The sequence below is a fragment of the Tachysurus fulvidraco genome, chromosome 15 (assembly GCF_022655615.1).
Source record: "Tachysurus fulvidraco isolate hzauxx_2018 chromosome 15, HZAU_PFXX_2.0, whole genome shotgun sequence".
NCBI classification, from domain to species: Eukaryota; Metazoa; Chordata; class Actinopteri; order Siluriformes; family Bagridae; genus Tachysurus; species Tachysurus fulvidraco.
The window spans coordinates 20466213-20606171 of record NC_062532.1 but is presented as its reverse complement, the minus strand read 5'-3'; the positions used below and the strand labels follow the sequence as shown (position 1 = coordinate 20606171).

The 139959-nt window shown below is 40.9% G+C and overlaps 12 protein-coding genes and 1 long non-coding RNA gene across 24 annotated transcripts; 8 read left to right on the top strand and 5 right to left on the bottom strand.

Annotated features, from left to right (window-relative positions):
* Window positions 1-3239: 3239 nt before the first annotated feature.
* snrnp70 (small nuclear ribonucleoprotein 70 (U1)) lies at window positions 3240-12156 on the bottom strand. The gene is made up of 10 exons (XM_027178831.2): window positions 11964-12156; window positions 11025-11178; window positions 10047-10109; window positions 9877-9931; window positions 9719-9783; window positions 9574-9636; window positions 9339-9420; window positions 5246-5347; window positions 5068-5167; window positions 3240-4895 (listed from the first exon to the last, which is right to left on the bottom strand). Exons 2-10 carry the CDS (start codon window positions 11169-11171, stop codon window positions 4079-4081), a joined length of 1494 nt encoding a protein of 497 aa, XP_027034632.1. The 5' UTR covers window positions 11172-11178; window positions 11964-12156; the 3' UTR covers window positions 3240-4078.
* Window positions 12157-15031: 2875 nt separating this feature from the next.
* pex11a (peroxisomal biogenesis factor 11 alpha) lies at window positions 15032-19001 on the bottom strand. Its single transcript, XM_027178815.2, has 4 exons — window positions 18929-19001; window positions 18755-18833; window positions 18535-18650; window positions 15032-16068 (listed from the first exon to the last, which is right to left on the bottom strand). The coding sequence occupies exons 2-4, from the start codon at window positions 18808-18810 to the stop codon at window positions 15500-15502; spliced, it is 741 nt and encodes a 246-aa protein (XP_027034616.2). The 5' UTR covers window positions 18811-18833; window positions 18929-19001; the 3' UTR covers window positions 15032-15499.
* Window positions 19002-22468: 3467 nt separating this feature from the next.
* On the top strand, window positions 22469-26694 carry rnf113a (ring finger protein 113A). 3 transcript variants are annotated; one of them, XM_027178858.2, is made up of 11 exons: window positions 22474-22782; window positions 22930-23009; window positions 23095-23193; window positions 24086-24193; window positions 24332-24441; window positions 24521-24627; window positions 24729-24818; window positions 24930-25023; window positions 25340-25446; window positions 25575-25795; window positions 26101-26240. In XM_027178858.2, the coding sequence occupies exons 1-10, from the start codon at window positions 22677-22679 to the stop codon at window positions 25778-25780; spliced, it is 1107 nt and encodes a 368-aa protein (XP_027034659.2). In that variant the 5' UTR covers window positions 22474-22676; the 3' UTR covers window positions 25781-25795; window positions 26101-26240. The 3 variants fall into 3 exon arrangements, with proteins under 3 accessions (XP_047656846.1, XP_027034659.2, XP_027034660.1); XM_027178859.2 differs by lacking the exon at window positions 25575-25795 and having other exon boundaries at window positions 22477-22782; XM_047800890.1 differs by lacking the exons at window positions 25340-25446; window positions 25575-25795 and having other exon boundaries at window positions 22469-22782; window positions 26101-26694.
* Window positions 26695-26879: 185 nt separating this feature from the next.
* Window positions 26880-42228, bottom strand: strada (STE20 related adaptor alpha). Of its 4 annotated transcripts, none has more exons than XM_047800891.1 (13): window positions 42140-42228; window positions 41224-41290; window positions 40970-41027; window positions 37577-37605; window positions 33746-33848; window positions 33298-33419; window positions 33007-33115; window positions 32770-32893; window positions 31918-32089; window positions 31724-31828; window positions 29867-30102; window positions 28062-28104; window positions 26880-27977 (listed from the first exon to the last, which is right to left on the bottom strand). In XM_047800891.1, exons 2-13 carry the CDS (start codon window positions 41233-41235, stop codon window positions 27822-27824), a joined length of 1269 nt encoding a protein of 422 aa, XP_047656847.1. In that variant the 5' UTR covers window positions 41236-41290; window positions 42140-42228; the 3' UTR covers window positions 26880-27821. The 4 variants fall into 4 exon arrangements, with proteins under 4 accessions (XP_047656847.1, XP_027034665.1, XP_027034661.1 ...); XM_027178864.2 differs by having other exon boundaries at window positions 42050-42208; XM_027178860.2 differs by lacking the exon at window positions 37577-37605 and having other exon boundaries at window positions 42050-42198.
* A 1880-nt stretch (window positions 42229-44108) lies between these two features.
* ddx42 (DEAD (Asp-Glu-Ala-Asp) box helicase 42) lies at window positions 44109-52709 on the top strand. Of its 4 annotated transcripts, none has more exons than XM_027178872.2 (18): window positions 44109-44260; window positions 44741-44973; window positions 46117-46291; window positions 46471-46532; window positions 46772-46808; window positions 47498-47650; window positions 47933-48037; window positions 48129-48248; window positions 48390-48566; window positions 48661-48789; window positions 49018-49117; window positions 49232-49279; window positions 49529-49626; window positions 49830-50103; window positions 50192-50418; window positions 50545-50655; window positions 50767-50865; window positions 51220-52709. In XM_027178872.2, exons 2-18 carry the CDS (start codon window positions 44759-44761, stop codon window positions 51793-51795), a joined length of 2706 nt encoding a protein of 901 aa, XP_027034673.2. In that variant the 5' UTR covers window positions 44109-44260; window positions 44741-44758; the 3' UTR covers window positions 51796-52709. The 4 variants fall into 4 exon arrangements, with proteins under 4 accessions (XP_027034673.2, XP_027034674.2, XP_027034675.2 ...); XM_027178873.2 differs by having other exon boundaries at window positions 44110-44233; XM_027178874.2 differs by lacking the exon at window positions 44109-44260 and adding an exon at window positions 44413-44539.
* A 1379-nt stretch (window positions 52710-54088) lies between these two features.
* On the top strand, window positions 54089-56005 carry LOC113663514 (zona pellucida sperm-binding protein 3-like). The gene is made up of 8 exons (XM_047800609.1): window positions 54089-54671; window positions 54749-54867; window positions 54955-55058; window positions 55131-55308; window positions 55377-55494; window positions 55577-55662; window positions 55732-55823; window positions 55899-56005. Exons 1-8 carry the CDS (start codon window positions 54123-54125, stop codon window positions 55958-55960), a joined length of 1308 nt encoding a protein of 435 aa, XP_047656565.1. The 5' UTR covers window positions 54089-54122; the 3' UTR covers window positions 55961-56005.
* Window positions 56006-58364: 2359 nt separating this feature from the next.
* LOC113663519 (zona pellucida sperm-binding protein 3-like) lies at window positions 58365-61427 on the top strand. The gene is made up of 8 exons (XM_027178824.2): window positions 58365-58941; window positions 59018-59136; window positions 59224-59327; window positions 60565-60742; window positions 60811-60928; window positions 61003-61088; window positions 61156-61247; window positions 61321-61427. Exons 1-8 carry the CDS (start codon window positions 58396-58398, stop codon window positions 61380-61382), a joined length of 1305 nt encoding a protein of 434 aa, XP_027034625.1. The 5' UTR covers window positions 58365-58395; the 3' UTR covers window positions 61383-61427.
* A 6697-nt stretch (window positions 61428-68124) lies between these two features.
* Window positions 68125-70026, top strand: LOC113663516 (zona pellucida sperm-binding protein 3-like). The gene is made up of 8 exons (XM_027178821.2): window positions 68125-68713; window positions 68790-68908; window positions 68996-69099; window positions 69169-69346; window positions 69415-69532; window positions 69607-69692; window positions 69761-69852; window positions 69923-70026. Exons 1-8 carry the CDS (start codon window positions 68168-68170, stop codon window positions 69982-69984), a joined length of 1305 nt encoding a protein of 434 aa, XP_027034622.2. The 5' UTR covers window positions 68125-68167; the 3' UTR covers window positions 69985-70026.
* Window positions 70027-77768: 7742 nt separating this feature from the next.
* On the top strand, window positions 77769-92971 carry LOC113663511 (zona pellucida sperm-binding protein 3-like). 3 transcript variants are annotated; one of them, XM_047800606.1, is made up of 8 exons: window positions 77769-78349; window positions 91733-91851; window positions 91939-92042; window positions 92113-92290; window positions 92359-92476; window positions 92551-92636; window positions 92706-92797; window positions 92867-92971. In XM_047800606.1, the coding sequence occupies exons 1-8, from the start codon at window positions 77804-77806 to the stop codon at window positions 92926-92928; spliced, it is 1305 nt and encodes a 434-aa protein (XP_047656562.1). In that variant the 5' UTR covers window positions 77769-77803; the 3' UTR covers window positions 92929-92971. The 3 variants fall into 3 exon arrangements, with proteins under 3 accessions (XP_047656562.1, XP_047656561.1, XP_027034620.1); XM_047800605.1 differs by lacking the exons at window positions 91733-91851; window positions 91939-92042; window positions 92113-92290; ... (2 more) ...; window positions 92706-92797; window positions 92867-92971 and adding exons at window positions 78426-78544; window positions 78632-78735; window positions 78805-78982; ... (2 more) ...; window positions 79406-79497; window positions 79567-79673 and having other exon boundaries at window positions 77771-78349; XM_027178819.2 differs by lacking the exon at window positions 77769-78349 and adding an exon at window positions 91061-91656.
* On the bottom strand, window positions 88510-89995 carry LOC125138630. The gene is made up of 3 exons (XR_007137882.1): window positions 89160-89995; window positions 88881-88939; window positions 88510-88781 (listed from the first exon to the last, which is right to left on the bottom strand). It is a non-coding gene; the product is annotated as an uncharacterized LOC125138630 (long non-coding RNA).
* Window positions 92972-101513: 8542 nt separating the features above from the next.
* Window positions 101514-103410, top strand: LOC125138629 (zona pellucida sperm-binding protein 3-like). Its single transcript, XM_047800604.1, has 7 exons — window positions 101514-102290; window positions 102378-102481; window positions 102553-102730; window positions 102799-102916; window positions 102991-103076; window positions 103146-103237; window positions 103306-103410. The coding sequence occupies exons 1-7, from the start codon at window positions 101548-101550 to the stop codon at window positions 103365-103367; spliced, it is 1383 nt and encodes a 460-aa protein (XP_047656560.1). The 5' UTR covers window positions 101514-101547; the 3' UTR covers window positions 103368-103410.
* Window positions 103411-111019: 7609 nt separating this feature from the next.
* LOC113663518 (zona pellucida sperm-binding protein 3-like) lies at window positions 111020-112918 on the top strand. The gene is made up of 8 exons (XM_027178823.2): window positions 111020-111600; window positions 111677-111795; window positions 111883-111986; window positions 112057-112234; window positions 112303-112420; window positions 112497-112582; window positions 112652-112743; window positions 112812-112918. Exons 1-8 carry the CDS (start codon window positions 111055-111057, stop codon window positions 112871-112873), a joined length of 1305 nt encoding a protein of 434 aa, XP_027034624.2. The 5' UTR covers window positions 111020-111054; the 3' UTR covers window positions 112874-112918.
* Window positions 112919-120735: 7817 nt separating this feature from the next.
* LOC113663520 (perlucin-like protein) lies at window positions 120736-127088 on the bottom strand. 2 transcript variants are annotated; one of them, XM_027178826.2, is made up of 5 exons: window positions 126854-127088; window positions 122781-122924; window positions 122344-122483; window positions 122046-122152; window positions 120736-121203 (listed from the first exon to the last, which is right to left on the bottom strand). In XM_027178826.2, exons 1-5 carry the CDS (start codon window positions 126960-126962, stop codon window positions 121065-121067), a joined length of 639 nt encoding a protein of 212 aa, XP_027034627.1. In that variant the 5' UTR covers window positions 126963-127088; the 3' UTR covers window positions 120736-121064. The 2 variants fall into 2 exon arrangements, with proteins under 2 accessions (XP_027034627.1, XP_027034626.1); XM_027178825.2 differs by having other exon boundaries at window positions 122727-122924; window positions 126854-127085.
* Window positions 127089-139959: the final 12871 nt, after the last annotated feature.

Below are 139959 nucleotides of genomic sequence, written 5' to 3'. Positions count from 1 at the left end.
GCCTTATTATTTCATAATGCGGCTATGATCAAACTTTATCGTGAACATCTGCTGGCTTAGTAAATGATGCGCCCTCATCGTCAGCGCTACAGGATACGACTTCGGTTTGTAGCAAGAACGCAGTGCAAACGCGCTCGATTTAGAGCTGCATGGAATGTCAACATTACACCGGATTCATCGATCGTAAGGTGAGAAGCAGCAGCTCACCTCTCGAATGGCGGCGCAGAATTTGCTCTGAAGCACCCTCTGAAGCGCCTGCAGCTTGGGGGGAGGAAACTCGCCGCTCCTCTGCAGCCGGTCCAGCAACTCAATTACCCTGCATACATCTGTGCATGAGAAGAGAAGACGAAGATTAGTACAGACAACACCTCAGCATAAAGACACATACGATAGGAGGGTATAATCTTTTTTCCCCCTCATGAGCTCTCAGGATGTTTTTCCTTTTCCTTTGGTTTCTACATAAGTGATTTACACCTACTTCCAGATGCCTGTAACATTCCTCGCATTTTGACCTTGTTTAAAACGGGTCACAATTAAAATTCAACCCATATCTGTCAATTATCTAACTAACCACGGTTTTCATCGCGCGATCGAAAGAATAAACGATGACTCGAGCTTTGTTTTCTGGTATTTCTAATTGAATAGTAAGGACTTCATAAAAGAAGAAGAAGAAAAAGAAGAAGGTGAAGAAGAAGAAGAAGAAGAAGAAGAAGAAGAAGAAGAAGAAGAAGAAGAAGCCTTTATTTTGGTCACATATACATAACAGCACATTGAAATTCTTTCTTTATATATCGCAACTTTGGAGTTTGGAGTCAGAGCGCAGGGATCGGACTGTTGCTTGCATAAACAGATGAACAGGTGTGTGTGTGTGTGTGTGTTTACTCTTTTGTGTATTTTAATCTTTCTACTATTGAACTAAATAGTAATATGTGTGTGTGTGTGTGTGTGTGTGTGTGTGTGTGTGTTTGCTCTATGTGTGTGTGTGTGTCACGGCCCAAGCAGTGGCAGCTCGGTGGACGTAGGAATCGAACTCACAACCTTCCAATCGGTAGCCCGATACCTTAACCAACAGGGTACCACATCCCTAATAGGGGTGCTGTAACCATGGTAACCAGCATCATGACGCATGACTTATGTTTGTTGTTGTGATGCTTTTTTAGTTAGTTAAAGTAAAGCCAATAAGCCGCTCTGAAGATCATACGACAGTGTTTGTTTATTCTCCCTGATGATACGCTAAATGAATGCAGATGACCTCTGTACCTCTCTCCAGGCACAACGGCTCCGCCACGTCCGCCTCCTTCCCCGGATGATAATACGATGACATCATCAGTGGACCAGATCTCCGGGTCTCGCGCTGCGCTGCGGCGGAAAACGTCAGACGTCCCGCTGTTATTATTGTCGCTGTTATTTTTATCTATTTCTATAATATTGATCACCAAATCTAGTTTAAAACGCGTTTGCTGCCAAGTGACATTTCCGTTCCGTCCTGTATCGTCGCACCACCAGCAGAGTGATCGGTTTTACCGGAGAGAGAGAGAGAGAGAGAGAGAGAGAGAGAGAGAGAGAGAGAGAGAGAGAGAGAGAGAGAGAGAGAGAGAGAGAGAGACGATCCGGTGGCACGAATCGCAGGTACCATGCGTGCGCACCATGTCGCGTCACCAACGACGCATCTTCCAGAGCCGCTGCGAGGTGTAACGTGATTGGCTGCACGATCTTATTACGTCATTTTTTAATTTTTTTTTTATACCTAGTTTTTTGTGTAACCGGTTAAAAACATGTTCCTACGGACACACGGTCGTATGCAAAAGTTTAGGAACCCCTAACAATTGTAAATATTTTGGGTGTTTGGATCAGCAATTTTTATTTTGATCTATCAAATAACTGAAGGACACTAAAGTAATATTTCAGTAGTGAAATGAGGTTTGGTGGATTAACAGAAAAACGCGCAATAGGCATCAAAACCAAATTTGACAGGTGCATAATTTTGGGCACCCCAACAGAAAAATCACATCAATATTTAGTAGAGCCTCCTTTAGCATAAATAACAGCCTCTAGACGCTTCCTATATCCTGTAATGAGTGTCTGGATTCTGGATGAATGTATTTTGGACCATTCCTTCTTACAGTCCAGTTCACCAACCTTACAATGGTTGGTGAGCTGGACAGCCCACTTCAAATCAGCCATCAGATGTTCAATGATATTCAGGTCTGAGGACTGGGATGGCCGTTCCACAACATTGTACTTGTTCCTCTGAATAAATGTCAGAGTAGATTTTGAGCAGTGTCTTGGGTCGTTGTCTTGTTGAAATATCTAGCCTCGGTGTAACATTATGCTCAAGAATCTGCTGATGAGTGGAATCCATGCGACCCTCAAATTTAACCAGATTCCCAGTACCAGCACTGGCCCCATAGCATGATGGAACCTCCATCAAATTTTACTGTGGGTAGCAAGTGTTTTTCGCGGAATGCTGTGTTCTTTTGCCTCCATGCATAACACCCTTTATTACGACCAAATAACTCAGTCTTTGTTTCATCACTCCACAGCACCTTAGTCCAAAATGAAGCTGGCCGGTCCAAATGTGTGTTTGCAGACCTCAAGTGACTCGGTTTGTGGCGTGTGTGCAGAAAAGGTGCCTTACAGAATTTGTCAGGGGTTCCTAAACTTTTGCATACAACTGTATCAGTGATTCCGGTTTGCGCTGATTTTCCTTTTGACGCAAGAAGTTACAGGATGTGATGTCACACGTTGTGTGATGTCACAAGGCGACAGCAGGATGACACTTGTGCTCAGGGTTTTACACTGTTAAAGAGCCCCAAATAAGGGGGGGGGGGGGGGGATACATACATTTTATATTTTTATTTTTGTAAATTATGCTTACTCACAATTTCCAGATTAGTTCACAGATCGTATTAGGAAGGAACACAAAGTGAGCAAACTCAATGTAACGATGTAATTAAACATATAGAACAATTGTATATATTTTTTTGCAAACCAGGACGTGACCTGAGCGAGATGGCCGTGATCGAGGAACTTCGGACACTGACGCCGTTTGAGCCAAGCGTCGGAAAGACCATCAGACGTGCATTAATACAAACCTGTGATTTGCCTCGAAGCCGGAACTACTTTCAGTCCTGCACCTACGGTTTCATTTTGACCAATCAGAACCAGACAATTGATCTCTTAGGGCATGAAGTACTTTGATAAAAACTAGACATTTGAACAGTAACAAGACAAAAGGGTTTCAATAAAAAAATGGCATTTATTAAAGAGAAGCAATACACAAAACAGAACCCCAAAGCAAAATGTCACTAGAAGAGATGGCTCACAAAGCATCCATACTTTTTCTTTTTTTCAAACAAATAAGACTAATTACAACAGCCATGTCCAATCTTATCCACAAGGGGGCCGGGTGGGTGCAGGTTTTCATTGAGAACCTAGTTGGCCCTTTGTGGATAAGATTGGACATGTCTGAATTACAAAATAATAAGAGCAACCTGTTGTGAACCTATGGCAACATCATCTCAGTTAAAAGCACAAATGTGTCTCCCTCATTTTTTTTCCTCCCCTCCATTGCTTCTGGTCCACAAAGTGGAAAATCAAGACAGACCTGTAAATGAAGCTTCTGAAACATTTTTCTACATTAATCGCCTTAAATACATCTTACCTTGAAAGGACGCTTGGAGTTGATTAATAAAGAAAAAGAGGAAGAAAAAAAAAAACACGTAAATTGGACACTATTCTCTATCTCGATATAATGATTCCTGTAAATCAAACAACTGTTTTATACTGCAGGGTTGTTCTTACAAACATACAGCACATCCACTGAAGGGTTAAACTAATACAGAAGTCTTTCAACACGCCCTCTTGTTAATCCTTGCCAAAACTATTTGGTGGGGAGAAAAAAATAAAATAAAATAAATCACAGTTCAGCTGTTCCTGTTTCAGCCCAATGGCTTACGGTGGATAGATCATGTTCTGACAAAGCTGATTGAATGGACACATCATTAATTCCTCACCATATGGACAGAAACGGTCAGAGAGAATTCACTTTATTTCAACCTGTGAGAACCTCTAGTGTTTAGTACTCATCACCCTGGGCCTCTATCTTGTAGCCATTTTCATTAGAAGCATAGCCGTCTCCAGACTGCATGGAGTCCTGGTCCATCATCGTGGCGTTCATCCCGTCCTGTGAACCTTCTTCCAACTGCGGCGGGAGGGAGCCGTCTCCTTCCTCTCCGTTCCCCAAGCTTTCATTCTCGCTCATAGGTGGAAGCAGAGAGCCGTGTCGATCCTCTCTACGCTCACGATCACCCCTGTCCCGCTTATGCTCGCGATCTCTATCCCGGTCTCGGTCCCTCCTCCTTTCTCTGTCCCTGTCTCGATCTTTATCTCTGTGACTACGCTTCCTTTCCCGATCTCGGTCCCTCTCTCTGTCTCTATCTCTCCCTCGCTCTTCTCCCTCCAGTACCCCCTCCTCTCCTCTACCCTGCTCGCTCACAGAGGACTCGTCCATCCCTCGCTCTCCTCCATCTCCCATCATCCCATCGGTCAGACTGCCTGCGCCCTCTTCACCTCCCTCTGCACCCTTCCCTCTCTCCCTGTCCCTCCTCCTCTCCCTGCTCCTGCTCCTCCTCTTGCGTTCTCGGTCCCGGTCACGCTCTCGGCTTCTTTCGCGTGGCTTGACTTCGGCTTCACCTCTCTCCCTTTCTCTCTCCCTGTCTCTGCGCCGAACGGCAGGCTCCTCTACGGGTGGAACGGCTGCCCTTTCACGCTCACGTGACCGCGTACGTCGTCGCCTTTCGCGCGAGCGTGTTCGCCGCCGCTCACCCCGCTCCTTTTCTCGGTCGCGTTCCCGGCTCCTTTCACGCCGTTCTCCACGCTCACGATCCCGATCGCTGCAACAACAAACAACCGACAAAAAAAATAAATAAAAAGACCAGCAGTTAAGTTTCCAGTCTAGAAACAACAGAGGTTTCCCAAGTTGACGTTTCAATCATGTTCCGTATCAACATAGCAGTGATGGTGCAAGATCATCAAGATGCTTGTCTTTTAAACAGGCGCACACACCTTCCGATGGGTCGGTCATCATAACGGGAGGTGTCATCTCTACCAGAGTGTTTGATGTTAACATCTGCCCCACCTCTTCTAGTACCACCCAGACCTCCACCTAGAAACCAAAGAGAACACCAGTTGGGTCAAATCTGACAGTTACCAATTTAAAAAATTTTAAGGTTGCGTTTCTTACCCAGCCGACGTGGGTGCCATCCCTTCACAGTGCGACCTCTCTCTACATCAACCAGAACTCTGCGGCCATCAATCTTTTTACCGTCTGCGTGTTTGTAGGCCGCTACAGAGAAAGAACACGTGACGGGCAGAGGGAGGGAGGGAGAAAGGGGGAGGAGAGAGAGAGGGAGAGAGAATATAAGAAGAACGAACATACGCTGCAGTATTACTTTGTGATCGCTTACCTTGAGGGTTTGAAGCCCGTGTACATTCATACAGGCATTACACAGCACGATCTTACCTCACAAAGCAAAAGGACTAATAACTACAGCACGGCTTGGTTTTATAAGGCTTTTTTTTCTTACCCCCTCTCGAATACGGAGTCAAACGTTTTCGGGTTTGACGAAACCACAAATGGCCAGTTATGCGAAGATGTGCATTCGTTTACATCTTTGGTACGGATTTAAAAAATACAGAATGGTGTTTTAGTTTGTACTCCAGCTCCAGCCACAGGCTTGTAGCAGAACTCTTACAACAGTCCCACATGTAGAAACTAATACTGCAATGGAGATGTAAATGTGTGGATTTCCTGTACAAACCATCAGAGCTGGACAACACAACTGGAGCTCCAGCTTGTGTAAAACCCAAACACGCTGGATGGACAACATCGAAATATAAAATAAAGATTTTTTTTTCTGATTTGACTGCTTTGAGATAGTGATGAAAACACTATCTGGCCATTTCAGAGCTTGGGATAAAAACTTCCACAGAAGCTTAAACTGTTAACTTCTCACTTTATACGCAAGCTACTATAAATGACCTTATTATATAAAAGGCATATAAACAAGACCTCAGCTCTGCATCCTTTATGGCCTTGTGTCTGTTTTCTCAGACTCTTAGCTTATAAACATTAGTAACAGATCCATACGTGTTTTTCAAACCAACCAGTTTTCACGCTCTCTCTCTCACACACACACAGAGTGAGGGCATTATTATTAAGTAACCACACCCTCACATTAAGACAAATGGGCACAAAAAACAAAACAGCACCCTTAAAAACACAGTTGCCGGTTTCCTGCCTTAACTCTATCCCCCCCACCCCATAAATCTACATCTCCATCCATTAAAAAGTAAAACTAGGGTGTGCTAAAAGACAAAAACAATGGGCAACATCCACATCAATCTTCTGCGATTGATAGAATTTAATACAATTGATCCCCACCCTAAAATCTGGCCAAATGTTTGAGCTAGTGAACAAGTTAAACCCCTCCATCTTACCACATTACCTGTAATTGTTCCCTTACCATAATACCTGGCCAAGGCTGGAACCCATCGGTGGAGTAGCCTGGTGATTCCAGGTGTTGAGCCAAAAGGGAGGCGATACATTTCAACATAAGCCGCTAAAAAATTAAATACATGTGGATCTATTTAAAAAACAAACAAAACAAAAAAAAATCGGGTATCCGTTTCCTTTGGACAGATGGACTGGACGAGGTCCACACAGCTACTCTGGTCTGCACTGTCGAAGATGGCCGTCCCGGTGGAAGCGGTTACAAAAACCAGGCTATCTAATCTAAATAGAGGGCCTTACCAGCAACCCTCTGCACTTACTCAACTAGAGGGCCTTAACCCCCTTGAAAGTTACCCGAACATCAAACATCTCTCCACTAGAGGGCCTTACCAGCAACCCTCGACTCAACCACTATCAGAGGGCCTTACCCAAAACCCTCTCTATTCCATAAAGCTAGAGGGCCTTACCAAACACCCTCAATTTTCTAATCAGAGCTCGTATCAGTGCTCAGAGGGCCTTACCGACAACCCTCTCTTCTCCTGAATGGTCTTTACTAAACATGTTCCTATTCAGCCAAAAAATGGAACTTTCCAGGAAGTCCAATACTTAAAGGGGTGGACAAATCATGAACCTGGGTGCCTGAGAGACTGAAAATCTAGTAGGTTCACGGTTGTATTTTAACCTTGTTATGCGAAAAACAGAAGTGATGCACTTTGTGGCTTTAAGCTGTAACTGCAGTGCATGCTAGCAAACACCACCACCGGGTGCAATACTCTGATCGGCTCAGACAAGATCTGGTCGACTGTAGAAAGGTTTTATTCGTGTGAACGGATGCGAGCTAGCTTTTCGGAACCGGGAACTCGCAGGCACGTGGACAGGATCGGTAGCTGTGGATGATGCCTAGGCTACAAAGACCTTTGCATGCACTGTGAGATGAAAGAATCACGAGCTCCCCCGACTCGCTGACCCAAAGACTAATCCTTTTTCTACACTAAAACCCTTGAGATTAACGACGGTAAACCTAATACGACTTCCCTTTTAATCGGTACACGCTTGGATGCGTCATGAGATTACGTCAGCTAACTTTTTTTTGTCTAATAAAACATCCGAACGAGCAAAACGTTCGAGCCGATACATTTATGATTTGTCCACCCCGTCTATAGACTCTGCAGGGTAATCAGTAGTATGTCTAAGTCTAAATAACCACCTGTTTAAAACACCTGCAATCTAACTATAGGCTACGCTACATTGAGGGTTAAGCTTAGTTTCTGACATAAGGCACAGAAAAAGAAAATAAACAAAAGAGAAAATGGACATTAAAATAAACTTGGGGGAAGAATGCATTGTCTATAAGAAGGTTTCTCGAAGTTATGGACGATTTACTTTTGGGAAATAAGTAAAAGCTAAATTGGTAAAAAAATCTGTATGCTTTTAGTGTGTAATTCTTTGTCTTTAGATCAGTAACTAACTCCGAATCTTCGTTGCTCCAATTAACTGGACTTCTGGTTGTCCGATAGCAGAGTGCCTTTGATGAACCTACACCATTAAAGCCACCCTTAAAATCACTCAAAAAGGGCTATACTCTGTAAGATTTAGATGGGGCAGGGTAATAGTAGGCACATAAATACACTGTATAATGCCACAGGGATTTCTCTCGATACTGTTTTGGTCCTAACAAAACGGCATCTCGCGAATGTCTTACCAAAGTTCTTCTTCAGCTGTAGGTTATGATACCTGCCTTTTATTTGAGGGGGGGGAAGAAATCCCAGGTAAATTTTGCAGAGTACAACCTGGGCCTTAACAGAGAGGTTGACCCCAGACACCTGCTCCCTAAAAGCTACCACAAGGAATGTTCAGGAACCAAAAAGTAGCCTCAAGAGAGTTGGGGAAGGGAAATAAGTGAATAAATAAACTTCGCGTCTTATAAATTTGGTCCAATGAACGTGTGCCTTGTCACAAGCCTAAAAGTATATGAGGGTGTAAAGAAATCTTACCCATCATACAAACCCATCATACCAACCATATACTGAGCTGTGGTAGTAGGGTGTAGATGTATCAAAACCATCATCATGATCTGCAAGCCAGCTCTGGCCAATAGCCATCAGAGATAGGCGGCTGCAGTAGCAACGAGAACAACACACAATTAATACACGGCATGGACTTGCGCTTGCAACACTTCACTCAGCAACAGACTCGAACCTGAGCTAAGGTATACAAAAGCCTTCACGTTTGTTGAACAGACAGACAGGTGTGCGGGGTTTAAAGAGAGAGTCACCTTGGCGCTAAAGAAGGCTCGGCCTTTAGCTTACCATCGCCGCTCCAACTGGAACACATACACACACACTCTTCTGTGTGTCTCATTGCCTAAACATTACAGAGATGCCATAGAGTGGCAACATTCATCAGATTGCATGTGTAGTGGACTAATACACCGTCATATTGACTTGTATTAATACGCCCCCCGCAAAGTAAACCACCCTCCCTACAGCCCACCCGACAGCTCACCCGCTCCCTTCAACACTCACACCAGATACAACACAACGTTCTGCACAAGTGAGGAGAAACACTGACGTGCACACACACACACACACACACACACACACACTAAAACATGGACACACAGACACAGGGTCATTAACCAGACATTTCTGAAGCCCACTTTGTCATTGTGGATCTTATGAGTGAGACATTAATTTATATTAATCATTTATCAGGTCTTTAACAGAGTTGGTACAGACGATAAGAGTAGAGAAATGTCAGTTTAGGTGACGAAACCTAAACGTGGACCCTAGTGAAGATACTTAGTAAGGAGAGTCCTACTCACAGTGCATGTCTCGCTCGTGTTCATACTCGATGAAAGCGTAGCCACGTGGCTTTCCGGTCCTCTTGTTGTACACGATGTAGATCTAAAATAAACAAACAGGACAACCCTCAGAAGGTGCACAAAATCTTTCGGTATACATGTTAATGACAATGTTAATACGTGCAAACGTTCGTTCGAGATAACAAAAACCTGAAACTAATTAGTCTGAGCGTTTGCGTGTTTGTGTACAACTCACTCGCTTGATGGGGCCGTAGACCTCAAACTCGCGACGGAGTTTGGACTCTGTTGTATCATAATTCTGTGCAAAAACAGAAAGTAAATAAAAAGGCAGAAGCACAGACATGAGGTGAACCAAGACAGACGCAAAATATGAGACTCACAATTCGAGCCACGAATAAGGTCTTGAAAGCGTCTCCTTGTGCGTTAGGGTCGTTATGAGGATCCCCTGTAAAAAAAAAAAAAGAGGGGCCAATGTGAAAATGTGTCGTCAAGACGACCAAAAGTTAATAGTTAGTGCTACCATGTTGTATGTACTTACAAAGCTTCAGCTCAGTTTCTACAACCGTCTGCCTCCTCTCCATCTTCTCGCGCCTCTGTTGTTAAGAGAAAGAAAAAAGGAGAAAAAAAAAAAGAGTTTATAATAAACAAATGTAGTCTAGAAAACTTTATGCACAACCGTATCCAACAATATGCTGAAAAACATCTCACCTTTCTTTCCAGTCTCTCCTCTCGCGTTTCAGCTCTAGTTGGTGGTGGTGCATCTCGAGGATCCTGATCATTTAGGAACAGTGGAAAAACAAGCTCAGATTAAAAACAAGAGACCGTCATGCGGAATCATCTTCAAAAACACGAGATACCACGTAGTCATGCAGATCTAAATTATTTTTATCAGCTCCAACATTATAATTTTATATCTAAAATTATAGATGCTTTCACTCATGCCAAGAAATAAATAACTCAAGCTCATTGAGACACTTTAAATTTAAAAGCAGTTAAACACAATCTGGAAAGTCAGGACCAGAAAAGCATTTCTCTACCCACGTCCTGGATTACAGTTTCCCTGTACAACGTGGTGTCTAGTCTTAACTCGTCCAGTTCAACAAAGTACAGGTTCATTAACTAGGAGTTGATTTTGGCCAAATGGCAGAACTAAAATGTGCAAAACTATATTCATTTAAAACATGGAAACAAAACTCTCGGATAAGTCGGTTCTATTTATACACGGACATACGCATACACACACACACACACACGCGCTTCAGTTCCCCGATCCTTATATCTGCTTAGAAAAACATTGTGAAACGGACCCTGACTGCTTCTCGTTTCTGTAACTGCGCTTTTGTCAGTCTATGATCGAATTAGAAGCGATTTGGATAATTCCGGATGAATTGAAATAAAAATTCCTATTTTCTCATTTGGAGATCACATGACATCACACTTTCCCTGAAACGTCACTCATCATATAGTAGGTCCTATTATTTCAACATCGTCTGGAGGTTCATCGTTTAAAGTAGACAAAAACTTGTACACTATACACTGAACGACTGAAAAATAGACTACAAGCCTCCTGGAATGTCTTCACACTACAGAAAAAGAGCAAAACCTCTCTACTAAACAGGTCAGTTCAGACATCAACGGGGGTCATTAAACAGCATCGCAAACTGTTCATCTGAACTCAACGTGTACCTCGAAGTGCTTGATGAATGGAGCGATGCCAGAGTAAGGCTGGTTGTGATGCTTTTCATGGGGAAGCTTTTCCAACTGCGGCAAGAAAGGGATCGGATCCCGCGGGGCAAACAAGGCCAGCAGGTTCGGGGGCAGAAACTGAGTCATTGTTTACCTAAAAGGAAGAGAGAAAGAAGAACGACGACATTTAATGAATGCAGAAAACGAATAAATTCAAGTGGTTGCCAAAAACAAAATGAAAATCCCTTAAAAAAAATCCATCATTACAACTAAATATGGTTCAATATATTTTGCTTTCGTTGATTTTTGTTGTTGTAAATATCAGAATTTATAATAAGAATAAAATACTTGCTAGTACTTATTAGAATTTTGCATTTTCTAAACATCTTTCCACACCGGTTACGACTAAGATTTTTTTTAAAGCGTAATCACCAACAAGGAAAACACACGAACAGGAGGTGGCACAGTAATGATCAAAATAACGAGATTTCTTTCATTTCTTAGAAACTAGTCGATAAATCGTATAGATATTTACTACTTTCCCCCACCAAATATATTCTGAAAACGAATTTAAAAGTTAATGGTTTTCGACTGAATGCAGTTAAACTCCAGACCCGAGCAAGAACCCAGTGAAATGCGAAGGCCAATGTTTAGAGTTAGCATGCTAGCTCGCTAACATAGCAGCTAGCATCGCGTGAGCTAGCCTAGCTACTTAGCATTGCTCCTACTCGAAACTCGTCGGCTACAGAAGATAAAACAACTAGACTTTAATGCTGCGAAGGCCAGCTAAAGTTTAATAATAGCTTCAAAATGTAAAAATAAAATTAAACAAAGCAAATTAACGAAGTTAACCGATAATCATAAGTAAGTCGGTAAAGCGAGGCTATGCTAAGCTAAGCTATGCTAAAATGGCCTTCTTCGCGAGGGCCGTTAAATTACCTCAGCTCTGCATTCAACAGCAATGGAAATCTCCGAGCTCGAAGAGGAAAAGTCTCACTAATTTACAGAAGATAGTCCCAGAACACGATCACGGAGTCGGTGGGTAAAGCCGAATAAGTGACTAAAATGCGTCCCACGGCGTCGGCGTTCTTGTTCTCCGTGCAGCGCTCACTCTTAAAATGGCGCGTTGCCGTAAATCGCGCAACTGTTCAACCGTTCTACCATGTCGGTGCGACAATGGGTGGCGCTTTGTGGCACAGCTGGTTGCAAGAGTGACATCTCCAACCCCAGTCAAACCCCCCCCCCACCCCCACCAAAAAAAAAATGGGGATGTTGTTGTGTTTGGTAAGGATCACTAAACACAATTTAACCAAATACAAAGTATTTGTTCAATTTCCATTTATTAATTTGTGTGTGTGTGTGTGAGTGAGAGAGAGAGAGAGAGAGAGAGAGAGAGAGAGAGAGAGAGAGAGAGATTATGACTGGTGGTGTTTATTGTAAGTGTTTGTTGCCTTTTTGGACCCCTTTATCATGTGTAATGTTGCTCCCATATAAAACAGTTCAGCACAAGCCCAGACATTTTAGTGTTATAATTGAGGACAATGTCCCGTCCAGAGACAAGCTGTTTCGTGTTGAGGTTTTGTTCAAACAGACCATCGAAAATACCCTCACTAATTAATGTTGTTTTTTTTCATTGGTTGTTGCGTTAAATCTTATACAGATACAATAGTGCTATTTTCTGATTGGCTTTTGTGTAGCCTCTTGTTTTGATTGGCTGATAAGTGTCAAGCCGCCTTCACACTGCACACGACAAAAGGACACGACTGTCGCATTTCGCCCCTAGTGGCAGTCGCACAGAATGTGCAATATGATCGTGTAGACGTCAACATGGGAGAGAAGCTAATTCTCGAAAATCGAAAATAACCACGAAAATCTTCTCCATTAAGGCGCAACTCTTGCACTAAACGGTGATACTCGCCGAGACTTTTTCTCCAAGTCAGGTAGTGTTTTATCCACACTGATTTGCAATATATTATTTTGCGTCTCTACTAAAGGAGAGCAAAAGCAAGAGCCTGTATTCTCCCTCCATTTATCATAGTGAGTGAATGAATGAATGAATGAATTAATTAATGAAGGAGTAAATACAAACAATTAATACAACAATAAATCCAGAAAGACCGTGAATAATTTTTGAGGAAACATTGACACAACATTAAAAATATTTATAATAATAATAATATAAATATTAATAATTTATTAAATTATTTTTATCAATAACAATGTATTTAAAACAAAAAGATTGTTTTTGATAAAGTTTCAAAATGAGTAAAGTTAATATTAACACTTTTTAATAATTCTTATCACCTCGTGCACACGAACCTGATTGGACAAAATTGGAATACATCACATCCGGTCAGCATATCGGCTGTGGTGTAGTCGCACAAGTTAAATTTTTTTTAACGGATCCAACGTTCAAAAAGGATCCGAAAATTTATCGGCGGTCGTTTGTTGTGTGCAGTGTGAAGGCCGCTTTAGACTCGACTAAGAACTCCAAGGGAGACTATAGAGACAGCGGTGCGGACTGATACATTCTGGGTGCTGCGACTTATTAAATATATGATAAATAGTCAAAAGGTTTTTCTGCGTGAGAAATACGGTGTGTCAAGAGAGCGTGAGAAAAGACCGGAATGAGTGACTGTCACTCTCAATGCGTGATACTGTAAACATAAGTCTAAAGTCACAATGAACACTTAACAATTCTCTCTTAACATTTAAGGTGCAAAATGAAAGGAAATGTAAGAAATGCTTAATAAAGTGTATTAAAATAGTGCAAAGTGTTAAATATAAATAGAGAAACCTGAGAATTTAGTGCACATTTAGTGCTAGGAATTTCACTAGCTGTTCACCTTCTGGTGACTACGGTCAGACTTATAATATCCAAAAAACTGCCGTACCGGCGCGCTGACGTTTCCTCTTTTATTTACAATTTCCTCGGTCACTGCGGCGCTCATTTTCTGCTCATCAGTCGCCAGTTACTGAAGAGGAATCCAGCAACCCGCACGAGACGACGATATGGCGCAACTAGATACTGTTACATGATCGGCTGTTAGCGTGTCATTCCCTACGTTGCTAGGTTACAAGAGAGCGAGTGCCTTTGTTAATGCAACCAATGCGACGAAGGATAAAAATATCAATCGTTTTATCAAACACATTTTTTATTGATATCGATCATGTGTCTATTGCGATAAATATCGTTATTGATTTATCACCCAGCCCTAGTTCCCAATTGGTTAAGGTGTTGCTAAGTAGTTAGGGTATACTAGTTGGTTGTTAGGGTAGTAGACAGTATCCTGCAGTGTCCCAGCAAGAAAGCAAGATATATTAAGTTATTGTATAGCAAATGGTTGCTAACCGGTTGTTATGGTATATAAAGCTGGTCAACAGGTGATTCTAAAAATAAAAAAAATTAAAATAAAATAACACAACTGTTTGCTGGCATGTGAATTTATTGCCACCTTATGCCAGCTGGTTGATCAGTATGTTTGTCAAACCAACTCACATTTAAATCTAAATCTAATCTAATCTAATCTTATTGCATAAAGAAACAGTACTGCATGTAGTGTCACTTATGAAGTAAATCTCCATCTCAAATCTAATATATTCCTAATTATTTTAATATATAGATTAAATGATAGAAGATCATACTTGATGGAAGAACCACTTCTGTGATCGCTTTCATTGTTAAAAAAGGTGGAGCTCCTATGCAAAGTGCATTACGAAGGATAAGTGTGAAGATCTGAAACCTTATAATTCATCACACCCATCAGCCGGATGGCTAAAACCTCTACTGATTCGCACGGATACATCCGACCGCTGTCCGCTTTAATAGAAACATGTGAAGATTCATGCAGCCATTCAAGTAGCATTAGCGCAATGTATAAAATCATGAAGATACAGCTATGTGTATGCTGAGATGCTTTTCTGCTCACAAAATCTGTAAAGAGTAATTATAACAGTGAGAGCTCTTTCTTGGTCAATCTCTCAGTAAAAGGTGTTCCATACATAACTGTTGCTCAATCAGTGTTTTATTTTTCGCACCATTCTCTGAAAACTCTAGGGACAGTTTATGGGAAAATTACAGGAGATCTGGCACCAGGCCAAGTCAAAGAGATCAGACTCTTACTTCAGCCTGATGTTTGATAAGAACATTAGCTGAAGCTCTTGACCTGCATCCGTATATTTTTTCTGCATCGTCCTGCTGCCACATTGGCTGATCAGATAACTGTATAAATGAGCAGGTCTACACTTGTTCCTATTAAAGTGGACAGTGAGTGTTAAAATGGGCTCAGTTTCAAACTGAAAATCTCATTTAGGATTCACAGCACAAAGATAACTACTTAACTAAGCATATTATTTTTATTCATATATCAAATATTCTCTCTGGTAGTTACTCCTTCACCACAGTGATTCATCCAAGACTCTAAAGTTCTTTTTCCTCTGAGCTTCAAGCCTTGGGTGAGTGAGAGCACCTTCTCTTAGGGTTTGTTTTTTAAACCGGGCTTCAAGAGCAGCAGTATGCCGATAAGGGATGAAACGAGTCCACAGAATCCCGTGACCCCTTCATTTGTCCTATAAAGTCCTAGCTTATCTAAAGGGATGAAAAGATCGCATACGTTCTTCAGCGCATCAAGAGCAAGAGCTGGGTGACTCCTGAGGCTCTCAATTAGAAGGAAAACGAAAGCATCCAGCTGTGGAATTATGACCGTTGCGACATCCTGGCTCTCGTCGAGGTGACGTTCGACTTTCTGGCGATGTTGTCCGTCTCGAGACTTGCGGAGCATGAGCTGGCCGATCAGATACGCGTCCTGGATGAGATTCATCACCAAGGAGAAAAAGTAATACCGGTTGGCGTTTACGCTCCATCTGTCCTTATCCAAATCTTGGATCAGGTGGATGCTTCTGGCCCAGAGGACGTTATCGCAAACGAAATAAAGCGAACGGTTCAGATTGGCCACAGTGAGGCAAAACCGCAGCACAGGGTCGGGCTGGTACAGACTTCTCCTGGCTGCGTCAATCGAGTTCACTGTATTCCCGAGTCTGAATACTGAACGAAAGAAACAAAAGTTAGCCTGTTTCCTAGACATTCAGATCATGCTGTATCTTACAGAATACTTACAGTATTCTAACATTTGATTGGAAATATAAGGATGGATGTTTCAGGTGTTAAAAAAAACAACGTGACTCGACCGAACATGGAAAAACATGTCAATTATATAATTGTACTTATGTTATATAACAGTTAGTTCCAGATGTGCCGATTTGATTGGATGATCCGAGTTCAACTTTTATTTTTTACTTCTAATAAAACATTTACAGTATTTAGCATCCGCCGTATCCAGAGCGACTTACATTTTTTATCTCTTTTTTTTATACAACTAAGCAATTGAGGGTTAAGGGCCTTGTCCAGGGGCAAAGCAGTGGCAGATTGGTGGACGTAGGAATCGAACTCACAACCTGCCGATTGGTAGCCCGACACCGTAACCACTGGGCTACCACAATCCCCACGACCAAAAACAGACCAAAAAAATGTTTATGGTTACATATTATACAGTAATTGCACAATTCTGACATTTTGTACAAGAAGTTAAATTTGTTTTTATTGTAAATAAAGTATTAATACCATTTCTCACTGGTTAAATGTTAATCTAACTAGTTTAGTTGGATAAAGTTTGCTGCATAAACCAAACACTTAGTAAATTAAATCGGTCCGTTTTAGACGCTGTGTCTGTTGATTCCACAATGTTTTCAGAGAATAAAGATAAATCGGTCTTCTCTCGTTGTAAATCGTTCACTTAAGGTTTTGATATTTTGTGCTTGTTTAGATGCTTTTCTGCTCACCACAGCGGTAAAGAGTGAGTTATTTAAAGACCTCCTGTCAGCTCAGCCATTTTCTGCTGTCCAACAATCACCAACATCCTTGCTGACAGTTAAAGTCATACAGATACTGTGTACATATTTATATCCTGTTTATGTATTCTTTGGACATTTATAATGGGACAGAAATTACACCGATGCTGGAATGGCTCTTGTGAAACACTAGTGATCAGTTATTAAAAAAAAAGGTGTTGATTTTGTAATAAAGAAGAGATTAAGGAGAAAACAGGACAGTTGACAAAGAGGAAGAGAACGCACAGGTAATAAAGAGAAATCAAGTCAAGTCAAGTCAAGTAGCTTTTATTGTCAGTTCACCCGTATATAGTTGTTGCAGTACACGGTGACATGAGACAACGTTTCTCCAGGATCATGGTGCAAACAGTGCAGGACAAAACAGAAAGACAGAAAGACAGTGCAGGACAAAAGACAGAAAGACAATAGACAGTGCAGGACAAAAGACAGAAAGACAATAGACAGTGCAGGACAAAAGACAGACAGACAATAGACAGTGCAGGACAAAAGACAGACAGACAAAAGACAGAAAGACAGTGCAGGACAAAAGACAGAAAGAAAATAGACAGTGCAGGACAAAAGACAAGAGACAGTGCAGTACAAAAGACAAAAGACAGTGCAGTACAAAAGACAAGAGACAGTGCAGGACAAAATTCAGTGCAGGACAATAGACAGAAAGACAATAGACAGAAAGACAATAGACAGAAAGACAATAGACAGAAAGACAATAGACAGTGCAGGACAAAAGACAGTGCAGGACAAAAGACAGAAAGACAAATAGACAGTACAGGACAATAGACAATAGACAGTGCAGTACAATAGATAGAAAAACAAAAAGACAGTGCAGGACAAAAGACAGTGCAGGAAAATAGACAGAAAGACAAATACAGTACAGGACAATAGACAGCACAGGACAATAGACAGAAAGACAATAGACAGTGCAGGACAAAAAGACATCCATCCATCTTCTACTGCTTATCCGGGGCCGGGTCGTGGGGGCAGCAGTCTAAGCAGGGACACCTAGACTTCCCTCTCCCCAGACATTTCCTCCAGCTCTTCCGGGGGAATACTGAGGGGTTCCCAGGCCAGCCGAGAGACATAGTCCCTCCAGCGTGTCCTAGGTCTTCCCCGGGACCTCCTCCCGGTTGGACATGCCCAGAACACCTCCCCAGGGAGGCGTCCAGGAGGTATCCGAAACAGATGCCCGAGCCACCTCAGCTGACTCCTCTCTACGTGGAGGAGCAATGGCTCTACTCTGAGCTCCTCCGGAGTGACCGAGCTCCTCACCCTATCTCTAAGGGAGCGCCCAGCCACCCTACGGAGGAAACTCATTTCGGCACAAAAAGACATTGCAGGACAAAAGACAGTGCAGGACAATAGACAGAAAGACAAATAGACAGTACAGGACAATAGACAGTACAGGACAATAGACAGTGCAAGACAATAGACAGTGCAGGACAATAGACAATGTGTTATAACACACCGAAGAGGTAGATGTTATAACACACCGGTATAAAAGAAGAGGTAGATGTTATAACACACCGGTATAAAAGAAGAGGTAGATGTTATAACACACCGGTATAAAAGAAGAGGTAGATGTTATAACACACCGGTAAACACTTACGCTTCCGTCCTGCGCTCATGTTGGACTCCAAACTCGCCAACTTTTGCACCACAACTTTCCTCTGCGCGTCATTTCGAAGCAGATACTTGGCCCAGGCGCATGCGTACTGCGTCGCCCTGCACATAAGTCACATTAGCAGCTTATTAGCTAAAGCTGTCACTAGTAAAACTGTTTAAACACCGAACTTTAACGCTGATAAACCGGCTGCACGCGCACATACCTGAAAATACGGTCCCTTCCTTGGCTCTGATTGGTCAGATTAATAAAAGTCTCCATTTCAACCGAGTCGCTGGTTTAAACTGAGAAAGTGTAAGAGTTGTCAGAGTGTAACGATCAACACAACAAACACAACACAACAAACACAACACAACACAACACAACACACTCACGCCACCTGCACGCGCACTGAAACACGGTCACGCTGGGCACCGCTTGCGCGCATGCGCATTACGCTTATACGCCCATGCGTTTAAAATTCATTAATATTAAATGTTTATTAGTTTACACAAACTACACAGGACGAATAAAGAACATTTCATGACATGACTTTCATATTTCACTTAGCTACAGATGAAACTTTCTTTATGCTTAATTACGTCATTTTGAACACATTTTGCATTTATAACATTATTTGATTTTTTTTCCTAACAAAAATAAATATATAATGAAATATAATAGAATATTGCGATTCGGAAAAGTCATGGATTATAGAATTTAAAATAATGGCATTTAAATCAAATTTAAACGAAATTAAATTCAAGGCTTTTTATTTATCGTGTCACATTTTAAACTTCTATAAACAATAAATATTAAATTAATCGGTATTCTGAAAGAGCAGATTCTACTCTATATGGATGTCAGCTTTCATGGCTGAAAGTCATGTCATAGTTGCTTTTTAGGAATTTGAAGACACTTGAGACATACTTTCGCAGTTTAAATGTAGATAACAAACTCATCTGTTTAGTCAGGTGTACACATAATACATCCCATAATAATGTGCTCTAATACATCATCATCATCTAGTGCTTGTTAATATTACGAACAGCAGCTATGTTAATTCCTCTCCAACACTTCTCTCTTTCCACACGTCCCGAGGCATCCAGAAATTGTACTAGCTCAGATCGTCTTCCATGCCATGAAGATTTTGTGAGGATCCTGAGACATCTAGAGATCTACCAGCTCCAGTTAGACTCTGTTATACTAAAGAGGAGATGCCAACTCCATGTGGTTTTTCAGGACAATGATCTCCTCATCAATACAACATTTATCAGACTGTATATTCATAATCACACCCTCCAGTGTCACCCATATGAAGATGAGGTTCCCCTTTGAGTCTGGTTCCTATCAGGGTTCTTTCCTTTACCATCTAAGGGAGTTTTTCCTCCCTACAGTCACCTGAGTCACCTCAGACTTGCTCATTGGGGATAAATACAAACACATTTAAATATATCTAATATTAATCTTGAATTTTGGATGATATAAATCTTTATAATAACCTTTTGTTCTGTGTTTATGTTCTGTAAAGCTGCTTTGAGACAATGTCAATTGTAAAAAAAAAAAAGCACTATAGAAATATATTTGAATTGAATTGAAGAAAACAATTGTATTCATGTTTATAGTAAAATAAAAGCACAAATACAACTGAACTGGATATTTTGAGGGATTTTACAATGACAATGCTCTAAATTCATGAAATCTTCCTGTTATTTTTCATGGGAGTTTAAAATTTTGAACAAACAGAGCTGATTTTTTTTTTTTAAATACACAAAAACAAACGAACAAAAAAGTAAGGGATTTTTTTTATGAATTAATTTTATGGAAATATAAAAACATCACTGAACACATAGAACAGAAATATTTATCTGTAACAGGAGTGAAATATGAAAGTTAGGTCCTTTTCATTAATCCCTCTGTGGTTCATGTGAATTAATGGTTCATTTGATCATTCTTTGTAGATGATGAGAATTATATGGCCGAGTTCCTACGGATTCTACTGTATCTTACTTGTAATTAGTGTAACTCGTATGTCTTTGAAAAGAAAAAAAAGCTCTCTGTCTATACAGTATGAAATATTTAAGTCTTAACACTCTCTTTCAGTCAGGGTGTGTTTAATGAAGCTGAAACTTGAACACACAAGTACACTGTGTGATTGTGCGAGTCCTGTCACTGCCCTTCTGGCTCTTAAGAAATCTGGTGAAAGGTCACGTACCATGAATATCACACTACGTACGAAGCAAGGTTCATCAGAGCTGCACAATCTGTGGGGTCAGAAAGGTTTTTTTTTCTTAAAGCTGCAGAACACAAACTTTATTTACTGTCTCAACCAGATCCAGATTCAGTAAGACTCTACAAGACCTCTGACGATGTGCTGTGGTATCTAACACCAAGATGTTTTTAGCTTAGATGCTTTAAGTCTGTAATGTGTGAGTGTGTGAGTGAATGAGAGTGTGTGTGCCCTGCGACTGGTTGGCACTCCGTCCAGGGTGTATCCTGCCTTGATGCCCGATGACGCCTGAGGCTCCCTGTGACCCGAGACGTTCGGATAAGCGGTAGAAAATGAATGAATGAATGAATGAATGATTTAAGTCCTGTAAGTTGTAAGGGAAGGCCTCCATGGATCTGACTCATTTATCCAGCACATCCAACAGACACTTGATCGAACTGAGAGCTGAAGAAGTTGGAGGACAAAAGTCAAAACATTGTATATAGTAAATAAATACCTACAGTGGGGTCTTATAAAATGGAATACAGAGCTACTTCATCAATCCTGATGTTTTACCCCTGGTTGGAGTCTCGTCGCCCGGTGGTCACCTTGCCAGGGATTGATCTGTATGGTCAGCCAGTGTCTCATGGGATTGTTGTGAATAAAGCTGCCTGGAGACTGTCATGTCTTCTTTTGAACCAATGTTGTGTGAGTCAGCCAATGGCGTAAGTTTGATTTTGACATTGGTGGGGACATAATTTATTTGACATTGGTGGGGACAACATTCCCTGTATTTTGTGCATAAAACTGTTGTTATAAGAATACTTCCTTACTCACATACCGGTAACCTGCATATTGCTTCATACAACGGAATATAGCTGCGGCCGACCTCAACACATTAGCGAGAAAGAAAAAGCCGATCAAACAGTGACCGTGGGTTAGAGAGGCAGGACTCAAAAAAGGCAAAGGCCAATCCTTTTAGAGAGGTGAGTTACAGAGGCAGGATTCATTGCAGGGGGTAGATCTGTTAAACCCACTAGTTGCGCTATTTTTTACAGAAAGCCATTGTAAAATATTTTTCAACTTATTTAATGATTCCTGGATAAATGTTAAATGAAATCAGTAAAAAAGCACAAGACACAGACGGATATCAGTGGTTATGCATAAATGTGTATATATAGGCTTGGTCGAATTATTGCTAGGGTCAATTTAGTGTTCCCTGGATATTGGTAAGGACATGTCCCTACCATCCCTACCCAAATCGATGCCCTTGGAGTCAACTGAAAGGGTCTGGTCTTTATCAGCAATCAGGTCTGTGCTGAACTCAGAGTTTACGGTGACCCATTAGTTCCTCAGGAGCTCTCGGGCGCACTTTTTTAAACTGTTGTAGAAAGGACATTATTTACATTTACACTATTTACTGTAGAGTGTCACCCAAATGAGGATGAGTTCCCTTCTGAAGTTCCTCTCAAGGTTTCTTCCTCATATCATCTCAGGGAGTTTTTCCTCACCGCCGTCACCTCAGGCTTGCTCAATAGGGATAGGGATAGATATATAGTGTCGTAAATCAGAATCAGATCTTTCTGATTCTGATTTCTGATTCACAATGACGTATTGACGTAAATTCCTTCATCTCGCCGCTGACGGCAGATATTAATACTGTCAGTTTGCAGAATCAGAATCAGATCTTTCTGATGAAGGAATTTACGTCAATACGTCATTGTGAATGACGCCATTACGTCAGGACGTAAAAGAACTGGATTTTTGAACCGGTTCATTAAAACGAACTGTCCGAAAGAACCGGTTCGTGGTGAAGAACCGAACTTCCCATCACTATTGAACACTATTGAGGTTTTATTCTTCACCTCCGTGTCAGTAGGTGGCGCTAAACGACGCTAACTTTAACGCCAATGTTTTGTTTTTTGGAGCGGAATTCAAGATGGCGGATGCCGAAGAGCCAAAACCAGCAACCTGCACGTTTCTTTTTAAGAAATCAAACAAGAAATTCTCTGCTCGGAAAAGAAAAGCCAGTGACAGCGACAAAGGTAAAGTCCCCAGCTTATGTCCCACACCGTTAAACAGGAATTGTACAGCATAGTTTTTATTAGAGCTTCATTTCTAAAGCGTTCGGCTAGTCAGTCTTGCTAACTGTGTAGCAATCCTGAAGCGTCTGAACCTGTTTGTTTACATAGACAGAAGCAGCGATGAGGAGAAAAACGCCGTGGTGAAGAGAGAGAAGAAAGCAGGTTCTCACAACCCCATGATCCAGCGGGTTAGTTTGGTGCTTCTAGAAGAATGAAGAAACTTTTTCATATTTAATTGTTCCCTTAAATATCAACTTCATTAAACTATTTTAGACCAAGAAGGTGGAAAGGGAAGCGGTTTCGTCCAGCGACAGCGATGAAGAAAGACAATCCAAGAAGATTACAGTGGCTTATAAATCCAGTCGCTCAGCCGTAAGAAATCACTGCTTTATTCTTTTAAATTATTATTAATTCCTGTTCAAGGGTCTGTGTATCCATCCCTCTGTCTGTCTGTCTGTCTGTCTGTAAGTCTACATCTGTCTGTGTCTCTGTCTGTATCTGATCGTCTGGTCTGATGTCTGGCCGTGTGTGTGTGTGTGTGTGTGTGTCTCCGTCTGTGACATTGCATCTCTCTCCGTCTGTCTGTGTTTGGGTCTCTGTGTGTTTCTGTCTGTGTGTCTCTCTGTCTGTCTTTCTCCATCTGTTTCTGTGTGTGTGTCTCTGTCTCTTTCTCCATCTCTGTTTCTGTGTGTGTCTCTCTCTCTGTCTGTCTTTCTTTCTCATCTGTGTTTCTGTGTGTGTCTCCTTCTGTTTGTGACGTTCCATCTCTATGTGTCTCTCCGTCCGTCCGTCTGTGTTTGGGTCTCTGTGTGTTTCCATCTGTGTCTCCCGTCTGTCTGTTTGTGTGTCTTTTTCTCCATCTGTGTTTCTGTGTGTCTCCGTCTGTCTTTCTCCATCAGTGTTTCTCTGTCTGTGTGTCTCCGTCTGTCTGTGTGTCTCCGTCTGTCTGTGTGTCTCCGTCTGTCTGTGTGTCTCCGTCTGTCTGTGTGTCTCCGTCTGTCTGTGTGTCTCCGTCTGTCTGTGTGTCTCCGTCTGTCTGTGTGTCTCCGTCTGTCTGTGTGACTATCTGCCTGTGTGTTTGTCTCTGTCTCTCTGTGGGTATTTCTGTGTGTCTTTCTCCATCTGTGTTTCTCTGTTTTATTGTCAGTACAATACTTTAAGTCAGATAACTGAAGAAGGAACACTTGTGATCTTGGTGATCAAAACCCTGGTGGTTGAAGTAACTAGAACATAAAGACTGAGATGCAGTTTGTGTGTGAGTTAGAAACCTGAGGGACCAGACGACATGGGAGCCACAGCAGTGTACGCGTTGGACACCGAGAGAGATAATGACGCTCAGGCCATCTTCGAGCGCAGCCAAAAAATTCAGGAGGTGAATAACTTAGTCAGTTCTCTAATATATAAGTAAATAAATTTGTTACTGGATTTTTACAGACTTTAATCAGATACTGTAACATAAAGTTGTATTTTATCTTTTATTCTATTCATTTTCATTCTTGCATGTTTTTAGGAGCTGGAGGGTAAAGAGGATGATAAAATCTACCGCGGCATCAACAACTATCAAAAGTTCATTAAGCCTAAGGACACCACTATGGGTAACGCCTCATCTGGCATGGTCAGGTACGTGATAGTGAGACAGACTTGTATTATTTATTATTGTTATTATTAGTATTAATATTACTACTGATCTGTTTTATAGGAAAGGGCCAATCAGAGCTCCTGAGCACCTGAGGGCTACAGTGAGGTGGGACTACCAGCCTGACATATGCAAAGATTACAAGGAGACGGGTTTCTGTGGATTCGGAGGTCTGTCGTGTGTGTGTGTGTGTGTGTGTGTGTATATATATATATATATATATATAATTCACTAGTTGAACTGGACACAAATGCCTTCATTTTCACTTCAGACAGCTGCAAGTTCTTGCACGACCGATCTGATTACAAACACGGCTGGCAGATCGAGAGAGAGCTGGAGGAGGGACGATATGGTGCTAACGGTGAGCTCAAACGGGACCTGAAGTACTATTATTTATATTTATATATGTATATATCACTCTAATATATGCTCCACTACATGAAGAAGCAATATTCCTGTTTGTACTTGACAGACGAAGAAAACTACGAGGTGAGCAGCGACGATGAGGATCTGCCTTTCAAGTGCTTCATCTGCAGAGAGTCGTTCAAGAACCCGATCATAACAAAGTGAGCCAGGTTCCTTCTGTCCTTCGTCTAGCGGCAGTTTTATCGAGCTTTATTATTTCCAAATAAATCGACGTTATTGCCGATTTGGTTAAACACACATGTGACAATGCACATGCACACACTTACGCACCACTTTATTAGGAACACCAGCTCATTTATGTAGTTATCTAATCAGCCGATCATGTCGCAGCAACACGCTCTGCAGGTAACGGTGTCCGTCAGGTGTTCCTAATAAAGTGGCCAAACTTAATTATACATGTGTGTTTTGTATAGATCTAATGTGTGTGTATACAGTGAACACTGTTCGTGTTATCAGGTGTAGACATTACTTCTGCGAGGCCTGCGCGCTGCAGCACTACCGCAAGTCCAAGCGCTGCTACGTGTGCAACCAACAAACCAACGGCGTCTTCAACCCGGCCAAAGGTAGCTAACCAGTGATGTCGTCTATCAGACCAGTCTGAAGGATAGTTTAGGTCAAAATCATATTAATGGCTAATAGTTTAGCATCGTGTCATTTTTTTTCTTTTCCTCATCATCGCTTAAATCACTAGGTTCAAGGGACATCGTGGGATTTTTATTTCACACACTCGATAAAAAATTCTTAGGAAAACAAGAGGAAACGAAACCACATCAGAACTTTGTCCAGCCTCGATATGAAATGACACCATATTCTAATTCAGTGGGAAAATTTTATGGAAAAGTAAAGCAGAGACCTAGCCGATGGACTCGGACTCGACGCTGCTGCATGGGGGCGTAATAATAATATCAAAAGGTGCTGCAAATAATAAAAAGCATTGTTTTTAGGGGTGCACATACTTATGCAAAAGAAATCTGATGTTTTCGCATAATTATCACACTGAGGGTGAAAAGGGTCAGACTTTTTTTATTTTTTAAACAGGAGTGTGTATACTTTTTATATTGTGTGTGTGTGGGCACGCGTGTGTGTGTGTGTGTGTGTGTGTGTGTGTGCATGCACGTGAGTGTGTGCATATACCTGATATGATGCTTTTTATGTTTGTTTTTAAACAGTGGTTATGCTCACCCTTCCTTTTTTTTCCTCCTTCCTCCTTTCTGAAGAGTTGATGGTGAAGATGCAGAAGCGTCAGGCCGAAGCAGACCAGCCACCTTCAGAAGAGGAAGACTAGCGTATCTCGTCTCGTCTCCTTTTCCCCGTGTTTGTAAATTAATTGTCAAAAATAAACTCTGTTTTTTCCCCATCACGTCAGTACAGCGTATTCTCTTTTTCTCTCTCTCTGTCTGTCTGTCTCTCTCTCTATTTTTCTTACTCTCTTTTTATCTCTGTTTGTCTCTCTATTTTTATATCTGTTTCTTTCTCTCTATTTCTCTCTCACTATGTCTGTCTGTCTCGCTCTCCCTCTCTCTGTTTCTCTCTCTCTTTCTCCCTCTCTGCATATTGGGACACCCAAAGAGTTCACAAAGAGCCACAATTAAAGAAACTCACTTTAGGAAACATTTTTTTGGAGCAAAGATTCATTTCACTGCACTGGAAAAGCTAAGCTGGTCCTATTTTAAATGTATTTACACCACAGATTTATATGAACACGTCGTCTCATTTATAGCGACACATTCGCAGGAAATTGTACAACAAAAACCTCCACATGAAAAAAAATACCTTTACTCGTTGTTACGGTGTGTTTTCCTGTAAAGAGTATAAAAGGAAAGCGGCTTGGGTGAAGGTGAAGGTGACAGTTACAGCTGCTGTAGTGACAGTGATAACATGAAATGTAGCTAAAAACAATTGTTCTTTAATGAATTAAAGAGAAACAGTAACTCCATCCACACGGAGCCTGACGACCATCGTTTTCCTCCAACGGAAATCAGAAAGCGGAAACTGGTGAGGTTTTCAGTCTTTATTGTTTTTATCTCATTATGCAACATCAGGGGGGGGGCACACAAAACCTCCACGTGAGCGCGGAGTTTCCGACATCACGGTTTTGTGCTAACTGAAACGAAATTGGAATAAAGGTTCACGACGCGGCGTGACGATCGAGCTTATGGACGAGTTACTGCGTTTCCGCCACTCCTGCCTGCATATTCGCTAAAGTTCTGCTGGTAGTTTGAGAAAGAAAAGAAAAAAGAAAAAGTTACGAATCTCAAATAAATGACTGTAAATTCACATTCTGAGTTAAACGTGGTGGAAGGTTGGATCATGCAGCTTCGTTTCATCTACGTGAACAAGTCTCGGTCCTCGAAGGAAGCAGCGCAAGCGGTTACACATTCAGAGCGTCTCGTTTATGCTACAAAAAAACCATAACATAACGGAACAATGTACGGTAACGTAAGAGAGCACAAAACTAAGCACCTGCCTTTGTGAAAAAGAAAGTGTGTGTGTTTGTTCGGACTCGTGCACCACGAACGTGTCGTTCAGACAAGGCTGCGGTGGCGGCTGCTGGCTTCTCTGTGAGAGATTAAAATAAAATAAAAAAAAAGTCCTCCTTCAACCCGTTTCTGTAATAAACAACTATATACATACACTTCGAGAGGGAAACAATAACGATAGAGAAGAACAGGATTTGTTAAACCCTCGTAAACGAACCGACACGTCCTAATAGAGGTGGGGTGAAAAATATCATGTCACATCACGATTCTTGAAGATTTCACGTCATTGATGAAGTCATTTCAGAGAAGTAGCTCTAATGGATGTAAAAATGAAAGCAGGTGCAGAATTTGATTAAAAAAAAATCTCCAATCAAGGAGTAAATCATTAATAATGTTTTTCATTTATCGTGATATCGACATCATGCTGTTTTATCGGCCAACCGGAGGTCAGATCCACGTCAAAAGTCCCAGTCGTCTACGTCCAGGTGGCTGAGGCCGGACTCCAGGCTGGTGAGAGCAGAGGGCGGGTCCTGAGGTCGCACGCACTCGAAGCTGCCGAGCGGCGAGACGGGACGCAGCAGCTCGGGCAGAGCTTCGCACGGACGCCGCTTTATCTGGTACGGAAGAGATGAAGGTGAAGATGTACTGTGTTTCTGGAAGCATCCATGCAGGAGTCTAGACATGGGATTGTTACTCACCTGCTTGAAGAAGGAGTGACCGATCAGAGCGCTGGCATAAGGTCTGTGGGAGGAGAGAGAAAAGTAGCCGTGATCCATCACAGAAAAATAAACAAAACGTAATATATAATATTTCCGACTTTATTCGGTTATGAGTTTGTCGGTTGTGAGAGTGTATCGTTGTTGTGTTGCGTGAGTTACGCAGCCTGCTGTGGTTCGCGTAAACAACCAGGTGACTCGTGACACGAACAAGCGATAAGTCCAACTGTTGTCCTATTTGTTTATGTTTAACAAACCGAACGTAAAGATAAAAATACAGTAGCATTAACTCCAGGGTTCAGGGTCATGAGCTCAGAAAAGGGAAAGTTTTCACAGGATTTTGTGTGGTTTTATTTCATTTCCCCTCTCGCCGGTCAGAGCCATCGGATGCGAAGCTGAGCGTCTTATACAGTCGTGGCCAAAATTGTTGGCACCCCTGAAATTTTTCCAACAAAATGAATGTATTTCTCACGGAACAGTATTGCAAATACAAATGTTTTGCTATACGCGTTTGTTTCCTTTGTGTGTAACCTTGAGATTGTTGATATTTTCCCACAATTTTGGTTCTCAAGTCCTCAGACAGTCCTTTCTTCTCCTCTTTCTGTTCTCCATGCTTAGTGTGGCACACACAGCCACGCAATGCAAAGACTGTGGGGTTTTTTACACCCGGTCACTTCCTGTGTTTTCTGTGATCCGATAGCTAGCTAAAAAGACCAGGTCTAAATGCCCTCCGAAACGTTTTGGAGACGGATATAAATCCGATGGTACAAACCCCTTCAGGAGGTGGTCTGGGACGCGTTTCAGATGAAACTGGACAGGTGTAAATGAATGTGGTTGTTCAAGCCACATCCGTCAGTGCTATACTCCTCCCAAACGGAAGTACGTCACTCGCAGGTGATCTTTCACCCAGGCGTCTCGTCGGGTCTTAAAACGCGCTGCTGCCGCCGGCGAAAATGCAGCAAACAGTAAACGTTGTTTTTTGTAGCAAAACCATCGTCACCAGTTTTATCTTTTTGTTCGCGTTCTGAAAACCGCAGACACCAAAGTGTGTTCCGTTTCAATTACCCCGGAAATGAGGTAAAATATAGTGTAATATATATTAGTGTTTTGGGCGAGAGCAGAAAGATCGGATCGATATCCGATTCGCCGAGACGCATTTATGTGGCCTGATGTAAATGGAACCGTTTTAACAAATCAGAAAGCTATCGGATCAGAGACAACACACAGAGTGACCGGGTGTAAAAAGGCCCTGAGTCAAGATTTTTATATTGCCCAAACTTGTTACTTGCCCCAGGTGAGTTTAAAGGAGCATCACATGCTTGAAACAATCTTATTTATCCACAATTTTGAAAGGGTGCCAATAATTTTGTTTGGCCCATAACAATTATGTCACATTTGCTTTTTCCTCTGTTTTTTTTTTCTGTTGCGTTATTTCAATACACACAAAGGAAAAAACACGTGTATAGTGAAACATGTGTAATTGCGATACTTTTCTGTGAGAAACACTTCATTTTCTCGAAAAAAAATTCAGGGGTGGCAACAATTTTTGGCCATTTTGTTTTTAGATGTTGAAAGTTAGCCGTTATCACCATTCTGACATGTTAGTCACATATCTGGATCTTAGAAAGCTAGAAATTCTGGTATCAGGATCTTAAAAATATCGCTCATTTCCAGGAACCAGGATCCAGGTCCAGGAACCAGGTGGAAATCCACGTAGCGTTCCTGACCTGGTCGGATACTGAGAGCTGGTTAAGAAGCTTTTGAGTTGTCTGTGTTGTGACCATTACCTCTTCTCAGGATCCCTCTGCAGGCAGAGCTCGACGAAGTTGTGGAAGTGTGAGCTGAACGTACGGCTGTAGGGGTTCGGCTCTCCGTTAGTGTGGCGCGCCCCGCCGGCCCCGGGGCCCTCGCAGATCCCAGAGTCTGCCCCGGAGCGTGAGGACTTCATACCGAGCTCCTCCGCCGGGATGGTGGTGCTGTCCAGCAGACACGGAACTGTCCCATTTAACTTCTCCAACAGCATCTGAGACATGACAGAGAGAGAGAAAAGAAAAGAGATGAATACACGAGTCCGACCGAATGACAGAAAGAAGGAGCGTCGTTCGTAGTCCGTCGTTCATAATAATAATACTAATAATAATAATAATAATAATAATAATAATAATAATTTTCTTAATTTATCTGCTGTTCATTGTATCCTGCATCATGCTGTTATTCCTTGGTGAAGATTCGACATCTTAAAAGGTACTAAAGTAAACGTCTTCTCATGGAAACTGGGATGATTTAACCCTCTGGGGTCTGACCATTTTGGGACACTGGCAGAGGTTCTGACATGCTCTTACATTTGGTCTTTTTTCAGTTATTTCAAAACATATTAATGGCTAATATCACATAACATTGTATTCAGCACAAACTGGGCTACAATATTATGTAAGTAAAATGTATGTACATGTTTGTATTTTTAAGTAAATGATGTTTATGCGTGGGTAGTAAAAAAAAGAAAAAGAAAAGATGCTGAAATAAGGCCAAGAAACACATACTAAACATTTGTTCACACACAATAAAGTTCTCTACTCTTGTAGAGTTGATAATTTGCTACAAAAAGATGTGAAAACCATTTTACCCACTCATTCACATGAAACAATACATTGATTTAACTTTTGTAAGACAGTTTTTGTTGTGTAAACGCAATATGCAAAGGAGGGTCAATGGTCATGAATATTGATGATTCACACCTGAGGAGGCCCGACCCCCTAATGACTTAGTCTAGATTGTGTTGACAAAAGAATGAATGTGGGGAGACTTAAAGAGAAAATCTTTTGCTTGTAGTGTAATAAAATAGTGTACAATGAAGTACAAAAGACTTAAGATTTTATTTATATCTGTACTTGTTAAAAAAACATGTCCACTGAAATGTCCACTTATAAATGAGGTAATTAAATTCGAAAACAAATATTGTCTTTTTGTGTAATTGGTATGATTACACGAGTGAATGAAGCTGTTAAAACTTTGTGCTTCTTATAGCATTGTTTGGGGCGTTGATCTTGTTTGCATAACCTGCTCTGATCATTTTCATATGAATGGCGCACGCGCGATAGGTGGGATCACATTAAGCGCTAATGAGGTCGAGCCGGAATAACTGTACCTCTCTTTACTTACATACAGATTACACAAAAAAGACAATATTTGCTTTCGATTATAATTACCTTATTTAAAAGTGGACATTTCAGGCTTTCATTAGACATATGTATCATGTTTGTGTGATAAGTATTGGCGGAGTTATCAGTTCATGTTTGTAACGTGTTTCAGGAAGATGGTCAAGGAGACAGAAATGTCTGAATGCACACCCTGGTTATTTTCTTTATTTGCCAAAAGCACAGCGGTTTGTTATTATGAAGGCAGTCAAATAAAAGTAGACACTTCACAGTTTCGAATGATGTATTACATGTGTGTGTATGATTATGAATGACAGAGTATTTTAAGTGGATTTCACGTTGAAGAGGAAAAAAGCGCCGAAAACGCGCCAGCGCACCTGTCGACCCCAGAGGGTTAAATATACAGAAGAAACACACAGAAAGCTACAGAAAGCATACAGGCTGACTACTGAGGGGAAAAAGCAAGAAAGTACACGTGTGTGTGTTTACCTGTGTTGCAGGCATGTCTTTAAAGGGCACGTGGCCATTGGCCAGCTCACAAGCTGTGATTCCCAGACTGTAGATGTCTGAGCGGAAATCGTACCCCTGAAGATTCTATTAAAAACACACACAAGTGCAAACAGAAATTTTATGTAACAAGTGTGTGTGTGTGTGTGTGTGTGTGTATTTGCACTTGTTTCTACCTGCTGTAGCACCTCAGGGCTGAGCCACGGGAGCACTTTGACACTGTACTGGGGGAAGTCGTGCACCACGCGAGCTCTCTGACCGTGTCGGATCAGACTGAAGATGCTCCTCAGACCTGATAGATACACCGTTCCGTCCACTGAGATCAGGATATGACTTGCCTTCACACTCCTACACACACACACACACACACACACACACACACACACACACACACACACACACACACACACACACACACACACAGTATTCAAACAACTGGTCTGAACTGAAAGTGCCATGCCCACACTGTCATTAAAGATGCACCGTTATTGGAAGAGGAGGCTAAGGTGAGAGAGAGAGACAGAGAAAGAGGGAGACATGTGACAAATAAAATTTGATTTGATTTGAAATAGAGAAACAAACAGAGAGAGAGGGAGATAGAAAGAGAGAGGGGGGAGAGAGAGAGAGACAGAGAGACGGACAGAAAGAGATAGGGAGATAGAAAAATAGAGAGAGGGAGAGAGAGAGAGAGAGAGAGAGAGAGAGAGAGAGAGAGAGAAACAGACATATAGAAAGAGAGAGAGGGAGACGTGACAAATAAAATTTGATTTGATTTGAAAAAGAAAGACAAACAGAGAGAGAGAGAGAGGGAGATAGAAAGAGAGAGACAGAGAAAGAGAGAGACACACACAGGGAGAGAGAGAGATAGAAAGAGAGAGACAGAGAGAGAGAGAGAGAGAGAGACACACACACACAGAGAGACGGACAGAAAGAAAGAGGGAGATAGAAAAATAGAGACAGAGAGAGAGTAAGAGACAGAAAGAGAGAGAGAGACAGACAGAGAGAGAGAGAGTTTTCCTGTTCCTCACCGGTGCACGTAGCCGTTGTGATGAATGTAATCCAGCGCCCGGAGAACCCCAAGCAGAATGTAGGCGATAGTCAGTTCACTTAAACCGTGCGTGAAGTGAGTGTTGATCAAATCTCGTGCCGAGCCTAATGAAGAACACACACACACACACACACACACAAAGTCTCTACAGGCTCTTTTTTTTTTAAAACATTCACTACATTTGCACTGAAATGTCAGCATGTCCCTGGTCACTCACCGTAGGCCATGAACGGCGTGATCACCCATAACTCATTCTCTGAGATGAAGATGCTCTTGTACGGGAGGATGCTCGGATGGTGGAACAACTTCGAGACGTGGATTTCTTCCTGACAGAACAAGATTACGTTACAACTTTTAATTTTACTCGTTACAACAGTTCTCGTGACTCACGTAGACGCGACAAACTCGTATTTAAAAAAGCGTATTCAAAAGCGTATTTAACGCCGGACGGAACTAAACGTGTTAGATTCCAGAAACAAAGAGAAATATAACCAGTGGCACTAAAGACCTGCAGGTATTTGACCATGTCGTTGGTGCAGGACTCCATATCAATCCTTCGGATGGTGACATGTTCTCCGGTGGGTTTGTATCGAGCCAAGTTCACGGTCATGAGGTTTTCCAGACCGTGCCCTACACACACACACACACACACACACACACACACACACACACACCAGAGAGATATTAACAATCACTAACGATCACTAACGCATCAACATGTTGTCCATGTCGTCATGAAATCCAGATTCATATGCGGAAATATGCAAATACGGGAACATTTGCATACTAACGCCTGATTGGCTCTTACATTTTGTGATGTAACAGCAACCTAAATTGACAATTTGTGCACATCCAAGAAAAACAACCTTGAGATTTTATTGGAAATGGAAAAGTGGTATATAAATGAAGGTTATTATAGTTGTGTAGGTATATATAAGAGAGGTGGGGCGTCTGACCGATGCTGGTGAGGAGCTCGTAGGCACTGCTGTCAGGTAAGAAGGTTCCCATTGCTTCCCGGTGTGGGAGGGAGCTTAGAGATTGTTGACTGTCCTCATGGGCCTGGAACAGGACACGGTGAACACAGTTAAAATAGTTCTTAAACTTAAAGTTCTTAAACACGGCCTTAATTATAACAAGATGGAAGAAATAATAAAGAAACAAAACTTCCTGTGGTTCTGTGAAAGTTTTCAGTCATCCAGGGAATCTTTAATGTCTTGTAGTAGCAGGCCCGATTGTAGCTTCAGTCGTTATTGTGCTATATTAATAAACGTTAGGTTATGGGTTCATATCCTATGCTGCAACCTACTTAACCTGCTTTAGAACGGCTATACGTATAAAATCGTCTATGAAGGCAATACATTTATGTAACGTAGACGTGACTCGATGTGTGTGCATCGATTTAAAAAGCAGTTCCATCCCAGCACTGGATGAAAGGAAACTTAATTCCAACCATCATGACTTTCTACTACAAGACATGAATCTCGGTGATCACAGAGTGTGTTGATGCTAAAATGCAAATAATCACAGATACACCAGCAAACAAACAGGCGGGGGCATTTTTAGGTGAACGAAAAATATTCCCTCAATTACCTACATGAGTTAATTCAACTAGTTTAAGTATCTAACATTAAAGACAACGTGAGATGAAAAGGTGAGAATTTTTCTCTAAAATCTATTCAATTCTATTTTATTTCTATAGCGTTTTTTTAAACAACGGATAATATCCTAAAGTCGCTTTAGAGAAGAAAATAAATATAGTACAAAAGATTAATATAATACAAAAGATCAAGATTAATATTAGACTTATTTTAAAATATGTTTGTATTTAAACCTAATGAACAAGTCTGAGGTGACTGAGATGAGGAAATATAATATAATATAATATAATATAATATAATATAATATAATATAATATAATCAGACATATCTTTGAGTGAAACTACATTTTTGGTGGGGGTCATATAGGGCTGGGCGATACGACTGAAAAGTGTATCACGATATCAGTGTTTCATATCGATAATTATTGATATTTTTTATGACCCATTTAAAATAAGGACCAGGAGAAAAATATATTAGATTTAAACCTTTTTATTTTAAACTTAACCTTCCTCTGATCAGAATCCCCTCAGTTATTAAGACAGAAACGTCGACAACCAGGAAACCTCAAATAATTATAATGTAAACATAAGTCTAAAGTCACAATGAACACTTAACTATTATCTCTTAACGTTTAAGGTGAGAAATGACAGAAAATGTAAGAAATGCTTAATAAAGTGTAATAAAATAGTGCAAAGTGTTAAATATAAACAGAGAAACCTGAGAATTTAGTGCAGGTTTAGTGCGAGGAAGTTCACTAGCTGTTCACTTCTGGTGACTACGGTCAGACTTATAATATCCAAAAAACTGCCGTACTGGCGCGCTGATGTTTCCTCTTTTATTTACAATTTCCTCGCTCGCTGCGGCTCATTTTCTGCTCATCAGTCGCCGGTTACCGAAGAGGAATCCAGCAGACCGGCACGAGACGACGATATGGTGAAACCAAACGTGACATGATTGGCTGTTAGCGTGTCACTCCCTACGTTGCTAAGTTACCAGAGAGTGAGTGCCTTTGTTAATGCAACAAAACTTGCTTCGCAACCTCTGTTTTCTTCTCGACGAAGAATATTTTTTATTGATATCGATCACGTGTCTATTGCGATACATATCGTTATCGTTTTATTGCCCAGCCCTAGGATCATATAAGAAGGGAATTTGAGTATTTTTTTGTCAGGAAAATAAAACATTATAGTTAAAGGAGTCATTTACCTCAGAGTACAACACTCATGGTGTTAAACAATCAGAAGCTGTTTGAAATCCATATTCTTGGAACATTTGCATACTAACACCTGATTGGCTCTTCTATTTTGTGACGTAACAGCAACCTAGAATCTATAAAACAATATAATACGTAGTTCCTGCTGTTTATTTAACGAATGCAAACTCCTACACTGAAAATTTGTGCACTTTTATACCTCAGTTTATAAAGTGATTTTATCCTAAACTTCTTAAGAAAGAAATTATGAAGGAAAACTATATCTAATGCTACTGATTCCAGTGTCAGAGGCTGTTTGGAGGCAAAAAAAAAACCACTGTGCCTAATGTGGGAAATTCCTGACGACGAAGAAATTAGTATTTGTTTTTGGTCATGCTTCATCTGCATTAGTTGACTTTATGAGATCGATTTTCATTTCAGGTTGTCTTCGAGGCTAAGTGTGGTGTCGGCTAGCTACCGCAGCTAGTCAGTGGCGCAGCAGAAAACCTTCTGTTTTTGAGCTACTTATAGCTCCTATGATGTAATTGGCTGATATTCTAAATACTGCTAACTACTACAGATATATACATACAATAATACGTTATGTATTCTGAGGGATTGTTTAGAGAAGAATTTCCTTTAAAACAAATTAGAGATGTTAATATAATTTGTTCAGTAGTTAGTTTATCAATAGTTTTACTAATGTAGCATTGATGAAGTCTGTGTTCACTTTGAATGATTAGTTCAATAACTTATATGTTGCAGTTAATCTAGATACATTTTATATCTAAAATTAAGTTACCGTAAAATAATATTAGGCAAACCCTAAAAATAAAGCTGTATTTACGGATATATTATTTCTACATTCGCTAGGCTAACCAGAGTTCATTAATAAATGCGGTTAATATCTGACGGAATCATAACAGTTTCGTTGATTTAGTAACATCATGCTACTATAAATTGGAGCTTTTGTTGGTGCTTTTCATCCATTTCAGGTTTCTTGGTTGATAGATAATAATGATCATAGATTAAGGACAGAAAAATGTCTGAAGACTGAATCTAGATCTGTGTCTGATGGGAGCGTAACGACGTTTTATTAAACAGCGGAATTTTTTTTAACTCTTGACTGGCTAAATAAAAAAAAAAAGGTTAGTTTAACAGACGCAGCAGGTTTCCAGACACCGAACCACTTCATATGCAAACTGATGTAAAATGACAAAGAGCAAGAATTCATAAAAGCTGCAGGAGACCTTTAGTTAATACACTGCATGGTTGCCAAGCCAGAGAACGGAAGAGTGTCATGTGTTGTCGAGCTGAACACATGAAACGTAATCTCACTTTACATGCTACAGCAATCATTTTCTCTACATGTCCCAGCATCGGGAGATTTACAGCACAAACACACACACACACAACTAAAATTTCCACCACACTGACAGTGAGTCGATCGGTCCAGCGTGAAGTCTGGACAGCGCACAAAGCAGAAGCGTTAATGAAACAACAGGCCCAACACTGATATCCAGAGGTAACGGGTTCTTCCCAATCCCCATGATTAAATCTGATCAGATCAAATACTAAATTATTGACCTTTAAACACTGCCTTTATTTTCCTAATATACACAAAATATAGTTACGCCCCCCCCCCAAACACACACACACACACTCGAAAATTGTGCACAACAAAAATCCTACAAAAAATCCTACTAAGGAGTGTCGACACGTGAAGCCAAAAAGCAGCATGATGAGTGCATGCACTCAAGCACAGGGGATGGAACCACACACATACACACACACACACACGCTTATAAAATACCATGTCTAGTAAAACTCCTTGTTTGGATGATCCGACAAACTGGTGCAGTCACACATGCTCACACACACACACACACACACACACACACACACACACACACACACACACACACACACACACACACACACACACACACACGAGCTGATGGACGGCTGCAAAAGCAAACAGAGATCCCGCACTTACTTTCCTGAGTGGGCTTGCCTGTGCTTGCTCTGGGTAGAGACACCACGCAAATGACGCAAAAGACATACAGATACACAAACAACCTGAATTTAATGAGGGTCTGGTAGTGTGACATTATGTCTCGATGGAACTTTCGACCATGCCAACAAAACACTTCATGTTAGTGAACACTTACTGCTTTGAACTGCACTAGTTTCTGCTGCATGGCTGCACATAATCCAATGATTTAATTTACAATTTATAGAAGATTCCTGATGACAAAACTCAAACACTGTTTGCCCACCACCCAATCACCCACTTTACACATTTGCCTGCCAGGCCAGCAAATCTACCCTTGCTAACCCATTGAGCCCACCCATCAACATCATCAATCAACCGATCAGGCACTCGCCCACCATCAGAGCCAAGCCTGCACTTGCCCAGCCACCCACCCACCAAGCCTGCACTCGCCAGCATACCCACCAAGCCCGCACTCGCCAGCATACCCACCAAGCCCGCACTCGCCAGCAGACCCATCAAGCCCGCACTCGCCAGCATACCCACCAAGCCCACATTCGCCTGCCCACCCACAAAGCCTGCATAGGCCCTGCCCTTGATCGCCCACCCAACAAGCTCGTAATCGCCCATGCACATGGACATGAACATGCCTGCCCTAACCTGCACACCTACCAAGCCCTCACCTGCCCTCGCCACCATCAAGCCCACATTCGCCCACATACAGAGTTCACCCCTGGCTACCCTTACCCTACCTGAGCCCCAAGCCCAATTTCCCACCCTCATCCTGTTAATAAAGCCTACCCTTACTGACCCTCAGCCCACCCTTGCATGATTATATAATGGGAGTTGTGGAGTTTTGTCATCGTTTTATCTCCTAGTGTCAGCAGCCTTTATCAGAGGACCACAGAAGACAAAAACTGATAGAAATAACATCATTATTATGACACTGCTGCTACAGAGACATGGACCTACCTGTCTCTGAAACACAAGGCATAATCAGCTGCTTCAGAAAATCAGTTTGTTATGGATTAGTGTGTGAAATGAAATTCATCATCTCATCAAGGACTCGACATAAATACATGTTAATATCACAGGAACAGGAGGCAGCAGCCAGATGCAAACACATATGAGCAGAACAGCAAGGAACAAGTCAGCACAACGAGCGGCATATAAAAGCAAAAAAAAAACCAAAAAACTAGAAAGCTTCCACTTGCCTCTGAGAGTGTCTAGACATTTATGTAGTATGTAGTATTGCAGCCAGCAGAGTTTATCCCAGGGAACAAAGAAAATGTTTTTCATTACTGGCATTACTGTGGCATTATTGTGGAATTACTGTGACATTATTGTGGCATTACTGTGGCATTACTGTGGCATTGCTGTGGAATTATTGTGGCATTACTGTGGCATTATTGTGTAATTACTGTGGATTATTGTGGCATTACTATGGCAATATTGTGGCATTATTGTGAAATTATTGTGGTATTACTGTGGCATTACTGGGGCATTATTGTGGAATTACTGTGGATTATTGTGGCATTACTGTGGCAATATTGTGGCATTATTGTGGCATTACTGTGGCGTTACTGTGGCATTACTGTGGTAATATTGTGGCATTACTGTGGAATTATTGTGGCATTATTGTGGTAATATTGTGGCATTACTGTGGTAATATTGTGGCATTACTGTGGTAATATTGTGGTAATATTGTGGCATTACTGTGGCATTATTTTGGCATTAGTGTGGCATTATTGTGTCCTGAACCATACTGACAAAAGAACTGAAGAACTTTACAATTCACATTACTGAAAATATTTATGGAAAACCTTTTTAAGGAGTAGTTTGAATGAAAACCAAGACAGAAACAGGATTACGCTGCTCAAAAAAAAAAACAGTAGCTCGATATCCTAACGCTCAGATGTAAATTAATAGTGTAAATTAATGTACTGACGTCAGACATCATGAGCTTCGACAACTTGCACTTATCGACTGAACGAATGGATTTATTTGGATTTTAGCCAGGAGTCGTAAAACAAAGATACGAATAAAAACCAAACATAAAAACTAACAAGCAATCACTAATTACTGAGCAACATTAAAGTGATTACAGATACAGGTTCCCTGGGACTTGAACCTAAAATGATGCAATATTATATAAAATATATACACTGATTTACATCAAAACCAAAAGAACTGGTGCATTATGGGTGTAATCTAATAACAGAATCTCCCAAGCAGAAAGTAGACCAAATCTAAAATGTACAAACACAACACACACACAAACACAATTTTACACTGCAAATGATAGGGAATAAAAGACTTGGGCTTAATTTAGCAGATGGATTTCAGCAGAAGACTGAGAATACGGGCTGAAACCCAGTCTACTTAGATTGTTCAGTTGACTATGACGGGTATTTTTGTGTAGTCTTTTACGTGATTTTAAGGTTAGAAAAAAGGACCACCGGCTCCGTTGAATGCCGAGAGAATCATTTTCAAACTGTGATTTTCATCAATCCAATAAAAATACTTTAAAGATCTGTGTTTATCAGAGATGGCGGACTCGAGTCATATGACTTGACTCGAGTCAGACTTCAGTCGCATATTTGAGACTTGAGAATTGCTTGACAAATATTAAAAAAAAGACTCGACTTGACTTTGACTTGACATTCGTGACTTGAGACTTGAATCGGACTTGAGTTAAATGACTCAGAGACGGGGGACTCGACTTGACTCGAGTCAGAATTAAGTTGCAAATTTGAGACTTGCTCGACAAATATTAAAAAAAGACTCGACTTGACTTTGACTTGACATTCATGACTTGAGACTTACTTGTGACTTGCACATGTGTGACTTACTCCCACCTCTGGTGTTTATGGAGACTACGGAGAGAGATAAACTCCCTGGTTTTACACTGAATTCTATACCAGACTATGATAAGCTGCGTTCTCCAGATTATACGATGAAGATCCTCTAACAAAAGACATGCCATTAAAGAAATTGACTACGTCCTCTTTCTATTTCTAGTTTGCGATAGTCCTATTCGTGGCTTTTAGACAAGCGTCACGTGACGAAATTCATCCGTCTTTGACTATGTACATTTACATTTATGGCATTTAGCAGACACCCTTATCCAGAGTGACTTACAACTGAGCAACTGAGGGTTAAGGGCCTTGCTCAGGGGCCCAGCAGTGGCAGCTTGGTGGACCTGGGGTTCGAGCCCATGACCTTCCGATCAGTTGCCCAACACCTTAATCACTGAGCTACCACATCCCATGTACCTTTGCATATGATTTTTGTCTGCAGTAGCTGAAAATCATAAAGCGTAAAGCCTTAGCCAGGGTTGCCGACACGTCCATGACATAAGCACAGCAACAGCGAGATGTTCTGGAAAGTACTCACCACCAAATAAGTCCAAATCCCTCAGACTCTCCACACTGAGTTTCTCCGACACCCAACGCTTAAAAAAAATTAAATAAATTAAACAATTTCAGCCATTTGAATACTTCGACAACAGAGCTGAGTTTGTGTAAGTAAAAAACACTGTATGAGTGAAAATGGAGGTACGAGCATCCCACAGAACGCTCTCTCGAACAGACTGACCTGAACACGGTGTGATAGTGTATAATAAACATGCCAAAAATATGTAAACTCACCAAAAAAGACATGGATCCCAAATATGCTGAGTGTCTACACCATTAAAATCACAGTCGATGTCAATATCTGCAAAAAAAATAATAAAATACAATTACAAAACAGAGAAACGGTGAATTAAAATAAAATACGGTTTGTTTTCCGACACATTCCTGTGATTATCCCGTGCACCAGTGCAAGCTTGCAGATGACACAGCACTAATCGGTCACGAGGTTGCTCGTGAACGATCCTGATCGACTTCAGGATGGAAATACGTAAAGAAAATACGCCCTGAACATCTTGCTTATTTGGTCTGTTTAGTCATAAAGGTGGAGAGAGAAAGCAACGTCTAACATCCGTTGTTTACCATATAGTCCCTGATACACGTCCCATTGGATGGGCTGTTGCTATAGAAACGATAATGAACACATTTGCACGAGAGCATTAATACAAAGCTGTGATTTGTTTAGAGCCGGTGCTACTTTTAGACCTTTACTTTTAGAAATTTAGACCAATCAGAAGCTAGAATTCAACCGCGCTGTGTTAGAAATATCCAACTGCAGTGATCATGTTCATTATTTTAATTTTCTTGAGTTAAACAAATTAAACAACTCAACAGATCTGTCTTTCTAGATATTAGAGTTTAAATGCGTCGATTTTTTTGGGTTGAATTCGATTCATTTCGTGTCGTTTGACCAGATGATCACAGTCATTTCAATTCGATTCAATCCAAATCGAATCGGTTCAATTCAATTCAATCCGAACGCTTTGCAAAGGTGTGAAATCTCCAACAAAACCACACACGCTTATACTGTTAGAACTAGTGAAGTTTGCCCGACGTAACTTACACCTGAGGAAGAGAAATTATCCGGATGCTCAGAGTTCGTCTAAAGAAAACGAATTAATTCGAAAGAAAACGTTTCATTTCGTTTGTTTACCCTGCTGTCACTTCCCCGAGCTGCGTCCTGCAGTTTGCAGTGCGCATGCGCAACACGCCCCGCGTAGTAACGCGCATGCGCGATTATTGTTCCATTCAGTAATTCAAATCATCCGACTCAGGAGCCGACTCTTCTGACATCCAAACGGCTCGTTGGCTCTTGATTACCTAACTCTTTCTTTTATTTACCTAACTGAAGAAAATAACATAATTTTATTAATTCACATGAGTTTATTTTTATTAATCTTCATCCAACATCCATTGTTTACCATATAGCCCCTGATACACGTCCCATTGGATGGGCTGTTGCTATAGAAACGATAACGCGTTCTGCTTTAAACTCTCCACAATCATCCCTCCATCACTTGACTGAATGACTACAGGCCTGTCGCTCTGACATCTGTCGTCATGAACACCTTTGAACAGTTGGTTTTGGCCCACCTAAAGACTGTAACAGAACGGATGCTGGATCCCCTACAGTTTGCCTAACCGAGCAAACAGAGCAGTGGACGATGCAGTCAAACGTTGGGATGCACTACATTCTGCAACACTTGGACTACCCAGGGACATATGCCCAGATTCTCTTTGTCGACTTCAGTTCGGCTTTTAATACAATATTATAATATTAAAATATTCTCCACTCCAAACTCCTAAAGCTCACTGTACCCCCTGCCATCTGTCGGTGGATCACCAGCTTCCTGACAGGCAGGAAACAACAGGTGAGACTGGGAAGTGTCGCCTCCAGCATTTGGACAGTCAGCACTGGCGCTCCTCAGGGATGTGTCCTCTCCCCACTGCTATTCTCCCTCTATACCAATGACCGCACTTCAAGTAACCCAACTGTTAAACTCCTGAAATTTGCAGATTTACACTCAGATACTACACTCATTGGTCTCACCCAAGATGGCGATGAGTCGGCATACCAGCAGGAGGTGAAGCGGCTGGTGCTATGGTGCAGTCAGAACAGCCTAGAGCTAAACACCCTCAAAACTGTGGAAATGATAGTGGACTTTAGGAAAGACCCCTTAACACTACTCCCCCTCACAATATCAAACGGCCCGGTGTCATGTGTGGAGGCCTTCAAGTTTCTGAGATAATGCTTTAATGAAAAAAATTCAGTAATAGTCAAAAAACATCACTCTGAATAATACTGCAAACTTTGTCCAGTTTAGACAAATGCCAATGAGCCATTTGAGAGCCGAATCAGAATCAGATTCAGACTTTTGACAATGTCAGTTTACTTTATACAACAGATAAATGGCTAGAATTAAATAACATTAAATTCCATATTTAAAAAAAAAATGTTTGTGTTCAGTTTCTACCTGCATACATAAAAGTTAACACGTTCATTCCTATCCTAAGAATATTACAGAAGAAGTGTTAAAATAGTTGATTATTGCTGGATTTATGTTATATTTTATACTGGGAACAATGTCATAAATATGTTTCTTCAACATATTTTCACACATTTTCTTGATTAACTGATAATAATAATAATAATAATAATAATAATAATAATAATAATAATAATAATTCATTCATTCATTTTCTACCACTTATCCGAACTTCTTGGGTCACGGGGAGCCTGTGGCTATCTCAGGCGTCATGGGGCATTGAGGCAAGATACACCCTGGATGGAGTGCCAACCCATCGCAGGGCAATTCTAATAATAATAATAATAATAATAATAATAATAATAATAATAATAATAATAATAATAATAATAATTCTAATATTGATAATAATTTTAATTATAATTATTATTGTTATTTTTCAAATAATAACAATAATAATTCCAATAATAATAATAATAATAATAATAATAATAATAATAATAATAATAACCCAATAATAATAATAACAATAATAATAATTCTAGTTATTATTATTATTATTATTATTATTATTATTATTAGAACCATTATTGTCGTTGGTGACTTGTAGTAAATTGCTGCAGCACTTTAAATCTTAGAAAATTCACGTGTATGTTGACCAACGCCTTGAAACAATACGTTCGAGCCTCCTAAAACATCCACAACACGTCGCTTCTTAATGACGTAGTACGCAACAACGGGCAGCCAGACTGTAACCGACGGTAAATTTCCTCTGTTGTTTATTTCAGGTACTCGCTTCTCTCATGGCTACGTGCTACATTACATAATTCGGTGCAAATGCAAAATAATAATAACAATAACAATAATAATAATAACTTCACTCCGAACCTAAAACGTAACGTCATGTTTATTTCATGAGGATAAAGCTGTAACCTTTATGTTGCGCACGCCCACTTGCTCATTGAGCTAGTTAGCTTCTTGGCTAATTTGGAGATTAGCAAGCTAGTTAATTAGATACGTGTAATGAAAGTGAAGCATACAGTGATACAATTACTAAACGAATATATGTAAGTCGGTATGTGATTGTCTGGGATCAGCTGACTAGCTGTGACTAGCTCGGTGCCATAGATGCTAACAAGTGCTAAAGAGTTTAGCATCCGTTTTGCTAGCTAGCTGAAAGTGTGTGTGTTTTCTGAACGCAATACGAAAGTAAACGTGTTGTCTGTCTTTTGTTTTTGTAGTTGACTTTGTGCTGTGCTTAACTTTAGTGTTTAGAAACTGCAGCTATGAATTGGAACAAAGGAGGACCGAGTGGTAAACGTGGATTCGGCTTCGGAGGGTTTTCTCTCTCTGGGGGTAAAAAAGAGGAGCCTCGGCTGAACCAGCAGTCTCACGGTTCGTTTGGAAGCTCGGGGTCTGCAGGAGGTTTCGGGAAAAACCAGCAACTGCCTGCGTTTTACAAGATCGGAACCAAACGTGCCAATTTTGACGAAGAAAATGCGTGAGTGAAAGTCACAAAGCTGCGAAAACCATCAGAAGTCGCTCTATTTACATTTACGTTTCTGTCATTTAGCAGACAGTGACTTGTGATTCGAACCCTTGACCTTCTGATCGATAGTCAAACATACATTTACATTTACAGCATTTAGCAGACGCCCTTATCCAGAGCGACTTACATTTTTATACAACTGAGCAATTTATGGTTAAGGGCCTTGCTCAGGGGCCCAGCAGTGACAGCTTGGTGGACGAAGGAATCATTTACATTTACAGCATTTGGCAGACGCCCTTATCCAGAGCGACGTACATAAGTGCTTAAATCTCTAACATTGAACACATTAATGCTGGCTCACTAGGTTACATACTTAAGATACCATGAGTTTAAAACATTTGTTCAATGAGTTACAATGAAATATGTCAAAGGTTGTGGTTTATTCTATCTATCTATCTATCTATCTATCTATCTATCTATCTATCTATCTATCTATCTATCTATTTATTTATTTTTTTAAATGCAAAAGATAAGGAAAGAAGTGCTAGTTGAAGTGTTTCCTGAACAACCTACTGATTGGTAGCCCAACACCTTAACCACTAGGCTACTACATCCCATGCTACACGACGTCAACTTTTGCTAATCTGCATATCGGTTATTCATCATTCCTCATTAGCATATCATATGCTAATTTACGTCTTCTGTAATTTTGTTTGAGATAAAAAAAAGTGTGAGAAAATCACTTAAAGTTTATCTTCCACCGTAGATGCCACATTCATATTGTGGTCTTGACTATTTGTCGTTGACAATATTAGGAAAATATATTTTATTATTCTACTAAACAAGGTTCATAGAAAAACACACATTCATGAGTAATAATTAGGATACAGTAAAGTGGTGGGATTTATCTTGTATTTCCAACAAGATTCTAAAGTCTGATTAAGCAGTTTAGCACAGATGGGCATCTGGGGATTAAGGGGTGTCAATATTTCCAGAGGAATTTTTCCACAGCCGATATGATGTGTGATATGATAATGCTCTTTTTTTCTGTGAGTAATGATAGGTGGATGATCATGTATGTATGTATGTATGTATGTATGTATGTATGTATGTATTTTTAAAGTTATATTTTCCAATTTCCTTGTTCTTCCCAAGCTATTTTGAGGACGATGAGGAGGAATCAGGTGCCGCAGATCTGCCTTATATCCCAGCGGAGAACTCTCCTACTAGGCAGCAGATGCAGTCTGGGGGGGGAGGAGGAGGTGGAGGAGGTGGAGAAGGATCAGACAGTGAAGATGATCCCCTTGATGCCTTTATGGCTGAGGTAGAGGTGAGAACACGTACACACACGAAGTGTCACGGACAGAGTGTTATTGAGCATCTTTACACAACATGGAGGAAAAGAGCAGAACCACTGGCTGGCTAAAGAGGGGATTAGTCAAAGAAGAAAACTACTAAATACATATTGAATATAATTCTAACTTTTTCTCTCTTTCTAACCACAAATAGAACCAAGCAGCCAAGGACATGAAGAAACTGGACGAAAAGGAAAAAGAGAAAAAGCTGACCAAGTAAGATTTTCACCAGAGATGACATTCTTACCAAAATACTAATATCGGGTTCTAACTAGAACGTTTTCAGTTGAACAGTATTTAGTAAGAGCCTAATATCAGATATTTTTATCTGTGTGTGGATGATATAAGATGAAATGGGAGGGGTGTGTTTTGGGGTTGGTGGTGGGTGGGGCACTTTCACGGGTAATTGAGCGAGTCGCAGGGAAGTTTTTTTTTTCTCCGCTTGTTTTTTCCAGGGGTATTCGAGATGACATTGAAGAGGAAGATGAGCAAGTGAGTGACCACATCATCAGCATACCTCTACTTCAAGAACCTCTTTGCCTCAATTTGTATCTCCTCTTTCATTTTCTCCACTCATCTTTCTACCTGTCCATGTAACGCTGCAAATTAAGCCTTACAGGTTGCGTTTGTTGAGTGCTCAAAGAAGCTGTGTAGACACACACACACACACACGAGATCCATACATGTGATCCGCTTGAATTTGGAGCAATCACAGATTCAAGAACGGCTCATTTAATATATATATATATATGTGTGTGTGTGTGTGTGTGTGTGTGTGTGTGTGAGATATATCACACATACTGTACATGCATACAAACTATATATATTTATATATATAGACTCTAGCCATTTTGATCAAAGGTTTATTTAATGTAATCGTGACATCACATTTATCTAACAGTTGCTGGTGGGTGGACAGATTGCTCATGTCAAAGCTAACCATGACATTTAGGCTGCTAACAGTTGGTGTTTCTTCAGTTACGTTCAACGCAGGCATGTTGGCGTTGTCTGATCAGATGCCAGTTAACTGCCAGCCTTACTTAAGTTATTTGGTTTCCTTTCACTTCCTTCCTCCATCCAGAACCAATGCTATGTTATTATCAGTGTGCAGTAATAATGATGGCACCGCAGCATTATAATCCATGTTTCTGACCCGTCCTGTATGACTGTGTTGCGTGCAGGAGGCTTATTTCCGTTACATGGCGGAGAACCCGACAGCTGGGCTGATCCAAGAGGAAGAGGACGATTCCGTGGAATATGACAGCGACGGGAACCCCATGGCCCCAACCACTAAAAAGATCATCCTGCCTCTTCCTCCTATTGATCACTCTGAGGTAATGTTGCTACATACAAAGCACAACACGCCTCCTAAGAGGAGACGAGAACAGACAACTAGTCATGCGTGTATAAAGTCTAATAGGCTGTAAATAACCTGGAACAAAAAACCCTTAATGTCCACATCTCGATTAGAATACAGTGTAGTATCTGTATATTAAATTTATATCAGACAAAGAATTATCAACTGTTTGGGGAAGAGCTACATATTCTAGTCGTACAAACGTTCATCATCAGCGGCTATATCATGTACCGAAGAGAGTGTTGTTGTCGTCTCGTAGATCGACTACCCTCCTTTTGAGAAGAACTTCTACGACGAGCATGAAGAGCTCAACATCTTGACTGGAACACAAGTGGTGGAGCTGAGACACAAGCTGAACCTGAGGGTTAGTGCTTTTTCACCTTCTTCTCTGTTCATGATTCGTCTCTGTGTAAAATGGGATTTTGTGATGCAAGTTTTTTTTTGTTTACGGACAGGTGTCTGGCGCCGCTCCTCCTAAGCCCTGCACCAGCTTCGCTCATTTCGGCTTTGACGAGCAGCTCATGAATCAGATCCGCAAGTCCGAGTACACGCAGCCTACACCCATCCAGTGCCAGGTGACCCAAGAAATAACTTGTGTTAGATTAGATATAAGATCAACGGTGCACACCTACTAAATTCTCCAGGCCAGTATGAAGGCTTTCTCACGGAATGTATAAAGTGAAAGTTAACGCTGCGACGCTGTTCCTCTTGCTTAGGGTGTCCCCATAGCCCTGAGTGGCAGAGACCTCATCGGCATCGCCAAAACGGGTAGCGGCAAGACGGCCGCTTTCATCTGGCCGATGCTGGTGCACATTATGGACCAGAAGGACCTGGAGCAGGGCGAGGGACCGATTGCTGTGGTCGTCTGTCCTACCAGAGAGCTCTGTCAGCAGGTCATATTTGCTAAAATCTTTGGCACTGAAGTGTGTGTGTGTATGTGTTCGATTTTCTCAGTAAGGATGACTAGCTGTGTGTTTGCTTGTGTAGATCCACGCAGAATGTAAACGCTTTGGAAAGGCATACGGCCTGCGATCGGTGGCCGTGTATGGAGGGGGCAGCATGTGGGAACAGGCCAAGGCTCTACAGGAAGGGGCCGAGATCGTCGTGTGCACTCCGGTAAGAGACACCCGGCAGCATCTGTGCATATATTATATTATATTACATTATATTTTTATTTTATAAGTTCAGATAGATTCAAGACTCAGGTTAATGTGTTCTTTTTTAATTAGGTTACATTATTCTAACTAAATGATCATTAAGCAGACCTACCTATGTGCCTCTACTGCCTGTTTTGTTTCCGTACCACACGATATGCTGATATCTATCACACACATACACACACAGGGCCGCCTGATAGATCACGTAAAGAAGAAGGCGACATCCCTGCAGCGAGTGACCTATCTCGTGTTTGACGAGGCCGATCGTATGTTTGATATGGGCTTCGGTAAGTCCAAACAGTCCTACATCTTCTATTAGCATTACTTATGTTAGCGTAATTGGTTAATCCACTATAAAAGGTCAATTTATACACCATTTCTGATTTTGCATTTGCTTTCAGAGTATCAGGTGAGATCCATCGCCAGCCACGTACGACCAGACAGACAAAGTAAGTGCCTTTACTTTATGCATCCTTATCCTTGCTTATAATGTAATATTCAATTGATCACAACAGGCTGAAATGATATCGATACTGACATACGACGTACATCTTGAGTGTTTTATTCTTCCGGAGTTCCGAAAAATAAATGATTAGATATTTTTTGTTTAAAATAAAAAAAAAAAAGGGCACGAGTTTACGTGCATTTTTGTCTTTCTTACTTTATATGCATTTTATCTTCTTAATTTTTTTCATCAGCTCTGCTGTTCAGTGCCACGTTCAGGAAGAAGATCGAGAAGTTGGCACGTGACATTCTTATTGACCCGATCCGCGTAGTGCAGGGAGACGTCGGAGAGGTGTGGAGGTTTATTTATTTTCTAATAGCACTGAACTTTTTTATCTTAAACACCTATAGTATTTTAGCTACGTTCCGTAAATATACGATGGAGGTTTGAAATCCATCCTAGGGCTTACTTCATGGTAAGGGACAGGACACACTTCAGTACATGAGGTTTTAATTCTGTCCTTCGTCTTTGTCCTGTCTCTCTCTCCGTTCCAGGCGAACGAGGACGTGACCCAGCTGGTGGAGGTGCTGAGTGGCACGGATAAGTGGGACTGGCTGACGAAGCGACTGGTGGAGTTCACCTCCTCTGGCTCCGTGCTCATTTTCGTGACTAAGAAGGCCAACAGTGAGGAACTGGCCACCAACCTGCAGCAAGAGGGCTACAGCTTGGGCTTGCTACATGGAGACATGGACCAGAGCGAGAGGAACAAAGTCATCAGCGACTTCAAGAAGAAGAACTTGCCTGTCCTGGTGGCCACTGATGTCGCGGGTAAGAAAGTTAGAGCTGTGGTATTTATTTATTTTTTTGCCAGAATTCTATTATATACTGGGTGTTTTTTTTTTTTTTTTAATCCCAGCTCGTGGATTGGACATACCTTCAATCCGTACTGTTGTAAACTATGACGTTGCCCGGGACATCGACACACACACACACCGCATCGGCCGGACAGGTCGCGCCGGAGAGAAGGGTGTGGCCTATACTTTGCTCACGAGCAAAGACACCTCATTCGCTGGTGACCTTGTCCGTAATTTAGAGGGTGCGAATCAGAGTGTCCCGAAGGAACTGATGGATTTGGCCATGCAGGTGCATCACGTGTCCTTTATTCCCAGTCATTTGTCTACTGCTTAGTATAAGTTTAGATACAATTTCAATATCCAAAGTGTTTTAGTCCATTCATCTGTTTACTGACTCTTTCTGCTTCTCATCCAGAATCCCTGGTTCAGGAAATCCCGTTTTAAGGGTGGAAAAGGAAAGAAGCTGAATATCGGAGGCGGAGGTCTCGGCTACAGGGAGCGACCAGGCCTAGGATCTGATTCCTCAGTGAGTTTTTGACTGAACAGCTAAACTATGGATGACATAATAAATATGTAGATACATTTTACTTCAGATCCTTTTCCATTCTTCTGTCTGAATCTTTTTGTCTACACCCAGGAGCGCAGTAGTGGTTCTGTCCTTGGCAACTACGAGTCCTACAAACCCCCAAGTGGGGCCATGGGAGATCGCATGGCTGCCATGAAGCAAGCTTTTCAGGTAACTAGCATGCATTCGAACCTTTCTCCTCTGGGTTTCTGGTTGGGTGAAGCTTCTACGGCGAAACAACTAATCGTCATAAAGATTAGGAAAGTTATCTGGTCTTTTATGGTGACTGGATATCTCAGTACTTTACTTATTGTTCCAGTGTAAAAATTAAATATCTTCGGGTCCTCAGGATGGTTTATGTTGCTTCCTGAGTTTCCTGTGATATACGGACGCTGAACCGTTAGTTTTATACTATGTCAACAGATTTCTGACTGTCGTGCTGTAGTTTTCTGAACAAGCTGAAGCCAATAATACATTTGTATACCTCGTTTTAACACTCTTCGGCTCTCTTCTGCTTTATCTTAGGCCCAGTACAAGAACCACTTTGTGGCAGCATCCAGCAGCTCTCCCAAGCTCAGCGCTCAGTCAAATAGCACCTCAGGTTGGACAAGTGCAGGCAGTCTGAGTTCTGTGCCCTCTGGATCCCCTGAAGGAAGCCGTACGTTGTTATCTTCCTCCCCGATGCCCCCTCCTCCTCCAGTCACCAGTCTGGGCACTAAGCTGACCGGCTTTAGCAGCTCGGGCTGTCTGAGCTCTCTGTCAGACTCTCACTCCTCCTCTTCCTCCTCCTCCTCCTCCTCCTCTTCTTCGTCCAGAGAGGACTCCCGCCACGACAGGAGCCGCCATGGAGACAGCCACCACCGCCACAGTGACCGGGATCGGTATGGGGACAGGGATCGCTACGGCGATCGTGACAGGGACCGCGATCGTCACAGCGACAGCCGCAATGGCGACGGTCGCAGGGAGAGAGACAGTTGGAAAGGAGATAGGGAGAGCGGAGAAAGGGAGAGCGGAGAAAGGTCAAGCTCACACAGAGGAGGCGAGGACAGCTTCGCTGTTCCAGATCCACCAAAACGGAAAAAGAGCAGGTGGGACAGTTAGAGAGAAACCAGCAGGAGACCTCGAACGAGCAGCTCTGAGATCAGCCAGCCTTCACAGCACAGTCCATCTGTCTGCTGTCCCTCAAATGTCAACATATAAAGGGCACTGAAGACTGAGAGAGTTACATCTGCCTGTTCTCTTCAGTAGATTCACTGTCACTTTTTCCGTCCTGCGGCTGGTCGCGATGTTTTAAGCTGTAAATGAGAAAGTATGAATTATAGAGATGTGGAACAGTCATGCAGGCCTTTCTCTGTATGTGTGAGTGTGTGCGCAAATACATCTTTCTGACCACAAAGTAATGTTTTGGGGAAGAGATTATTAGGGCTTTTTTTTTTAGGGTGCAGGAATGACTTTGGTTCCTAGTGTTGAATTAAAAAAGAGAGTTAAACAATTTCAACATTTCTGTGATTAAAAATAAGAATTATTCAAAGACTTAGTCATCGATATAATGATCCAAAGTATCTGTGAGTGATCTATTTTGTAGGTTTATGTCTTTGTTCTCTATTTTGAGCTTGGTCAGAGTTGTGCCCTTATGTAGTCTCCTTCTATCCTCTCTGTGATTTTGTGTTATTTTAAAAAGAGAAATTAAGTATGCTAACTAGGTGACCTTAAAACTCATGGCTTTAGTTTGGTTCCTGGCTCTAAATAAAGTGAAGGTATTGAGTCATACTCCGCCAGTGATTACATAAAAACCTTTTAAAACATCAAAATCTACTAAGTAGGGTGGAGGCCTGGAATAAAATGTGTGACGTGTATTTTTATTCCAGTCTGCTACATTCTGAAGGCTTATCTAAACACATTAAACACTTTTCTTGTATTTCATCCATTTCAACCATTTTGTGATCCTGTTACAATTACATAAATCATACAGTTATCAACCTGGATTTCAATAAACGTGTTAAGACCTTGTCGAATAATGCTGTCTTTATTTTCTATGCGTTTGTGTCTGCTGTGTGCAGTGAATAATTTTTATTTTGATGCTTATGTGCATTCGTTTATTTTTCTATGGTAATTTATCTTCCAGAATGTTTGCAGAAAGCATTATAGCTTTAAAAAAAAAAATAAATACTAGAATAAGTATCACATTGAACATTATTTTTCCTAGTTACAATTTTGCAAAGCTTTTAGGAATCCTGTGCTTTGGTATGGCTTACTATTGTTCTGGCTTGATTCATAAACATACCGTTTAGATAATGTGCACGTTCCTTTAATAAGAAGGTCCTGTAGTGCTAGGTCTTCTCTAAAACTTTACTAAATGGCCAAAAGGAACAGGGCGTTTTTTTGTCTACCCAGTTATTTTGGCTACAGCAATTCAATTCAAGTTTATTTCTATAGCGCTTTTTACAATTGACATTGTCTTAAAGCAGCTTTACAGAACATAAACATAGAATGAATGTTAATATAAAGAATAATATAATACAAAATTCAAGATTAATATTAGATATATTTAAATGTGTATGTATTTATCCCCAATGAGTAAGTCTGAGGTGACTCAGGCAGCAGTGGCAGGGAAAAACTTCCTAGAATTGAAGGAAGAAACCATGACAGGAACCAGACTCAAAGGGGAACCTCATCTTCATATGGGTGACACTGGAGAGTGTGATTATAAATATACAGTCTGACAAATGTTGTACTGATGTAAAAGATCCCATGGACTTCACTTCTCCGCTATAGTATTGCAGAGTCTATTAGACCTCTAGATGCCTCGGGATTCTCACAGAGTCGGCTTCGTGTCAGTCTTCATCGCACAGAAGACTATTCTCCGATGCTCTGGTACAATTTCTGTATGAATCGTGATGGGTAGAAAGAGAGAAGCAGTGGAGAGGGATTAATGTAGCTGCTGTTCATAATTCATTTGCAAGTCAGATGTAATAGTGCACAATATTATGGGATGTATTATGTGTACACCTGACTAAAGAGATGAGTTTTTACAGCAATGGTTCTAAATTAAAATGCATTGGTATGTTTGTTTGCTGCACACAAATCAATAAGTGTCCAGTGACAAAACAAGACATATTTAATGTTATGTACACACTAGTCGCTAATAATAAGTTGTATGACATGACAAGTGTTAAGTTCTTTAAAATTAGTTTAAAGAAGCTAATTGGTCAGTTACTGAAATTGTTTTGGTAATTGACCAAGACAATGTGCCGAAGACAATTAATCTCCTGGTCCAATCACATGCAAGGAGTATTCAAATTCTAATTGCTGGCATCTGTGAGATGAGTAGCTCAACAGGTTGAATCAATCAACAAGAGCAGAATTACTTGCTTAAATAGGAGGTACTCTGGCAGTACTGGTATACTTGAAGTTGTCTACTAGCAGCAATGGGCTTTAACCAAGTAAAGCTTAGTGCACTGATGCTCTTTGCAGTTGGTGTGGTAATGGCACAATGGCCAGGTTATGGCACTATGCAAGATCCTTCTGGGCTATCTTCCAAGCCAGGGTATCCTTCAGTGCCAGTGAACACTGGTTTGACTTCTCAATGGCTTCAAAGGGACCCACAGGCTGGAAGCCCTCTAGTAGCCCCACATGGATTGCAGCTTCAGAATCCTTCAGGTCCTCAAAGCCAGCAAGTAGTGCAGCAACCAGCAAAGAAAGTGACTTGGCGTTTTCCAGCAGCACCACAAATCCCAACTCCACCAGCCCCAGTGCACTTTGTAAGGCAGTCTGATCCTGTTCCTGCCCAGGGTGTAACAGTAAGGTGCAATGAGACTGCAGTGCGTGTAGAGGTGAGAAGGGATCTGTTTGGAACTGATGCACCCCTCAATATTGCTGCCTTCACACTGGGTGGCTGTGCTGCCAGGGGGATGGATGCTTCTTCTCAAGTCTTCATCTTTGAATCTGCTCTGTATGGCTGCAACAGCAAGTTGACCGTAAGACTCCTGTTGCTAAATCCCTTGGTTTGGCTTTTAAGCTTTTCTGGCCTTTCTTAAACTGTTTCCTTTTTCAGGTGACTGCAAAGGAGATGGTCTATATCTTCTCCCTTGGTATGGCTTCAGTGCCCTTAAGTAGTACTCCCATTCAAAGAGTTGCTGCTACTAAGGTTTCAATTGAGTGTCACTACCTCAGGTATAGTTCTGTACCAAAACCCAAACTGCTTTAGATACTTGAGAGGCTGTACAAATTATTGATGGGTCATGTTTGAATGCTTTCCAGATTCCACAATGTGAGCAGCAATCCTCTTATGCCTGCTTGGATCCCATATGCTTCTGCCCAAGCTGCTGAGGAACTTCTTGTTTTCTCCTTGAGGCTTATGATGGGTCTGTATCCCTAGTAGTGCAGTTGTGCTCTAGGTGGTTTTTGAATGGTTACTAATATGGTTTCTTTTGTAGCTGACTGGACTTCTGAAAGGCCGTCCAACCAGTACTACCTGGGTGAGCTCATCAACATTGAGGCCTCTGTACTGCAGTTCAACCATGTACCTCTGCGTGTCCTTGTTGACAGCTGTGTGGCCACCCCTGTCCCTGACCTCAATGCCATCCCTAGATATTCCTTCATTGAGAACTATGGGTGAGTGCAGTTCTCCTTCTTGCTTTGCAAGCTGACCAAGAAAGCCTTAACCCTGTAAATCCTTCTAGGTGCATGATTGATGCCAAGCTTACACACTCCAGCTCTCACTTCTTGCCTCAAACTCAAGCATCCAAACTGAAACTTCAGCTGGAGGCCTTCAGGTTTCAACAAGTGAACAGCAGCATGGTAGGTAATGCTTGTCTGGGTGGGGCAATGGCCATGTTGAGCTGTCAATAACACTATTTTTTTTTTTTTTTTTTTAAACCAGGTTTACATTGCATGCCTCCTAAAGGCAACTGCAGCATCTGCCCCTGCTGATGCTGAGCACAAGGCTTGCTCATTCCTCAACAATGGGTATGTTTCTGTACTATAATAGTGGTTTTGCTGATGAGCAGTGACTAACCCACTACTGTTTCTTCCTAGCTGGACTGCTGCATATGGTGCTGACCAGGTATGCAGTTGTTGCAGTAGTAGCTGTGCTGGGAGGAAGGGCCGTGACCTGGCATCAGAGCAAGGTATTTGTGGAACAAAGGTGGGGTTTTTTTTTTTTTTTTTTTTTGTGCCTTGCTAAAATTGTACTTTATTTGCAGGTCTGCAGCTAGTGAAGGAAGTAAGCATTGGCCCAGTTGTTGTTCTGGACAATGCTTGGTAGTCTAATGACTTGTTCATTTGCCTCAATAAACTGTTATGAAACACATTTCTCTTGGAGGTGTTTTTTTGCTTTCTCATCCAAACAAGGCTACATCACTACACATGTTGCACACAGCCAATGTACAAGCACATTCTAACAATTGGACAAAATTAAGTGTGCAAGGTCATCCAGGTACAAATGGGGGAACTCCTATGCCTCTTTTCCCCCAGAAAGAACGGGGTGCTGGTTCAAAGTGAAACCTTCTAAGAACCAATTTGCCTTTCCACCGGCTAGAGATCCATCACAGCGCTGAGTGTGACGTCACTGTATACATGTCACGTGTCCCAGCAACGTGTGCAGCGGCAAACACAACAATGGGGGATGTTGCTTTACTGTTAATGCTCATGGCTTGGTGAACCTACATTGGCATCCAAACGCGGCAAATAAAACGTGTACATGCAGCTCTAAGTTTTGTTTTGTTTTGTTTTTTCATTTAATTGTCATCATTGATTAAAACAATGCTTGTGACATTTTCTGGGTTGCTGTTTCAAATTAATGATACATTATTGTAGCTGGAAGTTTGTACCTTGTGTGCAGTTCAGAGTTCTCACAATACACTTTTCAAAGCAACGGTGAAGCATTGCCTCTGAATGATGGAGGGAGGGGTTATATATATTTTTTAATTAAAAGGATTTGTATATCCACTCAATAGTCTACAATATAATATCCAAATAAACATAGCGTAATTATAACAACTTGGTGGGATATTCAGTGATATTGGCTGTGCACTATCGACTTTTGTGATTGGCCAATACCAGCAGACTGGAGCCAATGGAAATGCTTCTCTCCTTCAGTGTGCATCTTTATTCCTCTGAGAACTTCAAAGTGGACCGCTTGAGTCTATGTCTATAGTTACTTAAACTAGGAAAAGCAGAAAAGCATATCAGAACACACGTCAAATCTTGAGGTGAATGTGCTACAATCCCTTTTCACTGCTGTCAGCCTAAAAAAAGAATCTGACCATATGTTGGGCACAGGCTCATCCAAACTGGACAGACCACGCAAAAAAAAAGACCACACAATTGTCCAGTTTGTTTGAGCTTGTGCTTAAGATTCTAGCTCTTGGCTGACAGAAGAAGAACCTGATGTGGTGTTCAACTATTGTAGCCTATCCACCTCAAGGTTTGATATTTTGTGCATGCTGAGATGCTTTTCTCATCTCAGCATGGATGTAAAGAGTGATTATATGATTACTATATCCTTCTTCGCAACCAAAACCATTATCCTCTGATATCACTTAAGATGATTCCACATAATTCCACAGAATCGTCACACAATCAACGTGTTTTGTGTGAAACAGAGATCAGCAGGTTCTGAGATGCTCAGACCTGCCTGCCTGTCACCAACAACCATGCCATGATTAAAGTCACAGAGATCACACTTTCCCCTGTTCTTGTGTGTGATGTAAAATAACCTGAAGCTCTTGACCTGTATCTACATTACTTTGCTTCTGTCAAATTACAGCCCGATTATATATAATTCAAAAATAGTACAAAAAAGAAAGCATGAAGCTAATTGTGAATGTTTTTCCTTGGATAGCCCTAGAGCTGTAATTGCTACTAAGACTTTTGCAATCAAGTCTCCATCATTGAACATATGATAAGTTCAATTAAATAGGCTTCAAGCTAAAACTGTAATAAAATGAGGTAAACTATGACACACATATTTGTTAGTTATATAATTGTAATTGCTGCGATGGGTTGGCACTCCGTCCAGGGTGTATCCTGCCTGGATGCCCGATGACGCCTGGGATAGGCACAGGCTCCCCGTGACCCGAGGTAGTTCGGATAAGCCGTAGAAAATGAGTGAGTGAGTGAGTATAATTGTAATTATAATTTGTATGTTATATAATTGCTTGGTGACTGGTTTCATTGTTAAAAGTACTACACAAATGAATTTTTATTGAATTGAATATATACATAGTATAGATTCATATAAGTAGTCTTGTATATTAGATATCCTTTGAAACAAGCACAGTTGGAAACAACATTTCTGTATTTCTGATTTCAATCCATAAGCTGATGATGTTCACTGGCTTTATAATAATTATACTTGCATATTTGTTTAGCAACTCCAAAAACATTTCATTTCTTTGAATTTCTTTTTTAAGCAAGCTCTCGATCAGAGTCTACAATTTAAATTCTTTTTTTAGTTTAGCAAATTGCCTATCTAGGTCATGTGGTTGAGAAAATTAATAAAAATAAGCTCTTGGCCAATCAAATGCAGGGAAGGTGACCTTCTAATTGCTGTCTTCTACCAGGCAGCCTAATTTGTAACTCAACAGGCCCAGAAGAACATTAGGATAATTAGAAACGTTTGAAGTCATCCTGAAATCACCATATAAATAAGAGGTTGTCTGACAACTCTACTGTGCATGCAATTGTCTGTCAACAGCAATGGGTTTCAACCAAATGGAAGTTGGTGTGGTTGTACTGCTGCTTTCAGTTGGGTTGTCAACAGCCCAATGGCCACTAAAGGAAGCTGTTCTAGCTCCTCTTGGATTTCAACATAACAATTCAGGGTATCATTCGGTGCCAGTGAACACTGGGTTGAATTCTCAATGGCTGCAAAGGGATCAACAAGCTGGAAGCCCTGCAGTAGGAGTGCAGCTTCAAAATCCTTCAGGTCCTCAAAGCCACCAAGTAGTTCAGCAACCTGCAAAAAAAGTGACTTGGCGTTTTCCAGCAGCACCACAAATCCCAACCCCACCAGCACCAGTGCACTTTGTAAGGCAGTCTGATCCTGTCCCTGCCCAGGGTGTAACAGTAAAGTGCAATGAGACTGCAGTGCGTGTAGAGGTGAGAAGGGATCTGTTTGGAACTGATGCACCCCTCAATATTGCTGCCTTCACACTGGGTGGCTGTGCTGCCAGGGGGATGGATGCTTCTTCTCAAGTCTTCATCTTTGAATCTGCTCTGTATGGCTGCAACAGCAAGTTGACTGTAAGACTCCTGTTGCTAAATCCCTTGGTTTGGCTTTTAAGCTTGTCTGGCCTTTCTTAAACTGTTTCCTTTTCAGGTGACTGCAAAGGAGCTTGTCTATATCTTCTCCCTTGGTATGGCTTCAGTGCCCTTAACTGGTACTCCCATTCAAAGGGTTTCTGCTACTGTGGTTTCAATTGAGTGTCACTACCTCAGGTATAGTTCTGTACCAAAACCCAAACTGCTTTAGGTACTTGGGTGGATGTACAAATTATTGATGGGTCATGTTTGAATGCTTTCCAGATTCCACAATGTGAGCAGCAATCCTCTTATGCCTGCTTGGATCCCATATGCTTCTGCCCAAGCAGCTGAGGAACTTCTTGTTTTCTCCTTGAGGCTTATGATGGGTTTGTATCCCTAGTAGTGCAGTTGTGCTCTAGGTGGTTTTTGAATTTACATTTACAGCTTTTGGCAGATGCCCTTATCCAGAGCAACATGCATAAGTGCTTAAATCTAACATTCAATACATTAATGCTGGTTCACTAGGTTACATATTTAAGATACCATGAGTTTAAAACATTTTGTTCAAAATTGCAATGAAAGTCAATTTTTTTTTTTTAAATGCAAAAGATAAGGAAAAAAGTGCTAGTTGAAGTGTTTCCGGGAAAAAGAAGGTCTTCAATCGCCACTTGAAAATACTTGAGAAGAAACCGACATGAGTGAGTCACATTAGCAACATGAGAGGAAAAGGACAGTTGATTGTCCATGACTACCCCAAGGTTGCAAGCTGTGGTTGAAGGGGGGAGCACACAATTGTGCAAGGATATAGCAAGATCATGACTTGGGGATGAATCATCTGAGGGTGGGAAAGAGAAGATAAGTTGTGTATCATCAGCATAGCAGTGGTAAGAGAACCCATGTGATGCAATAACTTCCAAGAGAGTGAGTATACAGGGAGGAAAAAGAGGACCAAGTACTGAGCCCTGTGGGACGCCAGTGGAGTCTGTGTGGAGCAGATGTCACTCCCTCCATGTTACCTGATATGAGCGTCCTTCCAGGTAGGAGGCAAACCATTCCCAAGCTGATCCGCAAATCCCAAGACTCTTGAGGGTGGATAAGAGTCTTGTGGTTGACCTGCATCAAACGCTGCTGAAAGGACAATGACAGTTTGGCTGATCTAGCAGCATGTAGTTTCTCAGACATCCAAAAGGGCTGTCTCTGTAGAGTGAGCTGTTTTAAAGCCAGACTGGTTGGGGTCATGGAGGTTGTTCTCTGAGAGAGAGCTAGACGGTTGTTTATAGACAATGCGTTTAAGAATTTTTGAAAGAAATGAGAGAAGTGATACCGGTCTGTAGTTAATGATGTCTGATGGATCCAGAGCAGGTTTCTTTAGGATGGGAATAACCCTTGCTCTCTTGAAAGTAGTTGGTGCCTGACCAGATGCTATGGATCTATTGACGATAGTGGAAATGAAGGGCAAGCGGTCTTGTGAGATGGTCTGGAGCATAGTGGTAGGGAGCGGATCCAATGGGCAGGTGGTAGGATTGCAGGACTGGATGAGTTGTAAAATCTCTTCTGCTGCCACAGTTGAGAAATGTGACAACGAAGGTGTCTAATGGTTACTAATATGGTTTCTTTTCATAGCTGACTGGACTTCTGAAAGGCCATCCAACCAGTACTACCTGGGGGAGCTCATCAACATTGAGGCCTCTGTACTGCAGTTCAACCACATACCCCTGCGTGTCCTTGTTGACAGCTGTGTGGCCACCCCTGTCCCTGACCTCAATGCCATCCCTAGATATTCCTTCATTGAGAACTATGGGTGAGTGCAGTTCTCCTTCTTGCTTTGCAAGCTGACCAAGAAAGCCTTAACCCTGTAAATCCTTCTAGGTGCATGATTGATGCCAAGCTTACACACTCCAGCTCTCACTTCTTGCCTCAAACTCAAGCATCTAAACTGAGACTTCAGCTGGAGGCCTTCAGGTTTCAACAAGTGAACAGCAGCATGGTAGGTGATGCTTGTCTGGGTGGGGTGATGGGCATGTTGAGCTGTCAATAACACTATTTTTTTTTTTAAACCAGGTTTACATTGCATGCCTCCTAAAAGCAACTGCAGCATCTGCCCCTGCTGATGCTGAGCACAAGGCTTGTTCATTCTCCAACAATGGGTGTTTCTGTACTATTATAATGGTTTTGCTGATGAGCAGTGACTAACCCACTACTGTTTCTTCCTAGATGGACTTCTGCATATGGTGCTGACCAGGTATGCAGTTGTTGCAGTAGTAGCTGTGCTGGGAGTAAGGGCCGTGATCTGGCATCAGAGCAAGGTATTTGTGGAACAAAGGTGGGTTTTTTTTTTTTTTTTTTTTGTGCCTTGCTAAAATTCTACTTTGTTTGCAGGTCTGCAGCTAGTGAAGGAAGTAAGCCTTGGCCCAGTTGTGGTTCTGGAAAATGCTTTGTAGTCTAATGACTTGTTCATTTGCTTAAATAAATTTTTATAAAATACATTTCTCTTGCCTTTTTTTTATTGTTTTCTCATCCAAACAAGGCTACATCACTACACATGTTGTGCACAGCCAATGTACAAGCACATTCTATAAGAATTGGACAATTACCTGTGCAAGGTCCTCTGGGTACAAAAGAGTCTTGACTGTTCAAGCAAGTTCCATAGAGGTGGCCAATTCAACATGTGCATCTTTGTCCCTAATTTACACTTGAAACCCTTTTTGAGTGCATACTGTGGTTAGATTTCTGAACTTGAATTCTATACAGGAACAAAATTCTAACTTTTGTAGGTGATTGTCTTTCCCTTTTTGTCTGAAAGGATTAAAAGCTGTGACTTTACAATACAAATGAGAAATCTGACTTCATGACTGTTGGGAGATTTTCGATGTCAAGCTCCCAGTGAATTTTATTTTTTCTTTCCCTCTTCTAATTCCATATTGAAAAATGGCATAGTTGAAGGAATCAGAATTTGTTTGAGGTAAAGTGATTCTGTATGGGGAGTGGGTTCTTTTGGTTTCAATAATGGGGTGATTCTGCAGGAAGCTGTAACCAACCTGGCAACATACTTTTGTATAATTTTAGCCACCGAGTCCCTACCCTTGTTCTACAGGAAGACACAATCATATTTTTACTGTGAATACGGTTTTCCAAATTGTCAATCTTGGTCAATCTTTTGTTCTCACACTGCAGCTTGTACATTAGCCACTTGACTGCTATGGGTATTCTTTTTGAGGAGAAATCCACTGCTTCATTGACAGTAACTTTCAATAAGTGTACAAAAGAATTTTCAAGAAAAACGACTGAGTTAGCAATCATTTTCAGGTTTAGTACTTAATTTCAAGCTCAAATTAAAGTCCATCTGATTTCATGTGTGGAAGGGGATCATTGCAAAAACAGTGGAGATTTCTGAGGCCTTCAGAAAAAGTTATTGTTGCTCATCTGGCTGGAACAGCATACGCAATCCCCTCAAGATTTTAGACTCAGTTACATAGGTTCTGTACAAATGGAAGAAATTTGGGGAGTGGTGGCTCAACTGGTTAAGGCGCTGGGTTGTTGATCGGGGCCCTCAACTCTTCCTGCTTCAGGGGTGCTGTATCATAGCTGCCCTTGCACTCTGACCCCAACCTCCTCAGTTGGGGTATGTGAAAAATAATTCTGCTGTAATTATGTGGCAATAATAAAGGCTTCTATGCCCCCGTTCTATAATTTAGGACCTTTGGTACATTCGCGGTACAGAAAAAAGGAACTATGTTAGAAGTAAAATTACATAGAAAAAAATCACACGTATATTTACTGTAATATGTGCAAAATTTAATACCACTGTAGATGGTAATGCAGCAGTAACATTAGCAATGTATGAATTGAATGCAACTGTGGATAATGATAGAAATGGCATTAAAATTAACAGTATGCAGTGAGATGCTACTTAACATAACAGCAGTAATATTAACAAATATGCAACATGAGGAGGAGCAATTTAGTTCAGCTGATCTATAAGATAGATTAAACTGGTCTAGATGAAACTCGTCTGTCTTCTGGCTACCTGTTCGAGTCCATTGTGAAAAAGGCTCAGCAGAGGTTGTACTTCCTTCGTCAGCTGAAGAAGTTTAACCTGCCACAGGATTTGCTGAAACAGTTTTACACTGCCATCATAGAATCCATCCTCTGCACCTCGGTAACTGTTTGGTTCAGCTCAGCCACCAAATTCGACCACAGAAGATTACAGAGGGTAGTCCGGACTGCTGAGTGAATCATTGGCACAACTCTCCCCACTCTTCAAGACCTGTACTCCTCCAGAGTGTGCAAAAGAGCAAAGAAAATCACTCTGGACCCCTCACATCCAGCACACTCTCTCTTTGAACTGTTGCCATCTGGTCGGCGCTACAGAGCCCTGAGCACCAGAACGACCAGACATAGGAACAGTTTCTTCCCTCAAGCAATCCACCTGATGAACAATTAACACCATGGAACACAAAACACCTAATATTTGCACTATGTATACCTCAATATGCACATTTCATACTTGCACTCTGTACATACATGCATACATATTGTCTGAATGTTTGTTTACTTCAACTGCACATTTCACAATTGCACGTGTACATACAAATTGTATATATTGTATACTTATTTGCATATGTATATTTCATATGTTTATTTTAACTGCACATTTCACACCTGTATAAGTGTACATACAATTTAATCTATACTACATATGTCATTCTGTTACACTGTGGAGATTATGTCACTAAAACAAATTCCTCATATGTTAAAACATGCCTGGCAATGAAGCTGATTCTAATTGCTTAGGGGAAGAATGAGTCCCTTAGTTTGGAGGTGCTGCATTTCACACTCCTGTACCACTGTCTTGAGGGGAGGAGTGTGAACAGTCCATGTTGGGGATGGGTGGGGTCCTTTAAAATGGAGGCAGCACTCCTGTGGGCTCTGCAGTGGTAAATGGTTTGCAGAGAAGGCCGTGGAGAAGGCCGTGGAGAAAATTTTCTCTCTGCAAATTTTTGTGGTCCCTCATAGTAGTGCTGCCATACCACACTGTGAAGCATTGTTGAGGATCTTAAGTGGCATGCCTAACTTCCTCAGCCTTCTCAGAAAGGACAGTTGCTGTTGTGCCTTTTTAACAAGCTGGGTGGTGTTGAGCGTCCATGTGAGGTCCTCACTGATGTGGACTCCAAGGTATTTGAAGCTGCTCTCCCTCTATACTTTAAGCTTTCGAATGAATAGTGCCTGATGAGTTCTCCACTCCTTCCTCATGTCCACTATCTCCTTTGTCTTGTCTGTGTTGAGGGTGAGATTATTGTCCTCACACCATGTCACAAGACTGGCCACCTCCCTTCTGTTGGCTGCTTCATCCCCGCCAGTGATCTGTCCTATCACTGCAGTGTCGTCCGCATACTTCAGGATGATGTTCAACAATGTGTAGAGGATGGGACTGAAACATCCCTGTGGGGTGCCAATGTTTGTTGTGATAGTGGCTGAGGTTCTATTTCCAATCTTAACAGACTGCATTCTGCCAGTCAGGAAGTCAGTCACAAAGAGAGGGGTGAAGTCCTAGTGCAGAGAGTTTTTGGGTGAGTTTATGAGAAATGACCCTTTAGTCAATAAAGAGCATCTTGATGTAGGTGTCTTTATTAGATAAGATTAGATTAGATTAGATTAAACTTTATTGTCATTGTGCAAGGTACATGTACAGAGCCCATGAAATGCAGTGAGCATCTAACCAGAAGTGCGTATATAGCTTACAGTCCGTGTTTGGGGTGAGAGAGATCTTTGATCATGCCCCTCGCCCTTGGCAAATAGCGTTTTTTTTTTAAATGTTCTCCAAGGTGGGTAATTCAATACCGATGATTTGTTGGGCGGTTCTCACCACCCTCAGAAAGGCTTTACGGTCTGAAGCTATGCAGCTGCTGTACCACACTGAGATGCAGTTTGTTATAATATTCTCAGTGGTACAGCGGTAAAAGTTCTCCGGTATCCTGTAGCACAGATGGGACTTTTTAAGTCTCCTCAGGAAATATAGGCACTGTTGTGCCTTTCTGATCAGGATGGAAGAGTTCAGAGACTAGGTAAGGTCCTCAGAGATGTGTATTCCAAAGAACTTGAGGCTGGGTACATGCTCAACAGCAGTTCCATTGATGTAAATTGGAGGATGAGTGTGATTGCCAGCATGTCTGAAATCCAAAATGATCTTCTTGGTCTTTCTGGTGTTAAGTTCCAGGTTATTGTCCTCACACCATGCTACTAGGTGCTGGATCTCCTCCCTGTAAGCCATTTCGTTGGTACCTTCAATCAGGTCTACAACTTTGGTGTCGTCTGCAAACTTTATAATGCTGTTTGAGGTATGGACAGATATGCAGTCATGGGTGAAAAGGGAGTATAGTAGTGGAGAAAATACACATCCCTGAGGGATCCCAGTGCTGATGGTAAGACTGGAGGATTTGACAGTGTTCAGACGAACAGACTGCAATCTGTTCGAAGGAAGTCCAGAGTCCAATTGCAGAGTTGTGTGATGATACCAAGTTGTTCCAGCTTCAGGGTTAGCTTGGAAGGCCTAACTGTATTAAAAGCTTAGCTGAAATCAACAAACAGCATCCTGGCATAGGTGTCAGGGTTATCCAAGTGAGTTAGCACAGAATGAAATACAGTGGAAATGGCGTCCTCAGTTGATCTATTTGGGCGATAGGCAAATTGGTAAGGGTCCAGGTTGTGTGGCAGACAGGCTATAAGGTGGGTGAGGACCACACTTATCGTCCAGATGAGAAAGGGAAATATGGAGTACAGCAACAATGGCATCTGAGGTGGGTCCACTATCCACCAGCACCACTATCTCAAAACACTTCATTTTGGGGTGAGTGCTACTGGTCTGTAATCGTTCAGGCAGGTTGGGGAGCTCTTCATGGGAAGGGGGATGATGAGATAGTGGTGCTGGTGTGGTCTTGAAGCAGGTGGGTATGATGCTCTGACTGAGGGAGAGGTTGAAGATGGAGGTGAGTACAACAGCTAGACAGGTCCATTGCACAAGCTCTGAGGGCTTGCCCAGGGATAATGTCTGGCCCTGCTGCCTTATGGGGATTGCTCTTTCTCAGTGCTTTGTTTACCACAGCTGATAATAAAGTAGGAAGGGAGAATGGGGGTTTGGTGGTCCCAGTGTGTGTGCCTCCACTGGGAGGAAATGGCAAGACATCTGTCCATCTACTGAATCTCAAGAAAAAATGGGTCATACACCAAGACAACAAGCACAAGCACCCAGGCCTGTCTACCAAAGAAAGAGAAACAAAGATAATGTTTTAGAATGGCCAAGTCAATGTTCTGACTTTAATCCAAAAGAAAAATTGTGGAAGGACCTGAAGCAAGCAGTTCGTTTGAGGTGAGCAATGGAATTCTTCTAAGCTGTTGTTCAGGGCTGATCAAATGTTACCGGAAACTTTGCTGCACAAGGGCTCACAACTTATACTGAAATCAAAGGTTCACACACAAATATGTAATGCTGGATCAATAATTAAATGAAGAAGTATAATATTGTTGGCTCATTTGTTTGACTGTGTTCACTTTGTTTACTTTTAGGACTTGTTTGAACATCTGATGATGTTTTGGGTCATATTTATGCAGAAATATAGGATTTTTTAAAGAGTTCACAAATTTTTAAATCACACTGTTGGAAAGGTAAAATCTTTATTCTCTCTGCTTTACATTTCTTTATGATACTATGCAATCATAAAACATAAAAAAATAGGGTGTAATAGATAATTATGGAGATTCAAAGCTAAGCAAAACCCTCAAGCTGCCATCTTGCTTTGGATCAGGTGACCTCCATTTCCTATTTTCTTGAGTTTTAAAATGTATTCATTCACCGCTTATCCAAACTTCTCGGGTCACAGGGAGCCTGTGCCTATCTCAGGCGTCATCGGGCATCAAGGCAGGATCTACCCTAGACGGAATGCCCACCCATCGCAGGGCACACACACACACACTCTCATTCACTCACGCAATCACTCACTACAGACAATTTTCCAGAGATGCCAATCAACCTACCATGCATGTCTTTGGACCAGGGGAGGAAACCGGAGTACCCGGAGGAAACCCCCGAGGCACAGGGAGAACATGCAAACTCCACACACACAAGGCGGTGGCAGGAATCAAACCCCGAACCCTGGAGGTGTGAGGCAAGTCAAGTCAAGAAGCTTTTATTGTCATTTCAACCATATATAGCTGTTGCAGTACATAGTGAAATGAGACAAACTTTCTCCAGGATCAAAGTGCTACATAAAACAAAGACAGGGCTAGGACTTAGTAAGCAGTCCTAGCCACACTAAGTGCAACTGTGTAACCCGGTGGAAACAGTGCAAGACAAGACAGACAATACTGTATGTAAATACTGTAAGTTCAGACAATATTGCATGCAGTAATACTAGAATGAACAGTTACTTAGCAGCAGGTCCCTGAGATAGTGTATAGGTTTGTGCAAAAACAGTAACAACTGAAATATTGTACAGTATGAGCAAAATGACTAAAATGTTAGACAGTGTGTGCAAAAAGCAAAAAAGAGCAATTGCCACTTTTGCAATCAAGTCTCCATCATTGAACATATGATAAATTCAATTTAATGGGCTTCAAGCTAAAACTGCAATACAATCAGGTAACCTATGACACAAATATTTGTTAGTTTGTAGTTATATGTTATATAATCGCTTGATGACTAGGTCCATTGTTAAAAGTACCACACAAATGATTTTTTATTGAATTGAATATATACATAGTATAGATTAAGTTGTCTTGTATATTAGATATTCTTTGAAACTAGCACATTTGGAAACAACATTTCTGTATTTCTGTTTTTAATCCATAAGCTGATGATGTTCACTGGCTTTATATTAATTAAACTTGCATATTTGTTTAGTAACTCCAAAAACATTTCATTTCTTTGAATTTCTTTTTTTTAAGCAAGCTCTCGATCAGAGTCTACAATTTAAAATCTATTTTTAGTTTAGCAAATTGCCTATCTAGGTCATGTGGTTGAGAAAATTAATACAATTAAGCTCTTGGCCAATCAAATGCAGGGGAGGTGATCTTCTAATTGCTGTCTTCTATCAGGCAGCCTAATTTGTAACTCAACAGGCCCAGAAGAACATTAGGATAATTAGAAACGTTTGAAGTCGTGCTGAAATCACCATATAAATAGGAGGTTGTCTGCCAACTCTACTGTGCATGCAATTGTCTGTCAACAGCAATGGGTTTCAACCAAAGGGAAGTTGGTGTGGTTGTGCTGCTGCTTTCATTTGGGTTGTCAACAGCCCAATGGCCGCTAAAGGAAGCTGTTCTAGCTCCTCTTGGATTTCAACATAACAATTCAGGGTATCATTTGGTGCCAGTGAACACTGGGTTGACTTCTCAATGGCTTCAAAGGGATCAACAATCTGGAAGCCCTGCAATAGGAGTGCAGCTTCAAAATCCTTCAGGTCCTCAAAACCAGCAAGTAGTGCAGCAACCAGCAAAGAAAGTGACTTGGCGTTTTCCAGCAGCACCACAAATCCCAACCCCACCAGCACCAGTGCACTTTGTAAGGCAGTCTGATCCTGTTCCTGCCCAGGGTGTAACAGTAAAGTGCAACGAGACTGCAGTGCGTGTAGAGGTGAGAAGGGATCTGTTTGGAACTGATGCACCCCTCAATATTGCTGCCTTCACACTGGGTGGCTGTGCTGCCAGGGGGATGGATGCTTCTTCTCAAGTCTTCATCTTTGAATCTGCTCTGTATGGCTGCAACAGCAAGTTGACCGTAAGACTCCTGTTGCTAAATCCCTTGGTTAGGCTTTTAAGCTTGTCTGGCCTTTCTTAAACTGCTTCCTTTTCAGGTGACTGCAAAGGAGCTTGTCTATATCTTCTCCCTTGGTATGGCTTCAGTGCCCTTAAGTAGTACTCCCATTCAAAGGGTTGCTGCTACTGTGGTTTCAATTGAGTGTCACTACCTGAGGTATAGTTCTGTACCAAAACCCAAACTGCTTTAGGTACTTGGGTGGCTGTACAAATTATTGATGGGTCATGTTTGAATGCTTTCCAGATTCCACAATGTGAGCAGCAATCCTCTTATGCCTGCTTGGATCCCATATGCTTCTGCCCAAGCTGCTGAGGAACTTCTTGTTTTCTCCTTGAGGCTTATGATGGGTCTGTATCCCTAGTAGTGCAGTTGAGCTCTGTGGTTTTTGAATGGTACTAATATGGTTTCTTTTGTAGCTGACTGGACTTCTGAAAGGCCGTCCAACCAGTACTACCTGGGTGAGCTCATCAACATTGAGGCCTCTGTACTGCAGTTCAACCACGTACCTCTGCGTGTCCTTGTTGACAGCTGTGTGGCCACCCCTGTCCCTGACCTCAATGCCATCCCTAGATATTCCTTCATTGAGAACTATGGGTGAGTGCAGTTCTCCTTCTTGCTTTGCAAGCTGACCAAGAAAGCCTTAACCCTGTAAATCCTTCTAGGTGCATGATTGATGCCAAGCTTACACACTCCAGCTCTCACTTCTTGCCTCAAACTCAAGCATCTAAACTGAGACTTCAGCTGGAGGCCTTCAGGTTTCAACAAGTGAACAGCAGCATGGTAGGTGATGCTTGTCTGGGTGGGGTGGTGGCCATGTTGAGCTGTCAATAACACGATTTCTTTTTTTAAACCAGGTTTACATTGCATGCCTCCTAAAAGCAACTGCAGCATCTGCCCCTGCTGATGCTGAGCACAAGGCTTGTTCATTCTCCAACAATGGGTATGTTTCTGTACTATTCTAATGGTTCTGCTGATGAGCATTGACTAACCAGTACTGTTTCTTCCTAGATGGACTGCTGCATATGGTGCTGACCAGGTATGCAGTTGTTGCAGTAGTAGCTGTGCTGGGAGGAAGGGCCATGAGCTGGCATCAGAGCAAGGTATTTGTGGAACAAAGGAGGGTTTTTTTTTTTTTTTTTGTGGCTTGCTAAAATTGTACTTTGTTTGCAGGTCTGCAGCTAGTGAAGGAAGTAAACCTTGGCCCAGTTGTGGTTCTGGAAAATGCTTGGTAGTCTAATGACTTGTTCATTTGCTTCAATAAATTTTTAAATACATTTCTCTTGGAGGATTTATTACTTTCTCAAAGAAGGCTACATCGCTACACGTTTTCGACACAGCTAATGTACAAGCACATTCTGTACCAATTGGATAAAATTGCCTCTCCAAGGTCATCTGGGTACAAAGGGGGGAACTCCTAGTTCCAAGAATCTTGACTGTTCAAGCAAGTTCCATAGAGGTGGGAAACATTATTATTATTTTTTTGTATAGTGCTTTTTACAATAGCAGTGTTACAGAACATAAACCTAGAACAGAAGGTAACCATAAGGACTAATATAATAAATTCAAGATCATTACTAGAGGTGTGAGTAAGTCTGAGGTGCTTCTGAGGCATCAGTGGCAAGGAAATTCCCTTGAATTGGTAAAGGATGAAACCTTGAGAGGAAACCCTCATCTCAGTGAAGGTCCAAAATCTTCATAGCATGGAAGATGATCAGAGCTGGTACAATATCTGGATGCCTTGGCATGGGTGGAGAGGGATTAACATCTGCTGTTCATAAATGTGCAAGTCTGATTTAATAGTGCACAATATTATGGGATGTATTGTGTATGCCTGACTAAAGAATGTGTCTGAGCTCCAATCACTGTCAGGAAAACTATTCCAGAGTTTGGGAGCTAAATAAGAATGCTCTCCCACCTTTTAGTGGACTTGGATATTCTGGGAACTACCAGAAGACCCGAGTTTTGTGATCTCCAAGAGCGTGAAGGACTGTAATGTGTTAGATACATGGGAACTAAAACATTAAGAGCCTTGTAAGTAACAGCAGCTTGTAATCTATTCTAAGTTTAACAGGTAGCCAGTGTAGAGATGATTAAAATTGGGGTTTTCCATTTCACAAATATTGCGTCCAATGCGGTCATTTTCTGTTGCTGAGAGACTGATCAACTCTTTCGTGTTTTCCTGTATTGATTATTGCAATGCCATGTTGGCTGGTATGTCTATAGCTACCCTAAACAAATTACAGGTAGTGCAAAATTCAGCAGCTAGAATACTTGAACTAAGTTAAAAGGTCACATTACTCCCGTTCTGGAGTCCTTGCATTGGCTCCCCGTTAAGTTTAGGGTTGATTTTAAGATTCTCACCTACAAGGCCTTACATGGGTTGGCTCCTCAATATCTGACAGCTTTTAATTCCATATATTCAATCTCGCGACCTTCGTTCTTCTGAAACTGGTCTTTTAACTGTACCTTTTAACTCGTTTAAAATCGATGGGGGAGAGGGCCTTCTCTTCACCAGCTCCAAAACTGTGGAATTCTTTACCAACTGAGAAGGCAAGCAACATCTCTTGGTACTTTTAAATCTCAACTTAAAGCTCATTTATTTTAGGGTAGCTTTTAATTTTGACTATTTGTAATTTTACATAGTGCTTATTTTGTTTTAATTTTAATCTTTGTACTTTTTTTTTTTTTTTTTTTTTTTTTGCTTTTGTAAAGCGCTTTGAGATCTTTTAAAGGCGCTATAGAAAATAAAGGATTATTATATGGTCATACTTTCTTGTCCTATTGAGAACTCTGGCAGCTGCATTTTGGACTAACTGTAGCCTATTTATTGAAGATGCAGGACAACCACCTAGTAAAGCATTACAGTAGTCCAGTCTAGAGGTCATAAAACATGAACCACAGTAGCTTCTCAGCATCAGATACAGACAGGATGTTTCTCTGCTTGGCAATAGTTCTGAGGTGGAAGAAGGTGGTTTTTGTAGTATGGGTGATATGATTTTTAAAAGACAAGTTGCTGTCTAATATAACACCCAGGTCTTTCACTGTCGAGCTAATAGTGACAGTACATCCCTCTAAATGGAAGTTAAATTGTGAGAGTTTGTGTGCTGGTTTTTGGACCTATAAGTAGTATTTCTGTCTTATCAGTGTTAACAGCAGAAAATTGCAGCTCATCCAGTCTTTTATCTCTCTAAGGCAGTGGTCCCCAACCCCCGGGCCACAGACCGGTACCGGTCCGTGGACCAAATGGGACCGGACTGCCCAAGAAACATTAAATTATTTCCATTTCATTTACTGTGGTGTATTTCTCTCGGGTTTGTGTGACTTTCCATGGACGAGTGGCTAACCAGGAGCTGAGAGACGTCACCTAAAGCCGCACCAACACCGTGCATGCACAAAATATCATGATATCGGGCCGGGTTTAGGTTACGTCTGGAGCTGAGCGGCTGCAAGCGGCAGTGGTGGTGTAGCTTTGGTGGAGAGAAGGTGTGTATCGCTCTTCTCTCTGTTCACCGGTACTTTCTCATGTTTAACAGTGCTTGGTGTACGTGTATATTGTGTTTGCTGAAATTTAACCCGCAACTTAGCAAAAATGAGTATGAAACAGACGTCGTTAGAAACTCTGCCGGTGTTCTGGATTAAAATACCTTGAGCTTGCCACCACAGCACTTAAATCCCTATTGCCATTTCCGATATGCTATCTGTGTGAAGTGGGGTTTTGACAGCAACCGAAAGAAAACAATGGAATAAACTGAACATAAAGCAACACACTTCGGGTGTCATTGTCTCCTATTACCCCAGAGCATTTAGCATTGTAGTCAGTTAAAAAGGCATGTTTAAGTACAATTAAATAAAAAATATTTATTTTAATTTAATTGTATAAATGCCACCCCCCCACCCCCAGCGGGCCGCGGTAAAATGTTCAAACATTGACCGGTCCGTAGTGATTAAAAAGGTTGGAGACCACTGCCCTAAGGCATTGAGTTAACTTGGACACTTTAGCTATTTCATCTGGTTTTGATGAGATATATAACTGTGTGTAGTCAGAATAGCAATGGAAACTAATCCCATGTCTTCTAATAATGTTCTCTAATGGAAGCATGTATATCAAGAAAAGGAGAGGTCCTAGAACTGATCCTTGAGGGTCCCCATAATTAACTGGCAATAAACTGGAGGATTCAAAATTTAATTCAACAAAATGGTATCGATCAGATAGAAAGGATCTAAACCAACTTAAAGCCTATCCATGAATACCAGTGTAATTATGTAAGCAATCTAGGACAATGTTGTGATCTATAATGTCGAATGCAGAACTAAGGTCAAGTAGAACTAATAGGGACATACAGTCTTTGTCCGAAGTTAAGAACAAGTCGTTTGTGACTTTCACAAGTGCAGTTTCTGTGCTATGATGGGGCCTGAAACTTGATTGAAACTCTTTGAAGATATTGCTCTCCTGCAAGAAGGAGCTCAGTTGAACAGACACAACCTTTTCAAGTATATTAGACATAAACGGAAGGTGTGAAATGCGTCTGTAATTTGATAGTTCATTTCTATCTAAATTAGGTTTTTTGATGAGTGGCCTAATAACTGCCAATTTGAAGGATTTAGAGACGTAACCTAAAGATAACGAGGCCTTAATAATATAAAGAAGAAGCTCACCAGCTGTATGTAACACTTCTTTCAGTAATCTGAGTTTCTGATCTGTAACTTGTAAGGGTTTTCCCAAACAGAGTAGCTGCTTGTGTAAGCCATATCTTGACACTAATATGATCATAAATTCATATCATAAAGGACAAGATCCTGGATACAGGCGGCCGAAATGAGTTTCCTCCGTAGGGTGGCTGGGCGCTCCCTTGGAGATAGGGTGAGGAGCTCGGTCACTCGGGAGGAGCTCAGAGTAGAGCTGCTGCTCCTCCACATCGAGAGGAGTCAGCTGAGGTGGCTCTGGCATCAGTTCCGGATGCCTCCTGGAAGCCTCCCTGGAGAGGTGTTCCGGGCATGTCCAACGGGGAGGAGGCACCGGTGAAGACCTAGGACACGCTGGAGGGACTATGTCTCTCGACTGGCCAACCTCAATGTGTACGGCAGAATTGCAAGGAGAAAGCTACTACTCTCCAAAAAGAACAATGCTGCCCATTCTGTTTGGTAAAGATCATGTGGACAAGCCAGAGGACTAATGGAAAAATAATTTGTGGAGTAATCAGACCAAAATAAATGTTTTGTTTTAAAAAGAGAAGCATTATTTTTGGAGAAAGGAAAATGCTGAATTCCAGCATCATAAAATTATACCTTCTGTGAAACATGGTGGTGAAAGTATTCTGCTTTGGGCTTGTATTGCTGCATCTGGGCCAGGATGGCTTGCAATCATTGACAGAACAATGAATTCAGAATTATGATGGTGAAATCAAAATTTTAAGATTGTTTAAAAGATTTAAAGTGGTTACTATCATATGCAGAGTAAGAAAACAAGTTTCCCAGTACACTGAAATTCTTTCTTTGCTGTCCACAGTGAATGCCCAACAAGTACAGAAAAAAAGAAACTATATTAATAAATTAAAATTAAGTACAAAAAATCATACACACACATAACTACAAACATAGTTAAAAATAACAAGAATGAACTGTGCAGCAGATAGACTGAAAATACAGAAATATAGACTATCTGTATGTACAAGTGTACAGTGTTGAGTGTTGACAATATACACACACGTATATTTACTGTAATATGTGCAAAAATTTAATCCACCACGTCCACCAGCACCACTATCTCAAAACACTTCATGTTGATTGGAGTGAGTGCTACTGGTCTGTAATCGTTCAGGCAGGTTGAAGATGGAGGTGAGTACAACAGCTAGCCAGCTCCATTGAACAAGCTCTGAGGGCTTGCCCTGTGATATTGTCTGGCCCTGCTGCCTTATGGGGATTGATCTTTCTCTGTGCTCCTATACAGTAGGAGGGGAGAAGGGGGGTTGGGTGGTCCCAGTGTGTGCCTCCACTGGGAGGAAATGGCAAGACATCTGTCCATGAACTGTATCTCAAGAAAAAATGGGTCATACACCAAGACAACAAGTACAAGCACCCAAGTCTGTCTACCAAAGAAAGAGAAACAAAGATAATGTTTTGGAATGGCCAAGTCAATGTCCTGACTTTAATCCAAAAGTTAAAATTGTTCAAGGACCTGAAGCAAGCAGTTCATTTGAGAACAGTAAAAATTTACTGGAAACTTTGCTGCACAAGGGCTCACAACTTGCACTAAAATCAAAGGTTCACCTATTTTTGCGAGTCACATGTGATATGTAATGCTGGATCTATAAGTAAATGAAGAAGTACAATATTGTTGGCTCATTTGTTTGATTGTGTTCACTTTGTTTACTTCTAGGACTTGTTTGAATATCTGTTGAATGTATGTTTTGGCTGATATTTATGCAGAAATCTAGTAATTTCTAAAGGGTTCACAAATTTACAAGTGACACTGTTGGAAAAATAAAATCTTTATTCTGTCTGCTTTAAATTTCTTTATGTTACTGTGCAATCATAAAACATAAAAAATAGGGTGTAATTGATGAATATGGAGATTCAAAGCTAACCAAAACCCACAAGCTGTCATCTTGTTTTGGGTCAGGTGACCTCCATTTCCCATTTTCTTCAGTTTTTAATTTATTGACTGTGTTTTTTAATTTATGTCCATGATGAGAAGTTACTCCTCATTGAAGGTTTGGCCCCCTGTAGACCAAGGTGAATACATTTCCCAATGAGCTAGTCTCTTTTGAATGAGATCATTGAGTATTTCCTATAGAAAATAATTTATTTAATGATTAAATTGCCATTGAAGCGTCAAAATTGTACCAGAGGCTCCATACTGGTCATAGCCATGATCATACAGCAGGAACATTATGGAACACTGAAAGGTAAATAGATACATCAGTATGTAACTTTGTTCAGAAACTCCAGCCATAAGGACGCACCAGAGTTATCTGTCCCCAGGGGTTTCGTTACCACAATGTAAAATGAGCGTGTTTCTGGAGGTCTTGGATGAACGCCTTCTTACAAAAAAAGGACAGAACAGTCATATAGGATGATTTATTTCAGAAAACAAATACACAACCAAAAACTATGGGTTAGGGTTAGGGTTAGATTATCAAATTGGCTGTGCCTACCTGATGACGCAATATCTGTTACGCTTGTCTGAAATCCATGGAAATAAGTGCCTGCCGTTTAGAGAGAGCATAGTGGCCAAAGGCAGTGTACACTGTGTACAGTGCTGTAATATACTGGATTGACAGCATTGATTATGTTACAGCAGCACAATGCATAAAATCACTCTGAATGTGAATGTCTAAAACACTTTGACTATAACCATGGCATGGTTGCTGGTGCCAGATGGGCTGGTTTGAGTATTTTAGAAACTGCTGCCAATCTCCTGGCAATTTCACACAACAGTCTCTAGAGTTTTCATAGAATGAAGAGGTAAACTAAAACATACTGTGAATGGAGGGTCCTCTGGCTGAAACAGCTTGTTGATGAGAGTTATCAAAGGATGATATCTATATTGGTCTGAGCGGACCGAATGTCCATAGTTACTTAAATAAACTAGGAGAAGCAGAAAGCATATCAGAACACACGTCAAATCTTGAGGTGGATGTGCTACAATCCCTTTTCACTGCTGTCAGCCTAAAAAAAGAATCTGACCATATGATGTCCATATGATGAGTCTCATCCAAACTAGACAGACCACGCAAAAAAAAAGGACCACGCAATTGTTTTGTAATCTCCAACTGTCCAGTTTGTTTGAGCTTGTGCTTAAAATTCTAGCTCTTGGCTGACAGGAGTAGAACCTGATGTGGTGTTCAGCTATTGTAGCCTATCCACCTCAAGGTTTGATATTTTGTGCATGCTGAGATGCTTTTCTCATCTCAGCATGGATGTAAAGAGTGATTATATGATTGATATATCCTTCCTTGTAGTTAAAACCAATCTGTTGATTTTCCTCTGATATCACTTAAGATGTTTCCACATACAGAATCGTCACACAATCAACGTGTTTTGTGTGAAACAGAGATCAGCAGGTTCTGAGATGCTCAGACCTGCCTGCCTGCCACCAACAATCATGCCATGATTAAAGTCACAGAGATCACACTTTCCCCTGTTCTTGTGTGTGATGTAAAATGACCCGAAGCTCTTGACCTGTATCTACATGACTGTTCTGCTGCCACATTACAGCCCGATAAAAAAAGAAAAGAAAAAGAAAATCAAGTCTCCATCAATGAACATATGATAAGTTCAATTAAATAGGATTCAAGCTAAAACTATAATAAAATCAGGTAAACGCTCACACACATATTTGTTAGTTTGTAATTATATGTTATATAATTGCTTGGTGACTAGGTCCATTGTTAAAAGTACTACACAAATGATTTTTTATTGACTTGAATATATACATAGGACGGCGCAGCATAAATGGCTGCCCACTGCTCTGAGTGTGTGTTCACAGTGTGTGTGTGTGTGTTCACTGCTGTGTGTGCACTTTGGATGGGTCAAATGCAGAGAACAAATTCTGAGTATGGGTCACCATACTTAGCCGTATATCACCTCACTTTCACTTTCAAGTAGTCTCATATATTAGATATTCTTTGAAACAAGCACAGTTGGAAACAACATGTTTTCAATCCATGAGTTGATGATGTTCACTGGCTTTTATATTAATTAAACTTGCATATTTGTTTAGCAACTCCAAAAACATTTCATTTCTTTGAATTTCTTTTTTTAAGCAAGCTCTCGATCAGAGTCTACAATTTAAATTCTATTTTTAGTTTAGCAAATTGCCTATCTAGGTCATGTGGTTGAGAAAATTAATAAAAATAAGCTCTTGGCCAATCAAATGCAGGGGAGGTGACCTTCTAATTGCTGTCTTCTACCAGGCAGCCTAATTTGTAACTCAACAGGCCCAGAAGAACATTAGGATAATTAGAAACGTTTGAAGTCGTGCTGAAATCACCATATAAATAGGAGGTTGTCTGCCAACTCTACTGTGCATGCAATTGTCTGTCAACAGCAATGGGTTTCAACCAAATGGAAGTTGGTGTGGTTGTGCTGCTGCTTTCATTTGGGTTGTCAACAGCCCAATGGCCGCTAAAGGAAGCTGTTCTAGCTCCTCTTGGATTTCAACATAACAATTCAGGGTATCATTTGGTACCAGTGAACACTGGGTTGACTTCTCAATGGCTTCAAAGGGATCAACAATCTGGAAGCCCTGCAGTAGGAGTGCAGCTTCAAAATCCTTCAGGTCCTCAAAACCAGCAAGTAGTGCAGCAACCAGCAAAGAAAGTGACTTGGCGTTTTCCAGCAGCACCACAAATCCCAACCCCACCAGCACCAGTGCACTTTGTAAGGCAGTCTGATCCTGTTCCTGCCCAGGGTGTAACAGTAAAGTGCAACGAGACTGCAGTGCGTGTAGAGGTGAGAAGGGATCTGTTTGGAACTGATGCACCCCTCAATATTGCTGCCTTCACACTGGGTGGCTGTGCTGCCAGGGGGATGGATGCTTCTTCTCAAGTCTTCATCTTTGAATCTGCTCTGTATGGCTGCAACAGCAAGTTGACCGTAAGTCTCCTGTTGCTAAATCCCTTGGTTTGGCTTTTAAGCTTGTCTGGCCTTTCTTAAACTGCTTCCTTTTCAGGTGACTGCAAAGGAGCTTGTCTATATCTTCTCCCTTGGTATGGCTTCAATCCCCTTAACTGGTACTCCCATTCAAAGGGTTGCTGCTGCTAAGGTTTCAATTGAGTGTCACTACCTCAGGTATAGTTCTGTACCAAAACCCAAACTGCTTTAGATACTTGGGAGGCTGTACAAATTATTGATGGGTCATGTTTGAATGCTTTCCAGATTCCACAATGTGAGCAGCAATCCTCTTATGCCTGCTTGGATCCCATATGCTTCTGCCCAAGCTGCTGAGGAACTTCTTGTTTTCTCCTTGAGGCTTATGATGGGTTTGTATCCCTAGTAGTGCAGTTGAGCTCTGTGGTTTTTGAATGGTACTAATATGGTTTCTTTTGTAGCTGACTGGACTTCTGAAAGGCCGTCCAACCAATACTACCTGGGTGAGCTCATCAACATTGAGGCCTCTGTACTGCAGTTCAACCACGTACCTCTGCGTGTCCTTGTTGACAGCTGTGTGGCCACCCCTGTCCCTGACCTCAATGCCATCCCTAGATATTCCTTCATTGAGAACTATGGGTGAGTGCAGTTCTCCTTCTTGCTTTGCAAGCTGACCAAGAAAGCCTTAACCCTGTAAATCCTTCTAGGTGCATGATTGATGCCAAGCTTACACACTCCAGCTCTCACTTCTTGCCTCAAACTCAAGCATCTAAACTGAGACTTCAGCTGGAGGCCTTCAGGTTTCAACAAGTGAACAGCAGCATGGTAGGTGATGCTTGTCTGGGTGGGGTGATGGGCATGTTGAGCTGTCAATAACACTATTTTTTTTTTTTTTTTTTAAACCAGGTTTACATTGCATGCCTCCTAAAAGCAACTGCAGCGTCTGCCCCTGCTGATGCTGAGCACAAGGCTTGTTCATTCTCCAACAATGGGTATGTTTTCAGTACTATTCTAATGGTTTTGCTGATGAGCAGTGACTAACCCACTACTGTTCCTTCCTAGATGGACTGCTGCATATGGTGCTGACCTGGTATGCAGCTGTTGCAGTAGTAGCTGTGCTGGGAGGAAGGGTCATGACCTGGCATCAGAGCAAGGTATTTGTGGAACAAAGGAGGGTTTTTTTTTTTTTTTTGTGCCTTGCTAAAATTGTACTTTATTTGCAGGTTTGCAGCTAGTGAAGGAAGTAAGCCTTGGTCCAGTTGTGGTTCTGGAAAATGCTTTGTAGTCTAATGACTTGTTCATTTGCTTCAATAAATTTTTATAAAATACATTCATTTGGAGGGTTTTTTTTTTTTTTTTTTTTTATTGCCTTCTCATCCAAACAAGACTACACATGTTGTACACAGCCAATGTACAAGCACATTCTGTAAGCATTTGACAAAATTACCTGTGCAAGGTCATCTGGGTACAAAGGGGGGGGACTCCTAGAGTCTTTCAGTCAGCAAATTTTCTTTGGGCCAGATAAACAGCTGAGCTGTGGCCCAGATTAGCTTGTGTTTGTCGGCCCAGATATGGCCCACATCTCCTTTGCCAAAACTTAACCAAAGCAGTGCCACAAGTCCACCAAACATGAGCCAAATAATACATTTAATGTGGCCAAAATATGAGCCTTATATGCAATTTTAGTATGGTTGAGTTCTGTTAAAATCTATAGGCCCATATGTGCCACATATGCAGCTGACAGTATGTAAAAGTCTTATTAACTTAAAAGTAAATGAAACACTCAACAACAAATGTACTCAAAACAATTCACTTCAAAACAAGTGTTTAAATAATTACAGCTTTAAGAGTAAACATAAGAATACATTTAAGAATGTATTCAACTCAGAGTAATAAAAATCACAGAAAAAAAAACACAATCAGATTAACTTGTAGAGAGAACTTAAATTGGGTTTTGATTTGCCTAATGAGGGTCGGCAGTGTTTTGTTGGGCCTTGTTTCTTCATTTGCTCCCTCCTACCCCCCCTCTCATTCTCTGCAATAAAGATGAATTTAAATAATGTTAGCAGCAATACAATATAGAGGTTAGAGCTGGTGGATAATGGGGGAAAATAATTTAATATAAATTTCCTCCTTTAATATCGTAATTGCAATAATTAACCACCTCTGATTGACCAAAAAAAGATTTTTCCAGTATATTTTCAAAAGGAATTGCAAATTGTATTTTTCAATATGTTGGCCATAATAATACCATAATTTCTTATGACAAATTATTTAGATTTTGTTTTTAGAATATATTTGCAGAATACTTTTTCACCAACTGGTTAAAATTTACACTGTATGTATTCTGCTTTAAAAAAAGACATGCATGACTTTCAGTGCATAAGTGAGATTCCAAGGGACCGTCTGCAAAGTGCAAATCCCGAAAAGCGAATACTGTACTGTCACCAAATTCAGCTCACACATCACTGATGTCCTGATAGTTATACTACAACACTTTCTTGGGGGAAATATTTTCATATAAAAAAAAACATAAAAAATGTACAAAAAGACATTCCTCCCAAGTTGACTGTTTTTTTATTCGCTTTTCGGGTTTTGCACTTTGCAGACGGTCCCTTGGTTCGCATATAGAGACATGTATTTTGTCCACCACGGAGGAAAGCTGATTTTTAGGAAAATTGGGTTGTAGCTGCCTCTCTACATTACTACGATAGAAAAGAGGTGTTATTTGTGTAGTAACAGCGTTTAGCTCAGGAGTTATTGACTTGGGAAACTCCAATCTGTGAATATGCGGCCAACTTTACTTAAGTACTGTTGATTTATAGCCAAAAACATCGGAATTTAAAATGCCAAACTAACAGAGCCCTAGCGTACATTAAACTGTATTGTTAAACTGAGGAAAATATTAGTTAATTTGACCCCTTACTCAATTAAACGAATAACTAAACGCTTAATAACATGCAATATTGACACACATTGCTGCATATTTCAATTATATTACTGTAAAGTGCTAATCACTTACCTGAACGTAGCTTACACAGTCGTGAGGAAAGCAGAAATACCGCCCACTGCCCGAGTCTCAGTCACATTCCCGCAGTAGTCTCACTCCACCAATAGGAGGGAAGATGCATAGCAACCTGAGGTGTGGGACGGAGGATGTCTGCTGCACTTGATTTCAGGATTCCTGGGTTTTTCCACATATAAGCCAAAGGTTTACCACAAGTCCGTGTTTCTCACTGTGTGCCATAGCTAAACCACATATGGTTCTCATGTGTTCGTTGTTAACTGGGCCATATACCTCAAAATGAGTTGTGAACCAAGAGAGCATTTCCCGCCGAATTTAAAGTTATGGCAAAACAAATATGGCCACAATTTGGCCCATATCTGTATAGCCAAGCCACATCTAGGCCATATGTGCCAGATAATACCCACATGTGGCCCAAATGTAATTCCTATCTGGGTTGACTGTTCAAGCAAGTTCCATAGAGGTGGCCAATTCAACATGTACATCCCTGTCTCTGATTTACACTTGAAACCCTTTTTGAGTGCATACTGTGGTTAGATTTCTGAACTTGAATTCTATACAGGAACAAAATTCTAACTTTTGTAGGTGACTGACTGTCTTTCCTTTTGTCTGAAAGGATTAAAAGCTGTGACTTTACAATACAAATGAGAAATCTGACTTCATGACTGGTGGGAGATTTTCGATGTCAAGCTCCCAGTGAATTTTATTTTTTCTTTCCCTCTTCTAATTCCATATTGAAAAATAGCATAGTTGAAGGAATCAGAATTTGTTTTAGGTAAAGTGATTCTGTATGGGGAGTGGGTTCTTTTGGTTTCAATAATGGGGTGATTCTGCAGGAAGCTGTAACCAAACTGGCAACATACTTTTGTATAAGTTTAGCCAGTGAGTGCCTACCCTTGTTCTTCAGACACAATCACATTTGAACTGTGAATACGGTTTTCCAAATTGGTAATCTTTTGTTCTCACACTGCAGCTTGTACATTAGCCACTTGACTGCTATGGGTATTCTTTTTGAGGAGAAATCCACTGCTTCATTGACAGTAACTTTCAATAAGTGTACAAAAGAATTTTCAAGAAAAACGACTGAGTTAGCAATCATTTTCAGGTTTAGTACTTAATTTCAAGCTCAAATTAAAGTCCATCTGATTTCATGTGTGGAAGGGGATCATTGCAAAAACAGTGGAGATTTCTGAGGCCTTCAGAAAAAGTTATTGTTGCTCATCTGGCTGGAACAGCATACTCAATCCCCTCAAGATTTTACTCAGTCACATATGTTCTGTATAAATGGAAGAAATTTGGGGAGTGGTGGCTTAACTGGTTAAGGCGCTGGGTTGTTGATTGGAGGATCGGGGCCCTCAACCCTTCCTGCTTCAGGGGTGCTGTATCATAGCTGACCCCAACCTCCTCAGTTGGGGTATGTGAAGAAAATAATTCTGCTGTAATGTATATGTGGCAATAATAAAGGCTTCTATGCCCCCGTTCTATAATTTAGGACCTTTGGTACATTCCCAGAAGTGGTCAACCAACAAAGAACACTCCAAAAGCAAGACAGGTAACAGTCTGTTGGGTCAGAAAGGAATGCAGGGTAACTTATAAGCAACTAAAGGCTTGTTTTACTTTGGCTTATGTTAATGTTCATGAGCTACTACTCTCCATAAAGTACAATGCTGCCCATTATGTTTGGTAAAGATCATGTGGACAAGCCAGAGGTCTATTGGAAAAATAATTTGTGGAGTAATGAGACCAAAATAAAACTTTTTGTTTTAAAATGAGAAGCATTATTTTTGGAGAAAGGAAAATGTTGAATTCCAGCATCATAAAATACCTTCTGTGAAACATGGTGGTAGAAGTATCATGCTTTGGGCCTGTATTGCTGCATCTGAGTCCAAAATGGCTTGCGATCGTTGACAGAACAATGAATTCAGAATTATGACGGTGAACTCAAAAAGTTACGATTTTTTAATAGATTTAAAGCGGTTACTATCATATGCACAGTAAGGAAACAAGTTTCCCAGTACAATAAAATTCTTTCTTTGCTGTTCCAGTGAATTCCCGACAAGTACAGAAAAAAAGGAACTATGTTAAAAAAAAGTAAAATTACATACAAAAAAAATCATATGTATATTTACTGTAATATATGCAAAATTTAATACCACCGTAGATGGTAATGCAGCAGTAACATTAACAATGTACGAATTGGATGCAACTGTGGATAATGATAGAAATGGCATTAAAATTAACAGTATGCAGTGAGATGCTACTTAACATAACAGCAGTAATATTAACAAATGTGCAACATGAGGAGGAGCAATTTAGTTCAGCTGATCTATGAGATAGATGAAACTAGTCTAGATGAAACTAGTCTATGTTTTCTGGCTATGTGTTCAAGAGTCTAATTGCTGAGGGAAAGAATGAGTCCCTTAGTTTGGAGGTCCTGAATTTTACACTCCTGTACCACTGTCTTGAAGGGAGGAGTATGAGCAGTCCATGTTGGGGATGGGTGGGATCCTTTAAAATGGAGGCAGCACTCCGGTGGGCTCTGCAGTGCTAAATGGTTTGCAGAGAGGGCCGTGGAGTCTCTCTCTGCAAATTTTTGTGGTCCCTCATAGTAGTGCTGCCATACCACACTGCAAAGCATTGTTGAGGAACTTAAGTGGCATGCCTAACATCCACAGCCTCCTCAGAAAGGACAGCTGCTGTTGTGCCTTTTTAACAAGCTGGGTGGTGTTGAGCGTCCATGTGAGGTCCTCACTGATGTGGACTCCATGGTATTTGAAGCTTCTCTCCCTCTATACTTTAAACTTTCGAATGAATAGTCGCTGATGAGTTCTCCACTCCTTCCTCATGTCCACTATTATCTCCTTTGTCTTGTCTGTGTTGAGGGTGAGATTATTGTCCTCACACCATGTCACAAGAGTGGCCATCTCCCGTCTGTTGGCTGCTTCGTCCCCGCCAGTGATCTGTCCTATCACTGCAGTGTCGTCCGCATACTTCAGGATGATGTTGAACAATGTGTAGAGGATGGGACTGAAAACACATCCCTGTGGGGTGCCAATGTTTGTTGGGTTAGTCGCTGAGGTTCTATTTCCAATCTTAACAGACTGCATTCTGCCAGTCAGGAAGTCAGTCGCAGAGAGAGGGGTAAAGTCCTTGTGCAGAGAGGTTTTGGGTGAGTTTATGGGAGATGACCCTTTAGTCAATAAAGAGCATCCTGGTGTAGGTGTCTTTATTAGATAAGGTTAGATTAGATTAGATTCAACTTTATTGTCATTGTGCAAGGTACATGTACAGAGCCAATGAAATGCAGTTAGCATCTAACCAGAAGTGTATACATAGCTTACAGTCCGTGGTTGGGGTGAGAAGGATCTTTGATGATGCTCCTCGCCCTTTGTAAACAGCGTTTTTTGAAAATGTTCTCCAAGGAAATATTCCTGGTCTCCTCAGGAAATATAGGTGCTGTTGTGCCTTTCTGATCAGGATGGAAAAGTTCAGAGACCAGGTGAGGTCCTCAGAGATGTGTATTCCAAGGAACTTGAGGCTGGGTACATGCTCAACAGCAGTTTCGTTGATGTAAATTGGAGGATAAGTGTGATTGCCAGCACGTCTAAATTCCACAATAACCTCCTTGGTCTTTTTGGTGTTAAATTCCAGGTTATTGTCCCCACACCATGCTACTAGGTGCTGGATCTCCTTCCTGTAAGCCATCTCGTCGGTACCTTCAATCAGGCCTACAACTGTGGTGTCGTTTGCAAACTTTATAATGCTGTTTGAGGTATGGACAGATATGCAGTCATGGGTGAAAAGGGAGTATAGTAATGGAGAAAATACACATCCCTGAGGGATCCCAGTGCTGATGGTAAGACTGGAGGATTTCACAGTGTTCAGACGAACAGACTGCGATATGTTCGAAGGAAGTCCAGGGTCCAATTGCAGAGTTGTGTGCTGATGCCAAGCTGTTCCAGCTTCAGGGTTAGCTTGGAAGGCCTAACTGTATTAAAAGCTGAGTTGAAATCAACAAACAGCATCCTGGCATAGGTGTCAGGGTTATCCAAGTGAGTCAGGGCAGAATGAAATACAGTGGAAATGGCGTCCTCAGTTGATCTATTTGGGCGATAGGCAAATTGGTAAGGGTCCAGGTTGGTTGGCAGACAGGCTATAATTGGGTGAGGACCACACTTATTGTCCAGATGAGAAAGGGAAATATGGAGTACAGCAGCAATGGCATCTGAGGTGGGTCCACTATCCACCAGGACCACCAGCACCACTATCTCAAAACACTTCATTTTGGAGTGATTGTGACTGGTCTGTAATTGTTCAGGCAGGTTGGGGAGCCCTTCTTGGGAAGGGGGATGATGAGATAGTGGTGCTGGTGTGGTCTTTAAGCAGGTGGGTATGATGCTCTGACTGAGGGAGAGGTTGAAGATGGAGGTGAGTACAACAGCTAGACAGGTCCATAGCACAAACTCTGAGGGCTTGCCCAGGGATAATGTCTGGCCCTGCTGCCTTATGGGGATTGATCTTTCTCAGTGCTTTGTGTACCACAGCTGATAATACAGTAGGAGGGGAGAATGGGGGTTTGGTGGTCCCAGTGTGTGTGCCTCCACTGGGAGGAAATGGCAAGACATCTGTCCATGAACTGAATCTCAAGAAAAAATGGGTCATACACCAAGACAACAAGCACAAGCACCCAGGCCTGTCTACCAAAGAAAGAGAAACAAAGATAATGTTTTATAAAGGCCATGTCAATGTTCTGACTTTAATCCAAAAGAAAAATTGTGGAAGGACCTGGAGCAAGCAGTTCGTTTGAGGAGACCCAATAAAGTCTCAGTGTTAAAGCTCTTCTGTACTGAACAATGGAATTCTTCTAAGCTGTTGTTCAGGGCTGATCAAATGTTACCGGAAAATTTGCTGCACAAGGGCTCACAACTTATACTTTAAAGGTTCACACACAAATATATAATGCTGGATCAATAATTAAATGAAGAAGTATAATATTGTTGGCTCATTTGTTTGACTGTGTTCACTTTGTTTACTTTCAGGACTTGTTTGAATATCTGATGATGTTTTGGGTCATATTTATGCAGAAATATAGGAAATTTTAAAGAGTTCACAAATTTTTAAGTCACACTGTTGGAAAGATAAAATCTTTATTCTCTCTGCTTTACATTTCTTTATGTCACTGTGCAATCATAAAACATAAAAAAATGTGGTGTAATAGATAAATATGGAGATTCAAAGCTAAGCAAAACCTTCAAGCTGCCATCTTGCTTTGGGTCAGGTGACCTCCATTTCCCATTTTCTTGAGTTTTAAAATGTATTCATTCATTCATTCATTCATTCATTCATTCATTCATTCATTCATTTTCTACCACTTATCCAAACTTCTCAGGTCACGGGGAGCTTGTGCCTATCTCAGGTGTCATCAAGCATCAAGGGAGGATGCACCCTAGACGGAGTGCCAACCCATCGCAGGGCACACACACACACTCTCATTCACTCACGCAATCACACACTACGGACAATTTTCCAGACATGCCAATCAACCTACCGTGCATGTCTTTGAACCAGGGGAGGAAACCGGAGTACCCGGCGGAAACCCCCGAGGCACAGGGAGAACAAAAACCACACACACAAGGCGGAGGCGGGAATCAAACCCCTAACCCTGGAGGTGTGAGGCAAGTCAAGTCAAGAAGCTTTTATTGTCATTTCAACCATATATAGCTGTTGCAGTACATAGTGAAATGAGACAAAGTTTCTCCAGGATCAAGGTGCTACATAAAACAAATACAGGGCTAGGACTTAGTAAGCAGTCCAGGGGGGTATTCCAGAAAGCAGGTTATGTGACATACCTGGGTATGTTTAAGGGTAAGTTTGTGGATAACCTCAACGTTCGGTTCCAAAAACGGAGGTAACTTTCTGGGTTTGTATGTAACCATAGCAACTGACTCTCTGAAGATAACCTGCTTGGGAGCAGGTTATGTTTCAGTGTAACTTCATTGCAGAAGGTTGGTGAGCATGTTTTTTTTCGTCAGGAGAGGGTTATAAGACCGCGTATTGATGTGTTTGCATACCCTAATGAATATTTGAAAGAGCGTTATCGTTTTTCAAAAGATTCGTTAGTTTATTTAATACATCTTTTAAAACCGCATATCGCAAATATGACAAACTGCGGTTCTGCGCTTAGCACTTTTTGCGTCTGGCCATTTTTTGTACAGTGTGGGCGATTCAGAGCATGTGGGAAAGGCAACTGTGTGTAGAGCCGTTCGTACAGTACAAAACAGTATGCCTGGCACTTAAACAGTTCTTACCTACGTTTGTGCAGTTCCCTGGCCATAAACCTCTGCTTGTTATTAAAGACGAATTCCACAGAGTGGCAGGTTTGTCCTTTGTAGTGAAATCTATGACGCATATTTAATATTTAGTCATATTATTTATATCTATACATGTATTCATTATGCGCACACACACTTCATACTTCCATAACTTTTCTGGTTTCCAAATGTAATTGGGTGCATTGATGGCACACACATTCCTAGTACAGCTCCACCAGTAAATGAGGGAGACTATGTTAATAGGAAATCTATTCATAGTATCAATGTGCAGGTAACAACTTAATTTTTTCCCTTCTTAAAATCATTAAAGTCATTACTTTTTCCACTAACTAGGTAATATGTGAGGCAACCCAAATCATTACCAATGTCGAGGCAAAATGGCCAGGATCTGTGCATGATGCCAGAATTTTCCACGAGTCATCATTATGCCAGACATTTCAGCAAGGTATGTTTTGCTTTATACAATTGTGGTTTTTTTCCTTTTTACATTCTATTTGTGTTGTACACTTCAATCATTACAGGACAGTTCAATGGTTACTTGCTAAAAGTAAAATTTAATAAAATGTTTTTTAATATTGCTTTACACATACACATATATACACACTCACTCACACAACACTTTTAACATGCAACAAATTAATATTCAGACAAGTTCTCACCTTAAGGCGATGCTCCAGTAATTAAATTTTAAGTGCTGCTTTTTTAATGAGGAGCCTTTTTGTCTTCCATTTGAAGCTGTATAAGGTCCATCTCCATGTCACTTTTACTTATTTGTTTTTGAAGATGGACCTTATACAGCTCCTTTGCTGTCAACTAGGAAGGTGGAACAAATGTAATGAATGAGATTGTTTGGTCAGATAATAAAATTCAAATATGGACACCTGGACACAAATTCTTACCCTCATGTGTGGGCAAATCCCTAGGTATGTACTGTGAAAGGACAATGACAGTTTGTTACTCTAATGCAAAAAGGGGCCATACATTATAATGGTATGTATCATACCTCAGTGGGTCTACCAGCATTGTCCACTTCTGTCACAGCAGATGTGGTCTCTTCATTGTCATCTTCATCATCTTCATCCTACAGGAGAAATATTCAAGTATACATTATCTGGCAAAAAAAACAAACAAAAAAAAACACCTAAAAGCATCTAAAGGTACCTGACAACAAATCACTTACAACTGTGACAGACTGTGTTCTTTCTGGAGGGTCCAATAATGCAATCCATACATCAGTATCTATAAGAACACACAACCCATTAAATTCTCAATATTATCAAAGAAAATAATACATCAAGAGAGTAACATGTCAGACTAAGATCACAGTAGCCTATACATCATATACAGTTATATAAAATAAGCCTCCATAAAAATTAATCTTGTTCAAAAAGCCTTTAAGTGACAGAGATAGTAATTTATTAGGACAAAAAATTAAAACAAATCATAGAGGTAAACTTACATTTCACCATTTTTTCACCATCACTTGTAGTGCATGGTGTGTGCGAGGAACTGCCCCCTGGAATGCCAGCAACCACTGGTCGGTCCTCAGATGGGGTGAGGGGAGGTGGTGGTGGGCCCCGCCAGTTAGACGGGCTTCAGTCTTCTTTCTATTAGCTACATGACAGAATGAATATACTAAATCCTGTTATAATAATAGTTCAGTAATTGTGTAATCAAATATTACCTTTTTGCAGAATGTTTTTGTGTTTCATTTTGACTTGGCTTAAATTACAAATTTGATATTGGCTCCCGTTTTATTATAATGCAAAATAATGAAGTATGACTTATACATCCTTTTGAATATGTTATATCACTATGAAAGCATTTACTTTTCCTGCCATTTATTTCTTTAGTTTAAAATAATAATGTATATTTCTTATTTAATAAGGTGTAATCCTTCTGGAGCCACAGAACTACACTCCCGCATTTACTCTGTCCGTTATTTTTTGCCAAGCCAACTCTCTTGCTTTAGCTGATGCAGCTGTATTGGTTCTTTTTTATATTATTGGCTTAAATTCCTCATAAGTGTTCATTAAAACCTCCAACTCCACCTCTGTGAAATATGCCGCTCTCTTTTTTTCACTTTGAGTTTCCATGGTGACTTGTGAAATCGGCGATCCATTGAAAATGTCTTTATATATGCAACGTGCACGCGCATAAACTCTGGATAACCAGTTGGAGGTTGATTAAACTAACTCTTCTCAGGTGTTTTGGAACTCATAATATGCCTGTTTGGGGTAAAGCAACCCAGAGGTTATGATTTATTAAATGGTAAGTTAACCAAGCTTTCTGGAATACCCCCCCTGGCCACACTAGGTGCAACTGTGTAACCTGGTGCAAACAGTGCAAGACAAGACAGACAAGACAGTGCAGGACAATACAAACAAGACAGACAAGACAGTGCAGGACAAGACAGTGCCGGACAAGACATACAAGACAGTGCAGGACAAAAGTTTACAAGACAATACACAAATTACAAAAACAGACAGTACACAAAAGACAGTAAACAAAAAACAGTGTCGACCGACCAGTGTCAATACTGTATGTAAATACTGTAAGTTCAGACAATATTGTGTTCAGTAATACTAGAATGAACACAGTCTTAGCAGCAAGTTCCTGAGATAGTGTATAAGTTTGTGTAAAAACAGCAACAACTGAAATATTGAACAGTATGAGCAAAATGACTGAAATGTTAGACAGTGTGTGCAAAGAGCAAAAAAGAGCAATTGGCACTTTTGCAATCAAGTCTCCATCATTGAACATACGATACATTTAATTAAATAGGCTTCAAGCTAAAACTAATAAAATCAGGTAAACTCTGACACACATATTTGTTAGTTTGTAATTATATGTTATATAATTGCTTGGTGACTAGGTCCATTGTTAAAAGCACTACACAAATGAATTTTTATTGAATTGAATACATACATAGTATAGATTAAGTAGTCTCGTATATTAGATATTCTTTGAAACAAGCACAGTTGGAAACAACATTTCTGTATTTCTGTTTTCAATCCATAAGCTGATGATGGTCACTGGCTTTTATATTAATTAAACTTGCATATTTGTTTAGCAACTCCAAAAACATTTCATTTCTTTGAATTTCTTTTTTTAAGCAAGCTCTCGATAAGAGTCTACAATTTAAATTCTATTTTTAGTTTAGCAAATTACCTGTCTAGGTAATTGGTTGAGACAATTAATACAATTAAGCTCTTGGCCAATCAAATGCAGGGGAGGTGACCTTCTAATTGCTGTCTTCTATCAGGCAGCCTAATTTGTAACTCAACAGGCCCAGAAGAACATTAGGATAATTAGAAACGTTTGAAGTCGTGCTGAAATCACCATATAAATAGGAGGTTGACTGACAACTCTACTGTGCATGCAATTGTCTGTCAACAGCAATGGGTTTCAACCAAATGGAAGTTGGTGTGGTTGTGCTGCTGCTTTCAGTTGGGTTGTCAACAGCCCAATGGCCACTAAAGGAAGCTGTTCTAGCTCCTCTTGGATTTCAACATAACAATTCAGGGTATCATTCGGTGCCAGTGAACACTGGGTTGACTTCTCAATGGCTTCAAAGGGATCCACAAGCTGGAAGCCCTGTAGTAGCCCCACTTGGAGTGCAGCTTCAAAATCCTTCAGGTCCTCAAAACCAGCAAGTAGTGCAGCAACCAGCAAAGAAAGTGACTTGGCGTTTTCCAGCAGCACCACAAATCCCAACCCCACCAGCACCAGTGCACTTTGTAAGGCAGTCTGATCCTGTTCCTGCCCAGGGTGTAACAGTAAAGTGCAACGAGACTGCAGTGCGTGTAGAGGTGAGAAGGGATCTGTTTGGAACTGATGCACCCCTCAATATTGCTGCCTTCACACTGGGTGGCTGTGCTGCCAGGGGGATGGATGCTTCTTCTCAAGTCTTCATCTTTGAATCTGCTCTGTATGGCTGCAACAGCAAGTTGACTGTAAGACTCCTGTTGCTAAATCCCTTGGTTAGGCTTTTAAGCTTTTCTGGCCTTTCTTAAACTGCTTCCTTTTCAGGTGACTGCAAAGGAGCTTGTCTATATTTTCTCCCTTGGTATGGCTTCAGTCCCCTTAACTGGTACTCCCATTCAAAGGGTTGCTGCTACTGTGGTTTCAATTGAGTGTCACTACCTGAGGTATAGTTCTGTACCAAAACCCAAACTGCTTTAGGTACTTTGGAGGCTGTACAAATTATTGATGGGTCATGTTTGAATGCTTTCCAGATTCCACAATGTGAGCAGCAATCCTCTTATGCCTGCTTGGATCCCATATGCTTCTGCCCAAGCTGCTGAGGAACTTCTTGTTTTCTCCTTGAGGCTTATGATGGGTCTGTATCCCTAGTAGTGCAGTTGAGCTCTGTGGTTTTTGAATGGTTACTAATATGGTTTCTTTTGTAGCTGACTGGACTTCTGAAAGGCTGTCCAACCAGTACTACCTGGGTGAGCTCATCAACATTGAGGCCTCTGTACTGCAGTTCAACCATGTACCTCTGCGTGTCCTTGTTGACAGCTGTGTGGCCACCCCTGTCCCCGACCTCAATGCGATCCCTAGATATTCCTTCATTGAGAACTATGGGTGAGTGCAGTTCTCCTTCTTGCTTTGCAAGCTGACCAAGAAAGCCTTAACCCTGTAAATCCTTCTAGGTGCATGATTGATGCCAAGCTTACACACTCCAGCTCTCACTTCTTGCCTCAAACTCAAGCATCTAAACTGAGACTTCAGCTGGAGGCCTTCAGGTTTCAACAAGTGAACAGCAGCGTGGTAGGTGATGCTTGTCTGGTTGGGGTGATGGCCATGTTGAGCTGTCAATAACACGATTTCTTTTTTTAAACCAGGTTTACATTGCATGCCTCCTAAAAGCAACTGCAGCATCTGCCCCTGCTGATGCTGAGCACAAGGCTTGCTCATTCTCCAACAATGGGTATGTTTCTGTACTATTCTAATGGTTTTGCTGATGAGCAGTGTCTAACCCAGTACTGTTTCTTCCTAGATGGACTGCTGCATATGGTGCTGACCAGGTATGCAGTTGTTGCAGTAGTAGCTGTGCTGGGAGGAAGGGCCATGAGCTGGCATCAGAGCAAGGTATTTGTGGAACAAAGGAGGGTTTTTTTTTTTTTTGTGTGGCTTGCTAAAATTGTACTTTGTTTGCAGATCTGCAGCTAGTGAAGGAAGTAAGCCTTGGCCCAGTTGTGGTTCTGGAAAATGCTTGGTAGTCTAATGACTTGTTCATTTGCTTCAATAAAATTTTATAAAATACATTTTCTCAGGCTTTTTTATTGCTTTCTCAAAGAAGGCTACATCACTACACGTGTTCGACACAGCTAATGTACAAGCACATTCTGTACCAATTGGATAATTACCTGTGCAAGGTGTTCTGGGTACAAAGGGGGGAACTCCTAGTTCCTAGAATCTTCACTGTTCAAGCAAGTTCCATAGAGGTGGCAAATGGGTTTTTTTTTTGTTTTTTTTTTTAACAATAGCAGCTTTACAGAACATAGAACAGAAGGTAAACACAAGGATTAATATAATACATTCAAGATTACTAGGTGTATATAGTTCACATTGTGTTGGTAAAGGAATAACATTGAGAGGAATCAAACTCAAAAGGGAGCCCATCCTCCTATGGGTGACACTGGAGGGTGTGATTTATAAATATACAGTCAAACAAATGTATTGGTGTAAGGATCACATGGCGTTCAGCTCTCCTCTTTAGTATCAGTCTACCTGGAGCTGGTAGATCTGTAGATGTCTCAGGATTCTCAGTGAAGGGTCAAAAATCTTCATAGCATAGATGATTGGAGCTGGTACAATGTCTGGATGCCTTGGCATGGGTGGAGAGGGATTAACATCTGTTCGTAAATTTGCAAGTCTGATTTAATAGTGCACAATATTATGGGATGTATTATGTATATGCCTGACTAAAGCGTGTATCTGAGCTCCAATCACTATCAGGAAGACTATTCAGAGTTTGGGAGCTAAATAAGAATGCTCTCCCACCTTTAGTGGACTTGGATATTCTGGAAGCTACCAGAAGACCTGAGTTTTGTGATCTCCGAGAGCGTGAAGGACTGTAATGTTTTAGAAGACTAGTTAGATACATGGGAGCTAAACTATTAAGAGCCTTGTAAGTAACAGCAGTTTGTAATCAATTCTATACTTAATAGGTAGCCAATGTAGAGATGATAAAATTGGGGATATATGGTCATACTTTCTTGTTATAGTGAGAACTCTGGCAGCTGCATTTTGGACTAACTGTAGCCTATTTATTGAAGATGCAGGACAACCACCTAGTAAAGCATTACAATAGTCCTAACCCTACAGGTCATGAAAGCATGAACTAGCTTCTCAGCATCAGATACAGACAGGATGTTTCTCAGCTTGGCAATATTTCTGAAGTGGAAGAAGGCAGTTTTTGTAGTATGGGTGATATGATTTTTAAAAGACAAGTGGCTGTCTAATATAACACCCAGGTCTTTCACTGTCAAGCTAATAGTAACAGTACATCCCTCTAAATGGAAGTTAAATTGTGAGAGTTTCTGTGTGCTGGTTTTTGGACCTATAAGTAGTATTTCTGTCTTATCAGTGTTAACAGCAGAAAACTCCAGCTCATCCAGTCTTTTATCTCTCTAAGGCAGTGGTCCCCAACCCCAGGGCCGCAGACCGGTACCGGTCCGTGGACCAAATGGTACCGGGCCGCCCAAGGAACATTAAATTATTTCCATTTCGTTTAATGTTTGTGCGACTTTCCATGGATGAGAGGTTAACCAGGAGCTGAGAGACGTCACCTAAAGCCGCACCAATACCGCGCATGCTCAAAATATCATGATATCTGGCCAGGTGAAGGTGACGTCTGGAGCTGAGTGGCTGCGAGCGGCAGTGGTGTTGTAGCTTTGGTGGAGAGAAGGTGTGTATTGCTCTTCTCTCTGTTCACCGGTACTTTCTCATGTTTAACAGTGCTTGGTGTACTTGTGTTTGCTCAAATTTAACCGACAATTTAGCAAAAATGAGCACGAAACAGACATCGTTAGAAAGTTAGAAACTTTGCTGGCGTTCTGGATTAAAGTAATGGCGGAATACCCTGAGATTGCCGCAGTGCAGTTTTCTGCAGTGACAGCAACCGAAACAAATCAACAGAATAAACTGAACATAAGCAACACACTTCGGGTGTCATTGTCTCCTATTACCCCAGATGGAACCGTCTCGTTGCAAAGAAACAAGCTCAGGGTTCTCATTGTTTTAGCATTGTAGTGAGTTCAAAAGGCATGTTTAAATACAATTAAATAAAAATTATTTATTTTAATTTAATTGTATAAATGCCACCCCCCACCCCCAGCGGGCTGCGGTAAAATCAAACATCGACCGGTCCGCGGCGATAAAAAGGTTGGAGACCACTGCTCTAAGGCATTGAGTTAACTTGGACACTAGCTATTTCATCTGGTTTTGATGAGATATATAACTGTGTGTAGTCAGCATAGCAGTGGAAACTAATCCCATGTCTTCTAATAATGTTCCCTAATGGAAGCATGTATATCAAGAAAAGGAGAGGTCCTAGAACTGATCCTTGATGGTCCACATAATTAACTGGCAATAAACTGGAGGATTCAACATTTTATTCTACAAATTGGTATTGATCAGATAGAAAGGATCTAAACCAACTTAAAGCCTATCCATGAATACCTGTGTAATTATGTAAGCAATCTACAGTAGGACAATGTTGTGATCTATAGTGTCGAATGCAGCACTAAGGGCAAGTAGAACTAATAGGGACATACAGTCTTTGTCCGAAGCTAAGAACAAGTCGTTTGTGACTTTCACAAGTGCAGTTTCTGTGCTATGATGGGGCCTGAAACCTGATTGAAACTCTTCGAAGATATTGTTCGCCTGCAAGAAGGAGCTCAGTTGAACAGACACAACCTTTTCAAGTATTTTAGACATAAACGGAAGATGTGAAATAGGTCTGTAATTTGATAGTTCATTTGGCTCTAAATTAGGTTTATTGATGAGTGGCCTAATGACTGCCAATTTGAAGGATTTAGAGACGTAACCTAAAGATAATGAGGCGGTAATAATATAAAGAAGAGGCTCACCAGCTTTATGTAACACTTCTTTCAGTAATCTGAGTTTCTGATCTGCAACTTGTAAGGGTTTTCCCAAACAGAGTAGCTGCTTGTGTAAGCCATATCTTGACACTAATATGATCATAAATTCATATCATAAAGGACAAGATCCCGGATACAGGCGGCTGAAATGAGTTTCCTCCGTAGGGTGGCTGGGTGCACCCTTAGAGATAGGGTGAAGAGCTCGGTCACTCGGGAGGAGCTCAGTGTAGAGCCGCTGCTCTTCCACATCGAGAGGAGTCAGCTGAGGCTGCTGAGCATCAGCTGAGATGCCTCCTGGACGCCTCCCTGGAGAGGTGTTCCGGGCATGTCCAACTGGGAGGAGGCCCCGGGGAAGACCTAGGACAGACACGCTGGATTGACTATGTCTCTCGGCTGGCCAACCTCAATGTGCACAGCAAAATTGCAAGGAGAAAGCTACTACTTTCCAAAAAGAACAATGCTGCCCATTATGTTTGGTAAAGATCATGTGGACAAGCCAGAGGATTAAAGGAAAAATTATTTGTGGAGTAATCAGACCAAAATAAAATGTTCTTTTTTTTTTTTTTTAAAAGAGAAGCATTATTTTTGGAGAAAGGAAAATGGTGAATTCCAGCATCATAAAATTATACCTTTTGTGAAACATGGTGGTGGAAGTATTCTGCTTTGGGTTTGTATTGCTGCATCTGGGCCAGGATGGCTTGCAATCATTAACAGAACAATGAATTCAGAATTATGATGGTGAAATCAAAATGTTAGGATTTTTTAAAAGATTTAAAGTGGTTACTATCATATGCAGAGTAAGAAAACAAGTTTCCTAGGACAATGAAATTCTTTCTTTGCTGTCCACAGTGAATGCCCGACAAGTACAGAAAAAAAGAAATTATGTTAAAAAAGTAAAATTAAGTACAAAAAATCACACACACACACACACACACACACACACACACACACACACACACACACACACACACACACACACACACACATAACTACAAACATAGTTAAAAAATAACAAGAATAAACTGTGCAGCAGATAGACTATGAAAATACAGAAATATAGACTATCTGTATGTACAAGTGTACAGTGAGTGTTAACAATATATACACACATACATGTATATTTACTGTAATATGTGCAAATATTTAATACTACTGTAGATGGTAATGCAGCAGTAACATTTACAATGTACAAATTTATTGCAACTGTGGATAATGATAGAAATGGCATTAAAATGAACAGTATGCAGTGAGATGCAGCTACATGACATAACAGCAATAATATTAACAAATGTGCAACATGAGGGGGAGCAATTTAGTTCAGCTGAACTATGAGATAGATGAAACTAGTCTATGTCTTCTGGCTACCTGTTCAAGAGTCTAATTGCTGAGGGAAAGAATAAGTCCCTTAGTTTCGAGGTCCTGCATTTCAGACTCCTGTACCACTGTCTTGAGGGGAGGAGTGTGAACAGTCCATGATGGGGATGGGTGGGATCCATTAAAATGGAGGCAGCGCTCCTGTGGGCTCTGCAGTTGTAAATGTTCTGCAGAGAGGTCAGTGGAGTCTCTCTCTCTGCAAATGTTTGCGGTCCCTCATTGTAGTGCCGCCATACCACACTGTAAAGCAGTTGGTTAAGACATTCAATAACAGCTGTAGAAGTTGTTGAGGATATTAAGTGGCATGCCTAACCTCCTGAGAAAGGACAGTTGCTGTTCTGACTTTTTAAAAAGCTGGGTGGAGTTGAGGTCCTTACTGATGTGGACTCCAAGGTATTTGAAGCTGCTCTCCCTCTATACTTTAAGCTTTTGTATGAATAGTGCCTGATGAGTTCTCCACTCCTTCCTCATGTCTACTATTATCTCCTTTGTCTTGTCTCTATTGAGGGTGAGATTATTGTCCTCACACCATGTCACAAGACTGGCCACCTCCCTTCTGTTGGCCACTTTGTCCCCGCCAGTGATCTGTCCTATCACTGCAGTGTTGTACGCAAAGTTCAGGATGATGTTGAACAATGTGTAGAGGATGGGACTGAAAACACATCACTGTGGGGTGCCAATGTTTGTTGTGATAGAGGCTGAGGTTCTATTTCCAATACTTACAGACTGCGGAGTCAGTCAGGAAGTCGGTCAGGAAGTCAGTTGCAAAGTGAGGGGTGAAGTCCTAGTGCAGAGAGTTTTTGTGTGAGTTTATGGGGGATGACCCTGTAGTCAAAAAAGAGCATCCTGATGTAGGTGTCCTTATCATCCAGATGAGAAAGGGAAATATGGAGTACAGCAGCACTGGTATCTGAGGTGGGTCCACTATCCACCAGGTCCACCAGCACCACTATCTCAAAACACTTCATGTTGATTGGAGTGAGTGCTACTGGTCTGTAATCGTTCAGGCAGGTTGGCGGGCTCTTCTTGGAAAGGGGGATGATGGTGTTGGTCTTGAAGCAGGTGGGTATGATACTCTGACTGATGGAGAGATTGAAGATGGAGGTGAGTACAACAGCTAGTCAGCTCCATTGAATAAGCTCTGAGGGCTTGCCCAGTGATATTGTCTGGCCCTGCTGCCTTATGGGGATTTATCTTTCTCGGTGTTCCTATTCAGTAGGAGGGGAGAAGGGGGAGTTGGGTGGTCCCAGTGTGTGCCTCCACTTTGAGGAAATGGCAAGACATCTGTCCATGAACTGAATCTCAAGAAAAAATGGGTCATACACCAAGACAACAAGCACAAGCACCCAGGCCTGTCTACCAAGGAAAGAGAAACAAAGATAATGTTTTAGAATGGCCAAGTCAATGTACTGACTTTAATCCAACAGTAAAAATTCATTTGAGAACACCCAAAATTTACTGGAAACTTTGCTGCACAAGGGCTCACAACTTGTACTGAAATCAAAGGTTCACATACTTTTGCGAGTCACAAATATGTAATGCTGGATCAATAAGTAAATGAACAAGTACAATATTGTTGGCACATTTGTTTGATTGTGTTCACTTTGTTTACTTCTAGGACTTGTTTGAATATCTGTTGAATATATGTTTTGAATATAAATATATGGGTCATATTTATGCAGTAATCTAGGAATTTCTAAAGGGTTCACAAATTTTCAATTGACACTGTTGGAAAGATAAAATCTTTATTCTGTCTGCTTTACATTTCCTTATGTTACTGTGCAATCATAAAACATAAAGATAGGGTGTAATTGCTAAATATGGAGATTCAAAGCTAACCAAAACCCTCAAGCTGCCATCTTGTTTTGTGTCAGTTGACCTCCATTTCCCATTTTCTTGAGTTTTTAATTTATTGACTGTGTTTTTTAATTTATGTCCATGATGAGAAGTTACTCCTCATTGAAAGTTTGGCCCCCAGTAGACCAAGGTGAATACATTTCCCAATGAGCTAGTCTCTTTTAAGTGAGATCATTGAGTATTTCCTATAGAAAATAATTTATTTAATGATTAAATTGCCATTGAAGCGTCAAAATTGTACCAGAGGCTCCATACTGGTCATAGCCATGATCATACAGCAGGAACATTATGGAACACTGAGAGGTCAATAGATAAGTCAGGATGTAACTTTTTTCAGAAACTCCAGCCATAAGGACGCATCAGAGTTATCTGTCCCCAGGGGATTCGTTACCACAATGTAAAATGAGCGTGTTTCTGGAGGCCTTGGGAAAACGCCTTCTTTCAAAAAAAAAGAGCATACTACGAAAGACAGAACAGTCATACAGGATGATTTATTTCAGAAAACAAATACACAACCAAAACTATGGTTAGGGTTAGATTATCAAATTGGCTGCGCCTACCTGATGACGCAATATCTGTTACGCTTTTCTGAAATCCCTGGAAATAAGTGCCTGCCGTTTAGAGAGAGCATAGTGGCCAAAGGCAGTGTGTACAGTGCTGTAATATACAGCATTGATTATGTTACAGCAGCACAATGCATAAAATCATTCTGAATGTGAATGTCTAAAATGTAAACATTTTGACTATAACCATGGCATGGTTGCTGGTGCCAGATGGGCTGGTTTGAGTATTTTAGAAACTGCTGGCAATCTCCTGGCAATTTCACACAACAGTCTCTAGAGTTTTCATAGAATGAAGAGGTAAACTAAAACATACTGTGAATGGACGATCTTCTGGCTGAAACAGCTTGTTGATGAGAGTTATCAAAGTATAATATCTATATTGGTCTGAGCGGACCGAATGTCTATAGTTACTTAAATAAACTAGGAGAAGCAGAAAAGCATATCAGAACACACGTCAAATCTTGAGGTGGATGTGCTACAATCCCTTTTCACTGCTGTCAGCCTAAAAAAAGAATCTGACCACATGATGTCCATATGATGAGGCTCATCCAAACTGGACAGACCACGCAAAAAAAAAATAAAAATTAGACCACGCAATTGTTTTTGTAACCTCCAACTGTCCAGTTTGTTTGAGCTTGTGCTTAAAATTCTAGCTCTTGGCTGACAGGAGTAGAACCTGATGTGGTGTTCAGCTATTGTAGCCTATCCACCTCAAGGTTTGATATTTTGTGCATGCTGAGATGCTTTTCTCATCTCAGCATGGATGTAAAGAGTGATTATATGATTGATATATCCTTCTTGTAGTTAAAACCAATCTGTTGATTTTCCTCTGATATCACTTAAGATGTTTCCACATTCAGAATCGTCACACAATCAATGTGTTTTGTGTGAAACAGACATCAGCAGGTTCTGAGATGCTCAGACCTGCCTGCCTGGCACCATCACACTTTCCCCTGTTTTTGTGTGTGATGTAAAATGACCTGAAGCTCTTGACCTGTATCTGCTGCCACATTACAGCCCGATTTAAAAAAAAATCAAGTCTCCATTATTGAACATATGATAAGTTCAATTAAATAGGCTTGAAGCTAAAACTGTAATAAAATGAGGTAAACTCTGACACACATATTTGTTAGTTTGTAATTATATGTTATATAATTGCTTGGTGACTCGGTCCATTGTTAAAAGTACTACACAAATGAATTTTTATTGACTTGAATATATACATAGTATATATTAATACAGTATAAGTAGGGCAAGTCATGGCCTAATGGTTAGAGAGTCTGACTTGTAATCCTAAGGTTGTGGGTTTGAGTCTCGGACCCGCCACGACTGAGGTGCCCTTGAGCAAGGCACCGAACGCCCCAACTGCTCCCATAAATGGCTGCCCACTGCTCTGGGTTTGTGTTCAGAGAACACAAATGCAGAGAACAAATTCTGAGTATGGGTCACCATACTTAGCCGTGTGTCACTTCACTTTCAAGTAGTCCTGTATATTAGATATTCTTTGAAACAAGCACAGTTGGAAACAACATTTCTGTATTTCTGTTTTCAATCCATAAGCTGATGATCTTCACTGGCTTTATATTAATTAAACTTGCATATTTGTTTAGCAACTCCAAAAACATTTCATTTCTTTGAATTTCTTTTTTTAAGCAAGCTCTCGATCAGAGTCTACAATTTAAATTCTATTTTTAGTTTAGCAAATTGCCTATCTAGGTAATGTGGTTGAGACAATTAATAAAATTAAGCTCTTGGCCAATCAAATGCAGGGGAGGTGACCTTCTAATTGCTGTCTTCTATCAGGCAGCCTAATTTGTAACTCAACAGGCCCAGAATAACATTAGGATAATTAGAAACGCTTGAAGTCGTGCTGAAATCACCATATAAATAGGAGGTAGTCTGCCAACTCTACTGTGCATGCAATTGTCTGTCAACAGCAATGGGTTTCAACCAAATGGAAGTTGGTGTGGTTGTGCTGCTGCTTTCAGTTGGTTTGTCAACAGCCCAATGGCCGCTAAAGGAAGCTGTTCTAGCTCCTCTTGGATTTCAACATAACAATTCAGGGTATCATTTGGTGCCAGTGAACACTGGGTTGACTTCTCAATGGCTGCAAAGGGATCAACAAGCTGGAAGCCCTGCAGTAGGAGTGCAGCTTCAAAATCCTTCAGGTCCTCAAAACCAGCAAGTAGTGCAGCAACCAGCAAAGAAAGTGACTTGGCGTTTTCCAGCAGCACCACAAATCCCAACCCCACCAGCACCAGTGCACTTTGTAAGGCAGTCTGATCCTGTTCCTGCCCAGGGTGTAACAGTAAAGTGCAACGAGACTGCAGTGTGTGTAGAGGTGAGAAGGGATCTGTTTGGAACTGATGCACCCCTCAATATTGCTGCCTTCACACTGGGTGGCTGTGCTGCCAGGGGGATGGATGCTTCTTCTCAAGTCTTCATCTTTGAATCTGCTCTGTATGGCTGCAACAGCAAGTTGACCGTAAGTATCCTGTTGCCTAATCCCTTGGTTTGGCTTAAGCTTTTCTGGCCTTTCTTAAACTGTTTCCTTTCCTTTCAGGTGACCGCAAAGGAGCTTGTCTATATCTTCTCCCTTGGTATGGCTTCAGTGCCCTTAAGTAGTACTCCCATTCAAAGGGTTGCTGCTACTGTGGTTTCAATTGAGTGTCACTACCTGAGGTATAGTTCTGTACCAAAACCCAAACTACTTTAGATACTTGGGAGGCTGTACAAATTATTGATGGGTCATGTTTGAATGCTTTCCAGATTCCACAATGTGAGCAGCAATCCTCTTATGCCTGCTTGGATCCCATATGCTTCTGCCCAAGCTGCTGAGGAACTTCTTGTTTTCTCCTTGAGGCTTATGATGGGTCTGTATCCCTAGTAGTGCAGTTGAGCTCTGTGGTTTTTGAATAGTTACTAATATGGTTTCTTTTCATAGCTGAGTGGACTTCTGAAAGGCCGTCCAACCAGTACTACCTGGGTGAGCTCATCAACATTGAGGCCTCTGTACTGCAGTTCAACCACGTACCTCTGCGTGTCCTTGTTGACAGCTGTGTGGCCACCCCTGTCCCTGATCTCAATGCCATCCCTAGATATTCCTTCATTGAGAACTATGGGTGAGTGCAGTTCTCCTTCTTGCTTTGCAAGCTGACCAAGAAAGCCTTAACCCTGTAAATCCTTCTAGGTGCATGATTGATGCCAAGCTTACACACTCCAGCTCTCACTTCTTGCCTCAAACTCAAGCATCTAAACTGAGACTTCAGCTGGAGGCCTTCAGGTTTCAACAAGTAAACAGCAGCATGGTAGGTGATGCTTGTCTGGGTGGGATGATGGCCATGTTGAGCTGTCAATAACACTATTTCTTTTTTTAAACCAGGTTTACATTGCATGCCTCCTAAAGGCAACTGCAACATCTGCCCCTGCTGATGCTGAGCACAAGGCTTGTTCATTCTCCAGCAATGGGTATGTTTCTGTACTATTCTAATGGTTTTGCTGATGAGCAGTGACTAACCCACTGCTGTTTCTTCCTAGATGGACTGCTGCATATGGTGCTGACCAGGTATGCAGCTGTTGCAGTAGTAGCTGTGCTGGGAGGAAGGGTCATGACCTGGCATCAGAGCAAGGTATTTGTGGAACAAAGGAGGGTTTTTTTTTTTCTTTGTGCCTTGCTAAAATTATACTTTATTTGTAGGTTTGCAGCTAGTGAAAGAAGTAAGCCTTGGACCAGTTGTGGTTCTGGAAAATGCTTTGTAGTCTAATGACTTGTTCATTTGCTTCAATAAATTTTTAAAAAATACATTTTCTCTTGGCTTTTTTTTAATTGCTTTGTCATCCAAACAAGGCTACATCACTACACATGTTGTGCACAGCCAATGTACAAGCACATTCTGTAAGAATTGGACAAAATTACCTGTGCAAGGTCCTCTGGGTACAAAAGAGTCTTGACTGTTCAAGCAAGTTCCATAGAGGTGGCCAATTCAACATGTGCATCCCTGTCCCTAATTTACACCTAACCCTTTTTGAGTGCATACTGTGGTTAGGTTTCTGAACTTGAATTCTATACAGGAACAAAATTCTAACTTTTGTAGGTGATTGTCTTTCCCTTTTTGTCTGAATGGATTAAAAGCTGTGACTTTACTATACAAATGAGAAATCTATGCCCCTGTTCTATAATTTAGGACCTTTTGGTACATTCCCAGAAGTGGTCAACCAACAAAGAACACTCCAAAAGCAAGACATATTACAGTCTGTTGGGTCAGAAAGGAATGCAGGGTAACTTATAAGCAACTAAAGGCTGGTTTTACTTTGGCTTATGTTAATGTTCATGAGCTACTACTCTCCATAAAGAACAATGCTGCCAATTATGTTTGGTAAAGATCATGTGGACAAGCCAGAGGACGATTGGAAAAATAATTTGTGGAGTAATGAGACCAAAATAAAACTTTTTGCTTTAAAATGAGAAGCGTTGTTTTTTGGAGAAAGGAAAATGCTGAATTCCAGCATCATAAAATTATACCTTCTGTGAAACATGATGGTAGATTTATTATGCTTTGGGCGTGTATTGCTACATCTGGGTCCAAAATGGCTTGCGATCGTTGACAGAACAATGAATTCAGAATTATGATGGTGAACTCAAAGTTAAGATTTTTTAAAAAGATTTAAAGCGGTTACTATCATATGCACAGTAAGGAAACAAGTTTCCCAGTACAATAAAATTCTTTCTTTGCTGTCCACAGTGAATTCCCGACAAGTACAGAAAAAAAGGAACTATGTTAAGTTCAATTACATACAAAAAATATATTTACTATAATATGTGCAAAATTTAATACCACTGTAGATGGTAATGCAGCAGTAACATTAACAATGTACGAATTGGATGCAACTGTGGATACTGATAGAAATGGCATTAAAATTAACAGTATGCAGTGAGATGCTACTTAACATAACAGCAGTAATATTAACAAATGTGCAACATGAGGAGGAGCAATTTAGTTCAGCTGATCTATGACATAGATGAAACTAGTCTGTCTTCTGGCTATGTGTTCAAGAGTCTAATTGCTGAGGGAAAGAATGAGTCCCTTAGTTTGGAGGTCCTGCATTTCACACTCCTGTACCACTATCTTGAAGGGAGGAGTGTGAGCAGTCCATGTTGGGGATAGGTGGGATCCTTTAAAATGGAGGCAGCACTCCTGTGGGCTCTGCAGTGGTAAATGGTTTGCAGAAACGGCAGTGGAATCTCTCTCTGCAAATTTTTGTGGTCCGTCATAGTGCTGCCATACCACACTGCGAAGTGTTGTTGAGGATCTTAAGTGTCATGCCTAACATCCTCAGCCTCCTCAGAAAGGACAGTTGCTGTTGTGCCTTTTTAACAAGCTGGGTGGTGTTGAGCGTCCATGTGAGGTCCTCACTGATGTGGACTCCAAGGTATTTGAAGCTGCTCTCCCTCTATACTTTAAACTTTCGAATGAATAGTCCCTGATGAGTTCTCCACTCCTTCCTCATGTCCACTATTATCTCCTTTGTCTTGTCTGTGTTGAGGGTCAGATTATTGTCCTCACACCATGTCACAAGACTGGCCACCTCCCTTCTGTTGGCTGCTTCGTCCCCACCAGTGATCATCCTGAAGTATGCAGATGACACTGCAGTTATAGGACAGATGTTGAACAATGTGTAGAGGATGGGACTGAAAACACATCCCTGTGGGGTGCCAATGTTTGTTGTGATAGTGGCTGAGGTTCTATTTCCAATCTTAACAGACTGCGTTCTGCCAGTCAGGAAGTCAGTCGCAGAGAGAGGGGTAAAGTCCTAGTGCAGAGATGTTTTGGGTGAGTTTATGGGAGACGACCCTTTAGTCAATAAAGAGCATCCTGATGTAGGTGTCTTTATTAGATTAGATTAGATTAGATTCTTTATTAAATCTTAATTGAATTCTTTATATGCAATGACTTTATTGTCATTGTGCAAGGTACATGTACAGAGCCAATGAAATGCAGTTAGCATCTAACCAGAAGTGTATATATAGCTTACAGTCCGTGGTTGGGGTGAGAAGGATCTTTGATGATGCCCCTCGCCCTTTGCAATCAGCGTTTTTTGAAAATGTTCTCCAAGGAAATATACCTGGTCTCCTCAGGAAATATAGGTGCTGTTGTGCCTTTCTGATCAGGATGGAAAAGTTCAGAGACCAGGTGAGGTCCTCAGAGATGTGTATTCCAAGGAACTTGAGGCTGAGTACATGCTCAACAGCAGTTTCTTTGATGTAAATTGGAGCATTTACATTTACAGCATTTGGCAGATGCCCTTATCCAGAGCGACGTACATAAGTGCTTAAATCTCTAACATTGAATACATTAATGCTGGTTCACTAGGTTATATATTTAAGATACCATGAGTTTAAAACATTTGTTCAAAGTTACAATGAAAAAGTGTCAAAGGTTTTTTTTTTTTTTTTTTTTTTTTTTTTTAAATGCAAAAGATAAGGAAAGAAGTGTGAGTTGAAGTGTTTCCTGAATAAGTATGTCTTCAACCGCCGCTTGAAAATAGCCAATGACTCAGCTGTCCGGACCTCTAGGGGAAGTTCATTCCACCACCTTGGTGCCAGAACAGAGAAGAATCTTGTAGTGTACTTGCCTCTTACCCTGAGAGATTGTGGAACCAGTCGAGCAGTGCTGGTAGATCGGAGGGTGCGGGGTGCAGTACGAGGAATGATGAGGGCTTTGAGGTAAGAGGGAGCTGGTCTATTTTTGGCTTTGTAGGCCAGCATCAGTGTTTTGAATCGGATGCGTGCAGCTACCGGAAGTCAGTGGAGGGATCGCAGTAGCGGGGTGGTATGCGAGACCTTTGGCAGGTTGAAAACAAGCCCGGCAGCTGCATTTTGGATCATTTGCAGAGGATTGCGTTCATAGGTAGACCTGCCAGCAGTGCATTGCAGTAATCCAGTCTAGAAATGACAAGAGACTGAACAAGTACCTGAGCAGTCTGTGTGGACAAAAATGGCCGAATCCTTCTAATGTTGTAGAGAAGAAACCGACATGAGCGAGTCACATTAGCAACATGAGAGGAAAAGGACAGTTGATTGTCCATGATTACCCCAAGGTTGCAAGCTGTGGCTGAAGGGGAGATCAGATCACTGTGCAAGGATATAGCAAGATCATGACCTGGGGATGAATCACCTGGGATGAACAGCAGTTCAGTTTTGCTAGGATTGAGCTTTAACTGATGAGCAGTCATCCATGATGAAATTTCTGCCAGTCATGCTGAGAGTGGGATGCCAGTAGAGAGTCTGCATGGAGCAGATGTCACTCCCCTCCATGTTACCTGATATGAGCATCCTTCCAGGTAGGAGGCAAACCATTCCTAAGCTGATCCGCAAATCCCAAGACTCTTGAGGGTGGATAAGAGAGTCTTGTGGTTGACCGTATCAAACGCTGCTGAAAGGTCAAGGAGGATAAGGACAGATGACAGTTTGGCTGATCTAGCAGTATGTAGCTTCTCGGAGACATCCTTAAGGGCTGTCTCTGAGACATCCTTAAGGACTGTCTCTTTAGAGTGAGCTGCTTTAAAGCCAGACTGGTTGGGATCTTGGAGGTTGTTCTGTGAGAGATAGACAGACAGTTGATTATAGACAATGTGTTCAAGAATTTTTGAAAGAAATGAGAGAAGTGATACCGGTCTGTAGTTACTGATGTCTGATGGATCCAGAGCAGGTTTCTTTAGGATGGGAATAACCCTTGCTCTCTTGAAAGTAGTTGGTACCTGACCAGATGCTATGGATCTATTGACGATAGTGGAAATGAAGGGCAAGAGGTCTTGTGAGATGGTCTGGAGCATAGTGGTAGGGAGTGGATCCAATGGACAGGTGGTAGGATTGCAGGACTGGATGAGTTGTAAAATCTCTTCTGCTGCCACAGTTGAGAAATGTGACAACAAAGGTGTAGGGGAATGCATACTCTGAGATGTAAGTGCGGTCGGGGCTGAAGTGAAGGTCCGGCAGATTTCCTCGATCTTCTCCTGGTAGTAAGAAGCAAAGTCTTCTGCAGTCAGGGAGGATGAAGAAGGTGGAGCCGGGGGGGTTGAGCAGAGAAGAGAAGATGATGTGGAATTTCCGAGGGTCATGTGAGGAAGCTTCAAGCTTTTCCTTGTAGAAGGAAGTCTTGGCAGAAGTCACATGTGTGGAGAACTTGGCAAGAAGTGTTCTGTAAAAATCAAGATCTGCATCAAGTTGTGATTTCTTCCACTTTCTCTCTGATGATCTTAGCTCTCTTCGATTGTTGGCAGCACACCTGAAAGCCAAGGAGCGGAACAAGAAGTTTTTTTGGGTTTAGTGAACATAGGGCAGAGGAAGTCCATAGTTGAGGAAAGATGGGTGTGATTGCCAGCACATCTGAAATCCACAACGACCTCCTTGGTCTTTTTGGTGTTAAGTTCCAGGTTATTGTCCTCCCACCATGCTACTAGGTGCTGGATCTCCTCCCTGTAAGCCATCTCGTTGGTACCTTCAATCAGGTCTACAACTTTGGTGTCGTCTGCAAACTTTATAATGCTGTTTGAGGTATGGACAGATATGCAGTCATAGTATAGTAGTGGAGAAAATACACATCCCTGAGGGATCCCAGTGCTGATGGTAAGACTGGAGGATTTGACAGTGTTCAGACGAACAGACTGCAATCTGTTCGAAGGAAGTCCAGAGTCCAATTGCAGAGTTGTGTGATGATACCAAGTTGTTCCAGCTTCAGGGTTAGCTTGGAAGGCCTAACTGTATTAAAAGCTTAGCTGAAATCAACAAACAGCATCCTGGCATAGGTGTCAGGGTTATCCAAGTGAGTTAGCACAGAATGAAATACAGTGGAAATGGCGTCCTCAGTTGATCTATTTGGGCGATAGGCAAATTGGTAAAGGTCCTGGTTGGTTGGCAGACAGGCTATAAGTGGGTGAGGACCACACTTATCATCCAGATGAGAAAGGGAAATATGGAGTACAGCAGCAATGGCATCTGAGGTGGGTCCACTATCCACCAGCACCACTATCTCAAAACACTTCATTTTGGAGTGAGTATGACTGGTCTGTAATCGTTCAGGCAGGTTGGGGAGCTCTTCTTGGGAAGGGGGATGATGAGATAGTGGTGCTGGTGTGGTCTTTAAGCAGGTGGGTATGATGCTCTGACTGAGGGAGAGGTTGAAGATGGAGGTAAGTACAACAGCTAGACAAGTCCATAGCACAAACTCTGATTGCTTGCCCAGGGATAATGTCTGGCCCTGCTGCCTTATGGGGATTGATCTTTCTCAGTGCTTTGTGTACCACAGCTGATAATACAGTAGGAGGGGAGAATGGGGGTTTGGTGGTCCCAGTGTGTGTGCCTCCACTGGGAGGAAATGGCAAGACATCTGTCCATGAACTGAATCTCAAGAAAAAATGGGTCATACACCAAGACAACAAGCACAAGCACCCAGGCCTGTCTACCAAAGAAAGAGAAACAAAGATATTGTTTTAGAATGGCCAAGTCAATGTTCTGACTTTAATCCAAAAGAAAAATTGTGGAAGGACCTGAAGCAAGCAGTTTGTTTGAGGAGACCCAATAAAGTCTCAGTGTTAAAGCTCTTCTGTACTGAGCAATGGAATTCTTCTAAGCTGTTGTTCAGGGCTGATCAAATGTTTACCGGAAAATTTGCTGCACAAGGGCTCACAACTTATACTGAAATCAAAGGTTCACACACAAATATGTAATATGTAATATGTAATAATTAAATGAAGAAGTATAATATTGTTGGATCATTTGTTTGATTGTGTTCACTTTGTTTACTTTCAGGACTTGTTTGAATATCTGATGATGTTTTGGGTCATATTTATGCAGAAATATAGGAATTTTTAAAGAGTTCACAAATTCTTAAGTCACACTGTTGGAAAGACAAAATCTTTATTCTCTCTGCTTTACATTTCTTTGTTACTGTGCAATCATAAAACATGAAAAAATAAGGTGTAATAGATAAATATGGAGATTCAAAGCTAAGCAAAACCCTCAAGCTGCCATCTTGCTTTGGGTCAGGTGACCTCCATTTCCCATTTTCTTCAGTTTTAAAATGTATTCATTCATTCATTCATTCATTCATTCATTTTCTACCACCTATCCAAACTTCTCGGGTCACGGGGAGCCTGTGCCTATCTCAGGCGTCATCGAGCATGAAGGCAGGATACACCCTAGACGGAGTGCCAACCCATCGCAGGGCACACACACACACACACACACACACTCTCTCATTCACTTACGCAATCACACACTACAGACAATTTTCCAGAGATGCCAATCAACCTACCATGCATGTCTTTGGACCGGGGGAGAAAACCGGAGTACCCGGCAGAAACCCCTGAGGCACGGGGAGAACATGCAAACTCCACACACACAAGGCGGAGGCGGGAATCCAACCCCTAACCCTGGAGGTGTGAGGCAAGTCACGTCAAGAAGCTTTTATTGTCATTTCTACCATATATAGCTGTTGCAGTACATAGTGAAATGAGACAAACTTTCTCCAGGATCAAGGTGCTACATAAAACAAATACAGGGCTAGTACTTAGTAAGCAGTCCTAGACACACTAGCTGCAACTGTATAACCTGGTGCAAACAGTGCAAGACAAGACAGAAAAGACAGTGCAGAACAAAAGGTTACAAGACAATACACAAATTACAAAAAAGACAGTACACAAAAGACAGTAAACAAAAAAACAGTGTCGACCGACCAGTGTCAATACTGTATGTAAATACTGTAAGTTCAGACAATATTGTGTGCAGTAATACTAGAATGAACACAGTCTTAACAGCAGGTCCCTGGGATAGTGTATAAGTTTGTGAAAACAGCAACAACTGACATATTGAACAGTATGAGCAAAATGACTGAAATGTTAGACAGTGTGTGCAAAGAGCAAAAAGGAGCAATTGGCACTTTTGCAATCAAGTGTCCATTATTGCCCATACGATAAATTTAATTAAATAGGCTTCAAGCTAAAACTAATAAAATCAGGTAAACTCTGACACACATATTTGTTAGTTTGTAATTATATGTTATATAATTGCTTGCTGACTAGGTCTATTGTTAAAAGCACTACACAAGTGAATTTTTATTAAATTGAATACATACATAGTATAGATTAAGTAGTCTGGAATATTAGATATTCTTTGAAACAAGCACATTAAAATTCTATTTTTAGTTTAGCAAATTGCCTATCTAGGTAATGTGGCTGAGACAATTAATAAAATTAAGCTCTTGGCCAATCAAACGCAGGGGAGGTGACCTTCTAATTGCTGTCTTCTATCAGGCAGCCTAATTTGTAACTCAACAGGCCCAGAAGAACATTAGGATAATTAGAAACGTTTGAAGTCGTGCTGAAATCACCATATAAATAGTAGGTTGTCTGCCAACTCTACTGTGCATGCAATTGTCTGTCAACAGCAATGGGTTTCAACCAAATGGAAGTTGGTGTGTTTGTGCTGCTGCTTTCATTTGGGTTGTCAACAGCCCAATGGCCGCTAAAGGAAGCTGTTCTAGCTCCTCTTGGATTTCAACATAACAATTCAGGGTATCATTTGGTGCCAGTGAACACTGGGTTGACTTCTCAATGGCTTCAAAGGGATCAACAAGCTGGAAGCCCTGCAGTAGGAGTGCAGCTTCAAAATCCTTCAGGTCCTCAAAACCAGCAAGTAGTACAGCAACCAGCAAAGAAAGTGACTTGGCGTTTTCCAGCAGCACCACAAATCCCAACCCCACCAGCACCAGTGCACTTTGTAAGGCAGTCTGATCCTGTTCCTGCCCAGGGTGTAACAGTAAAGTGCAACGAGACTGCAGTGCGTGTAGAGGTGAGAAGGGATCTGTTTGGAACTGATGCACCCCTCAATATTGCTGCCTTCACACTGGGTGGCTGTGCTGCCAGGGGGATGGATGCTTCTTCTCAAGTCTTCATCTTTGAATCTGCTCTGTATGGCTGCAACAGCAAGTTGACCGTAAGTATCCTGTTGCCTAATCCCTTGGTTAGGCTTTTAAGCTTGTCTGGCCTATCTTAAACTGTTTCCTTTTCAGGTGACTGCAAAGGAGCTTGTCTATATCTTCTCCCTTGGTATGGCTTCAGTGCCCTTAAGTAGTACTCCCATTCAAAGGGTTGCTGCTACTAAGGTTTCAATTGAGTGTCACTACCTCAGGTATAGTTCTGTACAAAAACCCAAACTGCTTTAGATACTTGGGAGGCTTTACAAATTATTGATGGGTCATGTTTGAATGCTTTCCAGATTCCACAATGTGAGCAGCAATCCTCTTATGCCTGCTTGGATCCCATATGCTTCTGCCCAAGCTGCTGAGGAACTTCTTGTTTTCTCCTTGAGGCTTATGATGGGTCTGTATCCCTAGTAGTGCAGTTGAGCTCTGTGGTTTTTGAATGGTTACTAATATGGTTTCTTTTGTAGCTGACTGGACTTCTGAAAGGCCGTCCAACCAGTACTACCTGGGTGAGCTCATCAACATTGAGGCCTCTGTACTGCAGTTCAACCATGTACCTCTGCGTGTCCTTGTTGACAGCTGTGTGGCCACCCCTGTCCCCGACCTCAATGCCATCCCTAGATATTCCTTCATTGAGAACTATGGGTGAGTGCAGTTCTCCTTCTTGCTTTGCAAGCTGACCAAGAAAGCCTTAACCCTGTAAATCCTTCTAGGTGCATGATTGATGCCAAGCTTACACACTCCAGCTCTCACTTCTTGCCTCAAACTCAAGCATCTAAACTGAGACTTCAGCTGGAAGCCTTCAGGTTTCAACAAGTGAACAGCAGCATGGTAGGTGATGCTTGTCTGTTTGCGGTGGTGGACATTTTGAGCTGTCAATAACACTTTTTTTTTTTTTTTAAACTAGGTTTACATTGCATGCCTCCTAAAAGCAACTGCAGCATCTGCCCCTGCTGATGCTGAGCACAAGGCTTGCTCATTCTCCAACAATGGGTATGTTTCTGAACTATTCTAATGGTTTTGCTGATGAGCAGTGTCTAACCCACTACTGTTTCTTCCTAGATGGACTGCTGCATATGGTGCTGACCAGGTATGCAGTTGTTGCAGTAGTAGCTGTGCTGGGAGGAAGGGTCATGACCTGGCATCAGAGCAAGGTATTTGTGGAATAAAGGAGGGTTTTTTTTTTTTTTTGTGGCTTGCTAAAATTGTACTTTGTTTGCAGGTCTGCAGCTAGTGAAGGAAGTAAGCCTTGGCCCAGTTGTGGTTCTGGAAAATGCTTGGTAGTCTAATGACTTGTTAATTTGCTTCAATAAATTTTTATAAAATACATTGATGCTGTGCAAATTCTTCCTGTTAACCAAGACAGCCTTGTCCTCTGATGGCGCAATTATTCTCATGTGTTCCATCAATTACACCCACAACGCCAGGGAATCCTGCAATGTCCATAAATGCCCTTTTATGTGTGTGTAAAGTGCGGGCATCCAGCGGGAATGAAACAAATTGTCACAATATTAGGTTGTGACAAAGCTGTCAGTGTTTGGGTGATGACTCTGCTGACAGAGGATTGGGACAGACCCAAGTCATCACTGCTGCATTGTTGCATTTTCCCTGTTGCCAAATACCTCAGGGTTGTGATTACTTTCTTCTCTGGTGTAATAGCGTTGTGGTGTCGAGTTGGTGAAGTAATTGCATCTCTAAGGAGATCAAACATGATTCCTGCACGATCCAATCTGTAGCATCTCAATAATTCCCTGTCATCCAGTGTTTGCAGGACATCTCTCCTGCCTCCTCTGTTGGCCATTTTGTGCAGCTCCTTTGGGGAACTCCTAAGCCACTAAAAGTCCTCTTCCCTGCTTTTAGCAGATCTCACCTTAGGAGCCCTTTTAAGCGCTAGGAATCTTGAGGAATAGCTTTTATATTAACTGGGATTTTCATGCCACTTTTAGGGGAAATTCTAAGAAAATGTCGACAGATTTTTCTTAGAATTTGGCCGCTAGGAGCCACTTTTTGCACAAAAATTCTTTAGGGATACGGGCCCTGATCTGTAACTTGTAAAGCTTTTCACAAACAGAGTAGCTGCTTGTATGACTTAGCTTACACTAATATGATCATAAATTCATATAAAGGACAATATCCCGGATACAGGCGCTGAAATGAGTTTCCTCTGTAGGGTGGCTGGGCTGGGCGCACCCTTAGAGATAGGGTGAGGAACTCGGTCACTCGGGAGGAGCTCAGTGTAGAGCCGCTGCTCTTCCACATCGAGAGGAGTCAGCTGAGGTGGCTCTGGCATCTGTTCCGGATGCCTCCTGGACGCCTCCCTGGAGAGGTGTTCCGGGCATTTCCAACTGGGAGGAGGCCCCGGGGAAGACATAGGACACGCTGGATTGACTATGTCTCTCGGCTGGCCAACCTCAATGTGTATGGCAAAATTGCAAGGAGAAAGCTACTACTCTCCAAAAAGAACAATGCTGCCCATTATGTTTGGTAAAGATCATGTGGACAAGCCAGAGGATGGCTTGTCCACATGAAAAATAATTTGTGGAGTAATCAGACCAAAATAAAACGTTTTGTTTTAAAAAGAGAAGCATTATTTTTGGAGAAAGGAAAATGCTGAATTCCAGCATCATAAAATTATACCTTTTGTGAAACATGGTGGTGGAAGTATTATGCTTTGGGCTTGTATTGCTGCATCTGCGCCAGGATGGCTTGCAATCATTGACAGAACAATGAATTCAGAATTCTCACTCACTCTCACTCATTTTCTACCGCTTATCCGAACTACCTCGGGTCACGGGGAGCCTGTGCCTATCTCAGGCGTCATCGGGCATCGAGGCAGGATACACCCTGGACGGAGTTGAATTCAGAATCATGATGGTGAAATCAAAATTTTAAGATTTTTTAAAAGATTTAAAGAGGGTACTATCATATGCAGAGTAAGGAAACAAGTTTCCCAGTACACTGAAATTCTTTCTTTGCTGTCCACAGTGAATGCCCGACAAGCACAGAAAAAAAGAAACTATGTTAAAAAAGTAAAATTAAGTACAAAAAAATCACACACACACACATAACTACAAACATAGTTAAAAAATAACAAGAATAAACTGTGCAGCAAATAGACTATGAAAATACAGAAATATACACTAGCTGTATGTACAAGTGTACAGTGTTGAGTGTTGACAATATATACACTCATGTATTTACATATTTTTATTTACTGTAATATGTGCAAAAATTTAATACCACTGTAGATGGTAATGCAGCAGTAACTTTTACAATGTACAAATTGATTGCAACTGTGGATAATGATAGAAATGGCATTAAAATTAACAGTATGCAGTGAGATGCAGGTACATGACATAACAGCAATAATATTAACAAATGTGCAACATGAGGGGGAGCAATTTAGTTCAGCTGAACTATGAGATAGATGAAACTAGTCTATGTCTTCTGGCTACCTGTTCAAGAGTCTAATTGCTGAGGGAAAGAATGAGTCCCTTAGTTTCGAGGTCCTGCATTTCAGACTCCTGTACCACTGTCTTGAGGGGAGGAGTGTGAACAGTCCATGATGGGGATGGGTGAGATCCTTTAAAATGTGGGCTCCTGTGGGCTCTGCAGTGGTAAATGTTTTGCAGAGAGGGCAGTGGAGTCTCTCTCTCTGCAAATGTTTGCGGTCCCTCATAGTATGCTGCCATACCACACTGTAAAGCAGTTGGTTAAGTCATTCAATAACAGCTGTAGAAGTTGTTGAGGATATTAAGTGGCATGCCTAACTTCCTGATCCTCCTGAGAAAGGACAGTTGCTGTTCTGACTTTTTAAAAAGCTGGGTGGAGTTGAGGTCCTTACTGATGTGGACTCCAAGGTATTTGAAGCTGCTCTCCCTCTATACTTTAAGCTAGTGTTTGAATGAGTTCTCCACTCCTTCCTCATGTCCACTATTATCTCCTTTGTCTTGTCTGTATTGAGGGAGATTATTGTCCTTACACCATGTCACAAGACTGGCCACCTCCCTTCTGTTGGCCACTTTGTCCCCGCCAGTGATCTGTCCTATCACTGCAGTGTTGTACGCAAACTTCAGGATGATGTTGAACAATGTGTAGAGGATGGGACTGAAAACACATCACTGTGGGGTGCCAGTGTTTGTTGTGATAGAGGCTGAGGTTCTATTTCCAATACTTACAGACTGCGGAGTCAGTCAGGAAGTCGGTCAGGAAGTCAGTCGCAAAGTGAGGGGTGAAGTCCTAGTGCAGAGAGTTTTTGTGTGAGTTTATGGGGGAATGACCCTGTAGTCAAAAAAGAGCATCCTGATGTAGGTGTCCTTATCATCCAGATGAGAAAGGGAAATATGGAGTACAGAAGCAATGGCATCTGAGGTGGGTCCACTATCCACCAGATCCACTATCCACCAGGTCCACCAGCACCACTATCTCAAAACACTTCATGTTGATTGGAGTGAGTGCTACTGGTCTGTAATTGTTCAGGCAGGCTGGGGGGCTCTTCTTGGGAAGGGAGATGATGGTGGTGGTCTTGAAGCAGGTGGGTATGATGCTCTGACTGAAGGAGAGATTGCTACAAAATTACCTGTGCAAGGTCATCTGGGTACAAATGTAATAAATTTAATAAATTTAAGATTATTACTAGGTGTGTGTGTGTATAGTTTACAATGTGTGTATTCGTCCCCAATGAGCAAGTCTGAGGTGACTCTGAGCAGAGGTGGGTAGTAACGAGTTACATTTACTTGAGTAAGTTTTTGAAATGTACTTCTAGGAGTAGTTTTAAATCCCTATACGTTTACTTGAGTAGATTTGTGAAGAAGAAACTGTACTCTGCTATTTTAGGCTACAATGAGCTTGTTACTTTTCTTTTTACCTCTTTGGTATTCTACGCATCAATTTTTATGTTTTATTTTGACAGAGAAACTTCCGCTAAGGCTCTACCACGTGACTGTTTCACCAATCAAATGTAGTTGTGCAGTCACGTTACCATACTCGATCTCAGCAGTGGGACGGGTTAGTTAGCAACACAAACCGTCGGCAACGCAGATCGTGAAGTTTAATAGTGACATCACTGAGTGATGTTTTTTTTTTTGGTGAAATATTTTGTTTCTGCATGTTTTCACACACATTTTACGTTGACCAGTGTGCAGTTTTCTGTTCAGCATGCCTGGTATGTAATGTGTGTTTCCTTCGGTTGTTCTGTCACTGGAGACACACACACAGTTTGAGAATTTATGGGCTGCTTCGTTTTAGTTCTGCCTGGTAAAAATGTATAAAGGTCTGGAAATTTGTTGCTTGTGCATATTTATTTATTTATTTTTATTTAAGTACTTGAATTTACCTTAATTATTTTAATTTAAGCTATTTTGTAATTATTTTATTGATTGGATGAGCCATAATTTGCCTAAAGATTATTTTGTATTTTTGTCTGTCTGTCATGTTAAAAAATAAATCCGACGTTACTCAACAGTTGCTCACTTGTAGTTTTTTTCACCAAGTACATTTTTTTACTCTTATTCAAGTAATTATTTGGATGTCTACTTTTTACTTTTACTTGTCATATTATTCTGAGACACTGGAATTCAGGCAAGGTCTGCAGGAGGGTTTATAAGTTATGCAATATCGACCCAAGTTATAAACATTCATCTGAAATACCCTTTAAGTTATGCAGTAAATAGCATTTAAACAAAGTAACTGCAAGAAAAAGCTTGTGCTTTGTATTAACCATTTGTTGATTACGTAAAACTTTCCACTTATTGCTGTAAATTTAAGTTGGTTATATCAACATATCGACCCATTTTTTATAAGTTATAAACATTCATCTGAAATACTCTATAAGTTATGCAGTAAATAGCATCTAATGAACTTACTCCTGCCGGCTATGGTTTATTCGATCTTCCGTGATCCAAGGGTAGAGGTGGTGGCATTATTGTGTTGTACAACCAGCAATACAAATTAATACCTGTAGTTGTTCCTGTTTTCTTCATTTGAATGTCTCGTCTTGTCAGTTTCTGAGTGTTACCCAACTGCTATAGCTACAGTCTACCGGCCTCCTAAAGCAAACAACGACTTTTTATCAGAGTTTGCGGATCTGCTGTCACATCTGTGCCTCAAATTTGAGAGAACTCTTTTTTTGGGGGATTTTAATATCCAGATGTACAAAAAGGAGTCTGCTTTAACAAAAGATTTCTTGGCTTGGCTGGAGTGCTTTGGATTGTATCAGTCAGTTGACTGTACGACAAATAACAAAGGACATATATTAGAACTTGTGATATCAAATGGATCTTTTGTGTCTCAGTTGTCTACTATTGATTTAGGGTTGTCTGATCATCTGGCAGTCTTTTTTGATATGCACATACCTGTTGCCAACACTGCCTCCAACCACATATAGCAGGAAAGGTCAGGTGACCCAATACTTTTGGAAATATAATGTATACCAAGTGTATCCCCAAGGCCATATCCCAAACTGTAGGGAGATTCCAGCTCTGTCCTTGAAAACAACTCAAAATTATTGTGATGTTTTACAAAATTAATGTTAAATTAATTAAGCACTTCGTGTTTTTTGGGTTGACACCAGGGACGGTTCTAGGATTTCATTTTTAGGGGGGTTTAGCCCTCAGTGAGAATTTAAAACAAGAAGAGTTTTATATTATATATTATATGACAACTCTGGTAATAAGAATAGTGAAATTTCACTGCTTTTGGTTGCGTCTTTCCGCCGATTAACGTTATAGATAAATGCCTCCAGCTCTGACTGCGCGTGCACGCTGCGCGTACCTGTGCTTCTCCGTTCAAATAAAGCAGACAGCTGAAGACACACTTTTGAAAGACTACAGACTGCGTGTAAAGGCAAAGTAAAAAAGAAATCGCTCTTGGATCAAACTGATAAATAATTTTCTTTCCCATCGACGACATGTCCTGCATTTTAATGTAATTTTTATTGTTTATTTATGAAAGTAAAAATTATACTTATAGTCTTAGGGTGGCTGGGATTACAGACGGGGCTGAAGCCACCCTAAAAAGGGCTAGAACTGCCCCTGGTTGACACAATTCGCAACGCATTCACCAGGAATCCTTTTTGACGCCGATTATTTCAAACATCTCCCTCATATATGGCCATGTGTGTTCAGGAATGTCCTCGTTGTTAGTTATTTTAACATCGGTGACTCCCTCTGAATTAACATTAGCCATTCCTTTTGTAGGCGTGCTGCTCATTGTTAGCTCCGCTATCCTTAGTCTATGTCTGGTAGCCAGTAAATAATACAGTACACCAGTCACATGGGGAAAAAGCCGCACAATGATAGGATGATAGGCTGGAAACAGCGCTCAATGAGAAGAAATAATACTAAAAGTAACGAGTCTGTTTTGAAAATGTAAGAAGTAAAAAGTACAGATAGTTGTGTAAAAATGTAATGAGTAAAAGTAAAAAGTTGTCCGAAAAATAAATAGTGGCGTAAAGTACTGATACCAGAAAAATTTACTTACAGTAAGTACAGTAACGAAGTATTTTTACTCCGTTACTTCCCACCTCTGCTGTGGGTCAAATACAACAAAGAGATAGAACAGTTAGAGAAGGTGCAAGCTCAGAATAAAACAGACCCAAATGCAAGATAGCATAAAAATAAACATGATTTATTAACTAAAAACACAAAACAGTGTTCAGTGCGCATGTCTGACATTAGCAGAAAACGATTGAAAGATTGACATGGCAAATACCTGCCGTTACCTCTGCCTCGGGTTCTAGGTGTTGAACGTCGTCTTCCGCGTGAAACTGTGCTAAACCTTTACAACCCACAGTATTACAAAAACACATTTGTATTACCATAGTATTACTTGTTGAGTTAATTTATTGATAAAAATATCCCCTCAGCCAGCTGCCCCAGCAGGTTCTGCCATAATAGCTGCCTGGGTTGCGTATGTATGTGTGGGGCGGAGCTATCAAAACAGTTGTGACACGTATTTGTCTTGGGGGCATGTTTGTTTTGGTGATTTCAAATGAAAACATTGGCTTTCAAATATCGTGCACCCCACCTTTAATTATATTAATAGAAATAATAAAATAATAAATACCCTGTAACACCAGCATTTCCAACAGTGTCCAACAGATTCAACTAAATGTGACTATTAGTTTAACAGCTGTATTTTGTTGCCTGAAATGCAGAAACAAGCCTTAATTTTTTTTTTATTTGTAACTCCTTGGTAGATACACTTATAATTCTATTACATTATAACTAGTACTGTTACTACCAATTAAAATTATCTCTGGGTGCCCCAAAACTGCGTGGGCCCTTAGAATGGTCCTAACTTTCCCCCCTTATTGGCTTTAATTTTATTTTCCTCCCTCCTATCTTCCTAATTTATGTCACAGGCTGCTGCGAGGACTCACAGAGTCAGAATTTCATTATTTTGTGACAGACAATATCTGTTTATTGTACAACTCCTATCAACATGGACCAACAGTACAACATTGTCCAGAATGTAAGCAAAGTCCTGAGATCATCAACAAAGTGAAAAAGAAGGACAAAGAGAAAGAAAGAGAGAGAGAGAAAACTTGAATGCAATTATCCATCAATACATCAAATTCAATTTCCCTCATTGCTTATATAATTTATTTCTTATGAGAAATATTAAACAGTCATTTCCTCACATATCCTTGACTCTAAAAAAGAAAGAAAGTTGCAGCTAAAGACAAATATATTCTTTCCTCAAATATTAATGTTTAGGAAACTTCAAGTTGCAGCTTTACATGACTGTGACACCAGAGCTGATACTGAAGACTCCTTCCAAAAAGATGTTCTAAGGTGTTCAAACGCATGTGGTTCAGTTCGTACTAATCACTGTGCAGTAGTTTTAATAAAACCTACCTGTGGGTTGAGTCTGTATGCTTTAACCCAGCTATCCTCCTTATATTATATGTTATATTAATTCTGAGGTCAAAACATAATTTTTAGTGAAATGTTAGAAAAGTTATTATTGTTATTATTAATAATAATTAATTAATTTTATTTTTCTACGATAGATAATTTGATTGGGACAATTTCCAAACAACTCGTATGTGCAACCAATGAAATTGTTATTAATCAACAAATTTTTAAAAAATGTCAGTTGTGGAAAAAATATAGTAACGAACTCTCAACTAACAAATAAACAAATTTTTTTTAACTCATAGAATTAATTTTAATCAAGAATTTATTGCCAATTGTACAAAAAAGTAATAAACATGAATTTAAACAAACAACTAAACAAGCACCACACTTCAAGCACAAGTTACATCATCACAGCTTACTGATCAAGTGGTACAGCTGATTATGTAAGTGGCAAAAATACAAACAATGCACTAACTAAGAGATGGAGAAATTCAGCCACTAGGGGCAGTGTAATAGGGAGGCAGAGTAATGCACAAAATAGATGTGATGGAAGATGCATCACTGATTTGAAGTGAAAGCCTTTAGCTTGATTTATTTGTGAACGTTATTATTTCTCACAAATCACCTCTCTTCTCACAGATCCAGCCTTGCTTTTCAAAGCAGGGTCTGTCATTCCAGTTATGCCTTTCCGGTAACCCGATCTCAGCACAGTCCTCATTTTCTTTATTATCTGGCTGAGAATAACCCCAGTGCCTGAAACCAAGATATATCTGATTTAATGTTCAGTTACATTCAGTTCTACAACTTTCGCTCAACATTCTTAGTGTTCGCTGTGATTCCTAACAAACCATAACAGAAAGATCTTTGACAAATAAGAATGTAACATGAAATAATGTTTTTTCTGGGTTTCTGATTCGTTCAGTTTTATTTCGTTTATGAGTTTTCGATCGTATTATAGACGAACACGCTACAAGCAGTGTGTCTGTGTACTTTGGCCTCCTGCGTTGTGAGATGCCTCACCACAGTCTCCTAGTGGTGACGAAGTGCAGTTGTCTCTGTGTTAGAGCACACATTATTTTTTGTGTCTTTAGTGTTTCAAAGACCAAATATTAGTGGAAAATAGCATGCATTCCAAGCGCCCAAGCACTGTAGGTCTCCTGCTGTCAGCGAACCGGCATGTCTTAACGAATAAAAAGATTCAAATGCAGGGATAACATAAAAAGGGGGTTTAATTGAAGGGTTAGGGGTAAACAAACGGCTAGAATATAACAAATGGCTAGAAACACATGCAAGCTGGAAACACAAAACATGGGAAGACAGAAACAGGAGCAAAAAAACAACAAATAAGAGACAAGGACTCAGAAAAAAAAACAGACACAAGACTAGTATAAATAAGAAGAACAATCATTGATACACAAGTAATAGGTGTGGAGAAGCAGGAACGGATTAAGGATGGGCGGGGCAAATACAGGTACACAAAACAAAAACTAAAGCACCTGGCACAAGACACAAAAACTGCCAGAATGTTCCCCTGGTGTTCAGGTAGGGAATAGTCCCAGCCATTCCTGACACCTGCTGTACATGTTTTCTCTTACCCGTTGGTCAGTAGTGTGCCGTCCACCCATTTCCATGTTCCCTCTTCTTCTCTATCACTCAAACCAATCCATTTCCGACTTCCTTGCAGCTCATTTACGATGAAATCCTGTGCGTTCGTAAGCATGGAAAAAGAATGTGAGCACACACACACACACACACACACACACACACACACACACACACACACACACACACACACACACACACACACACACACACACACACACACACACACACACACACACACACACACACACACACACACACACACACACACACACACACACACACACACACCTGTTTCTCTTTGCTGTTAATGACCACCAGGTCTGCGCCTCTCTCTATGCAGTCCTGTCTGCTCTCAGTCCAGTTCTTTAAATCAGTGAAGTAGTAAAGACTGGAGCCAAAGCGTTTCCACTTCAGCTTGTCCTGCATATCTGATCACACAGTAGGACATCAATAAAATTAATCAAATTTCCATACCATTTTTTTCACATAGCACTTGGATTTAACAGGTTCTTAAATGCCATATCTTAAAGTAATAAGGAAAAATTATACCAGTCTGTAAAAGGTGGAATGCATACAAATTTTGTGTAACGTTTCTGAGAGATTTGGTCTCTAATTTACATTTACAAATATTTTACATGCAGCTTCTTTTTTTTTTTTTTACATTTGCTCACCTAAAGCATTCGACATGTTCTGAATTTCATGTTTCTCATGTTTTAACTGCTCACTTAGGTCCTGAAGTTGATCTCTCTCCTGCTTTAACTTTTTGTTTAGGTTGCGTTCTGTAACTAATTTGACCCACAGCACTATGACGGCAGTCAGCAGGAGAACAAACAGCAGTAGCACACACATTGCAGCCAGTCTGTAAACTCCTAGAGGAGGAATAAACACACGTTTATTTCAATCTTTAGCTTAATCTTTAAATCTAGAACAGTTGTCCAAATACTTTTTACTACCAGTAATGATTGTGTAATAAATTTCATAGACTCCCTCATCACAGATTTATATTTCTGAATGTAATCCAACTTTAAAAGAGTTTTCTGTTCATAATGAAATAAATTTTTTAAGTTCTTATTTTTTTAAAACAATAAAGCCAATATGCAATCATGCAAACAAATAGCTCTAGCACAGCCCTAGTTATAGAAAAAAAAAGGCAGACAGAAGACTATTCTGTTCTACAACTATAAGTGACACACATGCCCGAGTCACATAAATTCAATCCAAACATTTGACTTAATTAAATACAAAACTGCATTTTGCTTCTAAACCTTTTGGCTTTCCATAGCTTCAAGCTTCCAGCTTCAAGCTCCAGTGTCTCCTGTGAGTGAACAGCAGGAATATTATTGGTATCCCAGACTGTTTCCCTGAAAAGCTTCTAGAAACATAGCTGTGAAAGACTCGCGCTAGTGGTGTGTGTGTTAAAATCAATACATAATGGTGTAAAAACTCTGTGCTTGTTTCTAATTACTGCTCATTGTTAGTGGACTGTTAGATGCAGGCCAGGAATTCACCATGGTTTTCATTGTCGCTTTCATTGTCAGTTTACATTCACCCCAGCACTAATGCTAAAGAGGCGCTATGTGAACTCTATGGGGCTTTTAACGATCTGCAGAATGTTCACCTCGACGAAGATCTCAATCATGCAAATCTCAAGTCAGTGCACCCTAAATTCCATCAGTATGTGGACTTTGGAACAAGAGGGGAAAACACGCTAATCTTGTTTACACAAACATTCCCACCACATATCATGAGGATCCCCGCTCCCACCTTGTCTACTCAGACCACATCTCTTTTATGCTAACTCCAGCATGCAGACCACTTGTCAGATGCTCTAAACCGGTTCTGAAGCAGGTAAGAACCTGGCCAGCAGGAGCCACCTCTGCTGTTCAGGACTGCTTTGAGTGCTCTGACTGGAACATCTTCAGGGTGGTTGCAGCCAACGAGGACTCCATCAACTTGGAGGAGTACATGGCATCAGTGACCAGCTACATCAGCAAGTGCATTGAGGACGTGACCGTCTGCAAGACCATCACCACACGCCCCAACCAGAAGACTGGATGACTGCTAAAGTGTGTGTGCTGCTGAAGACTAGAGACCTAGCCTTCAGATAGGGGACAATGCGGCCCTAAGAACAGTCCTGAGCCATCAGATAGGCACAGCACGCACATGCCTAGACAATGCACAGACATTTCCAGAACAGCGGAGACAACAGGTGCATGTGGCAAGGTGCTCAGGGAATGTGCAGAACAGCTAGCAGATGTCTTCACTGACATCTTCAACATTTCCCTGAGCAGCTCTGTTTTCCCTACATGCCTCAAGACAACCACAATGGTCCCCGTCCCAGTTGTCCCCATCGATAGATAATTTGTAGAGATTGTCAAGAACACCAAATTTCTTGGTCTTCATCTAGCGGAGAACTTCACTTGGTCACTCAACACCAGCTCCATCACCAAGAAAGCTCAGCAGCGTCTCTACTTCTTACGAAGGCTGAGAAAGGCACATCTGCCTCCCCATCCTGACTACTTTTTACAGAGGCACCATTGAGAGCATTCTGAGCAGCTGCATCACTGTCTAGTTTGGGAACTGCACCATCTCGGATCGCAAGACCCTGCAGTGGATAGTGAGGACAGCTGAGAAGATCTTTGGAGTCTCTCCTTCCTCGATCATGGACATTTACACCATATGCTGCATCCACAAAGCCAACAGCATTGTGGATGACCCCACACACCCCTCACATGAACTCTTCATCCTCCTGCCATCTGGAAACAGGTACCCAAGCATTCGGGCCCTCACAGCTTTTCTTCTTTTCTTCCATCAGACTCCTTAATAACTGAACGAAATTGTACTGTGTACAACACACACATCACCTACACAGACCTTCACCAAATACACACACTTCCAATATATATCCATCAAACTGATAACATGCTGTTTTTGCACACTGTTTGCACATGCTGTCTCACAGTCGTTTGCTGAACATACAGTATTTACAATAGTTGGCACTGTTTCTGTTTATTGTCTTTTGTGTATTGTTTTGTAATTTTTTTCTTGTTTTTCTTTATAATTATTTTGTCCTGCACTGTTTACACCAAGTTGCACAGATACACTTTATGTATCTAGGACTACTTCCTAAGTTCTTAGCTCTGTGTTTGTTTTATGTAGCACCCTGGTCCTGGAGAAACGTTGTCTCATTTCACCCTGTACTGCAAGAACTATATATGATTGAAATGACAATAAAAGCTTCTTGACTTGAATCTAAAGAAACTATTAAAGGCCTTGCTCAGGGACCCAGAAGTGGCATCTTGGTGGACCTGGGATTCAAACTCACGACCTTCCGATCAGTTGTCCAACACCCTAATCACTAGGCTACCAAGTTCCCACATACACACACTGGCACGCTTGCACGAACGCACACACACACAAAACACATACACATACACACGTATACACACACACCTACACATACTTTCACACACGCATGTACATACACACGCATACACAAACACGCATGTACATACACACACAAGACATATAGACACGCACGTACACACGCACATACACAAACACGCTTCGGCAGGCAGCAGCAGTAAAGTAACTTCTGTGTGTGAGACAAACAATAAACATTGTAACAAGACAATAAACACACACACATCAACTGTATGGACTGCACAGACCTACACCAATTAAACACTTTTTCACTATACATCCATCAAACTGTTTACATGCTGTTTTTGCACACTGTTTTTTGCTCTTTGCATGTGCTGTCTTACATTTCAGTTATTTGCTGTTTAGCACAATCCTTTACAACAATATCTCATGTAACTGCTGCTATAATGCTAATGTGTTCATTCCAGTATTTCTTCACACGCAATATTGTTAAAAATACGGTATTTACGATGGTCGGCGGTGTTTCTGTTTATTGTCTTTTGTGTGATTCTTGTGATTTTTTTGCTTGCACTGTCTTTTGTCCTGCACTGTTTGCACAGATACACTTTATATATCTAGGACTAACTTACTAAGTCCTTAGCTCTGTCTTTGTTCTATGTAGCACCCTGGTCCTGGAGAAAAAAAAACAGCTATATATGGTTGAAATGACAATAAAAGCTTTTTGACTTGAGACTAAAGAAACTTTTCACACTTGAAAAGTGTGACTCAAGTGATAAAGTGTGATACACATACACACACACATTTACAGCATTTAGAAGACATCCTTATCTAGAGTGACTTACTTTTTTTTTTAATTTATAAAACTGAGCAATTGAGGATTAAAGGCCTTGCTCAGGGTCCCAGAATTGTCAACTTGGTGGACCTGGGATTTAAACTCAGGACCTTCTGATCAGTTGTTCAACATGCGCACGCACAAACACATTGCGTACACTTGCACACACACAAACATGCAATAAAGCTACGGAAAGCCAAAAGGCTTACAAGCAAATGCAGTTTTGTATTTACATAGTTTATGCTAGGTGATTATAAAAAATAAAAAAAATAAAAAAGAGGTTTTGGCCAAAGGACAAAAAAATAATAATACTAAACAGCAAAAGCATTTAACAAATCTGAGTGCACAAAAGTAATCTATGGGAACAGAAATGCGACCACAATCTTGTGGTTCCGAGCATATAATTCCTTGGTCAGCACTAAAAGTTTCATTGTTGAGGTACTGATATATATGCCAAAGGAATGCTACAAATCTTGACAGAACACAAATAACTATTTGCAATTTTTTTAATTATATCAAAGCAGTAAAAATAAGTTGTGTGTGTGTGTGTGTGTGTGTGTGTGTGTGTGTGTGTGTGTGTACCTGATCTCTTATTTCCCTCATTGCTTCTGGTCACTCGAGTCCTCGGAAGGTCATTTTCATAGACGTCTTCATACTTTGCGCTACAGTTTGCATAAATATTACGTGTCATCTCTTTCTAATTATACTGATCAGCATTCAGTCTGTGGAGGTTCTGTACCTGTTCACTGCAGCTCTTGGTGATTGTGAATATGTGGTGTTGCTGTATGCCTGTGCTCTGTTCTCAAGAAAGGAAGTTAAATAGAGAACAGCTAAAAAACAGTCAGCACTTTCAGAAGCCCGCCTGCAGTTCAATTCAGTTCAGTTTCATTTGTGTGGCACTTTTAACAATGAACATTGTCTCAAAGCAGATAGCATAATTATCAGAAATCAGAAAGAGCTTTATTGCCAGGTATGTTTTCACATTCGAGGAATTTGTTTTAGTGACAGAAGCTCCACAGTGTAACAGAATGACATTTAATATAGACATTTTGTATGTACAAATGTACAAGTGTGAAATGTGCAATTGAAATATAAATAGTATGTGTTGTGGAAGTTTTGAGGTTCGAGAGAATTTCCGTATTCACCTTTGTCTGTTTCTGGATCAGTCTGGGCAAATTCAGTGAAATAGTCATCGCTGAACGGAGGAATCCATTCAGGGTCAACGTCAATATCGTCTAGTTGTTTGGTTGTTAGATTGGACATTATGATGTAATGAACGCATTTGTATACGCAAGGGCCAAACAAACATAAGATTAATACCACAATCACTGGGATTATCATTGATAGATAGGGAGTCCACTGTCCGAACAGTGTATACCAAAGTCCCCAACTATTATCTCCGTGTTCGTCTCGTTTCATTTGGTTTGCTACTTTGTGCATATCATGCAGTGCATCTGAGATAGACCCATGGTCGTCATCATTCGAGGGAATGAAGGTGCAACATTGATCTCCAATCAGGGCACAAACACCTCCCTCTTTAGCTAATAGAATATCTAAGGCCATTCTATTTTGTGTAGCAGTCAATCTAAGGGCTGCGAATTGCTGTTTAATACCTTCGGTTGCCCGATTAGTGGAGTTAATATAAGTGGCAAGCCGATAATGTGTGACTTCTAGTTGATTCCATACCTGAGTCATCTCATACTGTGGGAAGATATCAAAGAATTTACTCAGTTTATTTTTCAGTCTATCTGGTGGAGGAAAGTCATTATCAGACACGTCTCTCTTGGGTCGCTTTATTGGCTAGTGTGAGTGAGCTATGACCACACCTGAATACCTAAACCTTGCTAAAGTACATACTCCTCCCCAGTAACGGGGTAGGGCCAAATAAACGTTTTTACCACAGACCCAGTACCAGTCGTCAGCCCTGAGTAATGTGCCTGTGTCAGATGGATGAATGAGGGAACACTCTGCCTGTGGGCAGGTTCTGTCATCTGAATATGGGTAATATAAATCAGTGCACCTACGGCTGGCGATATTACCTAACGGTATGTTTCCTGTTCCTACAAAACAGTGTCCTCAATTTAGGAGGAGGCTGTGCAACAGAATGTTCGTTTTGTCACACGCATTAGAGTCCGTAGACATATAGTGGTACCAGTTAAATAAGTCCTCCCAGGACCTCCATCTTAACACCACAGTGAGGCCAGTGAATTTATCACCAGACTCATATGTGTGCCATTTGGGACTCTATAAGCATCCTGCTTCCACATGCAGTAAGAATTTCTACAGTATTGATCTATGGCTTTCAATTCACTACCATTACTTTTCATGGGGATCATTGTTTGTTTACTCACAGCTGTGGGGAGAATCATACACACATAAGACTCATTTGTGATAATTTTGGCAGTGTATAAGTGTTTATGCATGTCTCTGCGACTTCTACCAAAGATGGAAGTCTTTTCTGCATTCCCTCTAATTAACAGGCAGATCATAAGGATGCCAATGATCCCTAGAACTCTTGGGTGATAGTCAAAAAGGCTCCTCATCTTAACAGGAGCTTTTACTCATCAATATTGATCATATCTAGAAGTTAGATCTTATATGTGTGTTTGTATGAGAATCTGGCTGTCGTAGTCAGTGTGTAATATTGTACAGTCATCTGCTGTCATAAGTGTCTGTCACATTTACCTCTTTCAGTTCATTAACTTCATTAACATTTGTGTTTATATTCGTGTGTGAGTGTGTCGATGTTACTCCTTCAGATGATGCTGCTCCTTCTCGGTGTCGGCTGCTGCGTTGTATCAGGGTTTTCTTCTGACTGACACTACTGTATAAGCGTCGTAGAAAGTCAGTTGGAGCTCACGGGAGAGGTTACTAGCAGATCACCGTGTTCCCTGATGCCCCTTCTCGTTCATCTTTGCAGCTGTCGGGTGTTGGTTTTCCCTCTGGCTCAGGAACCCGCTTACAGTGGCTAACGTGAATCCTCATCGCTCTCTCTGCAACCTTCACTGCAGTCTGCGTGGTCAGAAGTACCTGAAATGGTCCAAGCCACCTCCTGGCTCTCCAGCTTTTCCTCCTGAAATCCTTCACCACCACCCAGTCACCTGGTTTGAGACTGTGCAGATCTGTTTGCGTCACCTTAATCAGTGCCTCCTTCACCTGCTTATGGATTTGAGACAAAACAGAGGACAAGTTTGCACAATAACACAGCATTTTGAAGTAATTATACTGACATACTTGCCCCTTAGCGACACATGTTTTCGGATTGCGTAGGAAACCTTACGCGCCCCCACTAATTTGCACGAGGTTGTGTTGGAAACACATGATCAACTATTAAAAGTTGGTCTTACATTGAACGCAGGTGTCCTTCGAAGTCCCCTCGGTCTTCTAACAAAGGCTCCTCTCCAAGGTCTTCTACTTAAACTATTGTTTGAATCTTTAAATGAAGGAGGCAGACTTATACCTTTTTGTCTTTTCAGGATCCTCACAATGGGAGGCCTTGTTTTTATTAAAAGTAGTGTAATACAAATAGGTGTGTGTAATATATGTAAAACAAAAAGAAAAAGATTACAAATAATAAAAATTATAAAAATTCCTTCAAATAATCAAACAGTACTAGAGGTATTAAGATGCAAAGATTATAACAAACCAAGAAACACTCTCCAAGTGTAAACTTGCGTTTGTTCTATGATGCACCTAAAGTGCACATAAAGTGAACATGCACTAAGGCAATAGAATGCACTTAGTATAGAATGCACACTCAATGTGATTCAAGGCAGGCTTTTATAATTGTTTTACTGTGGCCAGATTTGGCTGTCAGGTTTGGTTGGCTTTGTGCCTTTTAGACGGCTACCATTTTATTTCATAAATACTTCTCGGTTTCCCAAACATATCTCGCCAGCCGACTCTGTGTGCGCTGCTAATGTCTTTTCTTTTCTAACCTCACGGTTAACACTTCTATATATGGTCATACTTCCTGCAACTTCTCAGGCTGTGATTATATAGAACTGAAGCTTTCTCTTGCCATGGAATTTGACAGCAAGCTATAAAACACTGCGCGTGCAGATTACTCCCCGCGAATAAGAAGGCTTCACTTTTAACAGCAGGCCTTGAAACACTTGTGTGCAGATACTCTCAGTAATACACAGTAGGCTTTATAAGTGTTTACTACTAGAAAGTTTACAGTTAAATACACAAGATTAATCTAATCAACTCTATTACATGAGGATACATGATTATAAGTAAAAGAAAAGCATTTCAGAATCTTTCTTGAACATTCTGAAAATAAAACATAATAACACATAATGCATTATAGTCTGCTTTTTTCTTTTGGAATCCTCTTCCAGCTGTCTAGGTACAGCGTCTGATCCCTCTGTGTCTTCTTTTAAACACTCATATTCAAATCTTTCAACTCTTCAACCAATTCTTCAACCTTTTGGCTTTTTACATCAATCTTTCTTTGTTTGTTCCCCTTACGTTTAGCTTTTCTTTCCCTATTTCTCCTTCTCTTTGTATTATCTATGTCCGTCTGTCTATTGATAATATAATTGATAACAATTGATAATTGTTAATAATTGGTCGTGGTGTACCTTGATATTTATTATGTGTCCAGGCTCAAATCCTGTATTTGGGCATCTGCCAAACAGTATCTCAAATGGGCTCAAATTCACTCTCCCTCTAGTTCTCGTTCTAATGTATAATAACACAATTGGAAGGGCCTGTCGGAATTCAGAGCCCGCCTCCGAGTGGACGCATCGCAGGGTGAATCGCACTTTTGGACTTTTAGCTGAATAATGAATATCGAATACTATTTAAATTAACTATTTAAGTATTTACTATTAAATTAACTATTTACATTAACTATTAAACAATTTATCTAAACTAAACTTTACTGTTACACTTTAATTGATACAAATTAAACAATGAAAAGACTTTCCAAACCTGGATGAAAATGAGCAAGCTTCTTTATTGCCGCCAATCAGCCAACAATTCCAGTGAGCTCAAGGAAAAATTTCTAAGTCAAAAGTAATCAAACAAAAACCCAAAAGAATCCATGCCACCCAAAAAAAGTTCAAACACAAAAAAGCAAGCAAGCAAGAGCCCCATCCAAAGGAAATCTCCTCAATATATACCCTGGCACCTCTAGGTGCCTTCTATACATTCAGGTAATCCCTCCTTTCTAAATTCCCCTTACTTTGCTAAATACACAATAAGACCTTCCCTTATTTCCCAGAAAAACAAGTCTGCCCTGTTGTTCTTCCCTAAAAAATATGGTTCGCTCTTAAAATTGTTGTTAAAAATGTTCTCCAGAGATCTTCTTGTCTTTTATTATTGAGTTATTTACCACTCAATCTTCCATAACATCATTTAATTTCTTGCTATTGTATATGATTTCTACTGATTGATTGACTATATGTTAGCTTTATGAGTTTGTATTATGATAAAAGTTCTTGATTATATTGGTTATGTTATGTTATGCTGTTTTTGCTAAGCCTTTTCTATTAAAATGTTGCTTTGTACATAAGTGGAGTTCTATGTTGACTCCTTAAGCTTACTAAACCTATGAGCTAAACATTGTTATAATCTCAGTCTGTCCCTGTCCAGACTGGGCTTGCACGCACATGCATATTTTAAGCCTTAGTTTCTCCATTTCCACTACAGGTTCCCTTTAGACCCTCAATTTCAGATTCAGCAGGTTTCTCCAGCTGGTCGCCTGATATAGCTTTCTCACCCTACCCTTGACTTTCACTTCCTCACACATTTTTGAACAGAGAGCATAGACTGACTAGGCCTGGCAGCACTGAACCTGGTTACTTTTACTAAGTTTATGATGCCTACATATGTCCTATAACATCAATTGTAATATTTTGCAAGGCTTAATACTTTACTTTGGTTATAGTATTGTAAGGAATAATACCTTAATTATTTTTACTAAGATTTTTCACAACAGGCCTTTACCCATGATAGACCTGTTTCATCACAGCACTTGGCCAATTTATTCTTTAGAGTACCATTTTCTCGCTCTACCCCCCCTCCGCTGGCAGGGTGGTATGCACAGTGTTGTCTGAGATCTATACCTAAGTACTCTCCCACCCATCGAAGTGCTTATTTTACAAATGGAGTCCCATTGTCACTACTGATTTTGTCAGGGATTCCCCAACGAGGGATAATTTCAGACAGGAGTGCTTTAGCTACTGCACTTGCATCCTGTTTGGAAGTGGGGAAAGCTTCCACCCACTTAGAGAACATATCCACTATCACCAAACAGTAGTTTTTGCCTTTACTGGGTGTCAATTCAATAAAATCCATCTGAAGGTGTTCAAATGGTTGCTGTGGCGGAGGATGGGCGCTCTGGGAGACTTTAACGCCTCGACCAATGTTGTTTGTTGCACACACTATACATTTCTCACAAAACTTCTGGGAATAGTTAGCAAAGCCCTTAGTGTGCCAATATCTGGAGACACTGTTATACATCCCCCCTTTTGACGCATGGTTTTTGGCCATGCGCCAATTTAGCATAGAATGGAAACAATTTCTTTGGCAAACATGGCTTGTCATCAGGGCCGTACCAAACCCCATCTATTACCACACCTCCTGCTTTCCTCCATGTGGCTCTTTCTTGGGCTGTAGATTGTGATTGAAGATCTTTGAGATCTGCTGTGGGAGTACATATCTTCAACATACACAAAGTTTCGTCGTTCTCAGACGAAAAAATCAGTTTCTGCGCAGCTGATTTTGCTGCTGCATCTGCTTGCGCATTACCCTGTGAAATAGGGTCATGTTTCCCAGTGTGTGCTTCACACTTACATATGGCAATAGATTTTGGCAACAGGATTGCATCCAGGAGTTCAGAAATCAGGCCATGCGTGATTGCTTTACCTGAAGAAGTCAGGAAACCTCTGTTTTCCCGCAATTTACCAAAATCATGTACTACCCAAAATGAATATCTACTGTCAGTATAAATGGTGACAGTTTTGTCTTTTGCTAACCTGCATGCTGATGTTAAAGCAACCAATTCAGTTGCTTGCACAGAGAGATGCTCTGGTAATGAATCTGCTTTAATCGTTTCATGTTGTGCAACTACTGCATACCTCACGCAGTTGCGGGATGTTTTCTGATCTCTAAAGGCTGATCCATCCACAAAACACTCAAGATCTGGATTCTGCAACAGCATTTCCTGCAAATCAGAGCTAGGACTGCAAATTTCATTTACAACTGCAACACAATTGTGTGGTTCTCCATCTGCTTCTGTGGGGAGAAGAGTTGCAGGGTTTAGCAAAGTACAGCGTTTTACTTTCACATTTGGCATGTCAAGCAAAATAGTGTGAAATCTCAGCCATTGTGCTGCAGACATATGTGCTGTTTTCTGTTCAAGAAGATGTGACACTGCATGTGGGACCAAAAGAGTTAGTTCATTGTATTCCACAATATCTCTAGAAGCATTAACTGCTTTCTCAGCTGCTGCTACTGCTCTTACACACATTGGCAGCTTTGATAAGCTCGAATTGTGACCTTCCTTCGCTAGATGACAAAGTAACGCAATAGTGTCTTTTTCACATTGATCTTTAGATGGCGCTGCAATCATGCAGTCATCCACATACTGAATAATTGCTGACCCTGGGGTCAGCATCAGAGATTCAAGACATTCACAATATCCCTGACACAATCTGGAGATTCACAATATCCCTGACACAATCTGGTAAAAGTGTACGGCTTTCCATTGAAAGAAAACGCAAACCAAAACTGGCTGTCTGGATGAACTGGTACACTGAAAAAAGCATTAGCTAAGTCTACCTGCATTAGCTAAGTCATTAGCTAATTAAACTGCCGGCGTGTGATGTGCAACACGTACACAAGCTTTGAGCTGATTGTGTTTGAACTGAATCAACCTGACCCAGTGCTATGCGCTGTGATTTATCGTCCTCCCAAATACCATATAGACTTTATAAACGACTTTTCCGATTTTCTGGCAGAAATCATGCCGAAGTATGACAGAGTTTTAATCGTTGGAGATTTTAACATCCATATTTGTTGTCCCTCCAAACCGTTGGTTAAAGACTTCCTAAATCTCATTGAATCGTTTACTTTAACGCAGTTTGTGGCCAGCACTACTCATGAGCACGGACACACATTAGATCTGGTCTTATCATGTGATCTACCTGTTAATAATATTAATGTTTGTGATGCTACTTTTTCTGACCACATGCCTGTGATATTTGAGATTTCTTGTTTCTGTAGTCCGAAACCACGTGCTCTTGCTCGTTGCTGTCGCTCATTTAACTCTTTAACTGCAAAACAGTTTACTGATGTTTTTAAAAACACAAACATGGCCTTCTCAGTGTCCACTCAACATTATAATACTGATGAGTTAACCACATTATTTTATTCTTCTTGTGAGAATGCACTGGACATTGCTGCCCCTTTCAGGACTATGCGTGCTAAGCCAAAATCTGAACCATGGCTGAACGACACTACCCGTGCTGCAAGGCATGAATGCAGGAGAGCTGAACGGCAATGGAAAAAAGATAGGCTGCAGGTTTCGTCTGATATCTTGAAAGACAGCTTGTTCAAATATCAAAAAAAATGTAAAAACGGAGAAGTCAAGGTATTTCTCTAATGTCATAGCAAAAAATTCTCATAATCCTCGTGTTCTGTTCAATACTATTAATTCTGTTTTACATACATCTCAACAAATAAGTTTGGAATCTTCCAAAGAAACTGCAAAAATTTTTTGCAGTTTTTTAACAACAAGATTGTGACTGTTAGAGCCAATATTGTTCACCCTTCTGCTGATATGTCTTCTTTCCCTGTGTGCTCCTCTGTTTTCAATCAGTTTGAGCCAGTGTCTCTTGCTTATTTAAAAGACATCATTGATCAAATGAATCCATCTTGTTGTCCCCTAGACATTATTTCCCCAGATTTCCTAAAGAAAGTTTTTGAAACGCTTGGCCCTAACATACTGACGATTGTAAATAGTAGTCTCATTCATGGAGTTGTACCCCTACATTTTAAACACGCTATAGTGGAACCACTGATAAAAAAACCTAACTCGGATTCATCGGTTCTTGCTAATTTTAGACCCATTTCAAAACTCCCATTTCTTTCCAAAATATTGGAAAAAGTTGTTTTTAGTCAATTATTAGCCTATCTAGACTTGAATGGCTTGCATGAGTTGTACTAATCTGGTTTTAAATCACTTCACAACACGGAAACGGCCCTGTTAAAAGTTTATAATGATTTATTATTGACCACTGATGCAGGTAACTATGCTGTTCTTATGCTGTTAGATCTTACTGCTGCGTTCGACACCATAGATCACAATATACTAATCTCTTGCCTTGAGCATTGTGTTGGTATAAAGGGTGCCGCGTTACAATGGTTTAAATCTTATCTGGGTGAAAGAACTTTCTTTGTACGTCTTGGGGAATTTGTGTCTTCTACTGCATCTCTTGTATGTGGAGTCCCTCAGGGTTCCATTCTTGGGCCGATTTTATATTCTTTATATATATTACCTTTAGGGTCCATTTTTAGGAAACATGGCATTTCATTTCACTGTTATGCAGATGACTTGCAACTCTATCTGCCTTTGAAACGGAAGGATGCAAACTCTGTGGCACCTTTGCTGAGATGTCTTGAAGATATTAAAGCCTGGATGGCCTCCAACTTCTTAAAGTTTAATGAAGATAAAACTGAAATCATTTTATTTCGACCTGGCGGTAAGATTAATACTCGTGATGTAGATCTGGGTGACTTAAAGTCATTTGTGAAGCCTGTTGTCAAAAACCTGGGGGTTTTAATGGATGGTGACTTTAAACTAGAAAAACAGATTAATTTGGTAGTTAAATCGTGTTTTTTTCAATTAAGGCAATTATCTAAAGTCAAGTCATTTGTATCTTTTACTGATTTTGAGAGGGTCATCCATGCTTTTATATCATCCCGCCTGGACTATTGTAATAGTCTCTATGTAGGCATTGGTGAGGCATCTCTAGCATGCTTGCAAAGGGTACAAAATGCAGCTGCACGTTTATTAACGGGGACACGCAAACGACAACACATTACACCTATATTGGCTTCCCTTCGTTGCTTGCCCGTTCATTTTAGAATTGATTTCAAGATTTTACTTTTAGTTTTTAAATCATTAAATAAGATTGGTCCTAAGTATCTTTCAGACCTATTAAAGCCATATGCTCCATCCAGAGCACTTAGGTCTGCTGGGTACTGCTTTTAGTATCCCCCAATGCAAGATTAAAGAGCAGAGGTGACCGTGCCTTTGCAGTAGCGGCCCCCAAACTCTGGAATAATTTGCCTTTGTACATTAGGCAGGCTCCTTCACTTGCTGTTTTTAAATCACATTTAAAAACATATTTGTATGGTGCAGCATACAACGCAGTATGAGAGTTAGGAGCCTACCTGTTAGGAGTTTTTTTTAGTGTGTGTTACTAATTATTATTGTATGTATTGCACTTTTATTACTTTTATTTAGTTTTTATTATTTTATTTATTTATTTATTTATTATTATTATTATTATTATTATTTTATGCTTTTTAGTTCTATTGTTTATTTTATATTGTTTGTACAGCACTTTGGAGAACACCTGCTGTTTTAAAAAGGTGCTCTATAAATAAACTTTGATTTGATTTGATACCACAGAAAACCACTTGCTTTCTGGTGGAATCTGAGACAAGATTGTGTGAGGGTTTGGCACATTCGGAGCTCTTGGAATTACTGCATCATTCACCACTTGCAAATCTTGAACAAAACTCCACTCCTCTGGTTCAACCAAAGGCCTAGGTTTTCTGATTGGAAAAAATAGGTGTTCTCACTGGGGAGGTTTCACATGGCACAATCACTCCAGCTTCAAGCAGTGAATTAAATACTGGCGTGATACCCTTAATAGCCTCTGCGTTTAAGGAGTACTGTGTTTTGCAAGGTTTGTAATAATATTTGATCAATATTTACATAATTTTTCCCTGTTGCACAAAGTTCTCTAGGAACTGCTTTTAATCGGGGGTCTTCCCCAGAAATGTGTGCCATCTGCCACATTGTTTTCAGTACATCTGTGTCTGCCTGTGGCATTATCTCAACTGTTCTGTCAACAAAAGCTATCCAATTTAAGTGCATGCAATAGGCTTTAGTTTTCTTGCTGTACAACACTGTGGGATCTGAACTGGGTTTCCAATCATCAGCTTTCACACATTTTAATGTCCACATCCCTAAATCTTCCCATTTCACCTTTTGATAAAGACACATGTGGATGTGAATTCTCTGTAGTGAATGGATGGGCCTTCCCCGGCTTCACATTTATACTAGAAAGACTCACTTCTGCAGTACATCTGTAATTATCCCAATACAAATTTTTCAATAACAACACATCAGCTTTTGGCTGTTTTTCAAACCACTCTTGTTCATAAACTACATCAGGCCCTGTGTGTGTATGTGTGCTGTGCAGTGCAGATCATGTGTGTTCATGTATTGTGTGCGTGTAGGGTTAGTAACATAGCAGGCCTTATCTAAGAGTGCTTGATTCACTGATTTCACAGAAGAGGTGCTGAGTTCACACTCATACACATACAACAGAGGTCTGGGGTCCCACTTAATGCCTTGAAATTCACCTATTTGACTTTTACACACTTCTGTTTGGAGTGCTAATTAGGTTTATTCCCGATTCACAGATCAAATCCATGCCCATCAAATTAGCAATCAGAAAGCAGAAAAGAAAATGTGAATGACTGTTGGTTAATCTCAACACACTTTAAGGGTGCTGTAAATTTTTCTTTCACGATAATCCCAGACACTCCAACTGAATTCAGGGATCTACCACTCATTTCTGGCATCTCACTCAACTCATGTAATTTGATCACAGAGTTTCCTGCACCAGAATCTACTAAAAACACAATGTCTTTCCCTTCTACATTCAGTGTGTGCACTGGCATGTGCTGGTAGGCATCTAAACTGTATTTTGCATATGTGCCTTGTGGAGTATATTTCTTTTCAAGAAAATCAATAGCATTCAAAACCTTAAAATTTAAGTTGGAATCAGAAGTTAGCTAAAGAATTTCCTCATTGCATAGCATCAAAGATTTTGACTCACCCATCCCTTCAGGACTGACCTCCTCGACCTGAGATGTTGATGGTCATGCAGTTTCCTCATCATGTCTCTTAGGGCATTCCCTTGCCCAGTGATCTTGTCCTCCACAAATAAAACATCCACTCTCTCCCCCTTTTCCTCTTCTGCCAATTCCTCTTCCTCGATATCGCCCACTTCCTCGATATGTGGAAGTCCCTCTCCATTGTGTCTGAGATCTCGTCATGGCTTGCATCATTGTCAGCTGAACATATACACACACACACACATATATATATATATACTCACACACAAGCACACAAATACACACAGACAAACACACACACACACACACACACACAAATACACACATATACTCTCACACTCATGCACACAAACACAGAAACACACACATGTACTCACACACACATCTACTCATGCACACACACAGACACATGCACACATGCATATACACATTATGCTTGATTTCATGTGCATCAAGAATCCAGTGTCTATACAGTAAACCATTAAGAGCCTTGTATGTAAGTAACAGCAGTTTGTAATCAATTCTAAACTTAACAGGTAGCCAGTGTAGAGATGATAAAATTGGGGTCATATGGTCATACTTTCTTGTCCTATTGAGAACTCTTGCAGCTGCATTTTGGACTAACTGCAGCCTATTTATTGAAGATGCAGGACAACCACCTAGTAACACATTACAATAGTCCTGTCTAGAGGTCATGAAAGCATGAACTAGCTTCTCAGCATCAGATGCAGACAGGATGTTTCTCAGCTTGGCAATATTTCTGAGGTGGAAGAAGGCTGTTTTTGTAGTATGGGTGATATGATTTTTAAAAGACAAGTTGCTGTCTAATATAACACCCAGGTCTTTCACTGTCGAGCTACTAGTAACAGTACATCCCTCTAAATGGAAGTTAAATTGTGAGAGTTTCTGTGCACTGGTTTTTGGACCTATATGTAGTATTTCTGTCTTATCAATGTTTAACAGCAGAAAATTGCAGCTCATCCAGTCTTTTATCTCTCTAAGGCATTGAGTTAACTTGGACACTTTATCTATTTTATCTGGTTTTGATGAGATATATAACTGTGTGCCATCAGCATAGCAGTGGAAACTAATCCCATGTCTTCTAATAATGTTCCCTAATGGAAGCATGTATATCGAGAAAAGGAGAGGTCCTAGAACTGATCCTTGAGGGTCCCCATAATTAACTGGCAATAAACTGGAGGATTCACCATTTAATTCTACAAAATGGTATCGATCTGACAGGTAGGATCTAAACCAACTTAAAGCCTGCCCATGAATACCTGTGTAATTTTGTAAGCGATCTAGGAGAATGTTGTGATTTATAGTGTCGAATGCAGCACTAAGGTCAAGTAGAACTAATAGGGACATACAGTCTTTGTCCGAAGCTAAGAACAAGTCATTTGTGACTTTCACAAGCGCAGTTTCTGTGCTATGATGGGGCCTGAAATCTGATTGAAACTACCATTTCACGTATTTTAGACATAAACGGAAGGTGTGAAATAGGTCTGTAATTTGATAGTTCATTTGGCTCTAAATTAGGTTTTTTGATGAGTGGCCTAACTGCCAATTTGAAGGATTTA

Coding starts and splice junctions, on each gene's coding strand:
- snrnp70 (XM_027178831.2), bottom strand. CDS start 11,171: ATGACTCAGTTTCTGCCCCCGAACCTGCTGGCCTTGTTTGCCCCGCGG. Junction 9,784..9,876: donor AGAAACTGAGCTGAAGCTTT/GTAAGTACATAC, acceptor TTTTTTTTACAG/GGGATCCTCATAACGACCCT. Junction 5,168..5,245: donor ATGGCACCCACGTCGGCTGG/GTAAGAAACGCA, acceptor TTTGGTTTCTAG/GTGGAGGTCTGGGTGGTACT.
- pex11a (XM_027178815.2), bottom strand. CDS start 18,810: ATGGAGACTTTTATTAATCTGACCAATCAGAGCCAAGGAAGGGACCGT. Junction 18,651..18,754: donor GGAAGGGACCGTATTTTCAG/GTATGTGCGCGT, acceptor ACTTATGTGCAG/GGCGACGCAGTACGCATGCG. Junction 16,069..18,534: donor CATGAGCGCAGGACGGAAGC/GTAAGTGTTTAC, acceptor TCTTTCGTTCAG/TATTCAGACTCGGGAATACA.
- rnf113a (XM_047800890.1), top strand. CDS start 22,677: ATGGCGGATGCCGAAGAGCCAAAACCAGCAACCTGCACGTTTCTTTTT. Junction 24,628..24,728: donor GGGTTTCTGTGGATTCGGAG/GTCTGTCGTGTG, acceptor TTTTCACTTCAG/ACAGCTGCAAGTTCTTGCAC. Junction 24,819..24,929: donor GGGACGATATGGTGCTAACG/GTGAGCTCAAAC, acceptor TGTACTTGACAG/ACGAAGAAAACTACGAGGTG.
- strada (XM_047800891.1), bottom strand. Junction 33,849..37,576: donor AGGCAAGCCCACTCAGGAAA/GTAAGTGCGGGA, acceptor GTCCTGTTCCAG/GCCCATGAGGACAGTCAACA. Junction 33,420..33,745: donor CGAGCTCCTCACCAGCATCG/GTCAGACGCCCC, acceptor GTGTGTGTGTAG/GGCACGGTCTGGAAAACCTC.
- ddx42 (XM_027178872.2), top strand. CDS start 44,759: ATGAATTGGAACAAAGGAGGACCGAGTGGTAAACGTGGATTCGGCTTC. Junction 44,974..46,116: donor AATTTTGACGAAGAAAATGC/GTGAGTGAAAGT, acceptor GTTCTTCCCAAG/CTATTTTGAGGACGATGAGG. Junction 46,809..47,497: donor TTGAAGAGGAAGATGAGCAA/GTGAGTGACCAC, acceptor TGTTGCGTGCAG/GAGGCTTATTTCCGTTACAT.
- LOC113663514 (XM_047800609.1), top strand. CDS start 54,123: ATGGGCTTTAACCAAGTAAAGCTTAGTGCACTGATGCTCTTTGCAGTT. Junction 55,059..55,130: donor CTCCTTGAGGCTTATGATGG/GTCTGTATCCCT, acceptor TTTCTTTTGTAG/CTGACTGGACTTCTGAAAGG. Junction 55,309..55,376: donor TCCTTCATTGAGAACTATGG/GTGAGTGCAGTT, acceptor AAATCCTTCTAG/GTGCATGATTGATGCCAAGC.
- LOC113663519 (XM_027178824.2), top strand. CDS start 58,396: ATGGGTTTCAACCAAATGGAAGTTGGTGTGGTTGTACTGCTGCTTTCA. Junction 60,929..61,002: donor AACAAGTGAACAGCAGCATG/GTAGGTGATGCT, acceptor TTTTTAAACCAG/GTTTACATTGCATGCCTCCT. Junction 61,089..61,155: donor TGTTCATTCTCCAACAATGG/GTGTTTCTGTAC, acceptor GTTTCTTCCTAG/ATGGACTTCTGCATATGGTG.
- LOC113663516 (XM_027178821.2), top strand. CDS start 68,168: ATGGGTTTCAACCAAAGGGAAGTTGGTGTGGTTGTGCTGCTGCTTTCA. Junction 69,347..69,414: donor TCCTTCATTGAGAACTATGG/GTGAGTGCAGTT, acceptor AAATCCTTCTAG/GTGCATGATTGATGCCAAGC. Junction 69,693..69,760: donor TGTTCATTCTCCAACAATGG/GTATGTTTCTGT, acceptor GTTTCTTCCTAG/ATGGACTGCTGCATATGGTG.
- LOC113663511 (XM_027178819.2), top strand. CDS start 91,102: ATGGGTTTCAACCAAATGGAAGTTGGTGTGGTTGTGCTGCTGCTTTCA. Junction 91,657..91,732: donor GCTGCAACAGCAAGTTGACT/GTAAGACTCCTG, acceptor CTTCCTTTTCAG/GTGACTGCAAAGGAGCTTGT. Junction 92,798..92,866: donor TGAGCTGGCATCAGAGCAAG/GTATTTGTGGAA, acceptor CTTTGTTTGCAG/ATCTGCAGCTAGTGAAGGAA.
- LOC125138629 (XM_047800604.1), top strand. CDS start 101,548: ATGGGTTTCAACCAAATGGAAGTTGGTGTGGTTGTGCTGCTGCTTTCA. Junction 102,917..102,990: donor AACAAGTAAACAGCAGCATG/GTAGGTGATGCT, acceptor TTTTTAAACCAG/GTTTACATTGCATGCCTCCT. Junction 103,077..103,145: donor TGTTCATTCTCCAGCAATGG/GTATGTTTCTGT, acceptor GTTTCTTCCTAG/ATGGACTGCTGCATATGGTG.
- LOC113663518 (XM_027178823.2), top strand. CDS start 111,055: ATGGGTTTCAACCAAATGGAAGTTGGTGTGTTTGTGCTGCTGCTTTCA. Junction 111,987..112,056: donor CTCCTTGAGGCTTATGATGG/GTCTGTATCCCT, acceptor TTTCTTTTGTAG/CTGACTGGACTTCTGAAAGG. Junction 112,421..112,496: donor AACAAGTGAACAGCAGCATG/GTAGGTGATGCT, acceptor TTTTTAAACTAG/GTTTACATTGCATGCCTCCT.
- LOC113663520 (XM_027178825.2), bottom strand. CDS start 126,962: ATGACACGTAATATTTATGCAAACTGTAGCGCAAAGTATGAAGACGTC. Junction 122,153..122,343: donor TTAACAGCAAAGAGAAACAG/GTGTGTGTGTGT, acceptor ACGAACGCACAG/GATTTCATCGTAAATGAGCT. Junction 121,204..122,045: donor GGCACACTACTGACCAACGG/GTAAGAGAAAAC, acceptor TCTTGGTTTCAG/GCACTGGGGTTATTCTCAGC.